The sequence below is a fragment of the Amphibalanus amphitrite genome, unplaced genomic scaffold (assembly GCF_019059575.1).
Source record: "Amphibalanus amphitrite isolate SeventyFive unplaced genomic scaffold, NRLGWU_Aamphi_draft 000808F_arrow, whole genome shotgun sequence".
In the NCBI taxonomy this organism is placed as follows: Eukaryota; Metazoa; Arthropoda; class Thecostraca; order Balanomorpha; family Balanidae; genus Amphibalanus; species Amphibalanus amphitrite.
The window spans coordinates 132,355-258,009 of record NW_024882302.1 but is presented as its reverse complement, the minus strand read 5'-3'; the positions used below and the strand labels follow the sequence as shown (position 1 = coordinate 258,009).

General features: G+C 47.9%; 1 protein-coding gene across 2 annotated transcripts; it reads right to left on the bottom strand.

Moving 5' to 3' along the window:
• Positions 1-11,334: 11,334 nt before the first annotated feature.
• On the bottom strand, positions 11,335-91,754 carry LOC122366459 (stromal membrane-associated protein 1-like). 2 transcript variants are annotated; one of them, XM_043338749.1, is made up of 11 exons: positions 91,445-91,754; positions 87,495-87,633; positions 68,561-68,694; positions 60,491-60,658; positions 54,249-54,459; positions 49,877-49,968; positions 46,095-46,239; positions 18,378-18,525; positions 18,116-18,233; positions 13,799-13,870; positions 11,335-11,703 (listed from the first exon to the last, which is right to left on the bottom strand). In XM_043338749.1, the coding sequence occupies exons 2-11, from the start codon at positions 87,622-87,624 to the stop codon at positions 11,632-11,634; spliced, it is 1,290 nt and encodes a 429-aa protein (XP_043194684.1). In that variant the 5' UTR covers positions 87,625-87,633; positions 91,445-91,754; the 3' UTR covers positions 11,335-11,631. The 2 variants fall into 2 exon arrangements, with proteins under 2 accessions (XP_043194684.1, XP_043194685.1); XM_043338750.1 differs by lacking the exon at positions 91,445-91,754 and having other exon boundaries at positions 13,799-13,867.
• Between the last annotated feature and the right edge of the window lie 33,901 nt (positions 91,755-125,655).

The window sequence follows — 125,655 nt, the reverse complement described above, 5'->3', positions numbered from 1 at the left end:
GAGGGGGTACCACCAAATAACTTGTGCACTGCACCCCAAGACTTACTAACCGGTCCCTAGTGATGTGCCAAATTTGAGCGCAATCGGCCCAGCCGTTCTCGAGATCTGGAAGCGGCACCCTGCATGTGCGCACGTGCCAACTGGGTCCCAACTGACTTTTGCACGGCACCCTACCAACTGCTCCCTAACCGTGTACCAAATTTGAGCGCAATCGGTCCAGCCGTCTTCGAGATCTGGAATCAACCCCTGCACGTGCGCACGTGCAACAGCACCCCAAATCTGGCACATGGATATGCATGGCTTAGTGGGTGCCTACCTACATGCTAACTTTCAGCTCAATCTTTCGGTAAAAAATATTTTCGGGTCATGTCAGGTCACCGAGCTATGACCTCACAATAGGTAAAACCTCCGACTCTTTTTGACAAAATCGTACATCTGGCGTAACTGGACGCGATCCCATCGACAAGAACGAAATTATTCTGTGTGACTTATCATTATGTCAGATTTTGACAGGACATGAAACATTACATTGTATATTGACCTTTCTAAGGTCATCAAAGGTCATTGACCTCGCATGTCTGTGTTTAGTGGGGTTTCTTGAGGTCCTGAATCCGAATCTGTGGTTCAATCTTCATCTAAATGCTTTCAAAATTGTTCCTCGATCTTTACAAGGTCACCTTAACCCGCGCGGGGCTGGGGTCTCCAGCCGAACGCGCGGGGCTGGGGGGGGGGGGGTAAATTTACCCCCCCCCCTGTTATCTCCCGAACTAATGGGCCGATTTGGAAAATTCAAACGCCAATCGAAAGCTCTCATCACGAACAACTAAAAAATGTACTTAATTTAAAGTTTGACGTCAAGGTCAAGGTCAGGTCAAGGGTACTAATTGCAAGTTTCTACAGTATCGGCCTTGCACCGTAGTTGCCGAAGAATGGAGTCATGGACTGAGACTGATTGTCCACAACGTGTTCTTAGGCTACCAAGACAATATTCGTTGCATACAATATCATTCAGAGGTCAAGGTCAAGGTCAGATCAGGTCAGGTCAGGTCACCAAAAACAAAATATAGAAAAGGGCATGTGCGACACATGTTATATGGGTCATTTTACTCATAGAATTCAACAGGCACACTCAATAAGTGATATGGACCACCTCTGGATGAATTTCAGGTCGAGGTCAGGTCAAGGTCAGGTCAAGTGAGGTCAAATTTTGAAATTGGTTGTTAAGGCCTAAAAAGGTGTCTATCTGATGCAGTTTTTCACGGCGAATCGAATGGTGCTATTTTTGTTTCCGTACCAGGTCTAGAACTTCCAAAAAAGTCATTTTTCAAAAAAAATTGTGTGTCGTGACGTCATAAAATTTTGAATAACTCCCACATTTTTGAACAGATTCTTCTAAAATTTGGTATGTAGGTGCACATAGACCACTTCTCTGACATATATTCCGGTTTTTTCGATAGACTCAAAATTTTGGATTTTATAATCATTTTACCAAAAAAGTCAGTTTTTGAGAAGAAAAAAATTATGCCAAAATCCAAAATTTTCAAAAAACCGAGATAACCATTTGATAGACAAAGTAGAATTACGTATAACCTTTTTTGTTACGTTTTGATTCCTTTAAAAATGAAGATGTTAGCGGCGTTTGAAATTTTGCCGTTTTTGAGGCGAAAATGGCGAACATGACGTCACTAAAACGTCAATTTCTCAAAAAAAAATCCGACGGATTTCGCTCAAATTTTCAGGGAACGTGTCAAATTGATGTAAGAAAAGGTACTGAAAGTTTGGCGGCGCTGCGCGCCGCCGTTTTTGAGATATTGCAAAAATTCGCGAGGGGGGTAAAATTTACCCCCCCCCAGCCCCGCGCGGGTTAAGTCAATTAGGACCGTCCTCGCCAGCGGCGGGTGTGACTCTCGTGTTCCCGGGGACTTTGTCACGCCAGTAATGACTGAACTGCATTGAACTATGCATCATTTTGTTGCTAATTCATTGAGAAACACGGTCGTGAAAGTTTCATGTTGATATCTTTCATAGATTTGCCATTATTGGCTAAATAGCTTGGAAAATTTTAGCTTTTCCCCGTAATTTGATCGTTGACTAGCCAAAACGGTGTCAAATATTGACCTAGGATAAAAATATAGGTATCACCAGTCGCGAATACTCGTAAAGAGCAATCGACTTGTCTTTGTTGGGAAGCGCTATACGACGCTAAGTTTCGAAACGCCAGGAGGTCGGATCACACCCCCCCCCCCCCCCCCCAGGCCGCGTTACGAAAAATGCCCTGCCAGGGCGAGGGTTATAATAGCACGATCTAGGCGTCCAAAAAAGGGGTGTGATATTGATATGCAACGTAGCATTTGATGACCGGCTTGGTAATAGTTAGATTGTCCTGGAGTGACTCAATTCAGTTAAGTTCTGGAACACTTGCAAGCTATATATTAAAACATATCTAGGCGCGTCCAGTGAATGTTGGATGGTATTGGAACGTAGTTACACACAGCGAATATTTTCTACTCAGATCATGACGTTAAGTGTGTAAAATAACAAATGCAATAGCGATTGAAATGAACATTTTTTGTAGGTTCACAAGTGAACAAGAGGTGCCAGGTGGATCATAGGTGGACCCCGGAAAAGAAAGGGAGATCGATTTCATTCACCTGCCAACTTCGGTACCCTGACGCCATCTATGAATTTTCAAATTTGAGTAATTTTATCACGCATTTTTGTAACATAATTAGACTATTGCCAACACGTTTTCGTGATATCACCAAAGAAGAAACCGATTTATGTTGCATTTTGTGTGCTTACTCATACCTGCTTAGTCATAGTCATACATTTATTTAGTTCACGTCCCAATTAGATCCGTTCCACTCAAGTGTGGCTATTCCAGAGTCAGGCTCAATATATCAAAGTAGAAACAACTCAGTTGGTCACTTATGCTATAGTACAGGCACACGCACCAATTCACGCCTATTCCCACTCGGCCATAGACGTGTCATCGAGAGCCGGCGCTGCACAGCCAGCCCAGCTGCGACTGGCGCACGCTACTTGTTTGTTTTTGTTTTGTTGGGTGGTTAGGCTCTTTCGGTCTGACAAGACCATTTCAGAGCCCGAAAAATGATAGGAATTAGGGGGAGACATTGGTCTGGGCAGACACCCTAAGGCCTAGAGTCGCCGGGGCTTAGCCCGTCCGAATGGACAGGCCGACCAGGACCCCCCCCCCAGAACCAGGGACGGCGCCACGGATTTCGCCTTGCGGGGGCAGGTTTTCAGAAAAAGGGCCCAAATAAGATGGGGGCCCAAACTTTCCGAAATATCGTCAATACCGTCAATACTACGCAAGCCTTTATTTGTACAGGTCTCGCGAGATTAAGCGGTTGGTTTGGCACGTTTACATTTCCGGTTATATCTCAGAAACTAATCGATCTACAATGAAGTAATTTTACACGATCATGGCCGGCTTGTTACCCAACAAGTCGATCGCATCTTCAACACTTAAAAGCTTAAGACGACGAAGATATAGCCTGAAGTACACTAAATTTTCTACGTGCAAAACCTACCGCTAAAACCCGCGAGACCTGTAACGACCTACCATTCCCACAACCGTTACCTTCTACACTTGTATTTATTTTGTATTTATTGCATACCATCAACAGGTCCAGAAACCCAATAATACACAATAACACAAATACACAATAACTTTTGTGTTAAAGGACACACTCTTAACCCTCGGACACACTCTTAACCCTTAATTGGTGTTTTTCCAGCCACGAACGTATAGGGGGCAGGAGTCTGTTGCCCCCCCCCCCTTGCCGTTTCGCCCCTGATCAAGCTAGATCTTCGCAGAAAAAAAAAACGAGCGTGCTGCCCGTGACGAGAGAAAGCCGATGATACCCAATTTTAAGGTCCTTGGTCATCGGCTAACCTTCCAGGTCAGGTCAATGGCCAAAAGTCGGGAAAAGCGGGACATGTTAGAACGTCGTAAAGGTGGCTGCTATGGGTTTCTTTTTTCGGGGTGATGATCACGAATATCATGTTAATAATGATCATAGTTGATGTCTTCATGCATTTAGGCCAGGTCGGGTCAGGTCAGGTCATGTCAGGTCAACCAGTAAGGGTTTTGCCGGGTATTCGTAGTAGGTGGCAACCGCCTCTGACAGCTTCGTAACATGTTACGAATGCACCAAAATTACTTCGTAAATGTTCAAATGGTTGGTAAATTCGAATTCAGATAAAAAACTAGCCTAGAGACATGTAAAACTCCAAAAAAGAAAACCAAGGTCATCAAAGGTCAATGACCTGACCTGACCTCCCGGTGATCTTGACACCCACCCTAATGCATGGGAGCAACACCATATCCCATGTTTGAACGCTTGAAACCACGAAAAGACTGCAAACGCGCGGCTGATGCGAGCCGACATGCGCTAAATCGCGATTCCGGCCAAACATGGTCTCGAAAAGTAGTAGGTCACAGGTCAAAGGCCATTAGGGTCAGGGTCATGAAATTTTAATGGTTGAAAGATAAGGTCTTTAAAATAGTATATGGCATAGTGCGTTATATAGGCTGTGAGTTTTGCACCGATGAACTTGTGACCATGGTTTGTACCTATGTATGTATGCATAACACTCCAATGTATGTACAGTCTCCTTTTCTTTTTGCTCTATCTTGGATCAAAAGTTATAAGCGAAAAACATTTGACCTATTTTAGCGAAATTTTTACATTTATATCCCCCAAAAACTCCCTAAATATTGACCTAGAGCAACCAAATTTGCACAGGTGTGAGAACTCCAGGGGGCCCACCTACCTACCAAATTTGGTGTTTCTAGGTGCCATAGGAGCCAATCGCGAGGGGGTCGCATCGACCCCCCCCCCCCTGCCAGGCCGTGTTATGAAAAATGCCCTGCCAGGGCGAGGGTTAAAAGTACCGCGCAAAGTGACGGTGGATCCATCAACCCTGGACCGAGGAAGGGCCTGCTATAATTTGAAAGTCACCGAACCAATTGACCTGGGGAATGGACGAGGATATCCATTGTTTCGGTGACTAGCAGTCCTTCCTCGGTCAGGCTTGATGGATCCACTGTTACTTTGCGCGGTACTTTAACCCGCGCACCGACGGGGGTCTGCGCCAACTTCGCACCGACGGGGGGGGGGGGCGGATGACCGCCCCCCCTGAGATCTCGAGAACGAAGCAAGATAGCGACAAGCGGTAAACGGCATCGGATACGCACGGTCAAGATCTACAATTTTTACTAAGGTCATTTTCAGGTCAGGTCAAAGATGACGTCACTGGGGTCGAAAAAGTCAAAATGGCGGCGCTAGATATGGAGATAGTTTTTCTCGAATAACTTTCGAACTAGTCAAGATAGGAACAAACTAAGGGTATCATCGTGATCCTCTCGTCAATCCGCATCGAATAATATATATGTTGACCTCGAAAGGTCAAGGTCAAAGGTTGACCTCAGGTCACGTGACCTCGAGGTCATCATGTATATCATTCGATGCGTCTTGACGAGCTGAACACAATGAGACCATCCGCGCGGCTGTATCTTGTTCCTGTACGGAGTTATTGGCCAAAAACCTTTGGTGACCTTTGATGACGTCACATGACCTCACAGCTGCCCAACAGCAAAACAGACCTCAAGGTAGTGAAGGTTGATCGTATATGAAGTCATGTATGGTACATGGGGCCATTCCGACCCGTTTTAGTGGTAAAAACAGGGAGTTGATTTTTCCCCCATTGACTTATAATGGGGAGGTCGCGAAATTGACCTGACCTTAGGTCACCGATATCAAAATTCCGAGATATACAAATTGTAGCTACTAATGACCTAATAATATCCTGCGACTTTCAAAGGCCTCCGACATCTACTGTAGCTCTGGCACGGTGACAAAGTTGCAAAAAAGTGACTTGAGGTTGGGTCATTCAAAGTGACCTGGTGACCTGACCTTAAAAGGTAGGAGGTTCAAACTTGCACACCATGTGTAAAATTGATGAGGTTATAGTCATACCAAATTTCGCGGCGCTACGCGCCGCGGTTTTCCCGCTATTCACGAAAAACCTCAGGGGGGGGCGGATATCCGCCCCCCCGTCGGTGCGCGGGTTAAAGACATACTTTGCAATGACGTAAGCTTTAAAACCTACCACGTGGAGGCTTGAGATCGTAAATAAATAAATATAGATAAATACCTAATAGTATATGGTCAAATAACTAGTCTAGCGGTGACATACTTCCCCTCGCCAGTATTGGTGTTTTGACAGCCGCAAACGTATAAGGGCGGGGGAAGTCCGTTGGACCCCCCTTGCCGTCTCACCCCTGATCGAGCTAGAGCTTCGCGAAAAAACGAGCGTGTTTCCCGTGACAAGAGGAAGCCGATGATACCCAATTTTAAGGTCCTAGGTCATTGGTTGACCTTCCAAGCCAGGTCATTGGCCCAAAAGTCGGGAAAATCGAGACCAGTTAGGTCGTAAAGTGTGGCTGCTACGGGGTTATTCGGGGTTCTGATCACGAATATCATGTTAGTTTTTATCACAGATGATGTCTCCATGCTTTTAGGCCAGGTCGGGTCAGGTCAGTTCAGGTCAACCAGTAGTGGTTTTGCCGGGTATTCGAAGTAGGTGTCAACCGTCTCTGACAGCTTCGTAACATGTTACGATGGCACCAAAACTACTTCGTAAATGCTCATATGGTTGCTAAATTCGAATTAAGCTTAAAAAACTAGCCTGGAAACATGTAAAAGTTAACCGAGCTCATTTAAGGTCAGTGACCTGTCCTGAGCTTCAAGTGAACTTGACACCCACCCAGGGGCGTCGCCACGGATTTTTTAGTAGGGGGGGGGGTCGGGTTTCCGGTCTTCGTCTTGATGGCTAGAGGTGTTTTTAGCCACACTCCCGGTTTTTTCGTGTGCCCGGAGAAAAACCTCGGCGCGCAGCGCCGCGAAAGCAGCGGTATATCTTATTGCACATCATTTTTGCATCGTGCATAAAAATCAAGCAGAGGTCACCTGAGGTCAGGTCACAATGTCATGTCAAGTTCAGTTATGCCTCTTAAAACTGCAATCTTGTCATTCCTATAGATTATCTCCTGACTCCTATAAGTCTGAAATTCGGTGTAATGAATGGGATTATAAGTGCCAACAATTCATGAATCTGGGATTTTACATCTGAGAAGCGAAGTCAGGTCAAATAGGTGTGTGACCTCACCAATCATGATAAGATATGGGAAAAAGCATGATGCCCTCTGCTTTGAAAGAATATGCTAAAAACGCTAGATACTTTTGTAGCCATGGCACCTTGTTCATTTTAGAGATAAGGTGCAGCTAATGACCAGTGGTGACTGAAATGGTCAGTCATTAGGTCATCAAAGGTCTCTAACACATTTTCGACAACAACTTTTGATGGAGACGTTGTAGAGCGATGACAGCACCTGGAGTGTGTTCAGCTTAGTAACACAGATCGATCCATATGCAGCAGGTTCTTTTCCGGTCAGGTCATGACCTTTACCTGATGTCAAGTTTTCTATTCAAGTTTTTAAGTTCAAATTGTAAGCCATGCGACGTGTTTCGACGAAACAAAAACGATGGTGATAACATGAATATCATACACAATTACTGAATCATAGGTTATTACAGAACAAATGTTTCGGCAAAATCCGTCCGTTTAGCTGTTTGGACTATATGGTACACAAGCCATAGACCCGAAGTCATATCTGAGGCGAAGTTGGCGAAAGAGCTTTAAAAAGCTATCGAATACGCTTTCTGTGTTGCTGTAGCTCTTATTCGTATTTTGCGGGTCGCTAAGGTAAAACGTTTACCAACGTAACGCATAAGGCATGCTTTCGGCCCCTGATCGAGGAAGAGTTTCGCGGAAGAGCGAAAATGCTGCCCGTGATGAGAGAAAGCCGATGATGCCCAATTTCAAGGTCTTGGCCGGGTCATCTTAGGTCAACGCCCAAAAGTAGGAAAAATCTGGCCGCCTGCTAGAACTTAGTGAGCCGTAGCTGTTATCGGGGTCCCGAGTACGAGTACGATGTTAGTCTTGAACAAAGATGATGACTTCATGCATTTTGGGTAGATCGGGTCGGGTCAGGTCAGGTCGACCAGCAGGCTTCCTGCCTCTAGAGTGGGTGACTGACAACCACCAACGATAGCTTCGTAACATGCTACATAACCATCATTTATCAAAACTACTTCAAACGGTTCAAACGGGCGCTAAACTCGAAATCAGCCCCAAAAACCACACTTGTAAGTGGAAGCAAATAAAACTTAAAAAAGTTAACCAAGGTCATCCATATTCGAATCAGGGCCAATTTTTTTTTCTAGAATAGGTGTAAAATTCATTAACTCGAGGTCACTGGAAGTTTCGTTGCAATATACTCCTTTTTTGCGCGTCTTATTAGGAAAGCCCCAGACGGATCCACCATCTGACCCCATTTCCCCTATGCAGGCAGGTCCGAGGGTAGCAGGGCTGAGGCTAGCCAGGTACCTCGTAGTTACTGATACGTCATCCGACGAATCGACTGCAACCATTATTTGGACAATCAGACGAACGCTTGGGTCAGTTTTGACGCGCTCGCTCATTTGAGGGATAAAAAGGGACTAAAATCATATTGTCATGCTGATGTTCTAGCCCACAGCTTATTGACCTATAAGCAATAGGGACTAGGGAGCTCTTGAAGCGATTCTGAATCTGACGTTGTATTTGTTGATGTTGCTGACGCCAACTTCCCTGACATGATAGCTAAAAAAAGCATACTCAGCATCGCCAAAAGTGGGGGGTCGACCCCCCCGGTTCTGACGAGTGGGGGGTCGCGACCCCCCCCCCCACCGACCCCCCCGTCGGCGACCCCCCCCCCCCCGACCCCCCCGTCGGCGACGCCCCTGCACCCACCCTAACGCATAGGAGCAATATCATATCACATGTTTGAACGCTTGAAATCACGAAAAGAGTGCAAACGCGCGGCTAAGAGGAGACGACATACGCCGAATCGCGATTCCGGCCAAACATGGTCTCGAAAAGTAGGTCACAGGTCAAGGGTCATTTGCGTCAGGGTCATGAAATTTTTAGGGTAGGTGTAAAATTGATGAACGCGAGGGTAATGAAAGTTCCGTCGCGATCAGCGGGTTTTTACGCGAGTTATTATCGAAAACCGAGAGGGGGCTGTTCGACCCCCCCCCCCCTTATACCGGCGAGGGCTAAGGGGGAGGGGCGTTTCTCACGGTTCTTCCTACCTAAGATCATTGTTAAGATCTGAAATGAGAAATCATAAAACATGGCTCACAGCAGGGCTGAAGCGTGAAATACGCAAGCATGGCTACTCAAGCTTGATCAGCTCAACGATTAAAAAAAAAAGCAGTTCAGGCTCTCCGCCGATGATGGCAGCCTGGTCGGGTAGTTCGCTCCGCGACAGGGTCCGTCTGCTTTGTGCGGCGCGGCACGGCGCGGTGGGGGGGGGGGGGGGGGGGAAGGCGGCGATGCGTCTGAAAGGCGACGCTCGGACGTCCCGGGAATCACCTGTCACCATGCGGCGCGGCGGTCGGTCCCTCCGACCCTTCCCATTGTTACCCGACTGCGGGTGCCGGTTCCCCCGGAAGGGTCACTTTGGTATGCGAAATCTTCACTCGTTAATCGGACAGGAGGGGAGCAGTAGACATTCGATGGAGTAGGCGATTCGGGCGTAGGTCAGCCGGGCGTAGACATTCGATGGAGTAGGCGATTCGGGCGTAGGTCAGCCGGGCGTAGGTCAGCCGGGCGTAGACATTCGATGGAGTAGGCGATTCGGGCGTAGGTCAGCCGGGCGTAGGTCAGCCGGGCGTAGACATTCGATGGAGTAGGCGATTCGGGCGTAGGTCAGCCGGGCGTAGACATTCGATGGAGTAGGCGATTCAGGCGTAGGTTAGCCGGGCGTAGGCCAGCCGGGCGTAGACATTCGATGGAGTAGGCGATTCGGGCGTAGGTCAGCCGGGCGTAGGTCACCCGGGCGTAGACATTCGATGGAGTAGGCGATTCGGGCGTAGGTCAGCCGGGCGTAGGTCACCCGGGCGTAGACATTCGATGGAGTAGGCAATTCGGGCGTAGGTCAGCCGGGCGTAGGCCACCCGGGCGTAGGTCACCCGGGCCTGAGCCGTCTATACAGATGCCATCCATACCCAATGATTTTGAATGTTTCATGTTCGCCAAGGTGATACAAAGAGTGTCGAAATCGATCGGAGAGACTTTGAAACAGCTGGTCAAGACACGAGGGAGCAATGTTGGCACCGGGGTGAGAGCGTGCGGCACATCAGCGGCAGTCAGTTGACCTATTGACGCGTAATAATCGTTCAAAGCATCAGCTGTGACTGTGTGAGGCACCGTGCATCGCTGCTGTTTGCGACCAATCACCGGCTGTAACACACGCCACAGACCACCACGTCCACGCTGCTTATCTCACCAGTGTAATAGGACACACAGTCGCGGCGAATGGCGGCCCGGCAGAGGCGGTTGACGCGCAGGTATTCGTCCCGCTCTCCGTTGTCCAGCGCAGCGCGGCGGCTCTGAAACAGGCGGCGCGTCTCGGTGGTGACAGGCTGTTCCGCCAATCCGTCCTTTCCATCTTCAGGATAGTTGAATCCTTCTCCACCTAGGCAGCAACTTACCGGCCGCACAGACTTGCAAATGCGTAGCATCACGTGCACAACCATGCTACACACGCTGAAACTTGTCTAATCGGTTAGTCGCCATTACACACTTCTCAAGCTTCGATCACGTTATGGGTTAAGTCAGTATGGGCTAACTTCAAGCCTGCTACGCTGCCAAACATGCCGGTTGGCATGCCGCAGCATGTGTCCATGTGTTTGCCCATGAAATGAGGAACACATTGACGTGTCATAAACATATCAAAACGAAACGTACTCTGTTTTACATGCAAATTTAATGTGAGAACGAACTTATGGGACACCCTGTACGTATCAATTGCTGGAGCTTGATGCTGACCGAAAACGTGAACACAGCCGGGTCCTTCAGACTCTTGCCAACATTCACCGCTCGGCCCAAGTCAGATATTTCCATTGACTCGCTCGGGCGGCTCACGCGAGAGGTATCGGCGTATGCCTCAACCGTGGCGTGCGTTATATGAGTCGGCCGCTGCCGGATACGAAGGATAGTGTGTGTGTGTGTGTGTGGGGGGGGGTATTTATGCAATATGCATGGATGCGTGTGCGTGTGACTTCACCTGTCACTGGGCGTAAGCATGTTGGTGATTTATGAAAATACAAAATACAAGATACCGTGGCTAAAGCTGGTCGGAGCCTGAAACAGAGCGGGCTCCTCCGTCCGCACAGCCAGCAGTAAAACGGCCTGTGCCATTGTCACTCCCATTTATTGGATACATGTACGATAAGTCACGTCCGGCCGGCCCCACACGCGGGGCGCCCCCTAAATAAATACCGTGCGCCCCCAGCCACCCAGGACAGGACAACAACAGCGCGCACTGACGCCACACGATAAAGCTGTCCATTTCATAATCGACCTCGGTCAGGGTCGGATACAAGGGCGGCCGACGCGAGCCCGTCTCTGGCCGGTGCGCCGTTGTACTGAGCGCGCCACGGAGCGAGGACAGCCGCAGCTCAGCCGACTCGTTCCGCGGCCAGCAGCTCGTCTTCACTGCCACGGCTGACCGCCGGGGCCCATGGCCGGCCGGCCCAGCGACAGGCCGGCCACCTGCTGCTGCAGCTGCGAACACAACAGCACACATCGGTCAGCCGCCGGCTCCGCTGCCGGACAGAGGCGCCCCGGGCCCACTCAGCTCGGCTGCCGGACAGAGGCGCCCCGGGCCCACTCAGCTCGGCTGCCGGACAGAGGCGCCCCGGGCCCACTCAGCTCGGCTGCCGGACAGAGGCGCCCCGGGCCCACTCAGCTCGGCTGCCGGACAGAGGCGCCCCGGGCCCACTCAGCCTGGCTGCCGGACAGAGGCGTCCCGGGCCCACTCAGCCTGGCTGCCGGACAGAGGCGCCCCGGGCCCACTCAGCTCGGCTGCCGGACAGAGGCGCCCCGGGCCCACTCAGCCTGGCTGCCGGACAGAGGCGCCCCGGGCCCACTCAGCTCGGCTGCCGGACAGAGGCGCCCCGGGCCCACTCAGCCGGCTCGGCTGCCGGACAGAGGCGTCCCGGGCCCACTCAGCTCGGCTGCCGGACAGAGGCGCCCCGGGCCCACTCAGCTCGGCTGCCGGACAGAGGCGCCCCGGGCCCACTCAGCCTGGCTGCCGGACAGAGGCACCCCGGGCCCACTCAGCCGGCTCGGCTGCCGGACAGAGGCGTCCCGGGCCCACTCAGCTCGGCTGCCGGACAGAGGCGCCCCGGGCCCACTCAGCCGGCTCGGCTGCCGGACAGAGGCGTCCCGGGCCCACTCAGCTCGGCTGCCGGACAGAGGCGCCCCGGGCCCACTCAGCTCGGCTGCCGGACAGAGGCGCCCCGGGCCCACTCAGCCTGGCTGCCGGACAGAGGCGCCCCGGGCCCACTCAGCCGGCTCGGCTGCCGGACAGAGGCGTCCCGGGCCCACTCAGCTCGGCTGCCGGACAGAGGCGCCCCGGGCCCACTCAGCCGGCCCGGCTGCCGGACAGAGGCGCCCCGGGCCCACTCAGCCTGGCTGCCGGACAGAGGCGCCCCGGGCCCACTCAGCCTGGCTGCCGGACAGAGGCGCCCCGGGCCCACTCAGCCTGGCTGCCGGACAGAGGCGCCCCGGGCCCACTCAGCCTGGCTGCCGGACAGAGGCGCCCCGGGCCCACTCAGCCTGGCTGCCGGACAGAGGCGCCCCGGGCCCACTCAGCCCGGCTGCCGGACAGAGGCGCCCCGGGCCCACTCAGCTCGGCTGCCGGACAGAGGCGCCCCGGGCCCACTCAGCCTGGCTGCCGGACAGGGGCGCCCCGGGCCCACTCAGCTCGGCTGCCGGACAGAGGCGCCCCGGGCCCACTCAGCCCTGCTGCCGGACAGAGGCGCCCCGGGCCCACTCAGCCCTCCCCGGGCCCACTCAGCCCGGCTGCCGGACAGAGGCGCCCCGGGCCCACTCAGCCCGGCTGCCGGACAGAGGCGCCCCGGGCCCACTCAGCCCTGCTGCCGGACAGAGGCGCCCCGGGCCCACTCAGCCCTGCTGCCGGACAGAGGCGCCCCGGGCCCACTCAGCCCTGCTGCCGGACAGAGGCGTCCCGGGCCCACTCAGCCCTGCTGCCGGACAGAGGCGCCCCGGGCCCACTCAGCCCTGCTGCCGGACAGAGGCGCCCCGGGCCCACTCAGCTCGGCTGCCGGACAGAGGCGCCCCGGGCCCACTCAGCCTGGCTGCCGGACAGAGGCGTCCCGGGCCCACTCAGCCTGGCTGCCGGACAGAGGCGCCCCGGGCCCACTCAGCCTGGCTGCCGGACAGAGGCGCCCCGGGCCCACTCAGCCGGCTCGGCTGCCGGACAGAGGCGTCCCGGGCCCACTCAGCCTGGCTGCCGGACAGAGGCGCCCCGGGCCCACTCAGCCCTCCCCGGGCCCACTCAGCCTGGCGCCCACAACAAGTAGCGACAACACTGCCGGCCGTCTAACTGAGTCGCTGATTATCAGGATATCTCCTGTTATAGGTGAACGTTCTGATTCCTGTATAAAACACGTGGCTTCAGTAGGTTCAATTCAATTCGTTCAATTCCAGTTCAGGCTAGGCCCCACAGTTTAGGTCCCAAGTGGGTTCAGATTCGCATACATAGCCCCATAAATAAACATTATACAATCCCATGCAATATCCCGATGGCGACATCCATGACTAGTGTGAAGTCCTAGCTATCCGGCTGGCTGACCTGCAGCGGACTGTTGGCCGGCTGTGGCGCGCCGCTCACCGGCTGTGGCGCGTACGGTCCGGCCAGCAGCTGCTGCCGAACAGAGGGCACGGGGCCGTCAGAGCGGAACAGAGGGCACGGGGCCGTCACAGCGGAACAGAGGGCACGGGGCCGTCAGAGCGGAACAGAGGGCACAGGGCCGTCAGAGCGGAACAGAGGGCACGGGGCCGTCACAGCGGAACAGAGGGCACGGGGCCGTCAGAGCGGAACAGAGGGCACGGGGCCGTCAGAGCGGAACAGAGGGCGCGGGGCCGTCAGAGCGGAACAGAGGGTGCAACTGCACATGCTGTTGTTGAGGAGGTGAAAGCGGAGGTGCTGTTGTTTTTATTCAAGATCATAAAATATCAAGTCACCAGCTCAACTTCAGTGGCTACGCTTAAAAACTTTAAGGTGACATGATCGATCACCTTAAAGTTAAACTTGACATGACATAAGTACTGTCTCAAATATCCCCAACAAATAGTTTGAACGTGAAGTGGAACTATTTGAGACAGTCTTAAATCCTCTATTTAAACTATTTAAACCCTCATTTAATGCCTAAATGAGGGTTTTTGTCAGTTTATGTCAGTTTTTGACGGCATAAACTGGCATCAACTAGTTTTTGCCACCGACTGGCATAAACTAAGTTAACGCCGGCATTTTGCCAACCCTGGCTCGGCACCCTATTAACCCTCGCCCGTAAACGGTGTTTTGCCACCTTCGCCCATGCAAGGGGGGGGGGGTTGGTGCGACCCCCCTGGCGTTTGAAAACGGAGCGTCATAGAGCTTAGCGGAAAAGACCAACGGATTGCTCTCAACGAGATCTCGCGATTGGTGGTATATTTTTTGGTCCTAGGTCAACATTTGACCTACTTATGACCGATCAAAGGTCAAATTTTCGGAAAAAATATAACTTTTTCAGATTTCCGCGCCGATTGCGGCAAAACGGTAAGAGATATCGACTTGAAACCTTCACTATCGTGATCCTTGATCAATTCTCTATCGTTTGGTGTGTATTTCGATGTCATAACTCTAAAAATGATGCGTTGGGAGCATCGGAAGTCTGCAAGGTCATTTGTGCATTGGGTCACGTCAGGCGTGTGACGTCACTGACCTGACCCTGACCCAAAATGAACTACAAGAAACAACCGACGATGCCTGAAATGGATAGCAAATTCGAATTCAGGGCATCAAAATACCCCGAAAAGGCATAGAAGTGCAAGAAGTCATTACAGGTCGACCGAGGTCACTGACCTTACCTTGACCTTTAGTAACCTCCAAAATGTCAACGGACATTGTGCCAATGTCAAATCAGCCAGTTGTGATTCTAAAACAATCCGTCAGTGTGTCAGGTCAGTCGGCATTTATACCAATGTGAAGCACTCTCCAATTTAGCGTAAATCTGGCCGGAGGTTGTTCCCTTTATGACGTCATAACTCCGTGACCTGACATGACCTTGACAAAAAAAAAACAAAAGTTGCGCAAAGGATGCCCCAGAGGGTACTGAAAATTTGAGCAGGCTATCTGAAACGGTTCGGCGTGTAGCTAAGAAAAACCTCAGGGGGGGGGGTTGCACCAACCCCCCCTACATGGGCGAGGGTTAACCGGTCCCCAGCCGTGCGCCAAAATTGAGCGCAATCGGCCAAGCCGTTTTCAAGGTCTGGAAGGTAGGTACTCCTCGGGCCCTGGTCCTGCACGTGCGCACATGCAGTAGCAATCGTGACATATGGATATGCAATATAGGTGTTACAGGGAGTATGAAAAATCAGTTAGTTTGCAAACTACCTAGGGAGTTTGCAAACTCCCTGAACGATCAGGTAGTTTGCAAACTCCCTAGGTAGTTTGCAAAGTACCTGGTCGAACAGGTAGTTTGCAAACTCCCTAGGTAGTTTCCAAAGTCCCTAGTTAGTTTGCAAAGTCCCTAGTTAGTTTGCAAACTCCCTAGGGTTGTTGCAAATATACCTAGGTAAAATGCGAAAACGACGAAACAACAGCCATATACGAGTACATATGTAGATAAGACGCGATGAATTGGTTTAGAGCTCAGAATGAAGCTTGACAGCAATGATGCATAATGAGACGATGTGGTGTTTTGATGACGCTCTTTCGCAGCTAACTATTTATTTTTGTCTTGCTCGCAAATATCACCTTACAGATTAATGTCTGCCTTTTTTCTTGTAGTCGACAACATGTTACGTTGCCATCCACCTCCTTTCCCTGGACGTCAGCGGCCTCTCCTCCACCGGTCTGGCGTCCATCAGAAAGCGGATGACGTCGCCATGCTCGGCGTCTTCCACGACTCAAGTTATGCCGCTCAACGCTTCCTCCCACTCCCGGAACCTCTGATCGAACAGTTCGTGAGACATCCCCACAGAACCACAGAGCAACCACAGAACAGAAATTGCGATCACTATGCTGCCTCTCCACACTCCGCTCAGCACTGATGACCCGCCAGCACTGTGCACCGTCCACCAGCCGTGACCCGACAGCGCCTTTCATCCGTATCCCGCAGGCACACACACTGACCTGACCTGTCAAGCTCAGGGCAGTCGACTGCTGGCTACCAGGATCGGGTGGAAGCGGGGCGTTGGGTTGACTAAAGATGACATCCTGATTTCTAACCCACGCCCCGTAGGGGGGGGGGGGCGGGGCCGAAACGGCCCCCCTGTCCTTTTCCGTCAATATCTCCTAAACGGCTGCAGCTATCGCCATCAAACTTTCAAGACTTCTCCGGGCATCAATTTTACACATTTTAACCAAAATTTTCCAGAGGCTATGATAGGTTGGCCATAAATGACGTCAGAATGGCGTTATGTTCTGCCATTTTCGACCGAAAAAAGTGCTTCGCGAGAAGAGCTGTCAGACCTACAGCTTTGAAGATATACATAGAAAAATGATCAAGACATTAAAGGTGTGAAATCAACAGGGCTACAAATCTGCAATCTCGGATTTTTTTATTTTTTATTTTTGACCCCTAAAAATGAAAAATGAAATTGGATATATTACCCAAAAAATCAAAAGCTTTTTAAGTTTCGAAAAAACGGAAAATATATGATAGTACCTACCGGTCAACCCAACGCCCCGCTTCCACCCGATCCTGGTAGCCAGCAGTTGACTGCCCTGAGCTTGACAGGTCAGGTCAGTGTGTGCCTGCGGGATACGGATGAAAGGCGCTGTCGGGTCACGGCTGGTGAACGGTGCTCAGTGCAGGCGGATCAGTGCTGAGCGGAGTGTGGAGAGGCAGCATAGTGATCGCAGTTTCTGTTCTGTGGTTGCTCTGTGGTTCTGTGGGGATGTCTCACGAACTGTTCGATCAGAGGTTCCGGGAGTGGGAGGAAGCGTTGAGCGGCATAACTCGAGTCGTGGAAGACGCCGAGCATGGCGACGTCATCCGCTTTCTGATGGACGCCAGACCGGTGGAGGAGAGGCCGCTGACGTCCAAGGAAAGGAGGTGGATGGCAACGTAACATGTTGTCGACTACAAGAAAAAAGGCAGACATTAATCTGTAAGGTGATATTTGCGAGCAAGACAAAAATAAATAGTTAGCTGCGAAAGAGCGTCATCAAAACACCACATCGTCTCGTTATGCACCATTGCTGCCAAGCTTCATTCTGAGCTATGAACCAATTCATCGCGTCTTATCTACATAACTCGTATATGGCTGTTGTTTCGTCGTTTTTGCATTTTACCTATAGGTAGTTTGCAACAACCCTAGGGAGTTTGCAAACTAACTAGGGACTTTGCAAACTACCTAGGGAGTTTGCAAACTACCTGTCCGACCAGGTACTTTGCAAACTACCTAGGGAGTTTGCAAACTACCTGATCGTTCAGGGAGTTTGCAAACTCCCTTGGTAGTTTGCAAACTAACTGATTTCTCATACTCCCTGTAACATATGCATTGCTCGGTGGGAGTCAACACTCAACATGCATGCCACGTTTCAGGGTAATCGCCCCAGTCACTGCGAACTTGACACCTCTTCTTTTTGTATTTTGCACGTGCAGCGGGGCTCACTCACATGCATCAAGAGTATCCGATGTTTGGTAGAAGGGCTGCAGCCTAGGTTATATACGACTCGGAGTCGAATCATAAATCGATTAGTTTATTTCCCATATTTCTTATTGGTATCATAGGGCTTCAAACATGTCAAGGACTAATAAAATCTGGTAATGGCGATAATTTAAAATCAGAATTCGACGATACACCCATATCAGCATGTCAGTGATTTACAGACGCGCAGGACCGAGTTGAACTTTGCCACCGACTCACTGTCGATGGCTGGCCGCCGTGTACGGCTCACCTGGAAGGGCGTCGTCCGCTGCAGTGGCGCGCCGCCGTACGCATAACTGCCGAGCGGGTACCCCGGCCCGGCGGGGGCGCCCGTCACCGGCGGGTAGCCCGGCGCGCCGGGCGGGTACCCCGGCCCGGCGGGGGCGCCCGTCACCGGCGGGTACCCCGGCCCGGCAGGGGCGCCCGTCACTAGCGGGTAGCCCGGCCCGGCAGGGGCGCCCGTCACTAGCGGGTAGCCCGGCCCGGCAGGGGCGCCCGTCACCGGCGGGTACCCCGGCGCGCCGGGCGGGTACCCCGGCCCGGCAGGGGCGCCAGTCACCGGCACCGAGCCGTAGCCGGCAGCCATCGAGCTGGCGACAGGCGCCGGGGCGTATCCGCCGGCAGGCACGCTTGGAAAGCCGACCAGGCCCCCGCTCCCGCCTGTCAGGGACCGAGGTGGAGCTGATCAGAGTCGCGCATTGGATACACACAGAGCAGCTGGTCATACAGGTCACCCGCCACACGCAATTATCGCAGGTATCGCATGTCACAAACAAAACTGCACATGCACTGGCCAGACAGAAAAGTCAATAGATGCGAGAGGTGAACCTGAGACCTCATAGGAATTCAAGACAAATCCACATGTTAGTATCAATGATCCTTGCAGATTGGCTTGGGTCGAATTCAGTCGAATTGTGCGTCAGCTGGAGCAATACCTCATATTCCTGTTCCAGTTTTGACACCTTCTCCTTCGCCAGGCTAATGGACGCGCTGACGAGGTCGTGAGAGGCCCTGTCCAAAATGGAAGTCACTTCTTCGCTGTTCATATCGAAGTGGCACTCCCACTTCAGCTTAAAGCCTCGAGGGACAACGCGTTCCTTCTGGCAGGTCTCCAAGAACTTCATGTAGGGCTTATTCTTCTCAGACAGCTGTCTCAGACAGCATTTCTGAGCAGTGTGGACCTTCACACCCAGTTTGGGTACCAACGGCTGCTGCCAGAGGCCGTAGCCGTGGTGTGTGCACCGCGGTATGGCTGCAATAAATGGCTGCGGCTCACCGAACAGGGGATGAAGCTGATCGCTGACTGTTCCTTCCGGGGATTCCACGAGCACGTAAGCAAGTCGGAGCTGTTTCATCTAGCTCTGGACGTCATGGAGTGGAATAAGAGCACGTACTTTTTTATCTTCTGGTGATTTTTATGTTTATATGTCGTATTATTCGGCGCAGCGGAGAGGCCTGTATTTTCTGATGAAGCCATGAATACACATGGTGAAACGTAAAGTTGCTTTAATTTCTATTTAAATGGCCAATTGCTGATCTACTATATATATGTTACAGGCAAAGTGAAAACTCGGGCATTTTGAAAAATGCCTAGGCAATTTGCAAAATGCCTGACCGGCTAGGCATTTTGCAAAATGCCCAGGCAATTTGCAAAATGCCTGACCGCCAGGCATTTTGCTAGGCAGTTTTCAAACTGCCTGACCAACCAGGTATTTTGCAAACTGCCTAGGCAGTTTACAAAATGCCTGGCGGGTCAGGCATTTTGCAAAATGCCTGAGTTGTGATTGATTTATTTTACCGTTTTTGTTTACCACAGGCGTTGACCATGTCGCTCCCATGTGCCTGAGCCCCAAACACATTCAATATTTACGAATATACCCACGTCTTGCGCCTCTTCCGTCGAGATGGAACCACCACTGAATGGTGTAGATTGAGCCAACGTCTCCCTATAATTTTCGTATACGGAGTTGTAGCCGTTCGTGTGTAGGAATGCTGCGATGGGGCGCGGAGCATGGCACAGAGAAACATGGGCGCGGAAAAACGCGGCGACCGGCCGAATATTGACCCGACATTCTTCGCTTCCCGTGCTTATTTACATCACGGCAAGAGAGGGCCGCAGCGACACGGGGTTGCCAGCGATCGATAGAACAGAGACAAACGTATCCAATAAACATTTTTGTTAATCACGTGTCACGTGGAAAGAAATAGTCTATATCTGGAAAAATCAGCCATTTTTGGTACATTTCAGGAAAAACAGCATTTAAAAACAATGGCAATGCATTGGAATGAGATGAGATACATTCCATAGACAACAAGAACATGTGGCTTTTCCGCTTTCACAGAAAAGCAAGTTTTTGGTCATCCACGACCCACGTGCACACCTTTGTAGTAAAAAGACGCTTAGAAATTACCAGTTTTACATGTAACGGGCATGATCATCTTTACACAGTCACAATGCATTGATAATGTAGACGTGTGGCTCGCCAACCAAGCTACCATACATCGAAATAACATTCTTTTCTGATCAATATCCACACAAAGTATTTCCAGAGTCATCAAGGCTCTTAGAAACATAACCGTGTTTAAAGGTAGTGTGCCAGCTTTCTTGGACCGTATGGAGTTAATGGCCCAGATAAGGAGAACCGGATTTTTAGAACTTTTCCATACCTTCAAAACTCATGGAAACGTCTTAAATTCTTCAAATTTTGAGTACCCCAGTGCGAAATTCGCCCCGACGGGTTGTCGGTCGTACCCCAACCACATTTCACACCACTATGAACAATAAATGCACACACTGAAATCGCTATTACCGATATGCTCATCCAATCAAGTTTCGATAAACCCGTTCATCATCATCTCCTGCGGTTTCGAACACGCCTGTTAGGCGGCTTCTGATGCTCGTCGGGGTCGGAATTTCCAAATACGCGTGGTGCGTCGGGCCGCGCGCTCTGACTTCGGCCAAGAAAAATGCGTCAGCTGATCATTGTCATTTCTGCCACTTGCGTGTGGTGAAATGGGGTCATAACTTAAGAGACGGCTGTTTTATATCAATTATTTTACATAAAATCATATTTCAAACCATAAATTAATGTTCGACAGCCAAATAAAAGAAACAATACCAATACGGGCTTACAGTTTAAGGCTCGACATTGTGTTGTCTACGATTAGACAGCTGATAACTCATTCCCGTACGTCGTATGGTCGTAACACTATAATGACCTTTGCTTATTGTCACAAGTGCGCCGCATTCGCGATTGTTGCCCGACGCCTGTTTGCAGGTGAGCCCACTACAGTTGTTATACATATCTAAAAACCGATAAACTTTTAGGCGAAAAAGGCACTATTCCAGGCCCATTTTTGATTTTTTTTTGCGATATTAGGTAAAAACAGAAGCTTCTTATCCTAGGAAAAATAAAATGGGAAATCTTTCAAAGGTGGCACACTACCTTTAACGCGTGTTTACCGATAAAACCGCGGCGGGCGCCCGGTAGCCGGCGCGGCGGCCGGGCCGCTCGCGCCGCCTGGGGCTCAGTGACCTTGGACTCGGCAGCGCTACCCGGAGAATGTCTCACTGTGTGTCCTCCCACTTGGTGCGTATCGCTTGTGATTAACCCCTGTTGGCGGCACTTACAATGATGCTTACGCATCGTCGCTGGTGTGAGTTCGATGTCAGGCATTTTGCAAACTGCCTGAGAAAATAATTTCAGGCAGTTTGCAAAATGCCTGGTGGGCCAGGCAGTTTGCAAACTGCCTAGGCATTTTGCAAAATGCCTGGCCGGTCAGGCATTTTGCAAATTGCCTGGGCATTTTGCAAAATGCCTAGCCAGTCAGGCATTTTGCAAATTGCCTAGGCATTTTGCAAAATGCCCGAGTTTTCACTTTGCCTGTAACATAGGGGAAAGTGGGGTAAGACGGGCACCTTAACTTTGGAGCCATTTTTCGGCCGGTTAGAAACATCATAGAAACGGGAAACTGGGTGAAAACCTTTTTCAGACATTTTACTTTCATTTGCCAGAAGATGAGACTTAGACCTGATTCAACAAATAAACTGCAGCTATTTTTGCAAAACCTTGCAAAAACCCGTCTTACCCCACCCCATGGGGTAAGACGGTCACATGGGTAGGGCAAGACGGCCAGCTTCTTTCACCGATCAGCGCAGCTCGCAACAAATGCCCGAGATTAGCCGCATTTATACAGTCGCTCGTTGGTCTCAAGTGCTTCGGAAATGGCAGTATACGAGATTCGTGCAGAAGGCGTATGCTCCTATATAGGCCCTAGTTCAGAAGCCATGTAGAACCGTTTTTCACATTCATTATTCGAGAATAAACTGTGCCGAAGGAATATTGCTAACATGTCTGTGAGTATCGGAATCGAACATATTCTTATTAGAAATGCTTCTTTTTTCCTACAGCAACAAAAATATTTTCACCATTACAGACCCATTGGGTTCATAGTTGCCCGTCTTACCCCAAACTCAATGTCAGAAGTTCAGCACGATTTTTCGCTGTGGACAATTTGATGCAGACAAAGCAAATCCGCCGTAAATGAACACTGTTGGCATATGAGTGTACCACAAGTGATTGCGAGTTTTTAACTCTATAGTGCTGTACACAAAAGCTTGCACAATACATTATGGATGTTTTCAATGAAATGAGTGTTTTAAAGAAATCAAAATAAAAGATTATCGACTGAACACAAATTCACCAGACTTGAATGGTGGTGTGTAGTGGGAAAGGCAATTCTGGTCCTAACTTTTCTTGCTCGTAGCGCTATTGGTTTGGTCTGCAGAAGGGGTGCCCGTCTTACCTACCCTGACCGTCTTACCCCACTTTCCCCTATAGGGGAGAGTGGTGCAGGAGGCCCCCCTTAAGCTCAGTTGCTATTTTTAGACAACTGATAATATTTAAGAGCTAACGTGTGCAATTGTGTGCATGCGCTGTGAGCATGCATCATTTTCCCATACATATTTGCATTCAAAATGAATCTAGGGGGTACACAAACCGTAAACTTTAACATTTTGGAAAAAGTTGCAAAAGGGCCTCTTACACTATGGGTATGGTAAGACGCCCCCCCCCCCTCGGGCGTTTAACAAGGCAAGTCGACTTGTAAAAGACGTTTTGCGAACACAGCTGCAAGGCCTTTTATTTCGAAAAGCTAAGCAAATACGGTGTTATCGAAACCAATAACACTTCCAAAGCGCTCGAACAATGCGAAAACTAGCACAACCAAACGCTGATGACCAACGAAAATTGTACCTATTACCTCTAGAAAAGAAACAGAAAAAAAGAAACAAAAACAAACTCCTTGAAAAAAGAATGCCACGCCTGCCGCAGGTGCAGGCGTTTTAGCATCGGGGGCGTTTTTATCGGGGGGGGGGGCGTTTTATAATCCTCGAAGGGAGGGCCTCTTAAAAAAATGCAGTGTTTTAACGTCACAATATTTATGGTTTATGAGACATTTGCAGCGCACCAGAACATGGTCTATTCTGAAGCTAACATGTGACAATTTCGATGAGATAAGATTGCATTTGATAGTCATTGTTTTTTCAGATATATAAGGGTGATAAAGATGCATATATCTAGCAAGTAAAGGGGCAAAAACAGAAACAGGCTTACCAAAAGTCGCTGCGACGCACCTGATACGTCAGGTTTCGTGAGTTGTTGTTTCAAGAGGGCTTCTGCTTTACAAGAACATTAAAAAATAAATAACATTATTGGTTTGGTAAAAAAAGCGATGGGGCCTCTTACCGACCCTGGGCGTCTTACACGGATCTCCCCTATATATATATATATATATATATATATATATATATATATATATATATATATATATATATATATATATATGTTACAGGCAAAGTGAAAAATGCCCGAGTTTTCACTTTGCCTGTAACATATATATATATATATATATATATATATATATATATATATATATATATATATATATATATATATATATATGTTGCAGGCACTTTAGAAAATCAGTCATTTTGTAAAATGCCTAGGCATTTTACAAAAAGACGGCTGTTTGAAAAATGACTGAACGCAACCAGGCTTTTTTCAAAATGGCTAGCCATTTTACAAAATGACTAGGCATTTTGCAAAATGCCTGACCAGCATGGAACGTAGATCCCACTACAGATACTATGGCCAACAGTTTTTGGACGTCTTCCTATACCCTATAGGTACGTGTTCAGCCTGTAGCTGATCGATTTGAAGCTCTGTGATGACGACAATGCTGAGTAACGACCAGGTTGAGTTGCAGACTCGGCTGTAGCATCAAGCATTGTTTAGTTAACGCTGTAAAAACTCCCAAGTACATCAACGCCGTTTATGTTCTGCCTGAAACTAGACCTAACAAAACCAGCCGGAGACCGGCCCTAGTCAATAGGCAGGCCCGGTTGATGTACATGTACATGTAAACGAATGAGTGTAGTCTTTGTTTGATTGTGTCTTTGTTTGACAGCTTTGAGTACCTACTTGCATGGTCCCAGTTAAAAATATCAAGCTCCACATCGGGAGAATCATCAGGTCGCTTGGCGTAGGACGAGAGCGTTGGTTTCAGAAGACACTAACGCATAAGTGTGTGGGATCGAATCCTCGCGACCTCTAATAGTTTTACAGATACAGGCCGGCATAGGGCCAGTCGTTTCTTGACGCTCCAGATCGATCACTTTAAATCCAGCAGCGTCGCTGACGTGGGGGTTGGAAATGTCGCGGGCCTGCACTTCTCAAAATAGAGGTACCGGGTGTTCATTAATGAATGGAATAAAGTAGCTACGTCACGTGATAACAATAAATCACGTGAGCGCATTTTTCCCTTGTAAATATGAAACATTGGCTTTATCATTTTTTAATACATGATAACCTTAATCACAGCGTTATCCAAACGCTTATGAATGGCTGTGGTTTCGAAGAGCCCAAATCGGCACTTCAAGACAAACTCGCCGTTCAATTATGAACTAGCGGGTTGGGTTGTGGAGAACTGTGCCGGGTCGGAAAGTCTTACCGTGGTTAGACGGGCTTTCCGCCTTAAGCTCCCTCCTAGAAAACCAGCAGCAATACCACATACCACATCTGAATGCTTTTCAGCGTTTAGTGGAGAGATTTAGGATGGTTGCAGCGACACGGCCATGTGTGTGCTCCGGGCGCCAGCCGATGACCCCTGGTGAAATGGAAAAGGCCAAGGATTTCTTCCGGAAAAATGCCACAGCTCATGCTCGGCAGGCGTGCGAAGAGCTTAAAATGTCCATTGGAAAGGTATGGAAGATCCTGATTCTGTCATGATTGGCCTCCCTCGATCGAAGTTCAACGATCGGATCATCTCGCGCGGAGGTACCCATCTGCACTGGCCCGCATACAGTCCCTACCTGTCCTGCCTGGATTTCTCGTTCTGGACCCAAGCTTTGAATCGCGTGGTAGAATCGGAGCCGGAAACAATCAAAGAACTGAAAAAGGTCGTGGAGGACTTCGCCAGAACATAAACGAGGAGCAGATGAGGAAGCTGGTCCGGCACACACAGCGCCGGGCAGAGCCGTGCGTGGCGGAGTGAAGGTGTTACTTTGAGCACTTCCTGTAGGAGACACAAGTGGCAAGCGGTGATCGCGATGATGTCATCATAAATGATAAATGATAAATGATAAATGGTAGGTATGGACTTCCCACTGCTGGACTCCTCTGGTCATAATGCTGGACTCCTCGGTCCACCTACACGCTACCAAAACGTATATAATTAGGTACTCGTATCTACAACACTCTGCTCAGTCATTTTGTAAAATGGCTAGGTATTTTGTAAAATGCCTAGGCATTTTGCAAAATGACTGGAGAGTCAGTCATTTCGTAAAATGCCTAGGCTTTTTGCAAAAAGCCTGGAAAATCAGGCATTTTGCAAAATGCCTAGGCATTTTACAAAATGACTGATTTTCTAAAGTGCCTGCAACATATATATATGTTACAGGCAAAGTGAAAACTCGGGCATTTTGCAAAATGCCTAGGCAATTTGCAAAATGCCTGACCGGCCAGGCATTTTGCAAAATGCCCAGGCAGTTTGGAAACTGCCTGACCCACCAGGCATTTTGCAAACTGCCTGAAATATTTTCCCAGGCATTTTGCAAAATGCCTGACATCAAACTCGCACTAGCGACGATGTATAGGTAAGCATCATTTGTAACTGCCGCTTACAAAAGTTAATCGCTGTCAATGCGCACCAAGTGAGGGGACACTGCGTTCTCCGGGTAGCGCCGCCGAGTTCAGGTCACTGAGCTCCAGCGGCCGTCGGGTGCCGAGCACCGGGCGTGGTTTCGTGGGTAAACATGCGCTCGGTATAATGATTGTATTGTTTCTAAGAGCTCTTGGTGGCTTTTTGAAAATACTATGGGTGGATATTGATCAGAAAAGAATACTCTTCCAATTTACGAAAACTTGATTGTTACACGTTTAGGTACCTACATTATCAATCGTCTCTGTCGGAACAGTTGCCCACCAGGGCAGAATACTGGACATCGCAGCTTTTATACACACGGCTATAACTCCGTATATACGAAAGGTAAGGAGACGGTGGCTCAAGTCCATTCAGCGTTGGCTCCATCTCGACAGAATTGACGCAAGACGTAGGTATACAGAGTGTCACGATCTTGATACGCGGTTGGCGCGGTCTTGTCCCTTCATGACCCTCCTGAGTGCTGAATGGATGTAATTTGAACGGGTCCAGCACCAGGGCATTTGGACCAGGGCACTCGGCGTCTAAATCGTCCATCCCCCGGTATCTGAAGATTTTACCCTGAAGCTGAAGCCGCTCAACCTCAGGCTGCAACCCTGATTTACCGTCATCCATAAGTGATGCAGCTGGATTTCGACAAAACCCACAAAATCTGGACCATTCAGAACTAGAGATTCAGACTTTCCAATGATGAGGCCGTGAGGCGATATTAGCTGTTTTCACGACGGCCATCTGGTACACATTTGGTTCACATCTGGTGCAGATTAGGTGCATTTTGGTCAAATTAGGTTCAGTGTGTCTCTTGGTAGCTATCAGCTAGGGTTGTACTAATTGCTTATATGCCTCCTTTGTCATATTATCAGAGAGCATCATCGGTTAAAACACTGAAATAAATTCATAAAATAAAGATATTTGCTGTAAAAGAGATTAGGTGCAGATTTGGTCAAATAAGGTGCACTCACCGGATAGCGGAGCCCGTCGTGAAAGCGGCTATTAGAGCTATTCTTAGTCACTAACCGTCCCGACAAGCAGTTCTGGGCCAACAGCAGCTCAGAGGCGCTGCACCGTCGAGACGGTGAAGCACCCACTGGGCACTGGGGATTCTCGTTTGGGGCATGATGGGCTACAGAGGCCTATTTGAGCTTCACCAGGTGCCGCCGGGACAGACCATGTGGCCGCTGATAACTTGTCAGCGAGGTGCTTGAGAACACTGACGCAACTACGATGCAATACATTTCGGGACACAAGTACAACATCCCGCAACAATTTCGTGACACCCTGTATTCGTGACCGTGGAATGTGTCACATGTGCCCACAACACATGTGAAATGTGTTGTGGGGTCAGTCACAGTGGAACGTTTATGATCAACGCCTGTAGTCAACAAAAACGGTGGAATATATGGAAACCCAGGCATTTTGCAAAATGCCTGGCGGGTCGGGCATTTTGTAAAATGCCTAGGCAGTTTACAAAATGCCTGGTGGGTCAGGCAGTTTGCAAACTGCCTGGGCATTTTGCAAAATGCCTGGCGGGTCAGGCATTTTGCAAATTGCCTAGGCATTTTGCAAAATGCCCGAGTTTTCACTTTGCCTGTAACATATATATATATATATATATATATATATATATATATATATATATATATATATATATATATATATATATATATATATATACCACGACGGCCATCGGCCATATATATATATATATATATATATATATATATATATATATATATATATATATATATATATGTTACGGGCAAAGTGCGAAGTTGGGCAATTCGCGAATTGCCTAGGCCATTCGCGAACTGCCGGCAATTCGCGAATGGCCTAGGCAAAGTCCGGTTTTTCACTTGGCCTAGGCAATTCGCGAATGGACTGACTTTGTGCTCACAGGCAAAGTGCGTAATTGGGCATTTCGCGAATTGCCCAGGCAAAGTGAGTAACTATATCACAAAAGTTTTCTACCGTGCTAAAATGAGTATATTCATTAACATTAGGACATTTGCTTATGGCTAAGTCTATCTGAGGCGGCCAGAAACTTGCTGTTCTGTAATTTTAGGGAATTTTCAAATAAATCTGATAGTACTAAGGTTCTCCTTCCGAACTCGTTGCCATTTATAGTGGGAGGGGGCTGGTGTGTAGTACTTACCATCGTCCCTCTTGTATCCTAATTTAAATAGGTGTGCAGACGTGCGAAAATGATTGTCCTTTGTGGGGCGCGCGGGGTGGCAAATAAATGCGATCGAAGATACATTTTTATGACTCATTTGAATTTTATTGGATCACAAGTTTAATCATATGAGGTATCTGTATAACGCGAAAGTGTTTAGGTTAAGAGAGGTTGTGTACGCAGTTATCAAGTTCCGTAGCACGTGGTCTTTAAACTATTCGATAATTTCCGTCAAAAACAAAACCATGCCAAATCACAAACAACAGTCTGACTTTCTTACTATTTATTATTGCAGTGAGCGCCTTTATGGCAGCGACTGATACAAGTAACGCCCGCCTTGATGCACTTGCATCGGCCTTTACATACACCCCTCCTGCACTTGCAGGAAAACATCCCCTGACCCTTCCCCCCTGAGACCAGGCGAGCACATTCTCTAAGTGTGATCGAGATGTCGGGGACGTCGGAGGAGGAGATGAAGTGCCCGGCACACGGTTGTACTGCTTCTGGGCCGTAGACGCCGGACAGCTTCCCCTTCGTCGTGCCAATTATATACTGTGACTCGCCGACACACTGCGAACACGGTCATCTATGTCAACGAGCGATACAAAGTTTTTACAGCATCAGCAATTAATTTACTGCAGATAATATTGATATGATTTATAATTATTGCGACCAGTGCCAGACACCTACAGTTTCGATCTGTGTTAAAAACGTTTTGTTGTTGACATCAAATCTAATTGAACCGACAATGTCCTTTCAGCGCCTTATACACTTGAAATCATGATGAAAAATAACTAAGCAACTATTTTTACAGATATTAAATCGTTTCAACATTGAGAACAATATTCATATTGATTGAAAATCATATTATATACTTAATTCACAGTAAAAAGTTATCGAAATAAAAAATTGAAAATATAGCAATAGAAAGCGTGGCGAGAAAGAGCAACCAATAGTACAAGCAGCTGCAAAAAGAAAATTACTCCAGACTCACCTCCAATATCACTCCGATAACATTTTTCTGTTGCGTCCTCGCCCTGTCCACGTCGGGAATGCCAATGCGTACATTTTGACCCACAGATAGAATCTTCTTCGCCTTCCTCGTCCGAGCCAGCATGAGATTCGCCTGTTTTTTCTGAGATGCCGAGGCGATCTCCCGCTCTTCAAGTGCCCTCTTAGCACGAGAACACAGATCGCAAAAGCCGTCAGATGCAGGTGCCGGCCCATAACAGTGAGTGCAGCGCCTGCTTCTTAGTGTTCGCTTAACAGGCTGTGCAGCTACCGGTGACTGCTGCATGCCCTTGTTGCTGCCGGCTACCGCCACTGTGGGACCGCTCCTCCCTGGAGTGCAGCTAGCTGGCTCCTCGTCGCTGCTGCTGCTGCCGGCTACCGCCACTGTGGGACCGCTCCTCCCTGGAGTGCAGCTAGCTGGCTCCTCGTCGCTGCTGCTGCTGCCGGCTACCGCCACTGTGGGACCGCTCCTCCCTGGAGTGCAGCTAGCTGGCTCCTCGTCGCTGCTGCTGCTGCCGGCTACCGCCACTGTGGGACCGCTCCTCCCTGGAGTGCAGCTAGCTGGCTCCTCGTCGCTGCTGCTGCTGCCGGCTACCGCCACTGTGGGACCGCTCCTCCCTGGAGTGCAGCTAGCTGGCTCCTCGTCGCTGCTGCTGCTGCCGGCTACCGCCACTGTGGGACCGCTCCTCCCTGGAGTGCAGCTAGCTGGCTCCTCGTCGCTGCTGCTGCTGCCGGCTACCGCCACTGTGGGACCGCTCCTCCCTGGAGTGCAGCTAGCTGGCTCCTCGTCGCTGCTGCTGCTGCCGGCTACCGCCACTGTGGGACCGCTCCTCCCTGGAGTGCAGCTAGCTGGCTCCTCGTCGCTGCTGCTGCTGCCGGCTACCGCCACTGTGGGACCGCTCCTCCCTGGAGTGCAGCTAGCTGGCTCCTCGTCGCTGCTGCTGCTGCCGGCTACCGCCACTGTGGGACCGCTCCTCCCTGGAGTGCAGCTAGCTGGCTCCTCGTCGCTGCTGCTGCTGCCGGCTACCGCCACTGTGGGACCGCTCCTCCCTGGAGTGCAGCTAGCTGGCTCCTCGTCGCTGCTGCTGCTGCCGGCTACCGCCACTGTGGGACCGCTCCTCCCTGGAGTGCAGCTAGCTGGCTCCTCGTCGCTGCTGCTGCTGCCGGCTACCGCCACTGTGGGACCGCTCCTCCCTGGAGTGCAGCTAGCTGGCTCCTCGTCGCTGCTGCTGCTGCCGGCTACCGCCACTGTGGGACCGCTCCTCCCTGGAGTGCAGCTAGCTGGCTCCTCGTCGCTGCTGCTGCTGCCGGCTACCGCCACTGTGGGACCGCTCCTCCCTGGAGTGCAGCTAGCTGGCTCCTCGTCGCTGCTGCTGCTGCCGGCTACCGCCACTGTGGGACCGCTCCTCCCTGGAGTGCAGCTAGCTGGCTCCTCGTCGCTGCTGCTGCTGCCGGCTACCGCCACTGTGGGACCGCTCCTCCCTGGAGTGCAGCTAGCTGGCTCCTCGTCGCTGCTGCTGCTGCCGGCTACCGCCACTGTGGGACCGCTCCTCCCTGGAGTGCAGCTAGCTGGCTCCTCGTCGCTGCTGCTGCTGCCGGCTACCGCCACTGTGGGACCGCTCCTCCCTGGAGTGCAGCTAGCTGGCTCCTCGTCGCTGCTGCTGCTGCCGGCTACCGCCACTGTGGGACCGCTCCTCCCTGGAGTGCAGCTAGCTGGCTCCTCGTCGCTGCTGCTGCTGCTGCTGCTGCTGCTGCTGCATACTACAGCACGACCGCTCCTTCTCCTCCCTGCATGGGCGCGGCCAGCCGGCTGCCAGTCGCTGCTGCTGCTGCTGCCCGATTGACTGTCCAGTCCTGCATCTGTGGCCGTCTGGCGACTTCCATCAGCCACCAGTCCCAGCATATCCGCCAGCTCCTGCTCAGTCCTCAACAGTCTGGCGGGCGCTCCTCTGAGCTGCGTGTCCCTCAGGCCCATGTGGGGCTCAACACCGAACATCGCTTTGTAGGGAGCAGTTCCAATCCCGTCGTTCTTCTGAAACAGTCAGAACATATTCAAGATATTAACAACAGAATGTTCACACAAAAATACGAGACTGTGCAGTTAAGCGTAACCAGCTAATACTTTACACTTCTCCCGCTTAGACTTAAATTACAGCTAATGATTGGAAATATTTTTTTTTTCTTCAAAACATATGTTTTAAACGAATGAGGAAAATTTCAAATGATATTTTTTGTAACTAATACAGATGAAGGCTATATACCTGCGTGTTTATCATCCACTGAACAAAGCGTAGTCCCTCGGGCCAATTACTTTCCGGGTTATCGGCAAGCCAGCACCGAAGCTTTTCCTGAACCAGCCGATTCGCCCTTTCGACAGATCCCTGGAAACATTAAATGTGTCAATTTACCACATGCCGAGATATCCCTTTAACATTAGCACGTGATTTTGGGAAAAGCTTCCGGACCGCTCACGGCTAATGTTTAAGGTATTTGGGAAAAGGTTCTTGACCACGGTCATTTTGATTTTCCCAGACAATTTTTAAGAGAATATTCAAGATGAAAGTAGCAATTAACGGCATGTAGTAACTATCTTCCCACCCTTTGGGCTGGGAAAATGCTTAATTTATTCACCTCGAATTTTTTGCTACAGACCTCGTGCCTGCCGGCACTCGGTACTTCCGCAAAAAAACCTTGGTAAATAAAATGCATTTTCCCAGCCCCGGGCGGAAATAAATATTACTATATCCGTACATGAGAAAGTCAAGCATGCACATGGCGGCTAATATTACATGGTACAGTTTGCATTGACCTCTTTTAACTCTCGATTTATTTATTCATGTTCTTTCCACTTCTATTTATTTGCGCAGGCATTGATATTGAATAGTCACTTTTTGAGCAATCAAATAAGGGCGCTTGATAGCCTATTTGCGCTTTAGCGTCCGTCCATAAACCCCAGCACAAACATGCACACGATCAATTCAATATGAATATCTATTTTAAAGACTTCAAAAATCCATGTAGGAACAACAAGCTAATTCTATACCAAATCTAAATTCGTATATTGGTGAATAGCCAATCTGGCTTATACCTATCAATCGCTCACCTGGGACTGCGAATGGCGAGGTCGTCCACGAACGAGCTGGAGCGATGGCCACATGGCTGTGCACTGCTTTATTACTTTGTTGCGAAACTCGCGTCCGTTGTCGCTCTGAAACACATTTAGGTTTTCTGTTTTAACGAATTTTTAACGCAATCTTAGCCTTTATCTGAACTACTTTCATGTTTTTATTGCGATGTTTCACACAGTGGTTGTGCAGTTACCTTCATGAATCACGAGCGAATCATTGTAAAAGTGACTTAGAACAGTTCAAATTACCCTAATCTTGACCTTAGGTGAAAAGGTCATCAAAGGTAATCCTAGGTCAGTGACCTCAGATGACCTCGGATGACCACGGATGACCTTGACACATGGCGGGTCAACTATAGTGTATTCATAGGCGCTGAGCTCGAATCTGACATCCATTCACCTCTAAGCAATCATCCTGACGCTCAAACTCGCAAAAAAAAACAGCTAATTGAAGCGACTAAATTGACCTAGAAGATGCTCCTAACAAGCGTGACCTTGCGTGACCTTGACCTTGAGTCAACTGTATGCGATGTCTAGACATCCATAAACACCAATAAACTCTCATAGAATGCATACTCATGCGCTGGGAAGCAAGAACGCGCACCATCGTGCGACAGATCGCAAAACCTGCCGATTTCGTCCAAACATGACCTGACATATGACGTCATGACTTGATGACCTGACATGACATCGACTTGAAATTTCCACAGTACGTGTCAGATTGATCAACGCGAGGGTACTGTAAGTTTCGCGGCGATCCGCCGCGTTTTACGCGAGTTATTCGCGAAAAACCATGGGGGGGGGGGGTCATCCGACCCCCCTACAAGTGCGAGGGTTAATCTGAAACTATGTATGTCTCTGGTTTTCTTCTAATCAAGTCAGTTATATCAACTCCAGCATCTGCTATAATGCGCAAAAGAACGACCAGTGCATGTTCGCTCATATCCAAGTAATTTTCTAAAGACTGAAGCGGCCAACCCCACCCTAATATCTTGGAGAGCCGTACATATTTTACGAATAAGCGCATGCTGGCTGCTGCTGCTGATGAGATGGAATATATTAAAACAACCGGTAATACATGATAGTATAGTACAGATGCAGACCACAGACAAAATGTAGGGTCTTAATGATGAAATTCCCTTAACATTCAATGAGGGTGAGATAAACTGTTTTTGCACTTAAAAACAGAGAAAAAATAAAAACAGAGAACGTTCATGATTGCTTTCACCTATATATCGGTAAAAAAATACAATATGACAAAGCTACTTTACCTGCAAGATGTTTGGAGCCCCAAACAGGCAGAATATGTCGATGAGATGAAATACCACCTCTTCCGCCCTTTTTGATTTTAAGGGCCGCAAAACGACAAACTTGGTTAGGTGGTCTTGATATGTTAAAATGTATCTGAATCCCTTTGAGCTTTCACTCGTCCAGTCTATTAGATCAACCTGGGCTCTGGAGTTCATGTCGTTGCTGAGAATAGGCTTAGTCACTACCTTCTGGCCAGGCCTAGGCTTTTTCTGCTCGCACGTTTGGCAAGTTGAGAGGAATGCCCAGACGACTTTTCTGCTGACGCTTGCATAGTGCTTTTGAACTTCCATAAGCGTCTTGTCTCTTCCGCAATGCCCAGTCAAAGAATGGAGTTCATTAATCACATCAAACAAATCTGATTCCCGCACGATTTCTTTTGCACTTTTCTTATCTACAACCTTTTCAATTGATCCGAACTTGACTAGCCTGTACTTCTGCCAGATGCGATAGCGTTTCGCGGTGCCCGACGGTTTTGCGCCTTTGCTGATTCCCTGCAGTTCTTCCTTTATAATCTCGTACTTTTCATCGGTAATCAAAGCAGAGTTTGAAGATATTTTGGTTTCGTGAACCAGTTTATAGAACTGTTCTTTTTGAGACATCTTTGCAGAAACGACGAACGGTCTACCTGCGAAAGATAGAGATGTATGCAAGATTACAATAACAAATTGACTTTATGAATTTAAAAAATATTGATAAATATTATATAATATACAAAGAATGATAATTACGAGCGAGCGCGAAGTGCGAGCGAGTCCTTTGTGGTTTAGTGAAAAAATGTAAGTATTAGCAGCCCGACCCGGCCAAACGACGCTAATTGACAGCTTATAACTTTGCAACCACATGTCTGATTGACAAGTGGCTTTCATTGATGGGGAGCTACATCCCTTTGCCACGAATGGAGCATACCCCGAACCATGTGGGTACCAAATTTAGCACGTGGCACGTGCAGAGTGAGGGGTGTCGAAAAAAATACAATGCTACAGCCTTGGAACGTCTGCGCCGATAGTGTTGAAATTTGGCATGCTACTAGGTACTCATAGGCCTAACCCTCCACAAGAGTGAGAAGGGAGATTGTGCCGCGCGCGCGCACGTGCGCACTCCACCTTCGATTTTCAATAACTGCAGCGTCTGTCATGGGCGTAGAAACGGCTAGAACATTGTGGGCGCATAGGTGCAGATTGCAGGAGTCTAGCCATAGCTGGTTGAGCGGGGGGGGGGGGGGTAGGAAGCGGCAATTGGATGTGATATACCGACTTTACCATTTTTAACCCGCACCCTATTTTCCCCTGAATATCAATAAGAAACAAACAAACAAACGAAAACGGTGAGCTTCACGCCGCTTTTTTTTACAAAAAAAGCGGCAAAAATCGGTGACCAGATGACCTAAGGACAGGTCAATTTTGCATCCTCTCTTGTAGGTCAATGGAAGAAAATTAAAAGGTGTCTCTTTTGAACGAACGTCATTCTCAATAATTTCAAACACCAAATTATACCTAAGTTAGCACGACACACAACAGAACCGAAAAATGGCACGTGTGACACCTCTTTTAGCAGCTGAGGTCATCTTTGGTGGGGAATTGTATCTAACTTTTTCGTAAATAACTTTTGGGAGAGGCATGATAGAGTAAAGTTTAAAACACCTTAGTTTTGTTCGGCTAGACGATATACAGATCGGCTGATATGCAACACGATCTTTAACCCGCGCCCCGCTGGGGGTCCTGGATTTCCACGCCCTGCTGGGGGAGTGTTTGAACACCCCCCCCCCCTTCTAACTCGGCTCCTGGGCCACGTAGCGATACCGGAAAGGCGGCGTTCGAAGAGCGTCAAAAATAAGGAAGAAATCACTTCGGTCACTTTTTTGTTCAGGTCAGAGGTCAGGTCACCAGAGGTCATTAACACGTCCCCTGGAGAGGGTCTGAGAATTACGCGCCCTCGAGGGGGGGCATATTCTGCCCCCCTGCTATCTCGGCTCCCAGAAATGCTAGAAACACGAAACTTGGGGGGTGGGTAGGCCCGCATAAGAACTCTTTGTGGTGCAAATTTGGTGATCCTAGGTCAACATCTTCAAGGTCAAATGACGTCATCAATGCAAAATTTTCGCACTTTTTGGTCAAACGTGCAGCGCTTTGCTTTAGCCGGTCTCGCGCCCAAACTAAGACAGATAGCTTTGATCTGCAAAAAAGGTAAGATGCGCAATGAATTGGGCTATCTGAAGTAAGTCGTCAGATTTGACCTCAGGTCAACCGTTTAGGCGCTAGAGGTCAAAGTTCACATCAACGGAAGCGTCTTGTCACGAGTTTTCGTTTGCCGCCTCGCCCTTGTCGCTGCGGCTATTGGTTCTCGAGTTGTCGACTGGGGACGTTTACCCCCCCCCCCCCCCCCAGCAAGTGGCGGGTGACGAAATATCCCAGCTGCTGCCGAGTGTGGAAATCCTGGACCTCCAACGGGGCGTTGGTTAAAATAACGGGCTAAAACCATCTGGAGTGGGTCATCATAAGGTATGTGTTATATCACATGTGCTATGGCTTCTTCCACCTGAGCGGATATATGTGTAAGCTTTGAAGACCATCTTGCAGAGGGCAAAATATCCTATGTAGTTTCGTGGTACTCATGGGATTATTGGGAGTTAGTGTTGACGCGAAAAGGGGCTTTTGTTCCAGATTATTGTGGGTGCAGAATACATTGCCTGCACCCACTGCCAAATTATTGTGGGTGCAGCTGCACCCACTGCACCCATGGTTCCTACGCTTTTGGCGTCTGTAACTCGGTAACGGCTTGACCGATCGGGCTCAAATTTGGTATGTGGTTAGAAACCCACCGTCTCAGTGACTTCCAATTGTCACGAAAGAGGTGCCTCACCACTAATGCGCACGTGGGGAATATAAATTTTGCCATATGGTTTGCATGTTAAATTCACCTCGCTCGTTCCTCGCCATCCATGACGTCTTACTGGTATAAGTATGAACACAATTACAATATAAAGGAGTAACTTCATTTAAAAATAACCTACAATATAAATGAGTAATATGAGTAACCCCTACAGGCAGAGGGTTAAACAACCCTGCACGAACACATCCACACAGACAGTCGTTGGACCACTTACCTGACCTCTGCACACAGCGACCAGCGACCCTCCTGCGATCCAGCACAAAACAGAGTGAGCGGCCAGCCGACAAATCCGACCGAGGTCGGGTCAGGTGGTGCCACTTGTAGAGATGCAACTTTTTCTCCAAAGCTATTACCGGCACCAAAACCGGCACCGTAGACGTGAAGAAATGTTCATTTCAGCAGCGCTATTACGAATTTTCGTTTCAAAAATGTTCTATCACCACCAGGCAATTCGCGAATTGCCTAGGCCATTCGCGAATTGCCGGCAATGTGCAAAATGCCTAGGCCATTCGCGAATTGCCGGCAGTTCGCGAATGGCCTAGGCAATTCGCGAATTGCCCAACTTCGCACTTTGCCCGTAACATATATATATATATATATATATATATATATATATATATATATATATATATATATATATATATATATATATATATATATATATATATATATATATATATATATATATATATATATATATATATATATATATATATATATATATATATATATATATATATATATATATATATATATATATATATATATATATATATATATATATATATATATATATATATATATATATATATATATATATATATATATATACTGCCTAGGCATTTTGCAAAATGCCTAGGCAGTTTGCAAACTGCCTGACCCACCAGGCATTTTGCAAACTGCCTGAAATATTTTCCCAGGCATTTTGCAAAATGCCTGACATCAAACTCGCACTAGCGACGATGTATAGGTAAGCATCATTTGTAACTGCCGCTTACAAAAGTTAATCGCTGCCAATGCGCACCAAGTGAGGGGACACTGCGTTCTCCGGGTAGCGCCGCCGAGTTCAGGTCACACTGAGCCCCAGCGGCCGTCGGGTGCCGAGCACCGGGCGTGGTTTCGTTGGTAAACATGCGTTCGGTACAATAATTGTACTGTTTCTAAGAGCTCTTGGTGGCTTTTTGAAAATACTATGGGTGGATACTGATCAGAAAAGAATACTCTTCCAAGTTACGAAAATTTAATTGTTACACGTTTACACTATTAATCGTTTCTGCCGGAACAGTTGCCCACCAGGGCATAATAATGGACATCGCAGCTTTTATACACACGGCTACAACTCCGTATATACGAAAGGTACGGAGACGGTGGCTCAAGTCCATTCAGCGGTGGCTCCATCTCGACAGAATTGACGCAAGGCGTAGGTATACAGAGTGTCACTAACTTGATGCGCGGTTGGCGCGGTCTTGTCTAAGAATCTTGGTCCCTCCATGCCCCTCCTGAGTGCTGAATGGATGTAATTTTAACGGGTCCGGCACCAGGGCATCTGGACCAGGGCACTCGGCATCTAAATCGGCCATCCCCCGGTATCTGAAGACTTTACCCTGAAGCTGAGCCCGCTCAACCTCAGGCTGCAACACTGACTTACCGTCATCCAAAAGTGATGCAGCTGGATTTCGACAAAACCCACCAAATCTGGACCATTCAGGACCAGAGATTCAGACTTTTCAATGATGAGGCCGTGAGGCGATATGAGCCGTTTTCACGACGACCATCTGGTACACATTTGGTTCACATCTGGTGCAGATTATGTGCAGATTTGGTCAAATTAGGTTCAGTGTGTCTGTTAGTAGCTATCAGCTAGGGTTGTACTAATTGCTTATATGACTCCTTTGTCATATTATCAGAGCTGAGCATCATCGGTTAAAACACTGAAATAAATTCATAGAATAAAGATATTTGCTGTAAAAGAGAATAGGTGCAGATTTGGTCAAATAAGGTGCACTCGCCGGATAGCCCGTCGTGAAAACGGCTATTAGAGCTCTTCTTAGTCACTAACTTTCCCCACAACCAGTTCTGGGCCAACAGCAGCTCAGAGGCGCTGCTTCGTAGAGACGATGAAACACCCACTGGGCACTAAGGATTCTCGTTTGGGGTGCATGATGGGCCACAGAGGCCTATTTGAGCTTCACCAGGTGCCGCGGGGACAGACCACGTGGCCGCTGATAACTTGTCAGCGAGGTGCTGGAGAACACTGACGCAACTACGCTGCAATACATTTCGGGACACAAGTACAACATCCCGCAACAATTTCGTGACACCCTGTATTCGTGACCGTGGAATGTGTCACATGTGCCCACAACACATGTGAAATGTGTTGTGCTTGTGGGCACAGTCACAGTGGAACGTTTATGATCAACGCCTGTAGTCAACAAAAACGGTGGAATATATGGAAACTCAGGCATTTTGCAAAATGCCTGGCGGGTCAGGCATTTTGTAAAATGCCTGGGCAGTTTGCAAAATGCCTGGTGGGTCAGGCAGTTTGCAAACTGCCTAGGCAATTTGCAAAATGCCTGGCGGGTCAGGCATTTTGCAAATTGCCTAAGCATTTTGCAAAATGCCCGAGTTTTCACTTTGCCTGTAACATATATATATATATATATATATATATATATATATATATATATATATATATATATATATATATATATATATATATATATATATATATATATATATATTAGGGTGTATCGTCGAATTTTGATTTTTTTTAATCGTCTTCACTACTAAATTTTATTGGTCCCTGGCATGTTTGAAGCCGTAGGATACCAATCAAAAAAATCTGGGACGAAAACCTAGCCTGCTGCGAGAGGTTGAACGGAAGCCTTTCGGGGCGGCGCCAGGCGTTGAAGTCTCCCCGTTAGTTACGCGCACACTAGCACCACGCGGCGGCTGGCGCCGTGCCGCCGCGTTCCCGGTCAGCCGTGTTTTAGCGTTCACTGACGGGTCGAGGTGATTATTCTAAGCTTTCCTAAGAAGCTTTCTGTCCCGCAGCTCATTATTGAGCAAGAATATCGCACAAACTGCATAGAACATTGACATGCAGGTTGTCGGCACATCGGAGAAGGGGATGCTTTGGTTAATGCCTCCTTTAATAGGAAGAGATTGTGGAAGAACAACACATTTCTTTTGGAAATTACTCATCCTCCTTCTTCCTACGTGCCTGCTTTAGTAATCGAAGTACCCCTATTGACTCTACGTTCTTGATTCGGCTGTGGATTTTATGCATGGAATTCCGCTATATTATATTTTCTCGCTAAATGTCTCCTGAGCTATATTGAGGCGTCACGGGACAGCAATGCTCAGCACACAACCGCAGAGAAAAAGTCAATGTGGCCATGCGTTTTGTATGCCAAAATGTGTGAGCCTTGGTGTGTACCAGCAGCCGTTGTCACCATTGTAATTTTCACGACTTTATCTTTATAAGGATGCAATTTTCCACTTCCTAGTTCCCAGACTGGGTTTGGAGATATTATAGTTTTACAGAAACATTTGGGAATGTCTGTAATTACACTGTCTGTCTTACACTGATATCGTCACCCTCAGTTATTCGTCACCATTCAGCAGCAGGCCCAGAGCTTCGGGCTTTGAACCGTAAGGTACAGGTGTAGGAGCAAGACATTGCGCCGATTCGAAGGGCTGGAAGGGCAGCATCGCGGGGGCTGGAATGCGCCTGAGCGGCTGAGACCATCCCATTGGGACGGGGGTGTTCTGAGTGCACTCAGCCGCTCATGCTGGGAAATGCATCCAATGGAGCTCTCCCCCATCCCCCCGTTTCGAATGATTAGGGTGACCTTTAGTCTAGAACAAGGCAGGATGACTGTTGGCTGGTCCCGAGGATAGATACAAAGGACAGGTAATGACATCATATAATGAATCGAAGACGGCCCCGGCCCGATCCTCTGATAGAGGTTCAACACGTATCTCGTTGTGGACCATTTCGTTTTCCTCCATCGTAGTTTTTGCACCGACCTGAACGGGTTGGAAGGTAACGATGTTCAGAAACCATTAAGATCGTAATTGTATATTCGTTGTATATTCGTTCACTGAACAGGTAGGACAGGTTCAACACAGTCAAAACCTCATCCTATCATCCAATAATTATAAAGTAGTCTTCATGGAATGGAAAGGCTAACCTAACTCAACGAATATACAATTACGACCTTAATGGTTTCTGAACATCGTAGTCTTCCAACCCGTTGAGGTCGGTGCAAACACCACGGTGGAGGAAAACGAAATGGTCCACAACGAGATACGTGTTGATGAGCCTCTATCAGTGGATCGGGCCGGGGCCGTCTTCGATTCATTATATGATGTCATTACCTGTCCTTTCTATCCTCGGGACCAGCCAACCATCATCCTTCTTTGTTCTAGACTAAAGGTCAGCCTAATCATTCGAAACGGGTGGGGATGGGGTAGAGCTCCATTGGATGCATTTCCCAGCATGAGCGGTTGAGTGCACCCAGAACACCCCCGTCCCAATGGGATGGTCTCAGCCGCTCAGGCGCATTCCAGCCCCCGCGATGCTGCCCTTCCAGCCCTTCGAATCGGCACAATGTCTTGCTCCTACACCTGTGCCTTACGGTTCAAAGCCCGAAGCTCTGGGCCTGCTGCTGAATGGTGACGAATAACTGAGGGTGACGATATCAGTGTAAGACTATTGTGCCTGTTGATGCCTGCCGGCCAAGCTGACTTACCGTGAGTTCGTACCCTGGCCATCCGGCATACCATCAATCGCAACCATGCCATCATGACGTCTGGCATTTACTAAGCAATACAGCAAACAGGAAATTCGAAAATATGTGGATTCCTTTCGGTATTAGCTTTTAACTTACATTACAGACATTCCTAAATGTTTCTGTAAAACTATATCTCCAAACCCAGTCTGGGAACTGGGAAGTGGGCAATTGCATCCTTATAAAAATAAAGTCGTGAAAATTACAATGGTGACAACGGCTGCTGGTACACGCCAAGGCTCACACATTTTGGCATACAAAACGCATGACCACATTGACTTTTTCTCTGCAGTTGTGAGCTGAGCATTGCTGTCCCGTGACGCCTCAATATAGCTCAGGGGACATTGAGCGAGAAAATATAATATAGCGGAATTCCATGCATAAAATCGACAGCCGAATCAAGAACGTAGAGTCAATAGGGGTACTTCGATTACTAAAGCAGGCACGTAGGAAGAAGGAGGATGAGTAATTTCCAAGAGAAATGTGTTGTTCTTCCACAATCTCTTCCTATTAAAGGAGGCATTAACCAAAACATCCCCTGCTCCTATGTGCCGACAACCTGCATGTCAATGTTCTATGCAGTTTGTGCGATATTCTTGCTCAATAATGAGCTGCGGGGCAGAAAGTTTCTTAGGAAAGCTTAGAATAATCACCTCGACCCGTCAGTGAACGCTAAAACACGGCTGACCGGGAACGCGGCGGCACGGCGCCAGCCGCCGCGTGGTGCTAGTGTGCGCGTAACTAACGGGGAGACTTCAACGCCTGGCGCCGCCCCGACAGGCTTCCGTTCAACCGCTCGCAGCAGGCTAGGTTTTCGTCCCAGATTTTTTTGATTGGTATCCTACGGCTTCAAACATGCCAGGGACCAATAAAATTTAGTAGTGAAGACGATTAAAAAAAATCAAAATTCGACGATACACCCTAATATATATATATATATATATATATATATATATATATATATATATATATATATATATATATATATATATATATATATATATATATATATATATATATATATATATATATATATATATATATATATATATATATATATATATATATATATATATATATATATATATATATATATATATATATATATATATATATATATATATATATATATATATATATATATATATATATATATATATATATATATATATATATATATATATATATATATATATATATATATGCAAGTTTTGTTAAACACAACAGCATAATGGGCACTTATCTTCTTCTTATTAAGACTTTCGAGGCGGCGAATGCACTGTCGAGGTTCGGGTTCGTGAGAATGTAAAATATGTGACATGTGATATGTAATATGTAAATATGTGTGTTGTCGGCACATGTGATATGTAAAATATGTGATGTGACCTTCCTTCGCGGAGGATGAACGAATGTGTTTAGGGTTATAGCTCATGTACGAAAACAAAAGTGTGTTATTTTGTTTTGAATGCTGTGACTCATCGACTGAATAGTTTTAGTATCATATCCGTAATATCTGTTCCAAAAATGTAATTGAACCCATTTATCTCAAAGTATGACTTCTAAAACTGTGTGACTGTAATTTTCTTGAAAATGATCTCTGATAGATCGAAACGTCGAACAACAATATAGCTATGATATTTTGTATTTATGACATCTTTTGGTAATATTTTACATTCTCACGAACCCGAACCTCGACAGTGCATTCGCCGCCTCGAAAGTCTTAATAAGAAGAAGATAAGTGCCCATTATGCTGTTGTGTTTAACAAAACTTGCATAAAAGAGAACCTGCTTCCGAACTATTCGAATCTACGATTACACGATCGAGCAGTACAGCAGGAGGACTTTGTCTATAAGTTTAGACAGAGCTTGACGGGTGAACAGCTTAAAGCCAAAGAAGATCTTATTAATGACCTTGAGGTAAAGATCGAGGAAGAGAAGAAAAGATATGACACGTTCGTAATAAGCCAGGACTTACGAAAGAAGACAGATGAACTTTTGGACAACATCTTGATTGAATATGAACAAGTAGTGAAAACACGCATCCTTAAGAAGCTATCTCATCTCTACAAAGGCCCTATCGCTCTACCTGGTAACCCTGCGGGCTTCATCAATCTTTCCAGCGTCCAACTGACTTCTGATCAAGAAAAGTTCCTGAACCTAGGGTTGAATTGCCATTTTTACCCAAAGTTTGACCCCCACAAGAAGAAGACTGAAATAGCTCTACTCTTCGATGACCTCTGCAAACTGCATGATAAAGGTCAGATCACTCTTAAACCAGAAATTCAACCTCAACTCCAAGCCGAAGCGGCCAAGAGACGGATTAAGCCACAACACAGTGTTCTGACTCCAAATCTAAGAAAAGCCGCACAAGAGCTGCGCAATAATGATGACATTGTGATTAGACGTGCTGATAAGAGTTCGATCTTTGTGATTCTCGATAAGGAGGACTACTACAGCAAAGTGCGCTCTGTGCTACAAGACACTGCTAAGTTTAAGCGCATCACTAGAGACACTACCGCCGCGCTAAAGACACGGGTTAACAAACTGGTCGATGCTGCCAACGCTGTGGTTGATGGGGTTCACTTGCAAAAAGTCACAGGTGAGTGTAGCCCCGGTTACTTGTATGGGAATGTAAAGACGCACAAGCCAGGCCAGCCTATTCGCCCTATCATATCCCAGATCCCGACTCCCACTTACCAGATAGCTAAACAGCTGAATGCGATTATCTCGCCGTATATTCCGTCTGAGCACTCTGTTCAATCGACCGATGAATTCGTCGACATTCTTAGGTCCCAGAAACCAAAAGGTTCTCTAGCCTCTCTAGATGTGGAGAGTCTGTTCACTAATGTACCTGTTCAGCAGACTATTGAGATCATTCTTGAGTATGTCTACAATCATGAGACCCTTCCACCACCGAGACTACCCAAACGCATCCTGGAGCAGTTGCTGCTATCGTGCACAACGGAGGCGCCGTTCAGGTGCCCTGAAGGCAAACTCTATGTACAGGTGGACGGGGTCGCAATGGGATCCCCACTAGGCGTTCTGTTTGCCCAAGCCTACATGTCCTATGTCGAAAAGAAAGTGCTGCTCTGTGATGATGTCAAACCGTTCATGTACTATCGTTATGTAGATGACATTTTTGTTGACGTCGAAAATGCTGAAAAGTTAGACCTGCTGCGCATGAAACTAGGCCAAGAATCAGTTTTAAATTTCACAGTTGACCATAGCGTAGGACAGAAGCTGCCATTTTTGGACGTCATGATTGATTGCAGCAGTGGTGAATTCGTCACAGATGTGTATCGGAAGCCAACTGACCTCGGCAGGTGCATGAATGGGGAGGGTGACGTCACTGACTCGTACAAATCAGGTGTCATAAGGGCGTACATTAGACGGGCCATGAAACACTGCTCGACTTGGGATCTACTTCACACTGAACTTGAGAGGGTTCGTAAGATCCTAGTAGATAATGGGTACAGCAATTCTATGTTTGACGACGCTGTAAAAAACATGCTTGAGAACCATGTGACAAACAAGGAGCCAAAGACAAAGAAAGACGAGCTAAAAGTGTACTACCGCAGCACGATGTCTCCAACATGGAAGACGGATGAGCAGGTGATCCGCGGTATTGTTCGCCGTAACTGCCAACCTACGGATGGGCAACAGCGACTGGTAGTTCAGGTCTACTACACTAGCCCCAAGACATCCTCACTGGTGATGCAAAACAATCCCACACGCAGCACGGCAACACTCAAGCAGACCAATGTAGTATACCAGTTTAAATGTACAGCCGGGGACTGCGCGACCCGCGAAGTATACTACATTGGTCACACCACAACGTCTCTGAGCAGACGTCTCACAATGCACCTGCAGGACGGAGCCCCCAAGAAACACTACACAGAACATCACAACACCGCACTCACACGTGACGATCTCGTGACCAACACATCCATCCTAGCACACTGTCAGGATCGTAGACGGCTCGTCACACTTGAAACAGTGTACATTCGCGACAAAAAGCCAATCATCAACATTCAGACAAAGCAGAACACATCTCTATCACTGTACGACAAAGTACTCGCGGCGGGTTGACTGATTTATCTGTCATATGCGCGTACGTATCTCGCTATGGTGTTTTTGATGTGACCTTCCTTCGCGGAGGATGAACGAATGTGTTTAGGGTTATAGCTCATGTACGAAAACAAAAGTGTGTTATTTTGTTTTGAATGCTGTGACTCATCGACTGAATAGTTTTAGTATCATATCCGTAATATCTGTTCCAAAAATGTAATTGAACCCATTTATCTCAAAGTATGACTTCTAAAACTGTGTGACTGTAATTTTCTTGAAAATGATCTCTGATAGATCGAAACGTCGAACAACAATATAGCTATGATATTTTGTATTTATGACATCTTTTGGTAATATTTTACATTCTCACGAACCCGAACCTCGACAGTGCATTCGCCGCCTCGAAAGTCTTAATAAGAAGAAGATAAGTGCCCATTATGCTGTTGTGTTTAACAAAACTTGCATAAAAGAGAACCTGCTTCCGAACTATTCGAATATATATATATATATATATATATATATATATATATATATATATATATATATATATTACAACTGGTACTAGAAAAAAAAAACAGGAAAAGAAACGTCAGGAACAGCAGCCGCAGCAGCGCCAGGCACAGCGCCGACTTGCCTGTGGATCCGCCGCCGGGCTGACCGTAGAGGGCAAGGATCGAGTCGCGCGACAGCACGCCTCCGACGGACGTCACGGCCGCCGCCGGCTGGCCGAAAAAGCTGGCCTCCTCGCTGTCCAGCTGAGCGTCGCCTGCCGCCACCGGCTGTACCGCACACCACACACACTCTGGTCAACGGACCTGCCACTGCGGCCAGGGGCCCGGTCAACGACTGCCCAACAATAATAGGTACTGCAGCTACAGCCCACATGGCACGCTGCATCAATTCACCCGCGCCCGCACTGCTATCGATAGCCGGCAGGACGCCTACTGCTTGACCTGACAGCTGACTAGACCCACTCCAATTACATCAACACATCGTCTGTTATCAAAACTAGCATGAAATACGTAATCAGCATTCAGCACCCCAAAAACCCCAAACAACTTCACTTTACAAACTTCTAGCAGGTCCCAATTTTCCCAGCTTTTAGGTTGTTGACATGACCCGGAAGGTCAAGCAATTACCTAGGACCAGAGCCACGGAGTCGATGGATTACCTAGGACCAGAGCCACGGAGTCGATGGATTTTTTTTTTTTTATTTGGGTGACTTCAACTCCAATTTCGACTTCAGCTTCCAAAATCAACTCCGTCTCCGACTTTAGCTCCGATTACGGACATCCCTCGTTAACTCGCGCCCCGTAGGGGGGGGGGGGGCGGGGCAAAACGACCCCCCTTGTCCTTTTCCGTCGATATCTCCTTAACGACTGTATACGATACCGTCATCAAACTTTCAGGACCCCTCCGGGCATCAATTTTACACATTGTGACCAAAGCATTTTCCAGAGGCTATGATAGGCTGGCCGCAAATGACGTCATGTTTTACCATTTTCGACAAAAAAAAATGTTTCACGGAAAGAGATGTCAGGCCTACCGCTTTGAAGATACAGAAAAATGTTCAAGACATAAAAGGTGTAGAATTAACAGGGCTACAAAAATGCTCTCATATTTCGGGAATTTTTGAATTTTGAACCCTAAAAACATAAAAAGTGATTTTTTGGATATCATAGCCAAAAAATCCCAAAAGGTTCTCGAATTTCGAAAAAAAAAACGGAATATATATGATAGTCCCTCCCACCTCCTATCCACATACCAAATTTGATATTGATGCCTCTTTATTTGGCCAAGTTATAGCGAAAATACTGTTCGAAATTGATAACGTCAAATTTTCAAACTCATGTTTATCAATTGGCGCTGGTGGCGCTGGTGGCGGGGCTCAAGTATGGCCGAACGCAAGCCTCTGCCCGGGCCTGAATTGACCTTGGAATTACGATGTGAATGAGAAGTACCTTTCATAATCGTTTGGCGTCAAAATACCTTAGTAATAAAAGCTTCGGCAGGTTCCGAAACATACATTGCCAGAATATCGTCAACGAGAGTTCACGCATTTTAACCCGCGCACCGACGGGGGTCTGCGCCAACTTAGTACCGACGGGGGGGGGGGGCGGATGACCGCCCCCCCCTGAGATCTCGAGAACGAAGCAAGATAGCGACAAGCGGTAAACGGCATCGGATACGCACGGACAAGGTCTACAATTTTTACTGAGGTCATTTTCAGGTCAGGTCAAAGATGACGTCACAGGGGTCGAAAAAGTCAAAATGGCGGCGCTAGATATGGAGAGGGTTTTTTCTCGAATAACTTTCGAAGTAGTCAAGATAGGAACAAACTAAGGGCATCATCGTGATCCTCCCCCCCCCCGTCGGTGCGCGGGTTAAAATTATCGCAAAAAATGGGGTCTCAAGGGGTTTGACGTCCATAGTACACCTTTTTGCATTTGAATTCAACCATTCGCCATAACTGTTTGAGAAGCAATTTCGACAATCGTCATTGAGCGCAACTATTCCGGCGTGGTGTGTTTCATTTCAGCCATTCAGCAAAACAGATTGAACACTGAAATGAGCAATCCGCAAAACAGTTTAACACTTCGCCATTTGTTCAATGTCGAGTCATAGAGGAAGATCGCCGAATAGTTTTGCACAATGGTGATTCTTTGTGACCAACCGACCATTTGTAGCGCCACCTATATGGCGAATGTGTACAAATGTTTTGCCTAATGGTCAAAAGCTAACGTAAAAAGGTGTAGTAGCCGCTTGCCACCCGCGCCAGTTGTCCGCTACTTTGTTTACGTTTGAAATATCGGACGACCTTGAAAAACTACGGTTGCTGGTGCCGCCGCATTGTTTGGTACGCAATGTTATTAGCATTTTGTCTTTGCATTATAATTTCCATAATCTGAATTCTGAAGTGTCAAAGAGTAAATGACAACTGTTAGTGAGAAAATACGTTACTTTAGGTATTTTCGCAAGGACGGCCGGCGGTCGGTCCGCCGCGCCGCGCCGGGCACATTTGTGTCATCTGGCCCCTGTCCTGGTTCTCAGGCCCACGTGTTGTGCTACCACGAGGACTGGGACGGGACGGGGGTCCCGACAGTCTTCGACGGGACTCCACCGGCGCGCGACGGCCCGGTGCACGACGTGGCCGACGTGGCCCTACGAGAACGATTCAGTGAACCACATTTGTGACCGCCGTATTTTGTGCATTTTAACCGTTTCCGTTTCATTCAAGAATAGACTTTGCATATATGAACAATAACTTTATATGGTCCTCCGGGTGACGAACGAGTACGAATGGAACGAATGAACGATCACGAGCACGCACGAACATTTCCGTATCGAACGGGTGAACTGAACGATTCTCACCAACAACAACTATAATTTCCTTTCTTGTTTTATCGCTCCGAAAAGTATCACAAACTTATTTCACCGACATGATTGCGATGTTCGTGGCTCGAGTTGTAACTACACCTTTTTACGGCCAAATATAGAAAAAGTGCACACAGTTCAGAAATAGTGCAGCCATTTCGACAGTTCGGCATAGTGCACCGCTACTTCGGCCGAGTGCATGCATTTCAGTAATAGTGCACATGGCTCCGAAACAGAGCAAGCAATTTCAAAGGTAATGCATTCATTTTCAGTAGTTACGATTTCAGTTTCGCCTGAGTGCATTACTTCGTCATATGCATTAGTACCTATTCGGCCAACTGCAAAGCAATTTAGTTAATCTCCAAGTAAATTCGGTGCCCCATCTATGAAATATTGTTGACAACGCTCTTGCTGTTCAAGTGTACCGTGGTGCCGTTCAAACAAGCTGCTAATGAAATTTTGTAAAATTGGTAAAACTTTACTGCTAATGAAATCAATGAACTATTAATGAAACAAATGAAAACGCCCAATTTAGGCGGCAGTGCACACATTTCAGAAATAGTGCAGGCGGTTTCGACAGTACGGCAAAGCGCATTCATATATTGAATCGCGGCACGATATTGGTCATATTGCAGCCATTTCGTCGTAGTGCAGGTTAAAGTGACCAAGGTTGAGGCAATAGGCATATTAGACATAGCGCACATTATTCGTCAGATCGGTTCAATTTCGGGGTGCCGCATGTAATTTAGGCACTGTTCAGTAAGATCGGCATTGCATAAATAAGTAACAACAAATTTCATTTGACATTTCACGGTACCTAAGCCTCATATGACACCCGTAGGCAGTCAGCAACGCAAAAAATTCGGCCCTCTGACTACCCTGACCACCCTCTGCGGCCCTCTGGCCACCCTCTGGGCCCTCTGGCCACCCTCGGACCACCTGCTGACGGCCGCCGTAACGGCAGGGTCCGCCGCCGCGGCAGGGTCCGCCGTAGCGGCAGGGTCCGCCGTAGCGGCAGGGTCCGCCGCCGCCGCCGCTCACCTCTGTGCGCTCCGAGACGGGCGCCGCCGCCAGAAAGTCGCCGAACGGGTCCGCCGGAGCCGCAGCCGGAGCCGGAGCCGGAGTCGGAGAGTCTGAAACGGCCAGCACCAGTCAGCGCCGGCCACCGGCCTCGGGAGCCGCCAGTCGCCCAGCACCCCGTCCCCGCTCCGCTGCAGACCAGCAACAGCCGCCACAAATGAGCGCGGCACTCGGGCTCTCATTAACTGCGGGCCCCCAGACATGGGTGCACTGATTGCGTCCATGGAAGGCAGCCTGTCGCAGTTCTGACCAATTGGCTTGGCAAAAATGGGATGAAATGGGTGTTTAGAAAACGCCTTTTATCGCTATCGGCACGCGCCAGGATGCTCGGCAGCTTCCAACGGATAGCACATGGCGTTTGTGGCCGCCACCGCCTGCGGCTCTCCGGTGGCCGGAGCCCGGGTGTAGCATTTAGCCAGGCACGACATGTGCTGCTCACCGCTCCATCACTTTTCATCGTCAGAACAGTCAAATCATTTTCCTCCACTCCGCAAAGCTGCTGATCCGGACTGGACGGTCACCTTTACCCGACTCCGCCCCCAGGAGCAGGCCCATGGTCCGGTGCAGTGACCGTTAGCGGGGCTGGGTGGCCTGTCCACTGTGACGGGCTCAGCCCCGGCCGAATACCAGGATGCCCACCCAGACCAATGTCTCTCCCTAATTCCTATCATCTTTCCGGCTCTACAAAGGTCTCGTTAGACCAAAAGTTCCTAACTCCACAAAAAATGTTGCCGACATGGAAGACGTAGTCTGGCGCTGGACTGAGTGACATTTTAAGATGATGTGCCTTTTTAAATCGACGTTCATTTTTTAATTAATTGCCGTGTTCCCGCGGTGAAGCACGCTATGCACTACATAATGGCTGAAAATGTGTCGTAACCCACATTTCCTTTGTGCACGACACGGTCGCAAATGACTGAAGCAGGGAAAGCAAGGGGAAAAGAGAGAAAGGAAAATGAGGTGTTACTGAATCTGTCAATGTGTGGCGGGTGATGCCAAATGTCGATCACCGGCCGCAAGGGTGCCCAATCCAGCGCCGGCCTCCAACACCATACGACATGGGTGCCCAATCCAGCGCGGGCCTCCAACACCATACGACCTAACCCGCCCAATCCAGCGCGGGCCTCCAACACCATACGACCTAACCCGCCCAATCCAGCGCGGGCCTCCAACACCATACGACCTAACCCGCCCAATCCAGCGCCGGCCTCCAACACCATACGACCTAACCCACGAAAATTGGGGTTTTGCTTCTTTGGTGCAGAACGTGATCAGTTTTCAGCTACATAAACGTTTTGGATAAACGCTCCTGTCCCAGTAAGTGTTTTGCGTATAAGTTACGTTAAGATTGCATGCCGAAATTCCAACTCATTCATAATATTGCACGAGTTCATGCCGAAATTCCAACTCATTCATGGTTGCGCCCGGAGCTTTTTGAACGCCCCTCCCAGCTATAGTGAGCCTTTGAACTTGTTCTCAGGTAAGGTCACTTGACGTGACCCGGTGACCTGACCTTGAACGAACCGGGTCTGAAAGTTGCACAGCCGCCGTTTTTTTAGATATTCGCCAAAAACCTGAAGAGGAGGTGGGGCGTGAAAACGACCCCCTCCCCCTGCACGGCGCGGGTTAACCCGCGCCCCGCTGGGGGTCCTGGATTTCCACGCCGTGCTGGGGGAGGTGTTTGAACACCCCCCCCCCCCCCTTCTAACTCGGCTCCTAGGCCACGTAGCGATACGCGGAAGGCGGCGTTCGAAAGAGAGCCAAAAACAATGACGAAATCACCTCGGTCACTTTTTTGGTCAGGTCAAAGGTCAGGTCACCACAGGTCATTGAAGGCAAAATTTCGCCGATTTTCAGGTCGAATGTCGACAATTTTCAAGAAGCCAACGCATAACTCGGGAACCAATAGAGCTACAGCGCCGCGGAAAAGCGCATTCGATAGCCCTATTAACTATGAGCAGTCCCATCAGATTTGACCTAACGTCAACGGTTTTGCCTGCAGAGGGCAAAAAACTGCCAAAATAGCCGATCTGTTGGAGTTTTTCTGCAATAACTTTTGACCCAAGTCTTGCACGAGGTTACTTTTACCGGCATCGTGTTCCTCTCGTCAAGACGCATCGAATGAACTATAAATTGACCTTGAAAGGTCAACTTGAAAATTTGACCTCAGGTCAAGGTCATGACCTGACCGAAAATGGTCATGTTGCATATCAGTCGATGCGTATCGTCGACCTGAACACATCTAAGGCATTTTCAACGCTCTAGCGTTGAATTGAGATACCATTCGTGACCTGAGGCTGAGGCATCTCAGGGGCTGAGATGAGCAGGGGTCACGGAGATCATTTTCATGATCAGTGTGTCTATGTTACTTGTAATTCAGTGTCTGGGAGTGTTGATAATTGCTTTCGTCCAAAAAGCGGCGCATTCCAGTTTTCTCCCATTAACCCGCGCCCCACTGGGGGGGCTATTTATAGCCCCCCCCCCTACCGTTTTTCTGCAATAACTTCCAAACCGCTTGACGTATCGACGCCAAACTTTCAGTACCTTCGGCTGCATCAATCTGACACCTTGTGTCAAAATTTGAACTTCGTACCTACCATAGGTCGGCCGGAAATGACGTCAGAGTGACGTCATGTTCGGCCGATTTCGACGCAAAACATTGAACCACAGCAATCGCTCTCAAGAGCTCAGTTTTTAAGCTAGATCCAATTTCTTTGCATGAAAGGACTCAGAATAGACCTCGCTATCAAACTGCTATCTCGGATTTTCGAAATTTTGAAAATTTCGAAAATTTTATATAATAAAATTCAAACTTTATATTTTACATTTTTTCAATTTTCTTTTACTTTTCGAAAAAAACGGAATATATGTGATAGAACGCATTATTATGACTAAATCTAGCAAGTTTTAGCTAAATATCTTCAAAAATGGCCAAGTTATACGCATTATTGCAAAAAATTAACAATTATCAATTTTTCAAATCAATTTTTCAGCACGAATTTGACATCGTACGCCAATAAAAATAGCACCATCGTGTTCCTGAGCTCAAACTGCATCCAATAGACACCTTTTTTGTTGAAAATTTTAATTTCAAAATTTGACCTTTTTTGACCTGAGAGTGACCTGACCTAAGCTAAATTTGACTCAAAATGACCTCGAATGACACAAACGACATCAAATTCGAAATGTTTGGCCTAAATGGACCATAAAACATGCGTCACGTGACCGACGGATGATACAATATTTTCGTGACCTGTGATGACCTGACCTTGACCTGAAAATCAAAGTACAAGTTTGGCACCCTCAGAGTATCTAGAGCATCTGTTCACGAGTGTGTGACCCAAAAATGAGCCTGATCTGACTTGTAAGACGGCGGCCAGAGCCCAAAACGTGAAGAAGCCAAAATGCTAATAATTTTTACTTTGACCTGACCTGTGACGTCATCGGTGACCACGAGGTCAATGAACTTAGGTTTCGCTCGACAGTTTTTCCGGGGCTATCAGACGCCGTTTGAATTTTGACGATCGGCCCAGTAGTTTCGGAGTTAGGAGGGGGGGGGGCTATGAATAGCCCCCCCCCCTCCCCCCAGTAGGGCGTGTTATACACAGACCCCAGTGAGGCGCGGGTTAATTTATAATGGGAGGTCGCAAAAATGACCTGACCTTAGGTCATCGATATCAAAATTCTGAGACATACGTTTTGTACATGCTATTGCTCTTAGCAATCGCTGAAAGTTTCAAAGTGATCGGTCACTCGGTGTAGCTATGGCAGACATTGAAACTTTTTATGAGGTGAGGTCACTTCAAGTGACCTGGTGACCTGACCTTGAATGACTGGTTTCAAATTTTAACAACATGTGTAGAATTGATGCATGATTAGTTGTTGCCGTTTTTTGAGATATTCGCGAAAAACCACGGGGGGAGTGGGGGGGGGGGGGGCAGGACCGGCCGGGCGCCGTCATGTCAGTGCGCTGTAGTTACAGTAGTTACGCTGCAGTTATAGGAGCCAGGCGGAGGAGATGCATTGGAGGGATCTCTGCAAGTGCAGTCTGCAACGCTATCGAGTTTCAAATTCGGATAAAGCGCGTGCATCACGGGGCATGATCCATCCACCATCTCCAATAGCAGATGAATGTTCTGTCTCGGTTTCGCCTGGATAACGCGTTGCGCCGACAACGCATGGTGATGGTATCCTGGTAGTATGAATCGGCGGCGGTAGTATGAATCGGCGGGGTTTTCCCCAGACCAGCGGAAAACCCCACCGGGCGGGCCACCGGTCGTAGCTGCATCGGGCACATCGCGCATGGTTACACCGTGTCCGCAGGCCAACGTACCGAGTCCCAGCAGGTCGGCGGCCGCCGAGCTGGCCGGCGCAGGTGCCGGTGTGGGCCGCTCGGCGGGGCCGGCCGCTGGCCGCGGCGCGGTGGGCGGCACCGGCACCGGCTTATTCAGCACTGGCGCCGGCCCTTCCACGCGACCACGGCCCGCCTTCCTGGCGTTGCGGTGTTCCTTGATAGCGGCATCGATCTCGGCGTCCCAGTTGACCTGGCGGCACAGGCACGGAACTCAGCACCGGTGCCCGGGGCACACACTCGCCCACCGCACCGGTGCGCAACCGCACCGGCCGGGCGGCCATTCGTGGTAGGTTTACACACTTTGTAGCAACTTGGTATACTGACCGCATGTGTAGGAGAGAACCGTCTAAGATACCCATGGTACAGGTCTCGTGGGTTTTAGCGGTAGGTTTTACACCTAGAAAATTTAGTGTACTTCAGGCTACATCTCGTCGTCTTAAGCTTCTAGTTCTAAGTGTTGAAGATGCGATTGATTTGTTGGGTAACAATCCGGCCATGATCGTGTAAAATGGCTTCATCGTAGATCGATTAGTTTCTGAGATATAACCGGAAAGGTGAAAGTGCAAAACCTACCGCTTAATCTCGCGAGAGCCGTACCTAAGGATGTTTAAGCTTCTGGAAGGGGCATGGAGCCAAAACCGAGTTTGCCAACATAGGAGACTTCGATAAAAAGGCAGTGATTCAACATGTCGAGGAGCAGTTCCATCTGTTAGAGCACCGCTATCGAGGTTTAAACGACGATTGATGGATGTTTATTTTATCATCTTTCCACCCGTTAACAGGGCAAGGGCCTCGTATAAGAGAATTTCACTGGGGGGGGGGGGGAGGGCAGAGACTCAAGGAGCCAAACCTAGGGTACCCCCAAATCCTGTTTTCTCACCGGACTTAGGCCACTTATTTTTCATCGCAGCCCTGAAACCTGATGAACCTTTTTAACACTAAATAAATAAAAATAGTAGACCACCCGACCCATGCCTCTGCATTAGTTTATAACCCCCTTAGTTTTGGACCCGCTACACCTTTTTAACACGCGCACCGACGGGGGGACGGATATCCGCCCCCCCCCCTGAGGTTTTTTTTGCGAATAGCGGGAAAACCGCGGCGCGTAGCGCCGCGAAATTTGGTACGACTATTCTCTCATCAATTCTACACATGGTGTGCAAGTCTGAACCTCCTAACTTTTAAGGTCAGGTCACCAGGTCACTTTGAATGACCCAACCTCAAGTCACCTTTTTGCAACTTTGCCACCGTGCCAGAGCTACAGTAGATGTCGGAGGCCTTTGAAAGTCGCAGGATCTTATAAGGTCATTAGTAGCTACAATTTGTATATCACGGAATTTTGATGGCGGTGACCTAAGGTCAGGTCAATTTCTCGACCTCCCCATTATAAGTCAATGCACAGTGGCCCTTTTTCAGAATTAGCACGCATTAATTCCCACATTACCTGAAAGTGGTGCAAGACATCACCACGTGATCAAGGACGTATTCCCTGCCAATGCAAAGAGAAGAAAAGAAGCGAACTGCCCAAGGAGATTCGGCCCAACAGCGATAGGCCGCTCAGCCCAAGATTTAGCGCACGTTCGCACGGCTCGCCCGCCGGCCCAGGCCGCTCCGAGCGCAAGTGTGGCGAGCCCGCCAGCCGACCGCGCTGCACTGACCGCCAGGACGCCCCAGGGCGTCACGTGACCGCATCTACAGCTGTTGCCAGCCACCGTTAGTCGGCCCCGGCCGGGCAGCAACTAAGGTCAGCGCGACGCGAACAATATGTACAAACACATAGGCGCTTTTGACGTTAGACCTTAAGCCGACCACGGGACTTGTGCGGGGCTTGGACACCAAACGCGACAAAAAATCGGACAGTTTTCTTGAGCACAGCGTTATGCCTACATGACATTTCAATAAGCACATCTTATGGCAAAAGCCAAGCCACATTTAGGCGCACACCAGGTGACACCAGCTTCGAGCCAGGTCAATGAGCTTAGTCGTATCGAACAGGAGCCACAGCCGCTCGCGGGCTGAACTGGCTCACGTTATCCACCGTAGAAGCAAAATGGCGCAAAATGGCGCGATGCCCTTTGGTGGACATGGTCAGAAGAGATCGGCGATTCGAACGATGTATAATACGACATGTTCCAGAGTGTGCTACTTAACATAAAGCTTCATATGTATGCCGCCATCTCCAGTTAATAATTGTCCTGTTATCGTGTCCACAATATTCGGCAAAAGTGGTCTATTTAAGTTTATACAATGAAAATTGTGGTTTCTAGGGCTTCTACGTAAACTCAGCTTCACAGCCATGCCATTAATTTTTAATATTTTCTCACCGGAAGCCTTACAAATTGATGTTCATCTCACCCTACTTTTTAGGGTCCGCCGGTGGTGTCCGCGCGCCTCTCGACAACCCTCGATTTTGCGGTCAGTTTCACCAAAGATAATTACTTTTTTAGGAGGTAAAAATGGCACCATCGGATAGTTTGAAATGTTTTGCACATTATTAGACTGCTTTTCACTCAAACGAAGAGAAAAAAAAATATTTTGAATTTATGCGTGCTAATTCTGAAAAAGGGCCACTGTGCAATGGGGGAAAAAGCAACTTCCTGTTTTTATCACTAAACGGGTCGGAGTGGCCATCCACCCCCCCCCCCCCCCCGTCGGTACGAAGTTGGCGCAGACCCCGTCGGTGCGAGTGTTCAGTTGGTCATTTGTTTACGATTTCAGCCTCTCATGAATGTTTTACTGTTCGTCGGAGTTAAAAATTAACGACTTATTCCCGTTTACCTACGAATCTTGCTCCCGTTATGGCTATAAGGGAGCCATCACTTATTTGTATGCGCTTCTGCTCTTCTGTTCCTGCAAGGTACAATTAAAACGTTGAAATCAAATATTTTCTGAGAATAATCGAGCGAAATGGACAATTGATGCCCACGAATGACCTGAACATTGAGATTGACCTTATCCTAGCAATTTATTACGAACGCACACCTATATTTTTTTGCGAACCACATCGGTTTCTAATGGGCCCCGCCCGCTTATGAGCGTCAGGTGCCGCGCTCTGATGGCCATTGCCAGCTTCAGGACCCACGTTGGCCTCTGGTAACAAACACTAGTCTTTCCCGTCCACAGAGACGGACCACCGGGCTGAGCTTACGATCACCCAGAATGGGAGCCTGCTTCATTACGATTAGGAGCTACTCTTGCCGCACACCGGTGACCGTCCAGCCACTGCCAGAAGTTCGACGTCGCGTAGTGAGGACGACGATAGGTAGAAACAACAGATTGACGCCCCGAGGACAGAAACAATATGAGAATACGTGAAAGAGAATATGCGGGACACGGAGTTAGGTCGCCTGAAAACCCGAAATGTAACGTATTGCTGAGCGAAAAAAAAAAAGCATGTATCAGGTAAACAAAATAAACACGTGAAAACAGTCAGAGGTAATCGGGTACATCAATGTGCTCACATTGCAGCCATGTTTCGTTTACGCATTTGTTTTTATGTGCACTGACGCCTTGCAGTAAAAATTCGTTTGCCTTTTCGCTTTTGCCGCCCCCCCCCCCCCACTAGTGACATTTTTACCCTGACTGGGGGGGGGGGGCAGGCCGGTGACTGCGGGGGTTTGCCCCCCCCCCCCCGTTAACATGTTGGACGAGACCCTGAACAGGGCAAGAAAATTAATGGAAACACATTGAATTACATTTTTGGAAATTCATGTCACCGAAAATAGCCGAGATAAACGCATGACGATACATTTCAATATCAATAACGTTTGTTGTCCAAGTGAAAGCAACATATGGAATGGGGAGCTATACAATTTGTCCCCGGTGCCCACCCTGACCCAACCACTCTCCCCGCGCCTAGTGCCGACCGAGACAGAAGCAAACATCCAGCTAAGTTATCATAAAGGTGAGAGTCACCGAAATGCTATCCCCTCCGCAGTCCTGCCAGGGTTCCGTACCTAGTCGGAGCTGTAGTCGGTCGGAGTCGACAGTTCTGACCACTCAGTCAGAGTCAATTTTGAAAGCCAGAGTCGGAGTCGGAGTCACCAAAAATCCATTACCTCCGCAGACCTGCTTTGGCTGTGGAGTCATGTACATCATTCGATGCGCCTTGACGAGCTGGACACAATGAGACCATCCGCGCGGCTGTATCTTGTTCCTGTACGGAGTTATTGGCAAGAAACTTTGGTGAAATTGATGACGTCATATGACCTTACAGCTGCCCAACAGCAAAACAGACCTCAAGGTAGTGAAAGTTGATCGTATATGAAGTCATGTATGGTTTATAGGGCCATTCTGACCCATTTTAGTGGTAAAAACAGGGAGTTGATTTTCCCCCCATTGACTTACCTATAATGGGGAGGTGTAGAAATTGACCTGACCTTAGGTCATCGATATCAAAATTCCGAGACATACAAATCGTAGCTACTAATGACCTTATAACATCCTGCGACTTTCAAAGGCTTCCGACATCTGCTGTAGCTCTGGCACGGTGACAAAGTTGCAAAAAAGTGACTTGAGGGGTCATTCAAAGTGACCTGGTGACCTGACCTTAAAAGTTAGGAGGTTCAAACTTGCACGCCATGTGTAAAATTGATGAGAGAATAGTCGTACCAAATTTCGTAGCGCCGCGGTTTTCCCGCTATCTACGAAAAATCTCAGGGGGGGGGGCGGATATCCGCCCCCCGTCGGTGCGCGGGTTAAAAGGGTAGGGTGGGGTAATTTGAACATGTGGGGCAATTTGAACATAGTGTGAATAACACACAATTACGGAAAATCCATAAGTGGCATGACAATAAGACCAATGAGAGAAATTATCGTAACTAAAAGGGCTATCATATGAACGGGGTTTGAAGTTTCAGGGAATGAAGATGTTGACGCACAGTGTAAAAAAATCAATTTCGCAAGGATAAACGCTTAACAACACGTCATTGCAACTTCATTACAGCGCAAAATCTTGCATTGCTAGCGCCTAATACGCAACGGCTTTTGTTGTACAATGACCTAATCAGTGCCTTCAATCCACGAAATTTGCTTTTGAACCCTGTTTTTAAAAATGGCAAAATAACTTTTAGCGTGGGGTAATTTGAACATAGTGTGAGGATTTCAATGAAGACAGGGATAGCTCCGAAAAAAAAACGCTCCCAGTTTTTTTTGCCAATATTTTCGTCCCAAAGCAATAGCAGATAAGTGATGCCAGTTTTAGATAATTTACGTCTAATATCCGTCTATTAAACGGCATTTTCGTTGGTTTTCCGTCCAAAAATGTTAAACTCAACTATTTGTCCAAATATGTCCGAAAATTATGCAGCTATCAACACTCAAAACCGTCATTTATATTGCTTATCATGTAATTTTACCAGCCGAAAAGTGTTCATTATATTGAGAGCTTAACAAGCTTTCCATTCGCCAATCAATGCTACGCACGATTACTTGATAAAAATGCTTAAGTGTGGCAGGCCATCGCCCAATGTTGTCCAGACTGCTACACCTTTGTGCAATCAATTCCGAATTGGACATTATAAAGAATCGGAATTCCGAATGTCTAGGTTCCGATTGGCACCACTATAACAGATGAAGTAAGGTTTGGTAGAGTTTTTATCGAACGGAGATGATAGACGTTCTGTTAATTGAAGAGAGGCGAATTCTGTCAACTGACCGGTGTGCAGCGTGCAGAATGCAGATATTGATACTCTGCAAGTGTTATTTTTGTTGTTGTGTTGATTTTTCAAATGAAGGTATGTTTAGAATTGCTCTGCCTATTCGTTTATGGGTCAAACAACATCGGTGCTGGCGAGACTATCGTTTCTATGGCAGGTAAAGGTAGTATGTTCAAATTACCCCACGGTGGGGCAATTTGAACACACCGTGACTTGGTGGAGAAGTGATGCTATGCTATTCAAGGTATGCTCGGCTCGACCAAAAATGAGGCTTGCATGGTAAAAGCAAGTGACACATGCGCTACTGAAACAGTTTTTCTTCATCCAGGGTTGAGCTGGAATTTGGTACAACGGAGAAGACGTAAAAATATGTTCAAATTACCCCACACTACCCTAAGCAATGCCTAAATTAAATGAGTGGTGTCGATTTTAATAGCAACATGACGAATCTAAATGTATCTTGCGCACTTGTGGCTGTGCCTAAGGCTGGCATGTTAAATGGCAAATCGTGCATGTGACCTATGCTCGGTAGTGTGGTGCTGGTGAGTGCCGGCTGGGACGCACCTTGGGCAGCGGCGGCGGCACCCACTCGCGCGCCGTGTACTTGTTGTGCTCGTACTTGGCCCGGATGAACGCCTCCAGCGCCGAGTCCGTCTGCGGCCGCCGGAAGTTGTCCGGCAAGTTGGCCTCGTACACGGCTCGTGCCCGGCTGTTGCCCATCTGCTGCAGCGCCTGCCGGTCGCACAGCGGCAGGGTAGACGGACAAATCGCAGGGTGTCAGATTACAAGCATGGCCTATGTGCACGCGTCTGGTTAGCAGAAGGGTCGGCTCGCACGGCCGGGCAGGAGAGGAAGCCGCAGCGAGGGTTCATACTATTCGAGAACATAGGTGGCGGAACAACTTGGGGCAAGATGGGGGGGGGGGGGGGGGCACCGGCTCAGCCTCAAGGAGCCAAAATATAGGGTAGGGGAACTTTTGGTATTATCGGACGGGTAACTTCAAGTCATCATAACATGGAGGTTATCATTTTTATTTAACTTGGAGCCATTTACTACCGTAAAGTGGGGCTATTTGAAACGGATTTTACAGTTTTTGGCCTCTCCCTTGAAGACGGTTCATATTTCTTATAGCATGTAAGTTGCAAAAATGTAGTTCTCCTTCTCTGTGAGCTCTTTCATATAGGTGCATTTTTGTTCAGCTAGTAATAATGATTAAGGCTATTTTTTAGTTAAAGCCTGTCTCAAATAGCCCCATAGGGTGGAGCTATTTGAGACAGTTTTAGTTGGAAAGAAAATGAAGAAAATCGGTCACGCTAGAGATAATTTTTTACACGCCACGCAATTGGAAATCAAATTTTGATAACTTTGGCAGATATTGTTTGTGCAAAGACTGTTATATGTCCTTTATATTCAATCTTTTCCTTTTCCGTAGGACACTTCAATTCGGTAGAGTATAAAATTCCATCACCATATGCTAAGGTTATCATAATATGATGTGACCCTAAACTTTCAAAATGACAGGATGATCATCAAGGACTATTTTAAAGTTGACGACAGTAAAATTTTGAAAGTATTTTTTGTATATAGCCCTGGTGACGTGAAAACAGATATACCGAAAGTCGGTGGGCTATTTAAGACAGGCTTGCTACCTTATGAAACACACCGTAATGAATCAAACAAGGCAAAAGGTTTCCAAAAACATTTAGGTGAATGGTCTGCATGATTATTTGTTCCATTGTGCAGGGTGTCTCAAAAGTTAGTTGACACATTTCCCATGCCAATAAAGCATATAAGAACCGGCCAAAAATCTAATGTTTTGGTGTCTGTGTGTACACTAAACAAATATGCATGCTTTGACAACTGATTCGGAGGGTTGAAAACCAAACCCTTTGCTGTATCTCCAAAAATATTTGCCCATACCGATTTTCGTCGCTCCGTCGGCTGCCGGAGGCTGATAAAAGGTCACCAGCTTTCAAGCTCTTGTAGGGGAATCCCCTGCAGTTTCTGCGTCGGATTTAGGTTTGACGAGCTCCCCGGCAACATCCGCTTCTCCCTAAAAGCCGACAGCTTGCATCGACACCATCCGTGAGTATTTTGTAGGTTTTCTCTGGCGCCAACTCCTTCATGAATGACTGGCGCCGACCTCTCAAGCACCATTTTCCTTTTCAAAACAACCCCATTCCTGAACAAATGGGAAGTGCCAGGGGCAAATTTTTCGCAGCATATCATAGCAGAATGTCGCGGCCATCTGTTTCTTAGACACATTTGGCAAATTTTGCAAATCCCAAATGCGCGTCAACTAAGATCAGTTTGACGAAAAGCAACATTTCTCTCAATAGCTCAAAAGCTATGCATCCTGGCCACATGAGCTCAAGGTGGCCATTATTGGCGCGAAGGAAAACAAAGGTGCGCGCATAAAGCAGCAGATAACTGCAGCGGTTCAGCCGGGAAGGCTGGTGGGCCGTTTTGCCTCGCTGGGCCGTCTTAACCCACCTTCCCCTATTTTGCAACACCATACAACCTATTATTTTCAAACTTCATATCCAGATCAGAATCCAATACAGTAGCATCCGCTTCATAAATCCTTGGATAATAAATAAATCCAGCCACTTATTGTGGCCGCTTGAGCTGTTCACGGATTTTCTCCATGGATACCAATAGTTAACAAATCCGCTTAATAAAAGCACGCACTCCTCTTAATTAACCCTCGCCCGCTGGGGGGGGGGCAATTTGACCCCCCCCCCCTCTGGTTTTCCTAAATAGCAAGAAAACGGCGGCGCGCAGCGCCGCCAAATTTTCAGTACCTTTCCGGGCATCAATTTGACACCTTCACATCAAATTTCAAGTCTTAGGTCACCTTAGGTCAGGAGTTATTGAGGTCAAACTGAGGTCATGTTCGAGCAAAAATGAGCAAAAAACATGAAATCGTGAAACGCTCACAAAAGCTACAGTTACCAAGCAATTTCAAAGTTCTTTATATGGTTATGTAGACAAAAATAGCGCTACAAAACTGCTATCTCGGATTTTCAAAATTTTTCGATTTTGACCCCAAAAATAAAAAAAAAATGATTTTTTTAGCAAAACTCAAAAAAAATCCATAAATTTTCCGAATATCGAAAAAACGGATTGTATGTGATAGTCCCTGCGCTCTTTTATATACATACCAAATTTTAGATCGATATCTCCTTTTTTGGCCAAGTCATAGCGAAAAAACTGTACGAAATTGATGACGTCATATTTAACTCAATTTTTAGCAATTCTAGACCACGTAGCGCAAAACAAAAACCACCATTGAACTCCCCGTGACGAGCTGCATCGAATCGATACCCATTTTATGCATAAATATCAACTTTGAAATTTGACCTAATTTGACCTGACCTTGACCTGACCTTGAATTGACCTTCACCGAAACATAATCTAAACTGACCCTAAAGACTGCCTGACCCACATAATCGTATTTGGCATATAAAATGGACCATAAAATCACACATATGATATTCACATGATATTTTCATAATGTGACCCTCAGTGACCTAACCTCTGTGACCTGACCTGGTATCAGTGACATCAACTAGCAAAATATGTTTGAAGAACATTTCCCCATCGATGATTTTCAATGAAATGCATTTTACTCGATTTTACAACGCATTTCTTGAAATGCCTGTAAACGGTGAAAATTCGACATTTAACCTGACCTGTGACGTCATCGGTTCGAACTAGGTCAACGAAATTGGGTCACAAGGTAGTTCCCTGATGGGGCTATCCAACACCGTTTACCGCTTGTCGCTATGTTGCGTGGTTCTCGAGATCTTGGTGGGGGCAAATTGACCCCCCACCCCCACCCCCAGCAGGGCGCGTTGGTCGGCAGACCCCAGCGGGGGCGGGTTAAGCCAATTGGGAGTTTCGAAGTCCGCAGTGACGTCTCCCCACTCGAAATGTGGCATCCAAACCGCTCCCAAAGAACCGCTCTGGTGCAGCGGTCTGCAGCAATCGAAGTTCTAAAAACGGAAGTTCAGGGCTATAAAGAGCGCAATCAGCATGCACCTCAAAGAAATGTTCCTGGCAAAGCAGGCACGCTCGGCTGTTCCGTGTTGATATAGAAGGCGTGACGGGGAGTGATGGTGCATGGATGGATATGTTGACTTGATCGCTGTGACAGCTGGGGCATTCCACGATAGACCGTACCAGGCCCGTCACCCTCATCTATCAGATTTTAATGAAAATCGGTTCTAGGGGTAATCATAGGCCCCAAAGACGCCTGGCAAAATATCACACTTCTCAGATCAAAACTTTTTGAGTTATATTGCATTACATTTTTTAACTTCGGTTTATAACGGTGAGTTTGATGGCCTATAACTCAAGAACGGGTTAAGCAACCAACAAACGGTGAACACACACAGCTTGCGATGAATCAATGATAAATATTACTTTTTAAAAATTCCAAAGAAAAATTTTCTTTGTTGAACAAAAATCTTAATCTTTTTTCATTTGCCTCTAATGACTTTTGGGACCAAAATTTTTCACATTTCTATTTTTTTTCAAAATAACCTTCATGTCATTGCAAATCGACATGCAAAAAATTAGAAAGGTGTTCTTTCTATAAGTTACTCATTTTTCCGCAACCAAAATGGGTTTCGAGGGGGTTAATACGACCCCAGCACGCCGTTTCGCTTCTAATAGAGCTAGAGCCTCGCGGAAAAAACGTGCGTGTGTGCCGTTACAAGTTGCAGCGATTGGTAACCGATTTTAAGGTCTCAGGTTAACCGGTAGCGTCTGAGGTCAGGTCAAGTGACTGAAGTTTTGGGTTCGGTTTTTTAGTAAATAACTTCGCAAAAAAATTGCCACAGAGCCGCGATTTTGGCATCATTGTGTTCGCCTAGCTCAGGTCCGTCGAATGATATGCTTTTTGTTTGGGTGAGGTCAACTTAAGTAGTTGATCTCGGGTCAAGGTCAGGTCAGAGCCCCTCAGGTCACAAAGCTGGGCAAAGGATATCATATGGCATATCATTCGATTCGGAAGATCGTTCCGGGTCTATTGGTGGCTTTCCCGACTCTCTAGCTCAATTTGATCGGGAGTTATTGACGAAAAACTCGCACGACCGTAGTGACGTCATAAATGACGTCACGCAAGGTTAGCAATGCAAAAGTGAAGCATTGGACATTGCAAAGAGTACGTGAAATCACGATACCATGTACGTGAGATAGTTTCAGATCATTCTCGGCGCCAAAATAACAGCTTTTTATATTTCCCCATTGACTTATAACAGTGATGTTACGTGACCGGCCTGACCTTATGTGACCTTTAAAGATTCCCAGATACACAAGTAGTGAGACCTCTGGAGGACACCATATATGCGTCCTGTAACTTCCATCTCGGACACCTGTGGTCATTGGCGTCCAAAACAATGACAGAACCAAACAGCCTTTTTCACTCCCGCGCTTATAGGAAAGAGGGTTGGATGAACCCTCTTTTCATTTTTTTTTTCAGATGACTCGGACCTCAATTGAAATATCAGTAACCCGTGATGTCACTAGGTAGCTTAACCACGCCATTTGTAAGCTCCCCTCCCGAAATCACTATTCGAGACCGTTATCGTGAGGCAAAATAAATACATTTATAGAAAGAACACCTTCCTAATTTTTTGCATACTTCTTAACAATGAGCCAAATATTTTTTTAATGAAAACAAAAATTCAAAAAAAATTGGTCCCAAAGTCCAAAAAATACAAATGAAGGAAAACTCGATATGTCATATATCAAAAAAGCGTAATTTTCAAAATTTCAAAAATACATATTAATCTCTGTTTCATTGCAAGTTCAATGCTATATAACATTTGGCATTTGAATAATCCGTCTTCGAGTTACAGCCCGCCAAACTTAGCGCTGCAAAGCAAGATCCAAAAAATGTTATACACCATAACTCAAAAAATACTTATCGGATAAGCCTGAAATTGTTACAGGTGGATTCAGAGCCCCTGATTACCCCTGAGACCGATTCTCGTCAAAATCTGAGAGATGAAGGTGTCAAATTGAAAAAAGTGGTACGATCTATCGTGAATGCCCCAGCTGTGCAGTGTGCGCTGGTCACTTTCAGGGGCATTTCTACGGTCGCAGGTTTGGGGGATGTCCAACCCTGAAACGCACGCATTTATAAATTAGGCTGCATTACGAAAGTCAAATAATTGGGGTCCAGACCCCCGCAACCCCACCGATGGCGGAGCCCCTGGTCACTTTGATTGGAAAAAGTGAGGCCGTGAGGAATGCTAGCCTATACGTTGTATTGCAGGGGAACGGAACGTGCAGCTTCAATACATGCCTATTTAACCCTATTAGTGGCAGGCTCCTGGCTACCCCATATTAGTGGCATGGGGGGGGCTGTTTACGACCCCCCCTTGATATCTCGAGATCTAACCGGCCGATTTTCAAAATTCAAACGGCATTCGATTTGGCTCAACGAGATCTACATTTCTAAAAAAAAAAAAAAATTAAAAAATGTCAATAGGGGGGGGGTAGAGGGGGGTAAAAATGGGCAAATTGCAGATACATTTTAGACTGTTTATCACGGCCAGGTTTCTGAACCAATCTTAACGCAACTTTTGCCGATCGATAGAGAATGAACCAGGAATTCACATGGATCCTAAAAATATGCATTTTCAAAAATCATAGGCGGATACAGATCATTGAGATTGGGGGTACACAAAAAGTATAGTAAATAAGGTTTTTGTTGGTACTGTTTCTAAAAAGGGTGGCAATGGTCTTGTTATGTTACAATTTTCTTATGAGAGAACGACTAAAATTGTATTGGTCATGCATAGGCGGTGTCAGGGCACCTATGTTGGGAGGTAAAAAATAACCCCCCTTTTTGGACGCCTGGATCCGCCTATTATAGCAAAAACGTGTCAAAAGAGGATGCACAATAACTTGTATATGTTATCACATGATACCTTTCATTCACTGTTCGTAAAACTGGTGCAGCATCGTGATCTTCGCCCAAATGACTCGCTTCACGAATAGGACCCCCAATTCCCAGTGCTCTGGAGCCGCCCCTGGTAAAGTTATGAAGTTGAAATTTTCAGGGAATGTGCCCAATTTAGTTTTAGGAAAGTCAGAAAATTTCAGCATCGTAGCTTCAGCGGTTTCGGAGATATTCCCGAAAAACCTGAGGGGTGGATAAAAACAACCCCCCCTGCCACTAATAGGGTTAATGAAAATAATTGACTCCGGTTAATAAAGCCACCGCTTAATAAATCCGAAACACCTTCCCACCAAGGTGGAATCATTAACCCGCGCCCGACTGGGAGTCCTGGATTTCCACGCCCTGCTGGTGGGGGGTGGGGGGTTAAACACCCCCCCCCCCCTTCTAACTCGGCTCCTGGGCCGCGTAGCGATACGGGAAAGGCGGCGTTCGAAAGAGCGTCAAAAATAAGGAAGAAATAACTTCAGTCACTCTTTTGGTCAGGACAAAGGTCTGGTCACCAGAGGTCATTGAAGGCCAAAATTCGCCGATTTGTAGGTCAGATGTCGACTACTTTCAACAAATCGACGAACAGCTCGTAAACTAATAAAGGTTCAGCGCCGCGGAAAAGCGCATTTGGTAGCCCTATTAGCGTTCTTTCTGAGTAATTCTCTCAGATTTGACCTACCGTCAACGGTTTTGCCTGCAGGGGGCAAAACTGCCAAAATAGCCGATTTTTCGGAAACCGTTTTTCTGCAATAACTTTTGACTCAAACCTTGCACGAACTTTATTTTATCAGCATCGTGTTCCTCTCGCCAAGACGCGTGGAATAAACCATCACTTGACCTTGACACGTCAATTTGAAAATTTGACCTCAGGTCAAGGTCGTGACCTGACCGGTAAGGGTCAAGTTGCATATCAGTCGATCCGTATCGTCAAGCCAAACACAACTAAGGTGTTTTCATCGCTCTAGCATGCCTCTATCAAAAGTTATTCGCGAAAAAAAACAGATACCATTAACCATTGGTGACCTGAGATGACCTCAGGGGCATAAAAAGGGGTCACGGTTGCCATTTTCATGTTCAGTGTGTCAAAAATATCAGTAATTCAGCGTTATAGAGTGTTTTAAATGATTTCCGTCTAAAAAGGAGACTTTCAATTTTCTCCCATTGTCTTATAATGGGGAAGTCGCAAAATTGACCTGACCTTAGGTCATCGATGTCAAAATTCCAAGATAAACATCTTATACATATTGCTGCTCTTATCAATCTCTGAAAGTTTCAAAGCGATCGGTCACTCGGTGTAGCTTTGGCAGATAGGTATTGAAACTTTTTATGTAGTGAGGTCACTTGACCTGACCTGGTGACCTGATCTTAAGCGACCTGGGTCTGAAATTTTTACAACACATGTAGAAAAGATGTATGATAAGGTGTACCAAAAACGGCGCCACCGTTTTGTAGATATTCGCGAAAAACCACAGGGGGTGTTCAACCCCCCCCCACACACACACACACACACACAGCAGGACGCGGGTTAAGCGGATTCCACTGTACCAGTATTACACTGATTACGTCAGTGCCCAACCAATCGCAAAAAAAAATAGAAGAGGACGTAAAAGGCCGCCTCCGCTGGCGCACCGGCGGGTTAGCCGGGCACGGGGCAGCTGGCGGCGACTCACCACGGCCTGCTCCGGCTTCCACGTGTCCAGGTTGACCGACTTCACCTTGGAGATGTGCACGCCCAGGTTGCGGTGGATGCCGGCGCAGCGGATGCAGAGGAAGACGCCCAGATTCCAGGAAGCCCACCGCGGACCTGAGCAGGGGCAGCGCACGCGCGCCGTCACACGTCAGAGCGCCATGTGCGAGGTGCAATGAAAAAAATAAGGTCATTTATAACCCGCGCCCCATTGGACAATTACCGGACCCTGGCAACCGTTGTGGCCTTTTGGTCCCTCCACCCCCTCAGATCTTCGAAAATTAACGACTGATTTTCAAAATCCAGACGGTATTTTTCAGCCACGCACATGAACTGTCAGTTAAGCTGTAATTTTTTTTCTTCAGGTCACTAATGACGTCAGAGGTCAGGTCAAAGTAAGCGCTATTTAAGTGACCATCCCACCTTCACATGAGTTGCGAGTTGAGATTGTTATGGTTTTACATAATGGTTCGATAGCAAATTAATTATCGTCGGGATTCCGCCGCCCCAGACGCACACGCGACTCCCGATGTGAACTGTATTGAGCTCGGCCGTGAACTGAGACACATTACAAAAGGACGCCGGAAACCGCGCGCCGGTACAGCCTACCTATCAGGCGCCGGCCGGCGGCCGGCAAACAGCTGATTGCGCCGGCTCAGTAGCACGCACCACAACACCTCCCCCCAGACGTGGGGGAGACAACACGTCTCAAGAACAAAAACGTTGCCTCCGACAAACACAAGTGCACCAACGCGTGCCAGCGCACGATGGCTACACAAACTCATACACTGGGTCCGACCAGGTCACAGTCAGCCTCTTAGGCTGTCGACGAAGTCGTTTGTTGCGCCTCACAGAGGCGTCAGGCGCGGGGGTCGCTGCGCCAGGGCGACTGCGGGGGACTTTGTTAGCGACTGGGGTCCCGCTGTCGGCGGTCCTGGTTCGGGCGCTGGCCCGGCCGCTGTTGCCGTCTTCGGTGATGGCGTCTCGGCTGCCATCGGGTGACGTGGTCACCGTCGGCCGCAGCGGGGCGGAGGTATCGTCGATTCCGCCAGTAGGTGCGGCCGCTTGGCAGGCGGGCCAGGTAGTCTCGTCGGCTTCCGATGCCAACGACGACGCCTGTCCGGTCCCACAAACCAGTCTTTGGATGTTGCAGGAGAATCTGTGGACCGATGCGCAGAGGTCTCAGCGAGCGGGCGCTCGCGTCGTAGCGTTCCGCAGTCTGGGACTTCAGAGCGGCTGCTCTCTCATCACACACTCCTCCGCCGCGCGCTGCCACACCTCGGCAAACGCTCGGTGGTGAGCTGGCACGGTAGAGCGCAGCGGGTGACCGTACAGTGTCTGGGCAGGGGAGCGACCATCGGCCCGAGGCGCGTTCCGCAGCTCCAAGAGGCCGTGCGCGAACGCGTCGCTGTCCAGGTTACCTCGGTCGCTGACCTTCTGCACGAGCCTGTTTACTGCCTTCACTGGAGACTCCGCATGTCCGTTCGACTGAGGAAAATGCGGAGTGGAGATCACGTGGTCACTCCCCACCGTCGCAGGAAGTCGCGGGTGTGACGGGCTGCGAACTGCGGCCCTCCGTCCGTTCGCAGAGTCTTGGGTGCCCCAGTGGCCGCGAAGGCGACCCTCAGGCTGGACACCAGGTCCTTCACCGACGTCTCTCCAGAGCAATGAAAGACGAACAGCCATCCAGAGAGGCGGTCTACGTATACAAGATACGTGCGACCAGCCCACGAAAAGTAGTCCGCTGAGACGGCCTCGAAGACTTGAGTCGGTACCGCCTCGGAGACTAGCGGTTCCTTTTGCTGGCTTGGGAGAAAGATCTGGCAGGACTTGCACGCTCTGACGAAGTTGGCGATGTCCTGGTCAAGCCCGGGCCAGTAGACAACTTGTTTAGCCCGACGCTTGGTGCGCTCCACACCTTGATGGCTGGCGTGAAGCCGCTCGAGCGTCTCCCGACGCAGACTCTCAGGAATCAGGAGTCGCTGCCCGCATACCAACAGGCTGCCGTCCACGGCGAGACGGTCTCTCGCTGTCCAGTAGGGCCGCAGCGTCGGCTCCAGCTGCGACTTGTGGTCTGGAAAGCCAGCCAAGACCACGTCTTGGCCAAGACCACGTCGACCACCACGAGGGCGCCGAGCTCTGCATCACGCTCAGACGCCGCCCGGACCCTCTGCAGAGTAGCGTCCGGGAACAGTGAGTCTTCCTCGGTCGGATCAGCCGTGGCGATCCTGGCGATCAGGCTTGCGATCTGGTGGGCTTCCTCCTTCTCCGCCTCTTCGTCGTCTGGAGTCGGAGTATCCACCGGAGCCCGGGAGAGCGCATCCGGGATCGCGCGCAGTTTCCCTTGCCGCCACACAGCGACGAAGTTGAACGGCGTGAGACGTTGCCGTAGTCGTTGCAGTCGCGGGTTGTCGATGTCGATGAGGCTCTTGGAGTTCAGCACTGGAACGAGCGGTCGGTGGTCTGTGACCACCTCGAACTGCTGCATGCCCGAGAGGTACAGGTCTCGCGGGTTTTAGCGGTAGGTTTTGCACCTAGAAAATTTAGTGTACTTCAGGCTATATCTTCGTCGTCTTAAGCTTTTAAATGTTGAAGATGCGATCGACTTGTTGGGTAACAAGCCGGCCATGATCGTGCAAAATGGCTTCATCGTAGATCGATTAGTTTCTGAGATATTACCGGAAACGTAAAAGTGCAAAACCTACCGCTCAATCTCTCGAGACCTGTACATGCTGCACTTCCGACAAGCCCATGAAACTGCCAGCATCTCAATCTCGCAGACGGCGTAGCGGGACTCCACATCGGTCAGAAAACCAGACCCACACTGAATCAGTTTCCATCGTCCATCTGCATCCTGTTGCCGCAGACAGAAACCCAGCCCTCGCAGGCGAGCGGCGTCGGTCTCCAGGACTGTCCGGCGCCGCGGGTCAAAGAAGTCGAGAACTGGTGGCGAGACCAGTGCCTTCTTCACGTCACCGAAGGCTTTGGAGTGCAGCAGCGTCCACACTCACTCGTTCTTCGGTCGAAGGAAGTGTCTCAGATGCTCGGCGGCGGCCTAGACGTCTGGTGAGAAGTCACCCAGCTGGTTCACGAGACCGAGAAACGATCCGAGGTCCGTGAGGCACGCCGGCTGCAGAAACTCCGCGATGGCTCGCACCCTCTTGTTGTCTGCGGTGTTGCCTATCTGGTCGATCTTGAATCCACAGAACCCCACCTCATTCCCGGCGAAGGAACACTTATCTGGGTTCAGTGTCATCCCGTGGTCATCGCATCTCTGCATGATGCTATTCCATACGTTCCATACGTGCTCCAGGTGAACTGAGTAGCTCGAGTCGTACGCCAGAATATCGTCTACGACTTTGCATGTCTGAGAGATGTCACCGAGAGCAGCGTCGCCTCTTCGGTTGTACTCGTCTCCTGACGAGATCAGATCCATGACGGCACGTTTGTAGCGGAAACGGCCCCATGGCATGATGAAGCACGTCTTGTCTTGGTCCTCCTCGCTGATGGGGATCTGGTGGTAGCCAGACCTGCTATCCAGCTTCGTGTAGAAGTTTGCACCACTGCCGATCGAAGCCACAGCGTCGTGCTGCGACCTGACTGGGTACGCTGGCCTCATGACGAATCGATTCAGCTTGGTGAGGTCGACCGTCAGACGGCAGCCAGAGACCGTGCCGTCCGGCGACCGCTTCGCCACCGGCACGATGGGGTGGCACCACTCGGTCGGATGCTACACCGGCTCGATCACGTCACTCTCCAGCAGCTCATTCAGCTGGCGCCGAATGTCGTCACGCCAGCAGAACAGTACACTGCGAGCTGTGGAGACGGCAACTGGTGTGGCGTCTTCAGTCAATTCGATGGCCATTGAGCCTCCGGACATCTTGCGCAACTTCGAGGTGACGTCAAACACTCGTGGGAAGGCTTCCTTCATCGCTGAGAAGTGCTTCCGCCCTTCTTCAGCCGATGGCACGCCTCTGCTTTCGAACAGCGTCGTGCCATGGCAGTAGCGAGCTGTGCAGCTTCGACGGCTATCGTCCTCTTGATGCTTCCCAGCTGCAGTGCGACTTGGCAACCTCCCAGGCAGGGCAGTTCTCGTTCGTCAGCTGCGAACAGGCTTCCAGAGGGCGGCGTCAGCTTCTTGACGTTGATGCCCATCTACTTCGCTGCCTCCAGAGAGATTACAGACACCTCAGCGCCTGTATCTGGCGTCCATGTCGTTTGTTGCCTGCGACCATCACTCCGATGCAGCAGAATCTGGATCTGCGGAGCACGCGTCGTGTGCAGGCCTTGGATCATGCAGTATCGGTGCTCCTGGTCCACTATTTGTCTGGCAGGTGCAGATGCCACTCGCGTCTGCATCGTGATGAGCGACACGCGTCTGCCTCTATCAGACCTCCGCTGGGTCCGGTCCGTGCTCGCCGGCGGAGCGCGCGAGTGACTGGCGCTGCGACTGCGGCAGACAGACGCGAAGTGGCTTACCTTGCCACGAGCTCGGCAGGTCTTCTTGACGGCCCTGCAGTCGCTGGCGCTACGGTGAACTTCGCCACCGCAGCCGGGGCACATCTTCTCTGTCGACCGGTCTCTCGGGCGACCGCGGCTGCGCTGGTACTGAGAGACCCTCGCCAGGGTCGAGCCAGCTGGTTCACGAATGGCTGAGCTGTTGGAGGCGGCATTCTCTGACGCTCAGGCGATATCCACTGCCTTCTGAAGCGTGAGATCCGGCTCTTCCAACATTCTGAGGCGTGCTTCTTCGTCTCGCGTGCCGACAACGACTCGATCTCTGAACCTGTTGTCCTGGCAGTGGTGACAGAAATCACAGAACGATGCAATCCCCTTCAATCCACAGAGAAAATCGTTCACTGTTTCGCGCCCGCTTCCTGTACTCAAAAAGTAAATTATACAGACCACGCCATGTTATGGTTTTACATTTAAGTCTATGTTAATAATGGTTCGATAGCACATTAATTATCGTCGCGATTCGTCCGCCCCAGACGCACACGCGACTCCCGATGTGAACTGTATTGAGCTCGGCCGTGAACTGCGCCGTATTACAAAAGGACGCCGGAAACCGCGCGCCGGTACAGCCTACCTATCAGGCGCCGGCCGGCGGCCGGCAAACAGCTGATTGCGCCGGCTCAGCAGCAGGCATCACAACAGAGATTGCTAAATTGGGGTACCTGGCTTGCAATTACAGTGGATTCACATGCGGAACTTTATATACTGTGGGGGGTGTAGCTACAACCCCAACTTTTAAAAGTACAACCCCAATGGCAAAACTACAACCCCAACATTGGAAAATTAAGAATCAGCCTAAAACACATGAAAATGAACAAAATATGTATCATACAGAAGCAGATAATTGAGATGTATCAAGAAAGTGAAGATATCAATAAATTAGGACATCTTTTTGAATCCCAGATGCTAAAAACATTGAAAGTGCTCTGTTAAGAACATATTATTCCACTGAGCATGATATGAAAGTTAATCACTGCACACTTCTTAAGCATACTAAGTGAATCATATTGAAAGTGTTCCAAAAAATCTTAACATGTAACATGAAAGTGTGAAGCAAACAAATCATAACATTCATCATACTTTTGCAGTGGCGGATCCAGCTCAGTTTTTTTGGGGGGGGGACCATAACAACTTATCGATTCTTTCCATGCCTCGTCCATAGGCATAATGTTTAAATTATGCCGTTTGGGAGGGGCAAATGCCCATTTTGCCCCCCCCCCCTGGATCCGCCACTGTACTGTTGGGTTTTCTCACTAAACATTTCATACTTGTGGGCTGTGCTTATCAAATAGATAAGCATATATGAAAAGTTTGACAGACAACAGTAAGCTTCAGAAATAAATTAACCTAACCTAAGCCTCCACCCTATGTAGCATTCTACCACCATAATCTGACCATAATATTGCGTGTCAACGACCACAGAACCACAGAACTTAAGTGAAATATCACTCTGATCGCAATTTTGTCAGTTGGCACAATACCACCAATCAGCACGAATATTTGGCTAAAATGACGACACTTAAAACCAACGTTGACGACCATAACAACCAATCCTGTGCGATAATTAGTGCTGATAATCTTACTGACAGGTTCGCGAACAGAATGCAAACTAAGTCATATGTAAGCCAACGTGACGCATCTGATACAAATGCAAGGTTTTGGCGACGTCTGTCAATTCAGCAGCAACGAATATCAGCCTCACAGCCGCATATTTCGGTGTCTTTCGATTTGGCTGAAAATCGGTATCCAGGGCCTCCTCGATGCGCTGATTCCGAAAATGTACCTCTTTGGGTTGGTATTTTGCACCGTTAACGAGTTAACGACTAATTAACATTTTAACGGGAAACGGCGGGGTCTTTCGATTTAGCTAAAAATCGGTGTACAGGGCCTCCTCGATGCGCTGATTCCGAAAATGTACCTCTTTGAGGTGGTATTTGCACCGTTAACGAGTTAACGGCTAATTAACATTTTAACCGGAAACGGCGGGGTCTTTCGATTTAGCTGAAAATTGGTATACAGGGCCTGTTTGATGCGCTGATTCCGAAAATGTACTTCTTTGATGTGGTAGTTTGCACCGTTAACGAGTTAACGACCAATTAGCATTTTAACGGGAAACGGCGGGGTCTTTCGATTTGGCTAAAAATCGGTATACAGGGCATCCTCGATGCGCTGATTCCGAGAATGTAACTCTTTGGGGTGGTATTTTGCACTGTCAACGAGTTAACCCGCGAGTTGCTGGGGGGGGGGGCGTTAAACGCCCCCACTTTTTTCGCCGGGCCATAGCATAAAAACGGCGCGCCGCAGGCGCGCCAAATTTTGGGTACCTGTAGAGAATTGATTGAAGTTTATTGTGACAAAGTTTCAAAAAAATCGGTCGGAAAATTTTTGAGATATCGAGGTTTTAGTGACGTCATGATTTCTGAGTTTTCGACCAAAAACGGCATATGTTCAAAAAATCATATAAAATCACAAAATAGACATACAGACATGCCGTAAACGCCATTAGACTGCCAATACCATGATCAATCAAATGGCTATCCTCGATTATTGATTATCGTTCCGCATTTTCCATAATCTTGAACTGAATCTTGGCAATTTTTCGTGACTTCTTCACGACCATGATACATGCATTTCTTAAATTGAACTTTTTGAGCCAAACACGTACACATATGATAAAATGAATGTCACTATCGTGTTCTACGCCCCAAATTACCTATAAAACATGTGTCACAGGTTGCGAATATCAGTTTTGATTTTCGGGGATATGTGCCTATCCGGTTGACCTGACCTTGACCCTGACCTATGCTTGACTGACCCCTACATGGAGCTGACACTCTTGTAGGCCTTATATGATGGATTGTGCACCGTTTTGACAGAGTTTATGACGAGAGGCGCCCATTGCGAAGTCCTGAAGTCCATGCTACTGAAAGCCCGATTTCAGGTGTTTGACCTGACCTTGACCCGACCTGTGACCTCAAAATTCAACTTTAAAGTACTCATCTGAAGCGTCTCGTCGAGCTCTTTCGTTTGCCGCCTCGTGCGTTTCGCTGCGCCTATTGGTTCTCGAGTTATCGGCTGGGGGCGTTTAACGCCCCCCCCCCCCCCAGCAAATGGTGGGTGGCGAAATACCCCAGCAACTGCCGGGTTAACGACTACTTATCATTTTAACAGGAACCAGCGGGGTCTTTCGATTTAGCTGAAAATCGGTGTACAGGGCCTCCTCGATGCGCTGATTCCGAAAATGTACCTCTTTGGGGTGGTATTTTGCACCGTTAACGAGTTAACGACTAATTAACATTTTAACGGGAAACGGCGGGGTCTTTCGATTTAGCTAAAAATCGGTGTACAAGGCCTCCTCGATGCGCTGATTCCGAAAATGTACCTCTTTGAGGTGGTATTTGCACCGTTAACGAGTTAACGGCTAATTAACATTTTAACCGGAAACGGCGGGGTCTTTCGATTTAGCTGAAAATTGGTATACAGGGCCTGTTTGATGCGCTGATTCCGAAAATGTACATCTTTGATGTGGTAGTTTGCACCGTTAACGAGTTAACGACCAATTAGCATTTTAACGGGAAACGGCGGGGTCTTTCGATTTGGCTAAAAATCGGTATACAGGGCATCCTCGATGCGCTGATTCCGAGAATGTAACTCTTTGGGGTGGTATTTTGCACTGTTAACGAGTTAACGACTACTTATCATTTTAACAGGAACCAGCGGGGTCTTTCGATTTAGCTGAAAATCGGTGTACAGGGCCTCCTCGATGCGCTGATTCCGAAAATGTACCTCTTTGGGGTGGTATTTTGCACCGTTAACGAGTTAACGACTAATTAACATGTTAACGGGAAACGGCGGGGTCTTTCGATTTAGCTGAAAATCGGTGTACAGGGCCCCCTCGATGCGCTGATTCCGAAAATGTACCTCTTTGGGGTGGTATTTTGAAACGGCTAATTAACATTTTAACCGGAAACGGCGGGGTCTTTCGATTTAGCTGGAAATTAGTATACAGGGTCTGTTTGATGCGCTGATTCCGAAAATGTACTTCTTTGAGGTAGTATTTTGCACCGTTAACGAGTTAACGACAAATTAACATTTTAACGGGAAACGGCGGCGTCTTTCGATTTGGCTGAAAATCTATATACAGGGCCTCCTCGATGCGCTGATTCCGAAAATGTACCTACCTCTTTGGGGTGGTATTTTGCAACGTTAACGAATTAACGGCCAATTTACATTTTAACGGTAAACGGCGGGGTCTTTCGATTTAGCTGAAAATCGGTGTACGTTCAGTGTCTCAGGGGCAGACAGACAAGCCGTGATGTGTTCCTAGCCATCGTGGCTGTGAAGAGTATGAGTTTTGTTTACGATTCGCCAAACAATGCATAATACCTACATTTGCTCGTTGAAAAAAGAAGATCATCTGAAGTATTCGGTGATATGAAAAGGCTGTGGCATTATTATTTAATTTCCTCAGATTGAGATTATTTAGATCCAGTGTTAGGTTCCTTTGCGGCATTGTGTTCGGTATGTTGTCCTCGTTTGCAAAATATCTCATGTCTGATCAGTCACTATTCCGGTTTCTACTACCCGTTTCCGTAATAGACGTATTCCAGACGACCGTGGCATTAATATACAAAGATGGACTCGTTTTAAGTTTTTTAGTCTAAAAATAACGTATTCCTGTTTAGGTCTTCTTTGTCAATTGCCACGAGTGGCTCAAATTGTTACTCGTAGGGAAAGAGCCTTGCTCCAATACTGAGTAATGTTTGTGTCAAATGTGGAAAGAAACAAGTATTCATAGGGACTGTGATTTTGGGCGTTTACCTACCGTTTCCGAATCGCCACGACCAGTGGCGGCGGAACACCCTCAATTAAAGGGGGCACTGCCGACTTTTGGTCCCATTCTTTCCATGCAACGCCCATAGGTAGGGCTAATGTTAAAATGCCAAAATCAAAGGGGGCGAGGTGCCCCGGTGCCCTCCCCGTTCCGCCGCCTATGGCCACGACCATGGTGGCGATACCCGAGTACCTACAACCAGGCACATAGCCAATGGAGGGACGACAGGGTCAGCCGTCTCTCCCTGAAGATGGACCACTTTTTTTGTAAATGAAAATGTGGGCCCCTCCCGAAAAATAGTGGGCCGAATCCGGGGACTTTTCGGGTTTTGGTGGGGGTATACCGTGGGCTCCGGCAAACTACAACCCCAATGAAAAACAAAAAGTTCCACCTCTGAGTGGATTCAACTTAACCCTCGCCGGCATAGGGCAGGGGGTTGATGCAACCCCACCCCCACGGTTTTTGGCAAATAACTCGCGTAAAAAGCGGCCGATCGCGACGAAACTTTCAGTACCAGTCGGAGGACGTTTGGTCAATCGTTGTCATTTTTAGCACATGCCATTTTTGGCAACCGTGTGCCAAAATGACAACGGTATCAGCTATTTTTGGCAACGATGAGGCCGATTTCACTCCTCAGCGAGGAAATCACGATGTTGCAAATACAAGCAATGATTTTGGAAAAAGAAGTGCTGCCACCTGGTGCAAGAAGAATAAACCAGCTTTAATATGGCCGTTGTTTGTATGGTAGTCCAACATTGACGGATACCATTTTTTTGTGGCCTGAAGTTGGAACTTCAATTTGCAGCATCCGAAAATGATCAATATTGATCGAAAACATAATTTTGATGAAAAAAATAATATGTTAAGTTGAAAGGCGCATCTGGATTTCATCCAGATGCGGTGGTTTACTTCTTGAAATTATTTTTGTGTATGACGACCGCCATGTTATGACGGATGATGCATGGCCGTCAATTAGTAAAAATAATTTCAAGAAGTAAACCACCGCATCTGGATAAAATGACCTCTCTCAACATGTATTTTTTTTTCATCAACATCATGTTATCGATCAATAGGTATCGATCATTTTCGGATGCTTCAATTTTAACCCGCGACCTGGTGGGGGGGGGCTATTTTTTGCCCCCCCCCCCTCCAGATTTTTCGATATATCTCCAGAACCGCTGCGCCGATCGTCACCAAACTTTCAGTACCCTCCCGGACATCAATTTTACACATTGTGACCAAAATTTTTCCAAAGGCTATGATAGGTTGGCCGGAAATGACGTCAGAGTGACGTCATGTTCTGCCGTTTTCGACCCAAAAAAGGGTTTCGCGGGAAGAGCTGTCAGGCCTATAGCTTTGCAAATACAGAAATGATAAAGACATAAAAGCTGTAGAATTGACAGGACTACAAAACTGCTATCTCGGATTTTTGAAATTTTTGGATTTTGATCCCAAAAAATCAAAAAAATAGATTTTTTTGATATAATAGTCGAAAAATCCAAAAAGTTTTTTGAATTTCGCAAAAAAACGGAATATATGTGATAGTACACCTTTTTTCAATCCGAATCGGCATCCGGTCAGTTAGTTTCGGCAGATCTGCATTAGGAACGTCAGCCAGAGTGCGCTTTCGACAAACCACGCTCCAAACTCGGCATAATGCAGCAGCGTGACATGGGGCATTTAATTTCGACACTGAGCGGGGTTTCGACACTGGCCAAAGGATTTCGGCACACGGCATAGGACTGTGATATCGGGCATTGGAAAAGGCAAATTTCATTTTACAATGGCAATAGTCATTCAGTTTCGTTTCAGTTATTACAAGCAAAATCAAGCAAATTTCATACCACATTTTGTATATTGATGTGTTTACAATGCTTACCACTTGAATTTATGGCACTTTTCCTTTTATTAGACTTCCCTTGGATTAATGGAACACAAAATACGCCAAAGCCGTGGTTCTAAGGTCTAAACGTTTTTTTTTTGTGAATGGAGGGTGAGTAGGCTAGCAAGCCATGTCAGAGTCGTGAGATGAGAAGATCATGCGAAGGAAACATTTGGGTGAGTCTACCAGTGACCGGTGAGCTGCGGCGGCTGACAATGCGCCGGTATAAAACTGTCCCGCTACGGATATGCAGCCAAAGCGATCGATGGGTCAGCCCGTAGGGTTTCCACCTTTCCAGAGGGCAGTTTTTTTTTTTGTCCAGAAATACAGTTGACCATGACTGACCCCACCGCCGTCCTGCAAACATTGTTGCCTCTCTAGGGTGACACGCCCATTCCCATCTCGGCAGACCTGAACAATCCGCGCTGGCGGTCAGCGCCACTCACAATGTGTCGACAGATCGACACAAATGAAAAAATCAATATTTTTGTTTTTCATGCAATAAATACGGCTAAAACATGTCAACTTAAGATGCGTTGAAAAGAGCGAGGCCCCGGCCCGAATGACCAACCTCAACCTTTGGATTTGCCAGGAGCGTGGCTCCGAATGACCCCCGTCGCCCTTTGGATTCGCCAGTGCTTCCACATTGTCACAGAGTGACGCAAGGATGGTGACCTCGAATGAGGTCAGCTTGTGTGCCGGAAGTGGTTAATGTTAGGGACGAACCGGTGTAGGGGTTCCAGAGCGACTGACGAAATTAGGTGCCCGTTGCCGTATTCCAATGAACGGTTGCCGATTCGGATTGAAAAAGGTGTGGTTACTTAGCAACCAAGCGCCCATATTGAGTGTCTCTTTACAGCACCATGGAACATTTTAACGCACATGCTTAAAATGCCTTTCCGAAAAGATAAGAGTTGCTTAATTCACTGATGAGATAAATTGACCATTGTCTAGCTTGGCTGCAAACTGCCGACGTAAAATACAATATGACAAAACAGAATGCCCCTTGTCGATATTAAATGCCCCTGCTGCTGTTCAATGACCCTGGTCGAATATCAACAGATGCTAGTCTAAATCCGTGAAACGTGTCGAAATGCGTGCTCCAGTGTCGAGTTGTTGGAGTGCCTGTCGAGATAAGGTGCCCGCTGCCGTATTTGAATGAACGGATGCCGATTCGGATTGAAAAAAGGTGTACTTATCGCCTTCCATCCACATACCAAATTTGAGATTGATACCTCTTTTTTTGGCGAAGTTATAGCGAAAAAAACTGTTCAAAATTGATGACGTCACATTTTCAAACTCAATTTTTAGCAATTCTAGACCCCGTAGCGCAAAAAAAAGACCACCATTAGACTCCCCGTGACGAGCTGCATCGAATCAATACCCATTTTATGCAAAACTATCAACTTTAAAATTTGACCTTTTTTGACCTGGCCTTGACCTGACCTTGACCTGACCTTCACCAGAAAGTGTCCTAAGCCGTACCTGATAGTCTTATAACCAACACCATTGAGTTGGAAATGAAAAATTGGCCATAAAACACGCATCACACAACCTTAGTAAAGTTGGGTTCATGTGACCTGACCTGTGACCCTTGGTGACCTGACCTGTGACCTGACCTGGTATTGTCAGTGACCTCTAATAGCAACATATCTACTAGGCAACTGACGCCCTATCGCTGATTCTCGACAAAATGCGTTTTCCTTGGTGTTATAGCGCATTCCCTAGTAGACCCGTGAACGGTGAAACATTTCATCTTTGACCTGACCTGTGACGTCATCGGTGACCCCGAGGTCAATGAAATCTGGTTTCCCTCGACAAATTTGACAGGCCTTTCGAACGCCGTTTGAATTTTCCGGGTCCGCCCAGTAGTTTCGGAGATACGAGGGGGGGGGGGCAAAAAATAGCCCCCCCCCCCCCCACCAGGTCGCGTTATAAACAGACCCCACCAGGGCGCGGGTTAAGTTCCAACGTCAGGCCACAAAACAAACCACCATACAAACAACGGGCATATTAAAGCTGGCTTTTTCTTCTTGCACCAGATGGCAGCACTTCTTTTCCAAAATCAGTCCTTATCTTTCCAAAGTCGTGATTTCATCGCTGAGGAGTGAAATCGGCTTCATTGTTGTCGAAAATAGCAGAATCGTTGCCATTTTCGGCACGTGTGACAAAAATAGCACGGGCTAAAAATGAAAACGATTGACCAAACCTCCCCCGACTGGTACCCTGGCGTTGATCAATTTCACACCCACCCTGAAAATTTCATGACCCTGACCCAAAGGACCTTTGACCTGTGACCTATTTCCCGAGACCATGTTTGGCCGGAATCGCGATTCGGCGAAAGTCGGCTCGCATTAGCCGCGCGCTTGCAGTCTTTTCGTGGTTTCAAGCGTTCAAATATGTGATTTCATGTTTCTCCCATGCATAAGGGTGGATGTCAAGGTCACCTGAAGGTCAGGTGAATATTGACCTTTGATGACCTCGGTCCACTTTTTCGAGTTTTACATGTTTCTGGGCTAGTTTTTTTTTTTTAGCTGATTTCGAATTTAGCAACCATTTGAACGTTTACAAAGTAGTTTTGACTTTTGGTGCCTCCGTAACATGCTACGAAGCTGTCAGAGGCGGTTGACACGTACTACGAATACCCGGCAGGACCCCTACTGATTGACCTGACCTGACCTGACCCGACCTGGCCTAAATGCATAAAGACATCATCTGCGACAAAAACTAACATGATATTCGCTGCGACTGGGACGCCATCTCCTTGGACATTCTCGTAGCAGATTGGTCTGCCGTGAATGACGCCACCGATTAACCATTGCGTCCGTGAGTTTATGTTCATCTGGAATTGTTTTCGACCGCCACTGTCCAGCGCGGCAGGTACGGGTCGGGTCGGCAAGCCAGACTGCCCGTGGATATCAGATGACCCTGCACTCAGAGCGCTAATGTCAGAGCGTGACGCTGCCCGGGACACCTGGCTCTGCTTACGAACTCCTGAATCCAAGAACGATTTCACACGACTTAGAAACTTGGTGAAGAGCCAGGTCATCAGCACACGGCGAGATTTTCTTTGCGGCAAGTTGGCATCGGGAGGTCGAGGAGACTGCTGGCGGAATTTCCGACAGCTCCGTGCCACTGGCGAACCTCACCCTTCCGTCAGCGCAGATGTAACGCCGGATCAGGCTACCACCTGGGCGGACAAGCTGAATGAGCACTTCGCCACGGTGGGATCCCGCAACGCCACCGAGCTGCGAGATGCTGCAACCGGCGGTGATCACTGATCACAGCCCGCGTCCACCCACCGTTTGCTCCGCCGGCTTCCGGTTCCGTCCGGCGACACTGCCGGAACTGTCGCGCTGCATTCCAAGCATGAGCGCGTCCAGAGCAGTGGGGCTGGATGGTGAACCTCCTTTTGCTATTCGGCGCCGTCTGCATGTCGTTAGGCCTCGCCTGTTACGCATTGTAAGCCTGTCCTTAAAGGTAGACTGCCACCTTTTTTTCACAAAACGGTTTTCACTAGAGCTGAGCCACCTATGTCCCAGACTGAAGTCGGTTTTCCGAAATTCGAACCCGTTTGCGAGAAATCGGAGACCAAAGTTCAGTTTGATGCCATTTTTTTAGTCCAAGAAAACCGACATCTCTACTGTTTATCGATAACTTTGAAACATGAATTTTCTTATCTTTTGGCAAATATATGTCAAAACTTTGATTGTTTCGAGATCAGAGAAGAATTTTGTAGTGTCAAAATAAAAGTTAAACTTATATATTCAGTAGTTCATTTTTTCAAAAAAGTGTGGGAAATGGGGTTTAACATGGGCCAGACCCATTCCAAATAAAGCCATGATTTTTAAATGTTTTACGAAGTTAAATGCAAAATAAATTAAATATGGCCAATTTCTTATGAAATCATATATTAGTAAATCATAAAATACCTTACTTTTTCAAATAAAATGTAATAATCTTATGACCTTGAAGTCTAGTGATGTGTAAACATTGTCGCTAGACATTAACCGATTGATAATTGTATGATAATCGATAATTTTTTCGCGATTCACGCGATGATACTTTGTCAGGTGAATTCTAAAATTTTGTTTTGTCCAGGGAATAAATCATAGGCCGATCTGAGAAAACTTTTTGAAGGTGGCAGTCTTCCTTTAAAACAGGCGTCTCTCCCGAGTGTTGAAAAATGGCATATGTCGTACCAATTCCAAAGTCTGGTGACTTAACAAAACCATTGAACCATAGGCCAATTTCGCTTTTAAGTGTACTGTCTAAACTCTTAGAAAAATTGTCTGTGTGCAGTTAACCGGCTACCTAGAATCGCACCACCTGCTGTCGCCCAATCAATACGCGTATCGGTCACATCATTCAACGGAGGATGCCGTGGTCGACCCTGTCGAGCGCCTGGTCAGTAACACCGACCATTGCCTGCTATCGTCGGTAACGGCGATAGCTCTATCAAAGGCGTTCGACAGCGTCGACCACCGTGTCTTCCTGGACAAGCTGCCATGGTACAGCATCCCTGACGTCAGCTGGCTTGACAGCTATTTAAAGGGACCCTCCCACCTTCAAAAAAGTTTATGAATTGGCATGAAAGTGATGTCGCTCGGTTCAGAAAGAGCGAAAACGAATATCTACCAAATTTCACCGAAAAATATTCGCCAGTTTTCAAGATATTAGACTTTTATTTTTGTTTACTTTTTTGGGATCTCCGCTGTTTCTAGCGACTTTATTTTAGAAGTGCGGCGTTTGCGGCAGCTGTTGCGCGCAAATAGCATATACCACCGCGTGCTACAAAACGTTTTAGTCAAACATTTAAAAATCGTTAGACATCTGCGCTGACGTCACACATTCAGAGGGGTATTCCTAAGCATTAGCCCCTCTGAATCAAAATGCTGCAATTTTGAAATTCAATATTTCTGATTTAAGGCATTTCTCGATGTTGTGAGTGCCGAGACCGGTAATTGTGAGCCAGGGACCCCGTTTTGGCTATCTCAACTCAAATCTAATGTTAAGGTGGGAGGGTCCCTTTAACTAACCGACGACAGACTGTAAGGGGCGGTGTGACAAACCTGCCTGTGACGTGTGGCGTGTCCCAGGGGTCTATCATCGGCCCAATAATATTCCTTTTATTTACCTCAAAACTACCGGCACATTTAACACACTGCGTATTGATTTCGCATGCAGCCGACACGCTGCATATAGACTCTGCGCCCTCTGACGATTCCGGTCTGGCCGGACTACGGATGAGGCTAGAAAAAAACATGCAAGAGTTAAAAGAGTGGTTTACATTTAATTCCTTAACCCTCGCCGGCACAGGCCATTTTGAGTCCTTCGACGGCACAAGGGGGTTGGTACGACCCCCCACCTCGCGTTTGGCCCCTGATGGAGCTAGAGCTGCGACCCTGTCCAGGGAGGGTCATATTTCACTTGTAAAAAAAAAATGCAACAAAATACTCTTTCCTTAGTATACAGGGTGGAAAGTAATTACGCGAACATACTTTTTCGTCTTCTAGTAATGAAAAAACGGCGGTGACATAAACAATATATGTTTTACTTTATCCTTATCTAGTTGCGATGCATTGACATAGGCGTTCCGGCATGATTTACATCAGCATGTGAAGATCTGTTGGCCAAAGCCCAGCCCACACCTTATGGAGCTGTCCAGTGAGGTAATCGGTATTGGTGGCTCCTTGCAGCTTTTAGACGGTCTCCTGAGGAGTCATCTGGAGATTTTTAATCGAATTGAGGCCCAGGCGTTTCCCAGATCAGCTTTTGTATGTCCTGAAGAAAAACAGGTTCTCACAGCACCAGTATTGCGTTTTGTTGGCCGTGAAAGTAAGGATTTCACCAATCACGAAGAGCAGTTTCTTTGCGTCAGGCACAAAAGTGCGCTCAGTCATTTTGCCCCTTTCGTTGCACGGTGGATTAGATAGAGACACTCGTCTTGGAGGATGTTCCACCGGTTGTATACTTTATTTTTAGTGACCTTTTTTAGCGCTACACGCAATTCTGACACCACCCGGGGGCTCGTGACCCACTGATGTGTTCCTTTGCCGGATGTTTGAAGGTTGGGACGGACGGGACATAGGACGCAACAGCAGCCCTCAGAGCAGTTGTTCTGCAGGTTTGACGGATGAAACAGTTTCACAGATATCTCACCCAACCACAAATCCAGCTGCCTGTCCTCCTCTGTCCATCTTTGATTGTCTTTGAAAAGCTTCAATTAACAATTCTGCTGTTAATTCGTGAATTTTGGTCATCCCGAGGGTTTGTACGACTTAATTTTCGAATTTTTGCGTATTAATGTGCGAATCGTGATATCCTAGATCGGGTACCCGGCCAGAGTAAGCTATTTTGCCAGTTTTCGGGTCGACTGGCGTCGTTTTGTCGCCGACATGGTGACCACCCGCCCGGCGACAGAATTCGCCGAGGGGTTGCTGCCGCGGACGGCTTTGCTTTTTAAGTCCTCTCAAGTGTTATTATGTTAAAAAACGTATAATTGTGCAATGCTGGTGCTGAGACCGCTACGAATCCCTTCTCCGCCAGTCCAGCGAAAATAATCACAAACGCTTTCCCTGGCAGCTCCAAATTGAGCTCTTTGCCCATTTCGGTCTTGTGCAGCGTATGGTGTCTGCACCATTTTAAGTCGAGAGGTGTTTACGATCTTCCAGGTCATTGTTCAAAGTTAGGTCACTTTTGGTAGATGAGGCGACAACAAACACGACCAATTATGTTCCATGACAGCCCGTACTCATAAAAATGCTCCACTGACGGTCAAAATTGTAAGAAAATACATATTCGCGTAATTACTTTCCACCCTGTAGGTTTAGACACTATTTCACCCGGGATGTTCTCAAAATATTAGTTCAGGCATATGTTTTCCCTCACATCGCATACTGTTTGTGTGCATGGGGAGGGCAGGCAAGAGTCAGATGCAAACAAAAAATCAAAAACTTATCAACTTTTCTGCTAGAGTCGTGTCTGGTGTGAAGAAACACCAGCACATCACGCCGACTCTATGCCGAGGATAGGCGCCCTTGTGGCGCGCCGAGACGCCGTCAAAGTGTGGAAGGCCCTTCGCACGGATGGGGCGCCCTCCGGCATTCGGGAATACCTGGTGCCTCGGAGTGAGGTGTCCGCCCGAACGACGCGAGGCTCCAAAGGCGGTGGCCTGCACCTGCGGCGCTGCAGACTCGAGTCCAGCCGGAGAGCCTTCTCTTATCGCGGAGCCGCCACCTGGAACGCGCTTCCGAGCTCGGTGCGGGACTCGCCGACGTAAACGTTTTTAAAGCAGCTCTGCGAGCCTTGTGAATCACTCTTTGTATCATGCTTTTATTCTTTTTTAATTACTTAGCGCATTTTATCGATGATTGTACTGTGGCCGCAAATGGATGTTGTGTGAGTTTTATGTTGTACTGTAACTGACGTGGAACGGTAACAGCCACGGTGTGGAGGGTTCTAATACGCAATACAATACAATACAATACAATACAATACAAACCGGGTGCCGTGCACAAGTCAGTTGGAAGTACCCGCTCGCACTAGCGCACGTGCAGGGCTCACACTCGTGCTCGCACGTTTATCGCCCCAAAGGTGTTTTACTGGTTTTTAGATATTCTCGAAAACCAAACAGTTCAATCACCGGATCCACAGGTTTGGCTATGGAGGGCCTTGACATCTTACCTTTGGCATCACAGTCCACACAGTACTTGTTATCTTCATCTTTAAGCATATTAGTGAGTATTGCAAGACATTTTTCTTGAACCATCTTTTGCTTCTCTGAGGCAACTTTGTTGCTCCCATTCATTGCCATTGTCAGCTTCTGAAAATAAAATGAGGGCGGTGATATACGATACAGTTAGTTCAGGGGCAAACTCACTCCGATCTTCTCGGCACCGTCACTTGGGATGAGCGATCACTTAATATTCTATAGCTTTCTTTTAACTGAGCATACATCTACATAAATTTCCACTTTTAAAGGGACTATCCCACCTTCTAAAAGTACCGTTTAGGATTCGGAAATGCTACTCATGATATAGTGACGAATTCTGCAAGTTTTTACGCGTTTTCATCTTTTACTTTTTGAGATATTGCGGCTTTTATATTTCATTGTGACGTCTTTTAGATCGGATCTGTGACGTAATGAAGGATTTACTTCACGTCAATGTGGAGGGAAATTTGGCAGCAAATATATTTGCTCTCAAATATGACGCGGCTCATACAATAGCAAAAGTATCTCTGATTGGCTTATTCATAAATCAAGTGATACTTCACTTCATTGCGTGACAGGCGTTCACAAGGCAAATGACGTCATCAGATTGCCGTTAATGGTTAAGAGATTGGGACTTGTACAGGGAACATTTTCAAATGAAAGGAAAAAATTTCTTCAACACCACGAGGCTGCGGGGGTTGCGACCAAGATAGATAGTGGTTTCTGAGCCTCGCCGCAAACTTGGCTATCTCAACTCAATCCTAATGTAAAGGTGGGAATGATAGTCCCTTTAAGTGGTCACCTAACCAGGGATGCGGAGCCGTGGAGATTTCAGACGGCTCCGGCTCCGGCTCCGGCTCCGGAGAAAAAAAAATCGGCTCCGGCTCCGGCTCCGGGTGAAATGTCATGGCGGCTCCGGCTCCGGTTCCGGCTCCGAATAAAATGATCCGGCTCCAGCGGCTCCGGCTCCGGCTTCTACTCAGTACATCCCCTATGCGATCAATTAAATACGGGTGTAAGAAAAAGGCGATGGGAATGGTACACGTTGCTTCTGTACTTGTATAACAAGGCTATTTTGAATACCACATTGTTTTACGCCTTGTGCTGTCAAACCGAACTAGGTAAATAATTGTTTCCTCTTAAAGGGACCCTCCCACCTTCAAAAAAAGTTAATGAATTGGCATAAAAGTGATGTCGCTCGGTTCAGAAAGAGCAAAAACGAATATCTACCAAATTTCATCGAAAAATATTCACCGGTTTTCAAGATATTAGACTTTTACTTTTGTTTACTTTTGGGATCTTCGCTGTTCCTTGCGACTTTATTTGAAAGTGCGGCATTTGTTGCGCGCAAAGCAGCATATACCACCGCGTGCTACAAAACGTTTTAGTCAAACATTTAACGGACGTTCGAAAGCCTGATGACGTCATCAGATTCCCGTAATGGTTAAGAGATAGGGACCACGCTGGTCCCACCCTGCAAGTAAAGGGAAGAAATTTCTTGAACACCATAAAGCTGCGGGGGTTGCGACCAGGATAAATGGTGGTTTCTGAGCCTGGCCGCAAACTTGGCTATCTCAACTCAAAACTAATGTTAAGGTGGGAGGGTCCCTTTAAGAAAAGGAGCCGGAGTCGCCCCCTTTTTTGACGGCTCCGGCTCCGGCTCCGGCTCCGGGCTATATTGTTTCACGGCTCCGGCTCCGGCTCCGGGCAAAATATGCCGGCTCCGGCGGCTCCGGCTCCGGCTCCGCATCCCTGCACCTAACATTTATTTTCTTTCCTTTTTAACTGAGCACAAATCAAATTAAATCGCGAGTTGCTAAGGACTTAAAGTAGGTAACTTGTCTCATCCGTGGAATACTTCGGGAGATACTGTCCCAGGCAGCTTAAATCCCGACTGGACATCCACTGGGAAGCTATCCGCTTCTCCTCTGCCTTCGACGACCAGTAGGTAACCTTCCGCGAGCTAGTACTTAAGAGTTAAGATCCGGATCAACAGGTCTATACAGGCCTCTAAATTCTGTTAATCCTAAGATAAGGTAAGGTAAGGTAAAAATATTGCATTTATTATTGCCTGTATTGCAATCTCTCCTAAGGCATTGCCTTCGGCACTGTAGGTACCTACCTACCTACTGCTCCGCCCCAAGTATTATCATGACCATAACTAGGCAGCGGAACGGGGGGCACCGGGGCACCGTGCCCCCCCCCCCTTGAATTCTGCAAGGGGGCACCAATAGCAAGGTGCCCCCCCCCCTTAAATTTGATGTAGTTATTAGTTTTAGTACCAGGGGCGGATTCGGGAAAACTCCAAGGGGAGGGTCATGAATTGAAGTGGTGCCCCTACCTATACCCAAAATTAAAACCTCAACGGATTTCGGCCACTTAATTTTGGTGGTGTCCTATTTTCAGTTTTTTTTTATTTTCTTTATTTTTGGTTAGTCATGTGATGACTGGTGCCCCTGCTAGGCCGCTGGTGCCCCTGGAAAGACTGTGGTACCTACCTACCCTGCCCCCTGACAAGCCTACGGTGGGCCCTGACATGACTTAGGTGCCCATGGGCCCTGACAGGCCCGTGGTGGCCCTGACAGGCCTGTGGTGTCCTTGCTAGGCCTGTGGTGTCCCTGGGCCTTGACAGGTCTGTGGTGCCCCTGGTGAGCCTGTGGTGCCCCTGTTAGAACGCAGGTGCCCTTGACAGGTTTGTGGTGCCCCTGACAATCCTTAAGTGCCAACGACAGGCTTGTGGTGCCCTTGACAGGCCCATGGTGCCCTTGCGAGGTCGGTGGTTCCCCTGCGAAGCCGATAGTGCCCCTGGCAGGCCTCTGGTGCCCCTGGCAGGTCTGTGGTGCCCCTGGAAGACCTGTAGTGCTTTTGCTAGGCCTGTGGTGCCACTGACAGGCCCATGGTGCCCCTGCTAGGCCTGTGGAACCCCTGGCGGGCCTGTGGTGCCCCTGTCGGCTTTCAGGCCTCAGCCTGTGGTGCCCCTGTAGGCTGTCAGGCCTGTGGTGCTCCTGGCAGGCATGTGGTGCCCCAGGCCCTAAGTCATGACCCATGTGACCTCCCCCCTGGGATTCGCCACTGATTAGTACTGCGATGGCTTCTTGGGAATTTGATACATGTAGGATAAATGGAATTTATCAAACGACAACAAGGAAGAGACAAACACATAGGTACTTGAGGATCAGTTTAAAGTTAACCACACATACAGGGGTGAACTGCCATTTTCGTTTAGTAAAAAAAAAAACATCGTGTCAGGGCTGTGACCAAAAGTAAGTGGCCTAAATCCAATGAGAAAACAGGATTTGGGGGTACCCTAGGTTTGGCTCCTTGAGCTGGTGCCCCCCTTGTCTCAAATCGTTCCGCCGCCTATGATTATGACGTCACTTGCTTTCACTCAACCTTGGAGTTAAAACAGTAGGTGCACGGATGCAAAGTTTTTAGACAAAAAAATGTCCAGACAAAAAAATGTCTGACAAAAAATGAACACACCAAGAAATGCAAAGATGAAAAAGTGCAGATGAAAAAATGTGCAAACAAAAATATGTACCTACAGACCGAAAAATAACAAGACAAAAAAGCAGACAATAACTGAAATCTGTATACAAAAAACGGTATTAGTAGAGCAGACATCACGCGAAGGTTTTCCAATCGAGGAGAGGTGCCATACCTGGAGGTGCTTCTTTCTAGGAAAACCTTAACAAACCTAACCTAACCTAACCTGACCTAACCTAACCTACAACCTACAAACCTACCCCACAAACCTACAGCGCCTCTCCTCGGTTGGAAAACCTTCGTGTGACGTCTGCTCTACTAATGCCCGAAAAACTGTCCGACGAAAAATGTCAAGACAACTTTATCTGGACACGCTTTCACCAGACTGATACATATCATGCATACACAATACATAACTCGAAACATCAAGACTTACCTATGTTTCGGACCAATTTCCAATATCAGTGGGGTTGTTCTAGTGGCTCCTCCAGGCTCCAACCAGTCCAACCTCAACCTCCTCTGAGCTACACTATCCAACCTTTAACCTCTCCTTTCAAGTCGCCCCTCCGGCTCCAAGCGTAGGTACTCTTCCTATTTTGTCGCCTTGGCCTTGGTACTTTCCAAGGCTATATTTGCTACAAGGCGATAATACCTTGATAAGAGGATAAGATAAGATTCGCTAATCAATATCAATATCAATATCAAAATAAACTTCGTTTGCGCTGGCTCCAGCTTGGTTTTTAGTTAGCCAAGGCCGCATAAGAGCGTAACCGGACAAATCTTCGTATGGCATTTCTTCGTCGCGCAATATTTCGTCCGCATTTCTTCGTCCGCAAATCTTCGTCGGCGCATTTATTCGTGTCGCATTACTTCGTCTCGCATTTCTTCGTAGGTGCAAAAATTCGTAGCGCATTTCTTCGTATCCGCATTTCTTCGTCGGCGCATTTCTTCGTCAAGCATTTTTTCGTCCACGCATTTCTTCGTCTACGCAAATCTTCGTCCGCATTTCTTCGTCCACGCAAATCTTCGTCTGCGCAAATCTTCGTCCGCAAATCTTCGTCCCCGCAAATCTTCGTCCGCAAATCTTCGTCCGCATTTTTTCGTCCACGCATTTCTCCGTCTACGCAAATCTTCGTCCGCATTTCTTCGTCCACGCAAATCTTCGTCCGCAAATCTTCGTCCGCAAATCTTCGTCCGCAAATCTTCGTCCGCAAATTTCCGTCCGCATTTTTCGTCCACGCATTTCTTCGTCCAATCAAATCTTCGTCCGCAAATCTTCGTCCGCAAATCTTTGTCTGCGCTATCTTCGTCTCCGCAAACACTCGTCCACAAATGTGGTTCAATAAAACCATGAAGAAATATCAGACAGTCAAGTGAATGACGAATTTGATGCATGAATGGATGATCGAAACTTTTGAAGTCAGGTAGATGAGGTCAGTCAGGTGAAGCTATTGTATTTGGAGCCGACGATCGTACGTAACATTCCATATCATTTGTGTCTCGGACATTCTTTTTTTTCGCGGTCGTTGAATGACAATATAATCTCTTTTACCCTCGCCGGCATAGGCGGCGGAACGGGGAGGGCACCGGGGCACCGTTCCCCTCTTTAATTTTGGCCTTTTAACAGTAGCCCTATGGGCGTTGCATGGAAAGCATATTGGACCAAAAGTCGGCAGGCCGTGCCCCCCTTAATTGAAGATGTTCCGCCGCTACTGCCCGCCGGACCTATTTGTTTTCTACGGTACACGCCGGCCGAGGGGCGGGTACGACCCCCCCCCCTCCCATCGCCGTTTCGCCACTGGTGGAGCTATCGCGTCGCGGAAAAAAACGAGCGTGTGCGCCGTTACGAGCCGCAGAGATTAATACCCGATTTTAAGGCCTTCTAGGTCAGGGGTCGGCATACGGCCCGCGGGCCGGATCCGGCCAGGTGGGTGACGGTTGGATCCGGCCCGCGACCATCTGACGTCCGGCCCGCGGCTGGTATCAGCGACTTACATCGTGTTCCGGCCCGCCCCCCCCCCCCACACACACACACCGCCTGGAAGGTTAAGCGAGTAGACCACGTGAAGCCGCCAAGTGCACGCAGCTGCAGCAGTCGTTGATGCTGCGCGCAAAAGCTGCTGACCAAATCTTACCGTTGCAAGTTTTGTCTAGAAGTAGAATTAGACAAAAACACCCGCAAATGGTGTTTATAAACTCATGAAGTGTGCGAAGGCAGAACTGTTGTGCCAAAGCACATTTGAGTCACTTTTATCGGAGTCGATTTATGAAGGAACCGCGGGCCGGAACACGATGTAAGTCGCTGATACCAGCCGCGGGCCGGACGTCAGCTGGTCGCGGGCCGGATCCAACCGTCACCCACCTGGCCGGATCCGGCCCGCGGGCCGTATGCCGACCCCTGACCTAGAAGGCCTTAAAATCGGGTATTAATCTCTGCGGCTCGTAACGGCGCACACGCTCGTCTTTTTCCGCGACGCGCTAGCTCCACCAGTGGCGAAACGGCGATGGGGGGGGGGGGGGGTCGTACCCGCCCCTCGGCCGGCGTGTACCGTAGAAAACAAATAGGTCCGGCGGGCAGTAGCGGCGGAACATATTCAATTGGGGGGCTAGGCACTGCCGACTTTTGGTCCAACATGCTTTCCATGCAACGCCCATAGGGCTACTGGTAAAAGGCCAAAATTAAAGAGGGGAACGGTGCCCCGGTGCCATCCCCGTTCCGCGCCGCCTATGCCGGCGAGGGTACAAGAGATTATATTGTCATTCAACGACCGCAAAAAATGTCCGGGACACAAATGAGGAATGTTACGTACGATCGTCGGCTCCCAAATCCAATAGCTTCACCTGACTGACCTCATCTACCTGTCTTCAAAAGTTTCGATCATCCATTCCTTGCATTAAATTCGTCATTCACTTGACTGTCTAATATTTCTTCATGGTTTTATTGAACCACATTTGTGGACGAATGTTTGTGGAGACGAAGATAGCGCAGACAAAGGTTTGCGGACGAAGATTTGCGGACGAAGATTTGGTTGGACGAAGAAATGCGTGGACGAAAAATGCGGACGAAAATTTGCGGACGAAGATTTGCGGACGAAGATTTGCGGACGAAGATTTGCGGACGAAGATTTGCGGACGAAGATTTGCGGGGACGAAGATTTGCGTGGACGAAGAAATGCGGACGAAGATTTGCGTAGACGAAGAAATGCGTGGACGAAAAAATGCGGACGAAGATTTGCGGACGAAGATTTGCGGGGACGAAGATTTGCGGACGAAGATTTGCGCAGACGAAGATTTGCGTGGACGAAGAAATGCGGACGAAGATTTGCGTAGACGAAGAAATGCGTGGACGAAAAAATGCTTTACGAAGAAATGCGCCGACGAAGAAATGCGGATACGAAGAAATGCGCTACGAATTTTTGCACCTACGAAGAAATGCGAGACGAAGTAATGCGACACGAATAAATGCGCCGACGAAGATTTGCGGACGAAGAAATGCGGACGAAGAATTGCGCGACGAAGAAATGCCATACGAAGATTTGTCCTGGAATCGCATAAGAGGGATAAGAGGTTTACCCCAAGCAGTGTTGCCAGGTCGAGTGATGCCAATACCTCCAGAAAATGTTGTAAAAACCTCTAGAAACCTCTGTTCCATTGCCGCTGATTATGATGTATATGTTACAGGGAGTATGAGAAATCAGTTAGTTTGCAAACTACCTAGGGAGTTTGCAAACTCCCTGAACGATCAGGTAGTTTGCAAACTCCCTAGGTAGTTTGCAAAGTACCTGGTCGAACAGGTAGTTTGCAAACTCCCTAGGTAGTTTGCAAAGTCCCTAGTTAGTTTGCAAACTCCCTAGGGTTGTTGCAAACTGTTATAGGTAAAATGCAACAACGACCAAACAACAGCCATATACGAGTACACAAGACGCGATGAATTTGTTCTTAGCTCAGAATGAAGCTTGGCAGCAATGGTGCATAACGAGACGATGTGGTGTTTTGATGACGCTCTTTCGCAGCTAACTATTTATTTTTGTCTTGCTCGCAAATATCATCTTACAGATTAATGTCTGCCTTTTTTAGTGTAGTCGAGTACATGTTACGTTGCCATCCACCTCCTTTCCTTGGACGTCAGCGGCCTCTCCTCCACCGGTCTGGCGTCCATCTAAAAGCGGATGACGTCGCCATGTTCGGCGTCTTCCACGACTCGAGAGTTATTGCCGCTCAGCGCTTCCTCCCACTCCCGGAACCTCTGATCGAACAGTTCGTGAGACATCCCCACAGAACCACAGAGCAACCACAGAACAGAAACTGCGATCACTATGCTGCCTCTCCACACTCCGCTCAGCACTGATGACCCGCCAGCACTGTGCACCGTCCACCAGCCGTGACCCGACAGCGCCTTTCATCCGTATCCCGCAGGCACACACTGACCTGACCTGTCAAGCTCGGGGCAGTCGACTGCTGGCTAACAGGATCGGGTGGAAGCGGGGCGTTGGGTTGACTAAAGATGACATCCTGATTTCCAACCCGCGCCCCGTAGGGGGGGGGCGGGGCCGAAACGGCCCCCCTGTCCTTTTCCGTCAATATCTCCTAAACGGCTGCAGCTATCGCCATCAAACTTTCAGGACTTCTCCGGGCATCAATTTTACACATTGTGACCAAAATTTTCCAGAGGCTTTGATAGGTTGGCCATAAATGATGTCAGAATGACGTAATGTTCTGCCATTTTCGACCGAAAAAGTGCTTCGCGAGAAGAGCTGTCAGACCTACAGCTTTGAAGATATAGAAAAATGATCAAGACATAAAAGGTGTGAAATCAGCAGGGCTACAAATTTGCAATCTCGGATTTTTAAAATTTTTGATTTTTGACCCCCAAAAATGAAAAATGAAATTGGATATATTACCCAAAAAATCAAAAAAGTTTTTTAAGTTTCGAAAAAACAAAAAATATATGATAGTACCTACCAGTCAACCCAACGCCCCGCTTCCACCCGATCCTGTTAGCCAGCAGTCGACTGCCCTGAGCTTGACAGGTCAGGTCAGTGTGTGCCTGCGGGATACGGATGAAAGGCGCTGTTGGGTCACGGCTGGTGGACGGTGCACATGCTGGCGGGTCATCAGTGCTGAGCGGAGTGTGGAGACGAGAGGCAGCATAGTGATCGCAGTTTCTGTTCTGTGGTTGCTCTGTGGTTCTGTGGGGATGTCTCACTAACTGTTCGATCAGAGGTTCCGGGAGTGGGAGGAAGCGTTGAGCGGCAATAACTCTCGAGTCGTGGAAGACGCCGAACATGGCGACGTCATCTGCTTTTAGATGGACGCCAGACCGGTGGAGGAGAGGCCGCTGACGTCCAAGGAAAGGAGGTGGATGGCAACGTAATATGTTGTCGACTACAATAAAAAAGGCAGACATTAATCTGTAAGATGATATTTGCGAGCAAGACAAAAATAAATAGTTAGCTGCGAAAGAGCGTCATCAAAACACCACATCGTCTCGTTATGCACCATTGCTGCCAAGCTTCATTCTGAGCTAAGAACAAATTCATCGCGTCTTGTGTACTCGTATATGGCTGTTGTTTGGTCGTTGTTGCATTTTACCTATAACAGTTTGCAACAACCCTAGGGAGTTTGCAAACTAACTAGGGACTTTGCAAACTACCTGTTCGACCAGGTACTTTGCAAACTACCTAGGGAGTTTGCAAACTACCTGATCGTTCAGGGAGTTTGCAAACTCCCTAGGTAGTTTGCAAACTAACTGATTTCTCATACTCCCTGTAACATATATATAGGTACCTCCATACCTACCTCCGTATCACAAACCGTGGCGCTGTTTCAAAGCACGCTGCCATCCGCTGCCAGCGCGTGATGACATGATCATCAAGCCCATTGCTACAACACTGCCAAAGGGTCTGTTCCAGTCGCACTTCCTAACACCTCTAAGCTCCTTGCTTCCCTGTTCCAGTGTCAGCTCTAGCCCCTACAAATCAAAGGAGGGTCCTGCTCCAGCCTCCTCTATCTTGCTCTTGGAGGAGTTTAGAGGTGTTAGGAAGTGCGACTGGAACAGACCCAAAGTGTGACGTCAGCGCGCTGTCAGCAGCTGGCAGCAGGCTTTGAAAGACCCGGTTGTATCCCCAATCAAGATAATTCACTCATCCTTCGCATGCCTTCGCATTTGTCCACAGAACTTGGTGGACTTGGTGCCCACCGTGGGCACCAGCCTCGTTTACATAGCCTTGATGCCCACGGTGCCCATGGTATATCGAGAACTTTTAGCTGCAGCCGGCGGCCAGAGCCTCAATAGTGAACAAGCCAAAAGTAGGTTTTTTGTTTCCTTCAATCTGTTAAAAGTGTGTTTACGCATGCAATACTTAAGGATAACAACATGAAAGTATGTACCTAAATAGTTCTCAAGAGACTTTGATGCTAATTGTCTTTTCTCGCATTTTCAGATTACCTCTAGAAAACCCTCTAGAATCCGGCATTTTTCATAAACCTCCAGGAGCCCCGAAACGGTCCCCTAAAACCTCTAGATCTGGAGGTTTACCTCTAGACCTGGCAACACTGACCCCAAGGCTATAGAACTCCAGGTAAGGACACCAGCCGTTTGACCTTGAACGCCGCCGGCCGGCCGATGACGTCATTGGAGGCAAGCCGGCTCGGCGGACACACAAGGCGAATGCATTACGGAGGGGCGTTGGAACGATGCGGGAGCCGGGGAAATATATTAATGTGGTTGCATACCACCATTGTTATGTTGATTGATCTACAGACTGCATTCTTTTAAACCTCGATGCATCCTAGGCCTGGATGGTGCGTACATTCGTGGAACGATCACCCCGTCCGACGTCCGTGGTCGAAGAGCTGTCATAGTATTAAACTTAAAGACACTGAGACGGGTGCAATAACGGCGATCCGATCCCGTCTCTGGCGAATCTAGAGGGGTCGTAAGGACCCAGGCCTAATCTGACCGTTTATTTTTAGGGAAACGGGGTGAATTGACAACCGATGGCTTAAGAGATGATGAGAAGGGATCCCGTCGTCGATTGTTGTTTGACAGACAACACATGTTGTACTGGGCATATGACCATCAGAGGTAATGCCTGAACGTAGGCAAGCATAATTGGTCTGTCATACTGTTAAGGAATATAAAATGGTAATGGAGATCATTGAGGATATGATCTCTACATTACGGGAATTCACTAATTACTACAGCCCATAGGGGCACCGCCGGAGCTGTTGTTTTGCCATCGGTCCCAGGCAAGGCCCTAAAACATAAGGTTGGACGAAGTTTTCTACCAAAAATGTACTAGAATAGCGTACGAGTCAAAGCTATTTCCGTTGTTTCTTTACAAATATGTCGCAAACAAGCTTTTTCTGTAATAAATCATTATTTCGAAGTTAAACAACCAGTTACTATAAATTCGATAAGCAAACACTTAATTTTTATATAAAAGCCTAGCTTATATAGTCCAATTCTAGTTGAATAATCAAATAGCTACTAAATTTTCCAGATGTGACACATATTGCGCACTTCAGACAAATGCGTTGCTGAGGCGTTGCTAAGGACTCTTTCGCATGTTTTGCTGCGTGGTTTGTGTTTTTGTTATGAAGTGAGGGGAGTTAGATGGACAGGCTGTTTGATATTTTTTCTGGTTTTCTAGGACCGTCGCAATTATTTAACTTGACATACTTTTCTTGCTTTTTTATCCGACGCTTTTTCAATAATTGGTAGATTCTATCGTGGAAATAAAAGGGCCAGCAGGCCACAGGGGTAAATGCAAGTCGACTGATAGTGAAATAAAAGGTAGAAGTGTCTGTTCCATTATAAATTTAATGTGATATGCTGGAACATGAAGCAACAGGATCAGACGCAAGAACCACCAATGAAGAGCCCAGAACCAGCAAGCGCCAATCGCCATGCCATCAAGAGCAGCCATGATAACGTTTGATTAGCTTTCAGAAAACCTTGGAACTATACGCCAGACGGTGAGCAATCAAGAGATCTTACAAGACCAGTAGTTACTTGAAAACGAGAGCCGCCAGGAAAATCAGCAGATTCTTCAATGGCAACACATTTCAACATCTATCTAGCAATGATTTGCACCAGCGAGGTGGCTATTATCATTGTGTTTTGTGTCTGTATCCCTAACTGCTCAAAAATATTTGTCAATAAATAAACAAACAAATAATGCGTCTTTTTCTACTGAAAGTAAGTTCTCCAAGTGGCAAGGGATAAATAATAGCAGGTACCTAATTAATTACCATCTATTCATTCAATTCATAAATCATAGGCAATTCAGGGCATCGATCGGCAGCGCCCTTACTGCATGGTACTGCGGATCGTCCATGGATTTCTTGATGACTCAGACTCTGACTCAGACTTTCAAAAATAAACTCTGACTTTGATTTCAAATGTCGGCTCTGACCGACTCCGTCTCCGACTCCACAGCCCTAGCAGGTCTGCAGAGGCAATGAATTTTTGGTGACTCCGACTCCGACTCTGGCTTTCAAAATCGACTCTGACTCTGACTCTGGTCAGAACTGTCGACTCCGACCGACTACAACTCCGACTACGGAACCCTGAAAGGTCTGCGGAGGGGATCGAATTTCGGTGACTGACTCAGACTCCAGCTTTTAAAATCGACTCTGACTCCGACTCGACGACTCAGGTCAGAACTGTCAACTCCGACCGACTTCATGACTCCGACTCCGGAGCCCTACTGGCAGCTATCACGCCAGGGAGCTGCAAATCATATGTTCCGTGGCGGTTTATGGCATTAAAGTCGATAATGCGGCTGAATCGCACTATGAAACACCCTTATTGGCTGCAAGAACCACGAAAGTTAGCGCATCACCACTGGAAAACGTGACAAGATATCGATTAATTGGCCCTGGATTTGGATAAATAACATGTTGATGATCATATTAGCACACATTTACATTATCATCTATCTCAAGGTTGCCCTCCAGGCGGCTCTAAACTATGGCAATTTCCCTATCTTCAACATGTAAATGCCCTCGGGCGTCCTCGTGGTGACGTAGGCATGGGAGTGCCAGGTTGGTAGGAACTAGACTTCGACGCCCCCTGGTCCCAGGCAACTCCAGGGAGCTGCAGTACCCGGCGGCCAAAGCGGCCACAGCTCGTCGACTCGCAGGTCCTATGGGATTCCGTGATGTTTCAGTGCTTCACCGACAGAAGCACGGGTAGAGCAGTAGGATGTGGGGCTAGGTGTCTGTCCACCTCTTCATTGAAAGAACAACGTATACAGCGCCTGGTCCCGCCGAAGCTCGGTATCGACCGTGACTTATTCACAACTGGCGGATCCAGGAAGCGGTCTTGGACACTGCGGGGGCTCACCCCAAAAAGGTTTCTCGGAATTAATTTAAAAAAACTCGGATTTCGATTCCTTGCGCACTGCTGTGCAGTGTGATTAACCAACATTTCCTCAAAAAAGTTGTGAAGTTTTATTTTATTCTCGAAAAGCGATTTCGGGCGCTGCCCTGGTTGTGGGGGAAGACATTTGCCCCAAATGCCTTCCCCTGGATCCGCCAATGGGTTGCCCCACTCCGAGCATGACTAAAAACGTCTTCAAACCCCACCAGAAACCGATGGTAAGGTGAATTTAAATCCAATAACTCATCTCTGTGTGCCCGCCAAAATATACTACACATGGTACGGCACCCGGCCCTGTCGGAGCTATGAGCCGATCGTGATATTTTCGGCTTTCCCCATCCCATCCCAAGGTCGATTAGAAACGTTCTTCCCCACCCGATTGCTGATGTCAATTCAAATTCAATACCTCATCTCTGTCTGCCCGACCATAACCCATTCATTGCACACCGTTCAGCGCCCAGCCCCGCCAGAACTAGAAGTATCCTAGCGCGCTGAGCAGTTGCCTCCAGCCGCGTCATCGCGAGGCCCCGCGCGGCCCATCAATGAATACATTGCGCGAATAGCCGTGTCGCCCCCCTGGTTTACCCCTTTCTTTCTTTCTTTTCTTTCTTTTTAGAGGTTTCTTTTAGGTATCTTGGTTTACCCCGCGTTCGATGTCTCTCGGACGACAAAGACTCTACGCCTTCCGTCCAATCCCGTTCAAGGTCAGTGGGGGCTCGGCTGCGGCTATGGAACGTGATTGGCCGGACGACATAGAATCTTCGCCGTCCGAGAGACATCGAACGCGGGGTAAAGCTCAGGCTACACTATCAGCGTTTTTTCGGGTTCTGCGTGATTTCGGTTTCCGCGTTTTTATGGCCCTTTCACACGTAGCAACGATTCCATGACGGTTTTTCGTCCAGCAGATTTTCGTCGGACAATTTTTCGTCCGCAGATTTTCGTCCGACTTTTTTTCGTCTCGCATTTTTTCGTCTGTACATTTTTTCGTCTGTGCATTTTTTCGTCTGTACATTTTTTCGTCTGTACATTTTTTCGTCCGGACATTTTTTCGTTCGTATATTTTTTCGTCTGTGCGTTTTTTCGTCCGGACATTTTTTCGTCTACAATTTTAACGTAACCTAACCTAACCTAACCTAACCTGACCAAACTTAACCTAACCTAACCTAACCTAACCTAACCTAACCTTTAACCTAACCTAACCTAACCTAACCTAACCTAACCTAACCTAACCTAACCTTACCTAACCTTACCTACTGATGTTTGCCTACCAGGGGATAAGGAAAAAGTTACTTGCATGAATAGATTGCAAGCAATGGTAACTCAAATATTTTTAGGTTAAGTGATTATGCATCAGGCTTCAGGCCTTCGGCCTGAAGCCAGATACACAACCACTTTACCTAAAAATATTTGACTTACTATTGCCTGTAATCTCTCCTAAGGCATTGCCTTCGGCACTGCACTGCTTCGCCTCGAGTATTATTATGACGTCATTTGCCTCCACAGTTGAATAGCATTGTAGTATGTTTTCACTCAACCTTGGGTGAACAGACGTAAAATTTAATGAACGAAAAAATGTCCGGACGAAAATATGTACAGACGAAATAATATACGAACGAAAAAATGTCCGGACGAAAAATGTAGGTACAGACGAAAAAAAATGTAGAGACGAAAAAATGCACAGACGAAAAAATGTACAGACGAAGAAATGCGAGACGAAAAAAAGTCGGACGAAAATCTGCGGACGAAAAACTGTCCGACGAAAAAATGTCAGACGAAATTTTGTCCGGACACGGTAGCAACTTTTCCGGTCGCCGGCCGCTGTTGCCCAGATTCAGAGGTTTCCCTCAAATCTAGAGGGTTTTAAAGTCCGTTTCAGGGAAAATTTAACGAACAGAGGGCAGAGGGATTTCTAGAGGTTTCAAAGTTTTCGTTTCCTTTTATAATTAACTTACTATGCTGAATTATAATTGATTTTTGCGTTATCGCGTTAGGTATTAATTCACTAAGTAGTCAAATACGTACTTAGAAACAAATTTTAACGATACGGCAGAACATATGTTTTTTGGTAAGTAACCGAAGGTTTGTTGTCAATAGTTAAAACACTATTCTTTAGAATTGTGTTTTTCTATTGAAAAACAAATCTGAGTAAAATGGCTAGTTAGTTTGGATAATACTACAGGGACGCGGAGTTGAGTCGGAAACAGGTCCGAGAGGAGTCGGTAGATAATAGATATGACTGAAAAAGTAGAATCTACACATTTTCACCGACTCCGACCCGACTCCAGCTCGCAGCCGGAGTCGGTTAAAAGTTAAAACAAGACGTTTTTATCAACCGTTTGAGAAAAATCCAATGTCTTCCGGTCGCACTCGAGTTGAAACCATCTTAATACTTTTTGTCATGCTGGAAAAAGAACGGTTTTGCGTAGGTACTTATATCATATATAGTACAACTATTTGATGTAATAGAACCAATCTCGTCTATTTTCAGGTCGGATTCAGAGTCTTAATCGACTATACAACCGTCGGTACGATACATTTTCGACCGAAGCAATCATAAGTAGCTAGTCAGAGGCTTAGTCAGAGGTTTTTGCCGTATCCAATTGACAAAAATTCTGACATCAGAGGTTTCTAGAGGTTTTCGAGCGCTGTTTTGAAGGATTTTCAGCTCGGCCATCTGGCAACAGTGTCGCCGGCGACGGCAACTGTCGCCGGCCAAGGCCCTAAATACATCGCCGGCGATCGCCAGCGACCGGGGTCAGTCGCCGGCAACTCCGCAGTTGTCGATATCAGCTGAGCTGACCAGTCGCCGGGGTGTGACGTAGCAGTCGTGTCAGCCAATCATTGAAGAGTTGTCGGCGTTGCCGAAAAAGTTCAATTTTTCCAACATTTTGGAGTCGCCGGCGACTGTTCTAGCCAGCCGCCGCTCAAGTGTCACGTGACACGTCTGTCAATTCAGCAGCAACGAATATCAGCCTCACAGCAGCATATTTCGAGGTCTCTCGATTTGGCTGAAAATCGGTACACAGGGCCTCCGTGATGCGCTGATCCCGAAAATGTACCTCTTTGGGGTGGTATTTTGCACCGTTAACGGGTTAACGACGAATTAACATTTTAACGGGAAACGGCGGGGTCTTTCGATTTGGCTGAAAATCGGTATACAGGGCCTCCTCGATGCGCTGATTCCGAAAATGTACCTCTTTGGGGTGGTATTTTGCACCGTTAACGAGTTAACGACTAATTAACATTTTAACGGGAAACGGCGAGGTCTTTCGATTTGGCTAAAAATCGGTATGGGCACTTAGCAGAAGCATGTGACTTGGTGTTCCTGGTCATTGTTTTGTTCTATTGTAGAGTATCTAGCGACCAAAGGCACTTATTTATTTTAAAAAATGTTGAAAAGCGCCAGGAATTTCCGGACACCTTGTAGGCCTAACATGGCGCATCATATTACATGGAATTTTGGCAGCCACCATTGTCCTTTGTATCAGACCCGGAGTCGGAGTCGGAGTCGGAGTCGGAGTCGGAGTCGGTCAGGAGCCCGGAGTCGGAGTCGGAAGAGCACTACCACGACTCCGAAACCCTGCTTTGCTTTCGCTAGGCAGAGTGAGCACCGCGGAGTGCGGGGCTCGTGAGTCCGGGGATGTTTGGCGGCCGAGCTGTGGCGGCTGTGGGCTCCCCCGTGACGGATCGTGTGGACACCGGACTGAGAGATCTTCGTGATGAGATCGATTTGTTGAGCGCCGGAGATGTGAACAGCCGGTATGTTAAAACTTGTGTCTGAATCACTGTACGGAAAATGTCGTTGAAATATTAAATGTGAATTAATCGAGTAAATGATAGTGCTAATATCAACACTGGTTCTAAAATTGCAGCAATATTTAATTATATCATGTTATGTTCAATGCACGGCTCACAATATGTCGTTTTGTTCGGACATATCGGTTTTGGATGTGTACTGACCGCTGCATTGTATGTGTGTCTGTGTCCGGTCAGTAACGGACAGTTTCGGACTGCCTCGAGAGCTGGTCCTGAACCAGCTGCAGACGAATAGAGGTCCAGTTGACGGCACAGCGTTTAGACTCTACGAGGGCGCTCGGTTTGGCCCACGGCTGAGGCCGTGGCGGCTACATCTGCTATTACATACTCAAAATCTGACGTTTCCATTAACCCGCGCCCTGCTGGGGGTCCTGGATTTCCACGCCCTGCTGGGGGGGGGGGGGTGTTTGAACACCCCCCCTTGTAACTCGGCTCCTGGGCCACGTAGCGATACGCGGAAGGCGGCGTTCGAAAGAGCGTAAAAAATAATGACGAAATCACTTCGGTCAATTTTTTGGTCAGGTCAAAGGTCAGGTCACCAGAGGTCATTGAAGGCAAAATTTCGCCGATTTCCAGGTCGAATGTCGAAAATTTCCAAGAAGCCAACGCATAACTCGGGAACCAATAGAGCTACAGCGCCGCGGAAAAGTGCATTCGATAGCCCTCTTAACGCCCTTTCTGAGTAATTCTCTCAGATTTGACCTAACGTCAACGGTTTTGCCTGCAGGGGGCAAAAACTGCAAAAATAGCCGATTTTTTCGGAAACAGTTTTTCTGCAATAACTTTTGACCCAAGCCTTGTGCGAGCTTACTTTTACCGGCATCGTGTTCCTCTCGTCAAGACGCATCGAATGAACTATAACTTGACCTTGAAAGGTCAACTTGAAAATTTGACCTCAGGTCAAGGTCATGACCTGACCGGAAAGGGTCATGTTGCATATCAGTCGATCCGTATCGTCGAGCTGAACACATATAAGGCATTTTCATCGCTCTAGCATGCCTCTATCAAAAGTTATTTGCGAAAAACTGTTAGATACCATTCGTGACCTAAGATGACCTCAGGGCATAAACAAGGGTCACGGACACCATGTTCATGTTCAGTGTGTCTAAAACACTTGTAATTCGGTGTTTGGGAGTGTTTATAATGTCTTTCGTCCAAAAGAGACGCATTTCAATTTTCTCCCATTGACTTATAATGGGGAGGTCGCAAAATTGACCTGACCTTAGGTCATCGATATCAAAATTCTGAGATATGCATTTTGTACATGCTATTGCCCTTAGCAATCGCTGAAAGTTTCAAAGCGATCGGTCACTCGGTGTAGCTATGACAGACATTGAAACTTTTTATGAGGTGAGGTCACTTCAAGTGACCTGGTGACCTGACCTTGCATGACCTTGATCTGAAATTTTCACAACATGTGTAGAATTGATGTATGATAAGGTGTACCAAAAACGGCGGCGCTCCGCGCCGCCGTTTTTGAGATATTCGCGAAAAACCACAAGGGGGGGTGTTCAAACACCCCCCCCCCCAGCAGGGCGCGGGTTAAAACGAACTGCCTGTTTCAGGTCTCTTCAAGTAATTTTATGTTTCTATCCCCAAACCTGGAGCTTGTTATTGCCATTTATGTCCAAAACTGGATGTAAATGGAGCTGCCGTTAGTGCAGGAGAAAAAAAAAATAGGGGAAAAATTCAGACGCGTGTTGTGCATCCTGCGCATACTAGCTGTGCCATCTTCTTTGCGCCGTCCCAATGGCCCCGCACACTGGCGGATCCAGCTCAGAGATTTGGGAGGGGTAAACCATAACAACTTAGCGTTTCTTTCCATGCACTGTCTATAGGCGTAATGTTAAAATTTTGCCGTTTGGGAGAGGCCCTATTTGCCCTCCCCTTAGTTAGATCCGCCACTATAAGTCCCGCATTGCTTCATTGCATTGCTTCATTATAGTCCCGCATTGCTTCATTGCGGGGTATGGTGGTGGCTACTATAGTTCGTTTTCTTTCAAAACCGGTTTTGCTCCAAGTACGTTTTTTCGGCTTAACGCTCGTTTTAGCGAGCAAAAGGGACAAAAACTGAACCTGAGAAAATCGAATATCGCTTAGTTCTAACATGTGATTAATTCCCGATAAATTCCATGCGTGCTTTTTGGAACTGGACATAGAAACGGTGCTGATGTCATGCTGTGGAACTTGCAGTGCAATGTAATGTATAACTACCATGGACAGAACCGCTTACTTGATTCTGACCGCGGTAACAGTGAAAAACGGAAGTTTTTTTTTTCTAAAATTCGTTGACACTTTCACCGTACGGACATCGGGTGCGAGCTGCCATACGTGATGTCATCATAGTAGGGGAGAGTGGGGCTATCTGTTACAGGGGTAAGTTGTTACAAAGGAAATATCTTTAAAAATACTCTTGGATATGGCGCCAATATTTACGCTAGCAGAAAGGTTACGCACATTTTACATGTCACTGCAGGCTCAGACCTGGTGGAACTCCATGTCGCCCTGTCGGCGCAGTGGGGTAAGTTGTGACAGCAAAAGTATTTTTTGCTGGCCAACACTTTGGGTTCTTTTTTGTCAAGGTTATTTGTGTAAGAATGTTGGATGTATGTTCACAAAATTAAGCGATGATTTCTTTTGTAAGATCACCAAGTAAAACGCACTAGCCTCTTCATGTAAACAAACACTTGAGTTCAGTCTTGTGAAAGTCGGCCGCCGCAGGGCCGGGGCATGTTTAACCCTCGCCCGCACATGGGGGGGTGGTTGCCACCCCCCCAGGTAGTCTTTCTGCTCTGCACTCAACATTTTTGGAGCTAGAAGGCTGATTTTTCGTATAGCTGCTCCTCTATCCTTTCTTGATGTCCACTGAAAATTTCAAGTTTCTGTAATTTTTGGTTTCGGAGATATGACCTTGTTTTTCAGGTCATGTCATGACCCAAATGGCCAATTCTCAACATCTTTCGCTTGCCATGGGCCTTGTGAGCTTTTGACACCCTGATTTCGGCCTTTTTTGCCAGTCTTACCTCCCACCTATCATGGAACATGCTGTTCGACGATGTACAGGGGTCAAGGTCAGGGTCAAGGTCAACCTAGGTCATCTAAGATAATTGCGTTTTAGGCAAGCTGAATTTACTTTTTGTGAAGTTTTTTGACTGCATTTTTGGTAAAAGCTTCTCAGATCATGATTTCATGTAATATGGACCCAAAAACAATCGGTGCACACATCAGTATACACACAGACACACACAGACATACAAACACATATAATTGACCTTGACCTAACTTGACCTGAAATGACCTCAGCAGCAAAATTCTGGTCGGGTAGTGTGACAAAGAGGTTCTAGCTGGCTTGGCACCAGAAAACAGCATCGTCATCGGTATTTGATAAGCAGCGCACTTGATATCCAACGGTGACCCAAAACAGCAATATTTTTTAGTTTGACCTGACCTGGAAGGTCAATGACTGACCTGAGAAGGTAAAACTGGGTATCATTGGATTCGTCTCTTCCCAAGGAATCTTTTTGGTCTTTACTGCTAAGTTCTATCTCCAACAGGAACGAAATGGCGCGGGGGGGGGGGTGGCAACCACCCCCTCCATGTGCGTTCTAGGATGGGAAAATAGCATGTGCGGGCGAGGGTTAATGGTTTATGCTTTATTGTTCTTGCCTTTCAATTCGAGAAAGGAAAGCATGTTTAGTAATATCCATTAGGGAGGGTTACGATCGGTTCCGATAGGACGGCCAATGACAGTTATACCTAATGATGAAGAAACTACGAAAAAAGAAGTGTAACATGTTATCCCATATCGTGTATCAAGTTGCCCCACAATTTTTCAACTTACCCCAAAAATCTTGCTTTGGTTTTCTGAATTTCACATAAAAGTGAATAGTCGCAAAGAAGTGAAAGCTTGCATGTGCTTTCCAAATTGATTCAGCTAGCATGTGACCAAATTTGGTGCAATTTCATTGAATAGCTTGGCCACTAAGTGCAGAAGACCAAAAAGTGCAACGCATAGCCCCACTCTCCCCTAAACTCATTTTTGAAGACACAATTTTTATGTATTTACCGAGCACAATTTGAAATTGAATATTTTAGCGGCAAGAAACTCTTGGCCAGACGCTGAAGTTGCCAAAACTCTCGTGAGAGTTTCGATAAGGAGCTTTGGGTCAAACGGCTTAAAAAAAAACGAGCTGTGGCGCTCGCCGCTATCGTTCGTCGCCAGGCTGCGCGGCTCTGCCACCAGCCTCCATCCTAAACGCTTCAGTTACGGGTAGAGGCCGAACTGAGAGCGGCAGCAGAGGTGCAGGATGGCCTGACGCAGCTCAGGGTTGCTGCAATAGACCCAGGAGTCGGCCAGGTTGAAAACGGCCCGCAGAACCATGAAGGCGTTCCACAGCCTTTCCGAGCGGTCGGTGCTGAGGGGCACATCCCACCACGCCATCACCAGTGCATACACACTGTACGGGATCAGACAGACGCCGTACAGCACCAGCACACGCAGCAAGTAGTAGAAGGTGCGCACGTGCTGGCGCAGGCGGACCCGTTCAGCCATCTGGTGCGGCAGCGGGACGACGGCGGCGCGCAGCACCCGGCGCGCCTCCAGCAGCACGTCCACGCTGAGCGCCAGCGTGGCGCCGATCACCAGCAGGTTGACGCCGTTCAGCAAGAACGCGCCGTCTCCAACGACCAGGTGCCAGGCCGTGAAACATTTGGGGATGATGTCCGGCAGCGGTGGCTCGCTCAGCTGGCGCGTAGCCAGGGTGAAAACGACGAGCAGCAGGGCCGGCGGCCCGGTGAGCAGCAGCTCCCAGCGCACGGTGGAGGCCGTCACCAGCAGCGGGTACACCAGCGGATGGTGGATGGCCGTGCGCCGGTCCAGCGCCAGCCAGAACATGACGCCGTTGGACACGGTGAAGCACACAGAGCTGATGGAGAGCACGGTGACGCACAGGCCGGCGGAGAGGCCCAGCTCGGGCCACAGGATGCGCACCGTCGGGTAGAGCACCAGGGTGAGGCCGACCACGCAGTCAGAGACGCACAGCACGCTGATGTGGTAGTTGGTGGCGGTGCGGAGGTGCGCGTGGCGTGACACCACCACCGGGAACACGGCCGAGGTGGACACGATCAGGAGACCCACCACGAATCCGGACACAGCCATCGGCATCGACCTGCAACGCGGACAGGCCATCAAGTTCATGTTGTCATGATGCGATGTAAATCGAAGGGCCGATTTCATGCTATAAATCGAACAGGCCGGTAGACAATAGCCGTTTTCACGACGGCCATCTGGTACACATCTGGTGCACATTTGGTGCAGATTAGGTGCAAATTTGGTCAAATCAGGTTCAGTGTGTCTCTTACTAGCTATCAGCTAGTGCTGCACTAATTACTTATATGCCTGCTTTGTGGTATTATCAGAGAGTATCATCGATGAAAACACTGAAATAAATTCATAAAATACAGATATGTATTTGTTGTAAAAGAGATTAGATGCAGATTTGGTCAAATTAGGTGCACACACCGGATAGCCCGTCGTGAAAACGGCCAATGTGCACTGATACATGCTGTCCTTATATTCGAAGTGTATCAGTAAATGTTGGCAGCAGATTCTCATTTATGCATTTCTTTGCTTAAAATGACTGAGTAACGATCGTTTGTACTAATATAACGCTATGTGAAGTTTCAATAGCGAGCTTCTTGGTATTCGCTTAACATTGTGCATACTTATTTTATTTCGATAACATCCTAAATGGTATCACGCGACACACATTTCACAAGCACGATCAATGTAACCAAAAGAGCTGGGAAACGGGAACTCCTCTGTTCTGTTGGGGCGTCCATTTTCTGCCTTGGGTGTCCATTGCTGGTGGGAATGTTTTACTGACTGGAGGCCCTTCTCATCGGAGACGCCCCAGCTCCGTTGGGAGCGTCCCGCTTTTTGCTGAGGCTTATTTTTCTTGGGGAGTGGAAAACGCCACGACCAGGGGTCGATGCGCTTTTGCTTGTGAGAAGGGGGTTCCACGATGGACCGACAAAAAATCAAATTGACACCCGTATATTTTATTTTTCGTTTAAAACTGGACTAAGGGGTTGTGGTGGGCGGGGAAGTGGCAAGGATTTTTTTCTTCGCTTCGAACAATGGTTTCCGAGATATAGCCTCAGGCAATTCCTGGAGGTCACGCTGCAACCCTATGTTTGGCGGCTTATAACTCAGAAACTATTGGTTTTCTATGATACAAACTTTATACTGTTCAACTCGCAATCAACTATCAAACATTTTTGCTATCTCGAATTTTCAATTTTTGAAAATTTTGATCAAGTGACATCTTGACCTATTTTTCGAAGAGTGACTTTGATATTTCCCCCATTGAAAGTTGCAATTATGTCTGATGACGATTTAACCCTCGCCGGACCTATTGGTTTTCTACAAAACTCGGCCGGCATGTACTTACATACGCGTCGGCCAAGGGGGAGGGGGGGGCGGGTACGACCCTCCTCGCCGTTTCGCCCCTGGTGGGGCTAGCGCGTCGCGAAAAAAACAAGCGTGTGCGCCGTTACGTGACGCAGAGATTGATACCCGATTTTAAGGTCCTAGGTCAACCGGTGACCTCAGAGGTCAGGTCAAGTGCCCCAAGGTACGGTTGCGTTTTTGGTGAATAACTTCGCAAAAAACGACCGCAGAGCCGCGATTTGGGCAGCATCGTGTTCGCCTTGCTCAAGCGCGTCGAATGATGTACTTTTTGTTTGGGTGAGGTTAACTTAGGTGTTGACCTCAGGTCACGGTCAGGTCAGCGTCCCAGGTCACGAAATTGGTCGAAGTAGGTCAGGTCGCACATCATTCGATTTGGCAGGTCTTCCTGAGTCCATTGGTGGCTTCCCCGACTCGCTAACTCAATTTGATCGGGAGTTATTGACGAAAAACTAATATGACCCTAATGACGTCATAAATGACGCCACGCAAGGTCAACATTGCAAAAATGACACATGTAACCTTGCAAGGAGTGCCTTAAATCACGATTCTGTGTGCTTGAGATAGCTGGAGATCGTTCCCAGCGCAAGAATAGCAGTTTTCATTTTTCCCCATTGACTAATGTCAACTAATTCCATGTCAACTGGGACAGCCAAAATCGGCCACCATATGCGATTTTGTTTAAACTTGGTATACTTATTGGCTATTGTGTGCAACCTCTGAGGGTGAAAGGATTTTGTCATATGCCCTCGGGCTACAGAGATACAAGTCGCTAAACTTCTGCTTTTTGAGCAGAATTGGACGTGTATTGCAATCTTGAAAGATCTATAGCTTCAACATGTTTGAAGCTATTAATTTCAAACAAACTGAAACGTGTACATAAGGAGGTATGCTAGTTGAATTTGACAACTTTTACATTTTTGGTGATTTTTAATTTATTTTATTTTGAATTAATTTCTTTAAATGTAATTTGTGAAAATGGGTAGCCTTCGATTTTGCACAAATTTAGATATTGTCTTCCACTACACGTAAGGCACACGTGTTGAGAAAATTAGAGTGGGCCAACGATAACTTTGGATGATATAGCAACAAGAAGTGCAATGTAGCACGGGCGGTGGAAGGGGCCGATTTCGCTAACTCCACCTGTTCATCGCCAATAACTTACGCCATAATTATCATATTAACGTCAAACTTTCAGTATCTGTTCACAATTGAATTGCAAATCCTCCCGTGCAAGCAATAGGTAAATCGGTCTACAACTTTTCTAGTAATAACGGTGTAAAGTCAAATATTCCTGCCGGAGCGGCGCTGCGGCCGGCGCCGGCCGTTGCCGCCTGAATGGTAGACTGTGCCGGCGCGGGGCGGTTCCATCTTTGCACCGCGCTTCTTACCGTTGATTATGATCGATTCGTGTCAAATTTTGTGTGAAGGCTTAAAAATGTGCAGGGCAATCTAATGTTCAAATAAACACGAAAATCAACTGGTAAAAATTGAATTATTAGCTTGCAAACACAATCTGTGACTGAAAAGTTTAATTCACTTATGATGTCATAGGCCAGTGACCTGACCTGACCCGAAAATGCAGTTGGTGGCAAAAGATCCGGCTTGAATCGAAGGTCAAGCATGTCAACTTTTAGCTCTCTATCGCCAGCGTGTTCGGAGCTATCGCGAAAAAAACCCTATGGGGGGGGGGGCGGCCCCGGCCGGCGAGGGTTAAAGTTCCAACTTCAGGTCACAAAAAGGGTATACCTACTTCAACGTTGGAATTCCATACAAACAAAGGCCATATCAAAGCTGGCTTTTTCTTCCTGCACCAGGTGGCAGCACTTCTTTTCCAAAATAAGTGCTTGTATTTCCAAAATCGTGATTTCCTCGCTGAGGACTGAAATCGGCTTCATCGTGCCAAAAATAGCTGATAGGGTTGTCATTTTTGGCATATGGTTGCCGAAAATGGCATGTTCTAAAAATGGTAGCGCTTGACCAAACCCACGGACGTATAAATAAACTGGACTGACAATCCCAATGGACCTCCTATGGAAGATAGTGAAGCCGATAAGGCGCCATTTTACGTTGCCAAAAAACTGTGCTCTGGAAGGTCATCGAGCCAATACAATTAGAATTGCGTCCAAACGGATGATCGGATCGAGATGCTGGTGGTACCGTTCGACGGGTAATTCCTTGAGGCAGGTGATGATGGATGTCACATGTCACCCGGTGTCACATGGCGCGTGCCACGTGCCGACAAACTTACAAAGGGCAAAAACCTTTAAGCGACGCTTCACATCAAACGAAGGGCGGCACAGGTGCCAAACTCACAGGTCACATGTCCCAGTGTTCGACCACTAACATATGGTATGCTCGGCATCAGGGGGTGCGGAATGCACGCGCTAGTGGCGAAAAACATGTTTTGAGGAGGCATCCTCCGATTCCGGAAAACCTTGACCTAGGCACACCAAATTTGGCACACTGACACTACTGGACACGCGCTTTAAGGTGCTGTACAAATAGGCGTGCTGGGGTACACGGTGCACGTGCTGTGCACGTGCAAACCTTTTGATGTTGCACTCCAGGTGTCACATATGCGGGTAGGGCGGGTAGCGCTGGCAAGCTCAAAGTGCCAAATTTACACAGGCCACCCAGAATGTATTCCATGCATAGTTATTGAGCATATCCATCTCCTGGTGGCCCCCAAAGGTGCGCTCTGCACGTGCAAAAAATTATCCGCGCCGGGCGGTGGGATGCTTGGACACCCTATGTGGATTTATGTAAATATCTCGAAAACGGCGTTGTGTAGCGCCGCCGTTTTCGGCACACCTTTTCATACATCTTTTTCACAAATGCTGCATAACTTTCAGACTTAGGTCGCTCAAGGTTAGGTCACCAGGTTACGTCCAAGTGGCCTTACCTTAGGAAAAATTATAATGCCCGTCATAGCTACACAGACTATACAATCGGCTTAACCCTAGAACGCCTAGGGGGGGGGGGTTGTATCAACCCCCCCCCCCTGAGGTTTTTTCGAAGTGCACGCTAAACGGCTTGTCGTAGCGGGCTGAAATTTTCAATGCCCTCTGGGGCAGCCTTTGCGCATCTTTTGCCGAAAAAAAAATTGATCGGGTCATGTCAGGTCACGGAGTTATGACGTCATAAGAGGTACAGCCTCCGGCCGACAGTTACCAAACGTGTGCGCCGAATCCTCAGGTTTTCTGCCGGTGATACCCACATTGTTTGATGGATCATGATGAAACTTCCCATGCATGTTGGGACAAGCATTGGCTATCGTGTGGTGCAAGAAAATTGACCGGGTCAGGTCAGGTCACGGAGTTATGACGCCATAAGAGGAACAGCGTCCGGTACTATTTTTGAAAAGCGCCCGAACCACTATTTTGCTAATTCTTGTCACCTCAATGGGAATATGCAGCAATATTAGCTTCTATAAGGAGCAAATGGACCTTCCAAATCCAAAAATACAATCAGATTTCAAAAAGTTAAATTTTGATTTTTCGAATTTCTGCCGCCGACTGTGACCTTGCCGACTTCCGGCGCTCCCAACACGCCATTTTTAGAGCTAGGGAAACGAAACACATACCAAACGATAGAGAATTGATCAAGGAACACGATAGTGAAGGTTTCAAGTCGATATCTCCCACCGTTTTGCCGCAATCGCCACGGAAAGTTGAAAAAAGTATATTTTTCTGAAAATTTGACCTTTGACCGGTCAAAAGTAGGTCAAATGTTGACCTAGGACCAAAAAATATGCCACCAATCGCGAGATCTCGTTGAGAGCAATCCGTTGGTTTTTTCCGCTAAGCTCTACGACCTTCCGTTTCGAAACGCCAGGGGGGGTCGTAACAACCCCCCCCCCCCCTGGTCGTTCGTGTTATGAGAAATGGCCTGGTCGTGCGAGGGTTAAAACGTGCAGCAATAGATAAGATCAACAGTATATACGTAGAGTAACTACCTCTACCTCGAAATTTCAATATCACTGACCTAGGGTTCTGTTGATTTTGCGACCTCAGACCACCAGCACGGCAAATCATTTATTTTGTCAAATTCGGGCTCCTACACCTTCAATTAAAGGGGGGCACTGCCGACTTTTGGTCCCATTCTTTCCATGCAACGCCCATAGGGCGTTGCATGGAAAGGGCTATGTTAAAATGCCAAAATCAAAGGGGGACACGGTGCCCCGGTGCCCACCTCGTTCCGCCGCCTATGATTTCAATATCACTTACTTGCTCAATGCTCATTGCTCAGCTCGTATTGTAAGAGCACTGCGGCACAGCATAGATGCAGGCGCTTTGCTACTGCCATCTATGGGTGAAAGATGAAGATAATGGTTATTGCGGTACAGTATTACTGCAGGCGCAAACAACGTAGGTAACAAAGATGCCTATGCTGCGCTGGCCGGCGATTGAGGCGTAAATTTGCGTTGCTGGGTAGGAAAATGTTTAAAAGCCCGAATTTGACAAAATAAATGATTTGCCGTGCTGGTGGTCTGAGGTCGCAAAATCAACAGAACCCTAGGTCAGTGGACAGTGATATTGAAATTTCCAGGTAGAGGTACTCTACGTATATACTGTTGATCTTATCAATTGCTGCACGTTTTAAGCCGATTGTATAGTCTGTGTAGCTATGACGGGCATTATAATTTTTCCTAAGGTAAGGCCACTTGGACGTAACCTGGTGACCTAACCTTGAGCGACCTAAGTCTGAAAGTTATGCAGCATTTGTGAAAAAGATGTATGAAAAGGTGTGCCGAAAACGGCGGCGCTACACAACGCCGTTTTCGAGATATTTACATAAATCCACATAGGGTGTCCAAGCATCCCACCGCCCGGCGCGGATAATTTTTTGCACGTGCAGAGCGCACCTTTGGGGGCCACCAGGAGATGGATATGCTCAATAACTATGCATGGAATACATTCTGGGTGGCCTGTGTAAATTTGGCACTTTGAGCTTGCCAGCGCTACCCGCCCTACCCGCATATGTGACACCTGGAGTGCAACATCAAAAGGTTTGCACGTGCACAGCACGTGCACCGTGTACCCCAGCACGCCTATTTGTACAGCACCTTAAAGCGCGTGTCCAGTAGTGTCAGTGTGCCAAATTTGGTGTGCCTAGGTCAAGGTTTTCCGGAATCGGAGGATGCCTCCTCAAAACATGTTTTTCGCCACTAGCGCGTGCATTCCGCACCCCCTGATGCCGAGCATACCATATGTTAGTGGTCGAACACTGGGACATGTGACCTGTGAGTTTGGCACCTGTGCCGCCCTTCGTTTGATTTGAAGCGTCGCTTAAAGGTTTTTGCCCTTTGTAAGTTTGTCGGCACGTGGCACGCGCCATGTGACACCGGGTGACATGTAACATCCATCATCACCTGCCTCAAGGAATTACCCGTCGAACGGTACCACCAGCATCTCGATCCGATCATCCGTTTGGACGCAATTCTAATTGTATTGGCTCGATGACCTTCCAGAGCACGGTTTTTTGGCAACGTAAAATGGCGCCTTCTCGGCTTCACCTGAATGGAGGTGGTTGCGGGTCCAGTTTATTTACACGTCCGTGACCAAACCTCCCCCGACTGATTTATTAGCAAAAAACCTTTGGTGACCTTTAATGACGTCACATGAACTTATAGCTGCCCAAAAGCAAAAAAGGTCTCAAGGCAGTCAAAGTTGATCGTAGGCCAATCATGAAGCCAATCATGGTATATTAGGCAATTCCGATGCGTTTTAGTGGAAAAATAAGGGAGCTGATTTTTTCTCAATTGACTTTTAATGGGGTGGTCAAGAAATTGACCTGACCTTAGGTCATCGATATGGCGAAATTCAAAGCGAACTGGTGCTAGGCCAAAACAAACACAATGCTGCCTGTTCTACGTCTCTTTCTCTATTCGATCAAAAGGTACAGCCAAAAAAGGAAAATTATTGTCGTGTCACGTGTGTTCAACGGGTAACCTCGAATGACCTTTCAGCAGGTGACTGATGCAAAACTGCACCAGTGTCATCAATAATAGCCTAATTTAACATGATTCAAAAGTATCTCTGAACCGGTCAGATGCGTTTCGGTGGTAGCCGATAATTCTGCCACTCACTTATAAAGGACAGGTCACAAAAATGACCTGACCTGAGTTCAACGCAGGCCGAAAGCCACTTCTTTATTATCGCATATGAATGACAATTGATAAGGCTTTAATCGCCATCAGACAAAATTAAAACTTCCAGTGGGGAAAATATGAGACCTTCATATTATCTTACTATCCTGACCTGATCCTCTATGTTCTGGTTCCGCCGATCACGTGATAGAGGCGCCGACACAGCACTTTCTATTACAGTCGGTCCTCCTGAACGCACTGAAAGTGATACAGGTTCCAACATGCTCAGAAATTCCAATGTTAAAGGGACCCTCCCACCTTAACATTAGATTTGAGTTGAGATAGCCAAAATGGGGTCCCTGGCTCACAATTACCGGTTTCGGCACTCACAACATCGAGAAATGCCTTAAATCGGAAATATTGAATTTCAAAATTGCAGCATTTTGATTCAGAGGGGCTAATGCATAGGAATACCCCTCTGAATGTGTGACGTCCGCGCAGATATCTAACGATTTTTAAATGTTTGACTAAAACGTTTTGTAGCACGCGGTGGTATATGCTGCTTTGCGCGCAACAAGTGCCGCACTTTCAGCTGCCAAACTATTGCTTCCAAATAAAGTCGCTAGGAACAGCGGAGATCCCAAAAAGAAAACAAAAGTAAAAGTCTAATATCTTGAAAACCGGTGAATATTTTTCGGTGAAATTTGGTAGATATTCGTTTTCGCTCTTTCTGAACCGAGCGACATCACTTTCATGCCAATTCATAAACTTTTTTGAAGGTGGGAGGGTCCCTTTAAAGTGTTTGCGAGCATTTTGGCGTCGATATACGGGTGAGTGTGGGATATCATCACCAGGCCGTGGGGGCGGTGGAGCGTCGTCACTTAGATATCAAGCGCCGGCTGCGTGCGGTCTCGGAGTCGGGCGGCGCCGACTGGCAGACGCGCCCGTCGGGAGTGGTTTTTTCTCTCAATAATGAGGTATGCGAGACCACCGGTTACAGTCCTTTCTTTTTGTATTTTTTACGTTATCCACACAGTCCCCTGTCTAAACTGTCTCGCGCGCCCAAAAATCAGTTCTCGCCAGACTTTGTTCAAGAGAAGCTGCGCCTCCCACCTGCGACTCTTCAGCAGGCTCAGCGGCACCGTGACACCATGGCCGATCGTTACAAACGTCAGTTTGACAGACGATATCACGCCCGTGAGATTTGCTATCGAGAGGGGGATCAGATCTGGGTGAAAAATGTGAAAAGGGCATCCAAAATGGATGACCCATGGATTTTCCCATTCGTAGTGTCGTCAGTGGTTGGGAGGAGACACTTGGATTATGTAAATCGGAAGAGCCTGATATGTCGTACTCATGTGCAAAACACGAAACCATGTGCAGGGCTCAGAAAAAGGTGTTTGGTGGTCGCCGACCAAAAGTTTTATTCATGTTGTGGTCGCAGCACAGAGCACCGGCTGCCCAGTACCAACTGTCTATGATGACGCTTTGGTTGTCGGACACGCAATGGAACGTTTTATAAGCCAATTTACTTCTAATGCTGCTATTCCCAGCCCCGTAGCCCGTATCAAGCGCCACCAATGTACACGAATCTGCAATTACAACATGGGTTAAAAGCAGTGGTTTAATCGCTAACGCTACGTTCGGACAGCCCAGTTTCCACGTGGAGTTTCTACGCCGCGATGAGCTCCTCACGGAAACAATCGCCTGTCGGCCGTTTGGCCATTAGCGTTTCGCACTGACCGAACGCGTTTGCGTGAGGAATTCCTCGGCGTGGGAGTTTCACACAGTGAACGGGCTGTCCGAACGCAGCCTAAATACACCATAACAAACAAGAGTGAAATTTTGCGCCCGAATCCCTATCCCTACCACTCCCCTGGCTGACGCGACGGGCGCCATCCCTCCCCTCGGCGTCCCTTCCCCCACGCCGGAAGTCAGGTCTCGTCGGCGATTTTGACAACCACTCTTCCCCATTGGTTTAACACGGGTGGTCGCACACATAGGTGCGGGAACTACTTTCAGACTGGGGGGGGGGGGGGCACACCATAATGGAGATGAACCTAGGGTACCCCCAAATCTAGTTTTATCACCAGTTTTAGGCCACTTATTTTTCATCCCTTGGCTTTTTCAACAAAAAAAAAAGAAAAAAACATTTGCAAAAAAGTGCAGTATTTCGTCTCAAAGTTGTGGGGGCACCGCCCCCACGGCCCTAGAGTTGGGGGGGGGGGGGGCAAGCTGTCCCCACTGCCCCCCCGGCTCCCGCGCCTATGGTCGCACAGAAAACGCCGACGAACGCCGATGGGTAAATGTGGTAGTATTCCCGTGAACGGAATGTGATAGTTTATCCTACAACAGTGGTATCAGCGGCGTATTTAGGAAATCGCGAAGGGGGGGGCAAGGGTTTGGAGGGCGCCACCTCATCCAAGGAGGGCGCCATACGGTCGCGAGATAAAAATCCTTAACGATCGCTGACGGGGGGGGGGGGGGATGAGGCGTTTTTTTACCACGCCACCAGTTTTTTTGCGTAACTTGGTAAAGATTATGCTGCATTGATTTCGCATCGTGTATTTTTGTTTTTACTCCAGGCCACAAAAGGTCAAGTCACCAGCTCAGCTTAAGTGACTATGCTTAGAACTCCTTCTAAGGTTAGGTCACTTGAAATGACCTGGTGACCTTGCTTTTAGCGACTAATGGTTTGCATTTTTTTTAGAGCACTTGTAAGAGCAATGCACCAAAAGGTGTGCCCCTCCCGCTCACCCCCTTCCCTCCCCCGCAAGAACAAACAGAAGCTCGTAGTGGCACATTTTTCGGATTTTTTAACCGCATATCTGAAGAGACGTCCTGGCGCGGGTAAATCTCACACGTGACAAAAAGGTTGCAAGTGATTGGCAATTGGCATAGGTACTAAGTTCCTACTAAGGAAGTGTTCTTGAAATGCTGCGCCGAAGGCGCGCGAAATTTTTTAAAACAATCTCTTCCACCGCTTTTTAGGCACATCTTTATGTGCTCACTGTTCAAAGCTCCTCTCGCTCTTTTACCAAATTTGAAGGTGTAAAAATACCTAAAAGGTTTGGTGGGGCCGCTGCCACAAAAACTGTATAGGAAGCTTCGCCCATGGGTGACAATGTAGAGAAGTTAAACCTCGCCCGCACATGCCATTTTCCCATCCTAGAACGAACATGGGGGGGGGGGTGCCACCCCCCCGCGCCATTTCGTTCCTGTTGGAGATAGAGCTTAGCAGTAAAGACCAAAAAGATTCTTTGGGAAGAGACGAATCCAATGGTACCCAGTTTTACCTTCTCCGGTCAGTCATTGACCTTCCAGGTCAGGTCAAACTAAAAAATGTTGCTGTTTTGGGTCACCGTTGGATATCAAGTGCGCTGCTTATCATATACCGATGACGATGCCGTTTTCTGGTGCCAAGCCAGCTAGAACCTCTTTGTCACACTACCCGACCAGGGTTTTGCTGCTGAGGTCATTTCAGGTCAAGTTAGGTCAAAGTCAATTATATGTTTTTGTATGTTTGTGTGTGTCTGTGTGTATACTGATGTGTGCACCGATTGTTTATGTTTCCATATTACATGAAATCATGATCTGAGAAGCTTTTACCAAAAATGCAGTCAAAAAACTTCACGAAAAGTAAATTCAGCTTGCCTAAAACGCAATTATCTTAGATGACCTAGGTTGACCCTGACCTTGACCTTGACATCTGTATATCGTCGAACAACATGTTCCATGATAGGTGGGAGGTAAGACTGGTAAAAAAGGCCGAAATCAAGGTGTCAAAAGCTCACAAGGCCCATAGCCAACTCAAGATGTTGAGAAATGGCCATTTGGGTCATGACATGACCTGAAAAACAAGGTCATATCTCCGAAACCAAAAACCATAGAAACTTGAAATTTTCTGTGGACATCAAGAAAGGATGGAGGACATAAAAAAATAAAGTGGTATACACATCAGATCACCGTATCGGATTGACACCGGAGCGCGAGATGCGTAGAAACAAGGACAAGCGCACAACGAGAAGGCGGCAGCAACAGAAAGATACTCGTAAACCATAACAGGACTGTTCCTCATGAGTTCGATTAGCCTCCTGGGCTTCTCATCCAAATTACCTCAGACCAGTCCTCATGGCCTTCTCACAGATGCATACAATACATTGTTGAGTACCTACACAACCAGTTTCAATCACCGAAACTCCAGATGCCTGCTGTTGCGGCCGAACCTGTTGACAATACTTAATCATGATTCATATATCTAGATGTCATGATGCACGCAAAGTAAGCTCAATCCCTGAAGACGTAAGACGTTTTTATGCATGGTAGAGCGTAGATAGTTTTGGTATGCTTCATTCATTGTGCTGAATGCACGTTCATTTGTGGCAATTTTTACAGACAAGACATCAAATATGTGCAAGAGAACGGCTAAGTTGGGAAACATGCCAAAGGAGTAGATAAATGATAGGAGGGCAGCGATCAACGGGGGTCGCCAATAGGTAGAAGGGCTGCGATCGACAGGAGGTCGCTAATGGGTAGGAGAGCCCCGATCAACATCCCGAGTTTCGACAGGAGGGCACCGATAGGTAGGAGAGTGGCAAGCAGCAGGAGGGCGCCAATGGATAAAAGGGCGGCGATCAACAGGAGGGCGCCAATAGGACAGGATAGGAGGGCCTTGATCAACAATCAACGGGAGGGTGCCACCAGGTAAGAGGGCGGCAAGGAACAGGAGAGCACCAATAGATAGGAAGGTGGCGATCAACAGCAGGTCCCCGATAGGTAGGAGGGCGGTCACTAACAGGAACTCGCCAATGAGTAGAAGGGTGACGATTAACAGGAGTGTGGCAATGGTGAGGAGGGCGCCTTTGCCCAAGAGGGTGACAATGAACAGGAGGGCGCCTGTGAGAAGGGCGCGGATCAACAGGAAGGTGCCAGTGGTTAGGAGGGCGGCCCCGATTAACATTCAACAGGAGGGACTGGGGAACCAATAGGTAGGAGGGCGCCAATGGCTAGGAGGGCGGCAATCAACAAGAGGGTGCCAAAGGGAAGAGGGCGGCCATGAAAATTTCACACGAGGCGCAATAGGATAGGTAGGAGGGCACCAATAATTAGTAGGGCGCCGACCACCAGAAGGGCGGAATGCGTAGCAAGGTGGCGACCTACAGGAGGGTGTCTTCGGGTGAGAGGGCGCCTATTTACAGGAGAGCGCCAATAGGTAAGACTACGCCGATCAAATGAGGGCGCCAGTGGGCAGGAGGGCAGCGATCAACAGGCTTACATAGGCGACTACCGCTACGCTTAGACAGCTACAGCCTACAAATGCGGTTGGAGGGCGCCCGAGGAGCACTCCAACCGTATTTGGAGGGCGTATTTGGAATGGCGCCCTCCGAGGGCGCCCTCCAACCGTATTTTCCCTGTAAATACTTTCGCGATTGGGGCGCCCTCCAGTCGCGATTGTTTTTTGATTCCATTTTATCATAATTGCATTTGCGATTGGAGGGCGCCGCGATTGAAGGGCGCCTTCGGCACCCAAGGGGGGGGGGCATGGCCCAGTGGCCCTCCTGCCTACGCCCCTGAGTGGTATGTTCGCTCACCGTCCAGTGTCCATGTTGTACCGTGGAAGTAACCATGACCATTGCCTAAATGATGCGCATAAGTGATGCTGAGGTTATGGCAATATTCTTAACAATATTCATGTAGCTTTGCAAAGATATTCTTCGAAAATTTGTTCCATATTTCGCGGTTTTGGTCGCACCATTGAGAAATGTTATAGCATTCGTGGTCGCCGACCTCATCGGCAGGACGGAGCTTTATTTGAGCCCTGACCATGTGTGACGCGCGATACGTAAGTTGTTAAGAATCCGTCCGTTCTTTGCGCCGGTAAAAACAGAACAGAAATGTAATTGACCTCAGTGCTGTATTGGGGTGCAACAGCTTCGTCACCAACAGGTTGAGAGGTAGTCACCGTATCATTTAACGACCAGGCACAGTAATGATAAAGCACAAATCAAGTACAGCTCATTGCTTTCTCTCGTACATCCAAGGAGGGGCTTACGGACAGCCCCTCTAAATTCGCCGTGAAACGTGCACAGTAACGACAGGCACGATTACATTTATATACTTGTATCAGGTAAAGGGTGCATTAATGATACATCGTGAACGGTATCAAAGACACACGTCTGATCTGTATCATATAATGCCCCGTCAGGATTTGGGTGCCAAAGAGGGTTAGGCGTTAATTTTGTCCGAGTGAGGCTCAGGAAAGGACCGCCAAGTCCGTTTCCTACACTCGGCGGCCACAAGCGCTACAGCCAGGAGAGCCGTGCAGTGCCACTCCAGAGGCTAGCGCGCATTGAGACCGACCCGGTCCAGACGAATGCTGAGACACGAGTGGCTACGAGAGACACGGACAGACTGGAGGTCACCGCGGGTCACGTGACATTCAAGCGACCGCCAATTACCGCGCGCCAGAGCACCGCGCCGGCCGCGCGCCCGCAAACATACTGTGCCGCACGGCCCGCCGGCGCGCCGGCGGGCCGCGGCCGGGCGGCTACACACACGCAGCGAACAGTTGCGATATGAAAAATGAACGCGATAACATGGAACTTAACATAAGTACATAAAGTCTGGTGCGGTAAATGGCGTTCGCGTTTGCGTTGTGTGCCGTTTGTGTTGTGACGTTGTGTTCAACGTTGCTTTCTGATTTCTGGAAATGATGAGGGGGTGATGTCCGCATGTTTTTTTTAAGGGGGGGGGGGGTAATGTCAGGATTGCGCCTTGTGACTGGTTGGGCCAGGCCGGGTCACGTGTGCTGGCCGCCCCTGCGGCATGTCCATCAAGACAGCCCATATTCAGCCCAGATTCAGCCCGGATCCAGCCCAGATTCGGGACACCTTCGATCAAGCTGAAACTCGCACACAATGTAGGTCCTGACATGCCCAATCCACATTTCGAGTCATTCGGTGGCACTTCCAGCCGTTTGACCTACAGAGGTCAGCAAAGGTCACGTGACCCAAATTTGCACAGATCAGATCAGATCGGAGGCCTCTTGCACCAAGATCCTCTTGCACCAATGCTTGGATTATTTTGCATCGTATACCCAGTCCAAGTCTCAAATGTAACAATTTGAGTGCAAAATTTAGCAAGCACATGTAGGATTATGTATTGGGCTATTGCAAACAAATTTACCACCGTTAGATTAGCTTATTCTGAAACCGGTTTTTTTATTTTACCTAGCTAGGTAGTTTGGTGCAAGAGGCCTCTGATCAGATGTATTCACAGCACATCCACAGCACGGTCAAGGCCATATATAGTAGGTAGCGACACTGAGCGATTTGTTTACAGCCAGTTTCGATCCCGATGACGCAAATGTGTCGTCACGAGACAAAACAATATGGCCACCTCTAATGAGAACCAAGTGCAATAAGTTCCCGGATGTAGACAGCACTTTTTATTTATTTATTTATTTATTTATTCAAGTGATCACCAACAGGGCGGACCCCCACTGACAGGCGAAGTCAAACTAACACTATACATGATAAACAATGACATACGGGCAAACAATGCAGAGTAAACAGTAGGTAAATATTACGATAAATATAGCTAAAAATATAATGCACAAAAAGTATGTGGGTTAAGATGAATCTAAAAAAAAAACGAGCTTGTAAAAAGGCTCTATGACTTTAAAAAGATGATATATACTTCAAAACATGCGATTTATGTAAAAGTCCCAGTGGCATCGGTAAAAAAATCTGCCCCTGGAACACTGCATAAAAACGAATTGACTAGACATGGTACCCTGTTGAATAAACCCCGCTTCACGGTGTTGACACGTGCACGGGGCTCATAAAACAGTTTCTGTGTGCGGGTCGACCGAGTGGGTATGTGCAGTGCAAAGCTGTTTAATATGTGGCAGCAGTCGTGTCTCCCATGAACCACGTTTCTGATGAAAATCAGATCATGCTGAATTCGACGTGAAGCCAATGACTGTATCCGGAAGTGATTTAGTAAAGCATTGTAATCCAGAGAAATGGAATGTCCGGAGTGTGTGTGTGATAAAAGCCATATTAGAAATTTGTGTTGCACTCGGTCGACCCGCACTGTGTGGGTGTCAGCCGCACCCGCCCATATCACACTGCCATATTCTAAAATCGAGCGTACACTGGAGAAGTAAGCACACAAAAGTGCCTTGCGATGAAATTTGCTTCCCTTCTCACCTGTTTGAAAGGATCGAAACAACAGGCCCAGGCTTCGGTTTGCTCTGCTAACAATGCTGTTCACATGAGCAGCAAATGTAAGCTTGGTGTCTAAAATGATACCCAGGTCACGTATCTCTCCAACATGCTCGAGTTTGGTGGCGTTGATAAAATACTCTGTCCGGACGGGTGCGCGCCTGAGGGTGATCGTGAACGATTTGCATTTGCTGGGGTTTAGGGTGAGTCCCCATCTGACGGACCAGGCCGCCAGACGACCAAGGTCCTGCTGGAGCAGTAGTCCGTCAGATGGCGAGACAATTTGTCGAAAAATTTTGACGTCGTCGGCGTACAGAAGGCACCCGGAATCGACTTCTCGCGGTAAATCATTGATGAACAAAGAAAAAAGTAGCGGAGCCAAAAGGGATCCTTCGGGAACACCGGATAGTACTGCCGTCCATTTGGACGTTTTTCCGTTCACGATGACCCTCTGACGCCTATCGGACAGATATGAGACGAACCATTGTAAAGCAGACTCCTCCAATTTGAAGGAGTGTTTTAGTTTGTGAATTAGAAGGGAATGATTCACACTTTGAAAAGCTGCCGAATAGTCTGTATATATAGTGTCCGTCTGATATCCGCCCGATATGGCCTCCCACGCTGACTTAAGATAAACGGTTAGGTTAGTAATACA

Coding starts and splice junctions, on each gene's coding strand:
- LOC122366459 (XM_043338749.1), bottom strand. CDS start 87,624: ATGGCAATGAATGGGAGCAACAAAGTTGCCTCAGAGAAGCAAAAGATG. Junction 18,234..18,377: donor TACCCGCCCGGCGCGCCGGG/GTACCCGCCGGT, acceptor CGCCGGGCCGGG/GTACCCGCCCGGCGCGCCGG. Junction 11,704..13,798: donor CGGCCAACAGTCCGCTGCAG/GTCAGCCAGCCG, acceptor TTGTGTTCGCAG/CTGCAGCAGCAGGTGGCCGG.